The 144179-nt window shown below is 42.1% G+C and overlaps 1 protein-coding gene across 3 annotated transcripts; it reads left to right on the forward strand.

Moving 5' to 3' along the window:
• Positions 1-9594: 9594 nt before the first annotated feature.
• PTCHD4 (patched domain containing 4) lies at positions 9595-102017 on the forward strand. Of its 3 annotated transcripts, XM_054196007.1 has the most exons (4): positions 9595-9605; positions 10030-10579; positions 38996-39476; positions 100384-102017. In XM_054196007.1, exons 2-4 carry the CDS (start codon positions 10031-10033, stop codon positions 102015-102017), a joined length of 2664 nt encoding a protein of 887 aa, XP_054051982.1. In that variant the 5' UTR covers positions 9595-9605; position 10030. The 3 variants fall into 3 exon arrangements, with proteins under 3 accessions (XP_054051982.1, XP_054051979.1, XP_054051980.1); XM_054196004.1 differs by lacking the exon at positions 9595-9605 and having other exon boundaries at positions 9980-10579; XM_054196005.1 differs by lacking the exon at positions 9595-9605 and having other exon boundaries at positions 9980-10405.
• The last annotated feature ends 42162 nt before the right edge of the window (positions 102018-144179 follow it).

Below are 144179 nucleotides of genomic sequence, written 5' to 3' on the forward strand. Positions count from 1 at the left end.
GTGAGAATCACCTTTGCTCCATAGAGTGCTTATACGGTGTCACAAGTTAAGAGCATCCAGAGTTTTCATTAAGGCCAAGATACGTCCTACATTAAATCCATACTTTGCCAGGAATTTGGGGCGTGAAAATTCAGTTTCCAGCTGGTGTAAATGCGGACAAAAAATCACTGAGTTCCTGGTTTTATGGAGAAGTAATGGTCCTTCCTTTTTCTAATGGTAAGCTTTTCTTTTGTCTTTGCCTATCTCTCAGTTCCAGTCATTCATAATCCACTCTTCTATTTTTCTATTTTATAGCCGTCCCACAGGAGTAACGCGAAACATAATCAATCAGTATTTGTAAAGCACTCTGAGGCTATCAGGTGGAAGGAAGTGTATAAATGTAAATTGTTACGATTGCTCTTACACTGCTGCCAGGGGACCTGCAAACAGAATCAGGCCCCCATATATTCAGATATACACAGACTTAGTCACATCTTGTGAAAGCAGCCAGAAGACAAAACCCGAGGAAGAGAGAAGTTTAATAAAATACAGGAAAAGGTGGTTCAGGGATTGTTTACGAGTTTAAGGTTGAATCTTTTTTCTCCCACTGAATTCTTTCCAGTTTTGCTTCTAGCACTGTCTACAATGCCTATATTTGGAGTATAGTTACTTTGGGTTGTCTGTATCGGTGTACATTGTTCATAATGTAGTGACCTAGTCTTTCCGGGCTACTTTTATAGCCAGTGTTATCTAACACAGGTTTTATGGTGACATCCATGTGACCATTATTAGACATCCATTTAATGATCAGTAGATCTCATATGATGAGAGAAATTATGCCCAAGTGTTTCTCTTCATTGACTATACATTGTCTGGGGTAGACCCAGACAGCAGTTTCAGATGTAGGCATCTACATCTGATTAGGCAAATTGCATCCTATAATTACCTCTGTCAGTAGATTGAACGGTGCCAGGGAACATTCCCAAGCACTGGAATGCAATCATCTATATTCTTAAATTTTTAGAATTTTTGGCCCCAAACAACCAGCACTTTCCCAAAGCATTCCTGAGTGTGGGTCAGGATCCAGCACCAGCCGGGGACCGTTCTGAGCTGTCGGTTTGGGCGCAGCTACCCTATTCCGGAGACTGAGATACTTCAGTGCGATAGACACAGCCAGGCTGTGCCAGCTGGCCCCAGGGCTGGAAAATGGGCCCTGGCACTGCTCCGTTTACTAGGATAGTCATATCCACAGCTCGACACCCATCACAACTGTGGCTGGGAACGTTCAGTGGTTTGCCAAAATAGACCTGGTGATCCCAAGTTAATAGGAGACTTACAGCCCTGCTGGATCTAAGCCGTTTGAATAGCATCCCATATGAACTCTGTGGCAGGAGCAGGAGCAGGACCAGGACCAGACCCCTTCAGGCAGCACTCACGGAATCACGGAATCACGGAATCTTCAGAGTTGGAAGGGACCTCTAGAGATCATCTAGTCCAACTCCCCTGCTAGAGCAGGATTGCCTAAAGCACATCCCTCAGGGCTGCATCCAGGCGGGTCTTGAAAATCTCCAGAGAAGGGGACTCCACAACCTCCCTGGGCAGCCTGTTCCAGTGCTCTGTCACCCTCACCGTAAAGAAGTTTTTCCGTGTATTTGAACGGAACTTCCTATGTTCTAGCTTGTGCCCATTGCCCCTTGTCCTGTCGCTGGGAACCATTGAAAAGAGCCTGGCTCCGTCCTCCTTAAACCCACCCTTTAGATACTTGTAAACATTAATCATGTCCCCCCTCAACCTTCTCTTCTCCAGGCTAAAGAGTCCCAGCTCTTTCAGCCTTTCCTCACAAGGGAGGTGCTCCAGTCCCATAATCATCTTGGTTGCCCTACGCTGGACTCGCTCCAGTAGTTCCCTGTCCCTCTTGAACTGGGGAGCCCAAAACTGGACACAGTACTCCAGTTGTGGCCTCACCAGTGCAGAGTAGAGGGGGAGAATGACCTCCCTCGACCTACTGGCCACAGTCTTCCCTATGCAGCCCAGGATGCCATTGGCCTTCTTGGCGACAAGGGCACACTGCTGGCTCATGGATAATTTGCTGTCTACCGGGACCCCCAGGTCCTTCTCCTCAGAGCTGCTTCCCAGCATGTCCGCCCCTAACGTATACTGGTGTTTGGCATTCTTCCTCCCCAGGTGCAGGACCCTACACTTGCTTTTGTTGAACCTCATTAGGTTCTTCTCTGCCCAGCTCTCCAGCCTGTCCAGGTCACGCTGGATGGCAGCACGGCCCTCTGGAGTGTCGGCCACCCCTCCCAGCTTGGTATCATCAGCAAACTTGCTGAGGATACACTCTGTCCCCTCATCTAGGTCATTAATGAATATATTGAACAAAATTGGTCCAAGTATTGACCCCTGAGGGACACCACTCGTTACAGGCCTCCAACTGGACTCTGTGCTGCTGATCACAACCCTCTGAGTTCTGTCACTCAGCCAGCTCTCGATCCACCTCACTGTCACCTCGTCTAGCCCATACTTCCTCAGCTTCCTAATGAGGATGTTATGGGCGACAGTGTCAAAAGCCTTGCTAAGGTCAAGGTAGATGACATCTACGGCTCTCCCCTCATCCAGCCAACCCGTTATAACATCATAGAAAGCTATCAGATTGGTCAGGCATGATTTGCCCTTGGTAAATCCATGCTGACCACTTCCAATAACTTCCTGTTCCTCTACGTGTTTGGAGACGACATCCAGAATGAGTCGCTCCATTACCTTCCCAGGGACAGAGGTGAGACTAACCAGCCTGTAGTTCCCTGGGTCCTCCTTCTTGCCTTTTTTGAAGATTGGAGTGATGTCAGCCTTCCTCCAGTCCTCAGGCACCTCTCCTGTTCCCCATGACCTTGCAAAGACAATGGAGAGTGGTCTAGCGATAACATCTGCCAGCTCTCTCAGCACTCGCGGGTGCATCCCGTCAGGGCCCATGGATTTGTGAATGTCCAGCTTGGCCAAGTGGTCTCTGACCCGGTCCTCCTCAACTAAGGGAAAATCTTCCTCTCTCCAGACCTTCCCCCTTGCCTCCAGGGTATGGGATGCGTGAGGGACGGCTTTATCAGTGAAGACCAAAGAAAAGAAGGCATTCAGTAACTCTGCCTTCTCTGTGTCTTCCACCACTAGGGCACCCGTCACATTCATCAGTGGACCTATATTTTCCCTAGTTTTCCTTTTTCTGTTGATATACTGGAAAAATCTCTTCTTGTTGTCTTCAAGCACTCAAATGCTTCACACTCTTGCAGCCACTGTCCCACTGATTGTGGTTTGGTTTTTGGTTGTTGGGTTTTTTGTGGGGGTTTTTTTCTTTTTTTTTTAATTCTGTATTACTCTTCAAAAGGCAGAAAGAAAGAAGCTGGACCGAGACATTTCGCATGGACTCGTGACCACATAGGTTTGCTCTTCAGGAAACGTGTTCTCTGGTTCCCTGTTATAAATATCTTCAGGCAATGCAGCTTTTAGAAATAATAAAGTACTTTATCTTGAGAGTCTTTTCCTAGGTTATAAATTAATTAGTTTCCATGCTCCTTTTTACCTCTGGTTGAAACCACCATGCCCTTCATGTCCTTAAAGAGCCAACACCACCAGTAGGTGAGATCTATTGCATATCTCTTGATTTTCTGTCAGTCTAAAGAAATAAAGTCCTGGAGTTGACTGCGCTTTTCTCCTTCCAATCAGTTTCTGTAGCAGCTTCTCTTACTGCATTCAGCCCTGTCCTCACAGGACTCACAGCAAAGGCCATCTCAGGCCACCTCCAAAAAGGCAGGCTAAGGCTGACGTAATTAGCAGAGGTAGCCTGCAATAAAGGAGAAGCAGGAAGCCTCTTAGGAGGATGTTTCATGAAGGTGGTGTCTTCTACAAGACCTATAGAGTTGCCGTTCCCTTTTGAACCCACCTTTGCAAATAGAAAATAACACTGCCATATGGCACCACCCTCTAATTTGAGCTAAATAACAACACTACCCTCCACTCTCAATGGGGAGGTGCAATAATGCAAGGCAGGTATCCAAGATGTTGTCAGACCGAGGATTAATACTATCATTTTACTGGGATTCCTGTGCTTAGAATTGTCTTTTCCAGCTTCCCTTGGATATGCAGCATTAAAAATACATTTCAGTAGCTTCACCGGTCAGCTTGAAAACCCACAGGATGGACATGGTCTCTGCATAAAGCCCTTCAGGAGGACACAGGTAACAGGTATAATTTACAGTTCCACAGATCTCCACCTAGGGATGGGTTGTAGCAAACACCTTTGTTTTCAAAGTACTTTTCCAAATAGGCAGGGACATGAAAATAAAGACATATGGTGATGGAAGAAATGAATATTCATTGTTAGCCTTTATGACAGTAGGAAGCACAGTAACAAGAGCTGGAAAGACGGGGTTTAATTTCTGCAGAAGCTATAAGGAGAAACACATGTGGGAGCGTATTTGTTTGATTTTTTTCACTCATCTGAGCTAGCTTTCTCAGTCATTTCCATTTTCTCCAACTGAATTGATATTTTCTCTCTCACAAAAGAAAACAAAACCACAACTTAACCTCCCTGCCCACACAGAACATATTACTTAACTGCCCGCTGCTCCCAGCTATCTTTGCAAGCTGTCTTCTTTCAGTATTTTAATTTTTCAGTCCTCTCAAGAAGTATAATACCCTAACATTATGCATTTTATGATCATAGAATCATAGAATCACAGAATCTTCATGGTTGGAAAGGACCTTTGAGATCATTGAGTCCAACCAAACAACCTACAATCTCTGCCACTAGAGCATGCCCTGAAGTGCCACATCTAGACGTTTCTTAAACACCTCTAGGGATGGTGACTCAACCCCCTCCCTGGGCAGGCTGTTCCAGTGCCTGACCACTCTTTGAGTAAAGTAGTTCTTCCTCATATCTAATCTAAACCTTCCATCTTACTGACGCTCTTACTTGTCACAGATCTCGCAGCTCCTTGCTAACACCGGAGGCTTTTATCAGGTAACAGTGGGAATTAGCTATAGTTGCCTAGAAAATGGCAAGTGTAGTTTTGCAACCAAAAAAAATAAAAAGCCTAAACAGGCACAAAACCGGATTATTTCTTTCTAAGAATTTTCCGAGAAAGCTTCCAATTCTTGGAGAAAAACTGAAATTTAAGAATATTTGGAGAACTAATCGGAAAAAATGTATTCTAAACCTATTCCCCAAAGCTTGATCTCTGAATTGACAGTTTTTGCTTTTTCAAAACTGAAAGAACTTGTTTGGTGTAGGGAAAAAAACCCAAAACAATCCCATAAATGTAGAATAAAACAGTGCTTTTATGCCCACTATTTTTCAAAACCTTTTTTCCATATGTGAAAGTATTGACCGATGTTATTCAACACAAATTAACCCTTTGAAAACCTTGACTTGGTAATCTTTACTTACGTGAGTAGCGTTTTAGCCACTTCACCATCTGCCCTGTAGCTCCTTAAGGAAATAGCACCTAATTGGGGTTAAAAATTTTATAGTAATAGCAGAAAAATTGAAAATATATCAATACATAAAGGATCTGATACTTGCTTCCTCCCATAAAAGAGTTTCAAAGGCTGTTTAGTATCTTCTCCTTTTGTTATGACCACTACAGCCTCCTGTGTCTTTTCTAGCAGCTTGTCCACGCTTTTCATCACTCTCTGCTGTTTCTGTTTAAAATCCTCAAAGTCTGCAGGTGAAGGTTTCTGGTCCTCCAAGGCACGAGGCACCTCAGTGTTTCATACCCCCCCATTTCTGCAGCTGGCAGGCTTTTCTCAACTCTTTTCAAAGCCAGCACGTAGCACAAAAATGAAACAGCAAATTCATCCGCAGTAACCGTAGAATTTTTTTTGTTTCTTTTTTTTTTCCCCTGAAGGCTCTTACATCCTTTTTCCGGTGCCCTCATCCCCTGGTACTATGCACAGACCCCTCTGCCTCCCCCTTTCCACCCCTGCCCTCCCCGCCTGGCTCCTGTGTAGTGCTGGCCCTGCAGTTCAAGGAAGTTCAGAACTTAACCGAGAATTGCTGAGAAAGGATTTTTCTCTTAAAATCCACATTTCTAAAACTGAATTCACTATCATATTACAGTTTTTCTTTCCCATTTTGAGGGAGAAAATAAGTGTATGAACCTGAACTGCATGTTCTATTTACTCTTATATACACAGCCCATGTGGCTATTCTGAATTTTTTTCACTATTTAATGTCTTTTTGTACCATTAATTTTTATTATATCCACCCAGCTATTTAACCAGAACCACTCAAAATCACTATGTCGATAGGACTGTTTGCAGCTTTACTTGCTTGTGAATCAACGTATGGCAATCTGGCTCTCGGGCACCCGACTCTGTCTTCTTCCGTACCTAATCAGTGCACCCATGCCAACCCCTTGAGCGTGCTGATAATCCTTATTTAAACTGTGGACAGGTTTACTGTGTCTCAATAACCCTCCGAGCTGAACACCGTCCCCCAGCGCAGCCACATCAGGGTTACACAGGGGGACTGCTCCCTCCCTGCTTTAGGATTTCTCTGCAAGTAAATTAGTAAATTCGTATTGCTTTGACTTTCTGCTATGGAATATTTTTTCCAAAAATCAAGTTTGCCTTGTTTTGTAGGGAACTCAATTATTTTCCCCAGATACAGTTGCATTTTTTCCAAGCTGAATCTTGTTTTGAATATTTCTGAGTGTTTTAGAATCTCTCAGTGGTTTGTTATTTCTCTGGGCTCCAGACTCTGTGAACCATCTTTCAGTTCCCCCCAGCTAATATCCTTGACATGTCGGTTATTCCCCTTTAAAGAGGATTCATTGGGTGACACTGGGGAGGATATAAATACCAGCATATCCCCGTACTGTGCTGAGAAAAGGTGCCGATGCCCTGCTTGTTTCTGAGACATACTTCAAACTGGTTTTTTAGGTCCTTCATGGATTTTGCCATTTGAGATGACCAACATAATGCACCGGTCGCTTTACCATCTGTGATACCTATGGGGGCACTAATCCCAGATTTTGTTATTGCGTATTCCAAGGGACAGGAAAGACCAACTGACAGTGCCCTTTGGCAATATTGCTTTATCTTCCTGCTCAGGAAGGAACCGGCGTGTGCTCGGTCACACCTTTCACCGTACGTATTCCTGTGCCCTCCCTCCACACGGTCTGTGCTTCAGCAGCGCCGTGTCTGAACGCTCCACTGCAGCATCCTGGCAGACACAGGTTGTCCAAGACCTAGAGAAGCTGCTGACAAAAAAAAAGATCCTTTGCCATATCTTATTTAGGCACTAGAGGGACCTTCTCCTCCGAGGGTGGTCCAGACTGCTTGTGCTGTGTTCCTGAACTCTTCCTGTGGTCAACAGGAAGATCTGGCCAACCTACTGAGCAGTGATCAGCTCTGTGATGGGTTTACTGGGCAAGGCCATGGCAACCAGGAGAAGTGATTGCAGCTTTCTCTCTACCAGACCAGACACCAACACAATATAAAGCCACAAAGGCAAGCCACCAAGGACCCAAAGGCTATTATAAGCCTGCATGTGTAGAAATAAGGAACCAGGTTCTGACTTCCTACTCAAGGTCTCGCTTGTGTGTGTAAGTACAAAGGCTCAATAAAGCCTTTGCATTTAGACTTTATTCACTGGGAGCACTCAACCGTCAGCGTAAGTGCATCATAAAATAGACAAAGAGCTGTAATTTGTACCAATGGAGCTTAGCATTTCCTGGATTTGTTGTTGAGGCAGATTTCCATCATGAGCAATGTTTTAGGATGAGCAGATAGGAAGCTGGTAGGGTCTGTTCTACAGAATTACCCACCCTCGACCTTTCCTTCGTGTTGCCTGTAAGAACTCCATCCCACATTTGCAAGTGCCTCCAGATCAGCAGTATCTAGGCCACTGAATAAAACCAGCTTGAATTTGAAAGACATGATGTGCTCGCAGCACCCAGTCAAGTATCTAAAAATTAAGCTGGTTTTACCAAGGCAATTGTGAATCTTAGCCACTGACTTCAGTCAGGTAGGTTTCCAATGCAATGCTTCCAGCCTCTCTGTTGCATCGCTTGGAAGAAGTTCATGTTTCTGCACTTCTGCAGGACCTCGGGCTCCCAATCTGAATCATTGTCTCTGTGAGATAACACAAGCCCTCCAAAGCCCTCAAAGATGGGCTTCTTTGTATGTCCTGTTCATCCCCACAGAAGTGTGAGTGGAGAGGTGTCAGCACGAAAGGGATCACTGAATGTGCTGTTTTTCTCCAAAACACTGATAATTACTTCAAGATGAGCATAGCCACGTTGGGCAGAGTCTGCTAACTGACAGTCGCGAGCTCCCCAGTTTCCACTCTCCCTCCTTCTGTTTCAGCAAGGGTTTATTATGGAAGAACCTTGCTCTCTCAGGCTCTGCACAACCGTCTTGGTACCATCCCAAAATAAATCAATTTCTGCTTGACAAAACTAGCTAAAATACAGCAGGAATTTGGCAGAAGGGGAGGCACTGAGCAGAGATCTGCATTTGGGGGGTTTTGGTTTTAATTACTTTTCTGTGACTTGAACTTCTGAGTCGAGTAGAAAGCCTGTCTTTTCTCCTGCCTTGCCTGCAAGGGGCTTTCAGGTCTGCTAGGGCTGGATCTGCTGTCCCAAGGAGTCCTGGCAGAAGCTCCTGGAGGAGCAGACCTTGCTGCCTGGAGACTCGGTGGGCATCTCTCCTGCTGCAAACAGATGCATTTCTCTGCCGCTCTCCTTTGGTCCGGGAGCTGCAGAATTTTTCTCCTCTTATGTAATGGTCTGCTGGTGTCTTTGCTTGGAAAAAGCTCTTTTTTTTTTTTGTTTTTTTTTTTTTTCCCCAGCTGGAAGGTGTCAGTAGCCTTGTCCTACCTCTTTTGGGTCCCGGCTGCTGGCCGAGGGGGAGAGGTGGCATGCTGTGGGGCAGAAGGGAGCATCTCACCCCTCCTTTCCTCTCCTTACCCCCACACCCTTCCCGAATCACTGTCCCCACCTCGTAGGAGCTCAGGGCAGCTCCGCCTGGGCGACCTCGGGCTGCAAATGGGGGAAAGGGGCGAGGTGGCAATTTGGGCTGGGGGTTTTGCCTGGAGTAGTGTGTGTGTGCGTGTGTGTGTGTGTGTGTGTGTCCCCTCAAGAGCCACAGCGCGGCCGGGGCAGGGCAGGGTGCGGCCGGGGACGGGGAGGGGGGGATGCAGCACCGTGGGACCGAGGTGGGGGGGGGGCCGGAGAGCGGAGCCCGGCGGCTGATGCTGCTGGTGGGGGAAAGAGCTTCGCAAAGTCTCCGGGCAAAGCCCTCCCTCCTCCGGCAGCGGGGGAGACCAGGGTGGGAGTGTGTGTGGGGGCGGGGGGGGCGGTGATGGAGGGACACGGTGGGGTCGGGGGGACGTTAAAATGCAGCATCATCCTCCCGCCCCGGCAAATTCCGCGGGTGCGTGTGGAGGGGATGGAGGGAGCGAAGCGAGCAGCGGTGCTTTGCAGCGCTGAGAGAGAGGAGGGGAGGGAGGGGTGCGGGGGGGTTCCGCTGCCGGCGCTCGCTGCACCGCCCCGGAGAAGCGGTGCCCGCCCGCGGGGCTGCGCGGGGCTGCGCGGAGCGGCGGCGGGCGCGGAGCGGGCACTGCAGAGCCGGCAGCGCTCCCGGTGCAACGCCCGAGCCTCGCCGGAGAAAAGGGGGGCACCCGGGCGAAGGAAGGGAGGGGGGAGATGCTAGTTGGCTGGGGTGGGGAGGGAGGAGAGAGGGAAGGAAAAAAAAAAAAAAAAAAAAAGAGAAAAAGAGGAAAAAAAAAATAGAAGAAACGACCCCCCCCCGCCCTCCTCCTCCCTCCTTTGCTCAGTCCCTTCCACCCCCGACACACACACACACACACACGCACACACACACCCCATTGATCAATATTTGGCTGTCTTGCTGCAACTTGCTGCAGTCTTTTAAAGGAGTAGTAGAGAGAGAGGGAGAGAGAAAGGGAAACTGACAGGAAGGGGTAAGGAGCTACACATGTCACATGTGCTTTCTAAGACGGCCAGGAGCATCTGCAGGCTGGATCTGGTGGAGGATGCTGCGGCAGGTGATACACAGAGGGCTCCAGTCGTTTTTCTACAAGCTGGGCTTATTCGTGAGCAGGCATCCGGTGTTTTTCCTCACTGTGCCCGCAGTCCTGACCATCATCTTCGGCTTCAGCCTGCTCAACCGCTTCCAGCCTGACACTGACCTGGAGAGCCTGGTAGCCCCCAGCCACAGCCTGGCCAAGATCGAGAGGAGCTTAGCCAGCAGCCTTTTCTCCCTCGATCAATCCAAAAGCCAGCTGTATTCGGACTTGCACACCCCGGGGAGGTATGGCAGGGTGATTCTCCTCTCCAAACCCGGAGGCAATATTTTGCATCAGGCTGATGTGATCCTGCAGATCCACCGAGCCGTGCTGGAAATGAAGGTGAACTACAAAGGCTATAATTATACTTTTTCCCATCTGTGTGTGTTGAGAAATCAGGATAAGAAATGCGTGCTGGATGATATTATTTCAGTGCTAGAGGATCTGAGGCAGGCTGCCCTCTCCAATAAGACAACAGCCAGGGTGCAAGTGAGCTATCCCAACACTAAATTAAAGGTATGCTCTTACTGCATGCTTTTGCCAATTAAAGAGGCAGCACTTCATTTCTTGTCCTAAACAGCAAAGAGAAATATGATCGTATCTTATCTCTCTATAGCTAAATGTGTGTGATCTGGGCTTTCCTCGGGAAGCAGCTGAAAGCGGTGCCTTGCTATTGTTCTGTACGAGGAGGGAGGGTGGGGGGACTGGACGCTAACGCACCAGGAGAAGCAGGGAGCGGAGAACAACCTCGGGACCGGGAGACCTTGCAATGCCTTGAAGGGTTAATTCATCGGGGAAAAGGGACAGGAGTTCGGGGGTGGGAGGTGGGGGGGCGAGAGCTGGGGTTTCACCATCACCTTTTCCAGCCCCGCTGCCGTGGTGGGATAATTTGTCTTTAATATGGCCAGAAAAGGCTTTCCTCAAATGTACTGTGGGCTCCTGTATCTCCCTGCCTCTGCGAGTGCTGTAGGAGCAGCAGGAGGTTTGGGCCAGAAGCGATTTCAGGTGTCCTGGCTTTTTTTTTTCTTTACCTGCATGCAAAGAAGGGGAAGGGAGGTGGAATTTTTTTCTCTCGCTGTGAAAATAATTAACTCTGCCACTGGAGTTTTGGGACGGATCCCATCAGCTAGAGGCTTCCAGCAAAGGCGAAACAAGGTAAAAGGTGAAAGAAGTTTCAGTCCTTCCAATTCAAAGGATAAACAATTTGGCACAAATGATCTCAGGAATATTTCCCTGGCACCCAAGTACCCGTCTGCTTTCCCTCTCATCTGGAGAGTTCATCCAGTTCACCAGGACTAACCCGCTCTGAGCAAATAAGGCGCAAAGTTTGCAGGTAGCTGCTGAAAGAAGTTTCTGCGAATTACAGTATATCTGCATGCTCCCCCAGGCATTGCACCAGAGGCAGGATTTATTTCATGGAGTGTAACAAACTCCTTAGCACAGAAGTTACTCGCGGCTCAGGCCGTAAGGAAGAGGATATGGTCCTTCTTGCAAACCAGAGAGGCTCTTTGGGGTTACCTGTCCCCTTTTTTTCAAATAGATCCTCAGGCGTGGGGGAGGTAGTGCTCTTGCAAGTACCGGCCAGATCTTGAAGTTATCATTTAATTCTTACTGCTCATTTACCAGAGAAAAAGTAAAGCCGGTCCCTGCCCCAAAAAATGAAGCAGAGACGTAGATTGATTTTATTGGTCTTCTTGTTTCAGTAAAAGGGCCGGATGGGACCGCTGGGGTTTGGTCCCGTTGCTCTAGATGTTACAGTCATAGCGTTGTACAGAGTTGTGGCTGTTTTGAGTTGAGTGTGTGGAAACGAAAAGGTGTCCTTGCTGCTGCTGGAAAGTCCTGAGTGCAAGGCTCAGAAACACGAGTTATTCTGCATTAAATATCCCTGAACAAATTTTATCTTTTAGTTCGTTGCCAAGACAATCCTGCTGTTGCAGAATTAAAGTGCTTTCTTTCCATCTTCCTTATTTTTATAGTCAAGATTAAGCTAGTTCAGTGGAGAACACTGATAATCCAGACTAACATCATTATAAACCAGCTTTATACAGAAACCGTCATTTTACTCTCTTAATCCAGACTAATTTTCTTGTGTAGAGAAACCTTAACTGAGCTTGGCAAAACTGGGATGGGGTCACTTCCAATATGTATTTTTACCAGGACAATGCCTACAGCTCCTCCTTTTTTAAAGGTAAAAGCAAAGGAAAAAAATAACCTAGTCTGGATTAGAGATTTATTGGAATAAATGACCGGTAGATAATTCACACAGAGAAAGGTTTTCCCAAAGCATAGATGTCTGACTCTGAGCACTGCCGAATACCAGCCCGGCACCTCCAATCCCTTGGGGGGATGTTGTGTATCTGTTGCTGTTGTGCAACAACTTCCGGATGAAGGAGTAAATGCCCTTAAATACCTGGGTTTAAAGTTGGACGGAGCAGGCAGCTTTCCACCCACTTCTCAGTGAAGGGAGGTAAAGATGCCAAAATCTGTGACTGCACTTTAGAGAAAAGCTAACGATTACAATCCATTTCTGCGGATAGGGAGAGTCCCTGATGTTACTGGGAAAGAGAAACACACTTTGCCACAGTTTTTCTGGTACCGTGAGGACTCTGTTGTGGGGCTATGGTCAGCCCTGAACCTGGACTGGCCTTCAGCTATGGTGTGTTCCCAGAGACTCACCTCCTCTGGTCTCTTTGGCTCCAGTTGCTGGGAATAAATTACTTCTTTGTATAGATTAATTCACTAGGTGTGCCCCCTCTCTGTCATCCCTGTTATCCCATCTACCAAGCTTCAGGGTTGGGAAGTTGTGGGCAAGCTTCTCTTGCTCTCCTTCAAGTCATGGCCAAAATAATGATTTAATCTAGGGTCCCAGGCTATTTACCTCCCCCTCTCTGCACCTCTGAGCAAAGACTGTAGAAACCCACGCCTGGGTCACTTGTTTTGGGGTGTCTAGATGTGTTTAGCCAGAAATGCCTCGGATGCTGCACCCACTAGGGTAGATCAGGCTCTGGATGTTCAGCAAAGGGAACAACCCCTGTGGCTGTAGCTATGAGGTCTTTTACTTCTTTTTACTTAAGTTGTGACATGAAGGAGCAGTTGTGGCTGGACCTCATGGGAATGTGAACAAGAGGGTGAAATCTGGCTGCCCTTCACAGAATCACAGAATGGTTCGGGTTGGAAGGGACCTTAAAGATCATCTCGTTCCAACCCCCCCTGCCCTGCCCCACTTTGTTCAATGAGGACCAGTGTTCATCACACTTACCGGTCTGTGTCCTTGGGAGTTTTCTCTGCTAGACTTTCCTGCACGGTAAAGACCCACCAGGAACTTCGAGGTGCCTCACTTTCTCAAAGGACAGGTTGCTTCATTAATGCTGGTAGGTTTTTCTCTGTCTTGTTCTTTTAATAATGGCCTCAGACTGGATAAAGTTCTTCTAAGAACAACGCAGTGGGTTTGCAAACCACAAAGGTGTCCCAGATGTGTTTAGTCTGCAGCTGACGTGGGTCAAGTGTCAACCTCAACTAATTTGGGAACCACAATGACGATGTTGAGCTGTTTCAGCCGCTCTCCCGCTCCATCTGGGAGCTGCAAAAACACCTTGTAGTTTTTTCTTTCCCTCAAGTCTTGTGAGCTGCTCTCGCTTTGTCCCTCTTCTTGTCCCCTGCTGGAGCCCAAATGGGCTCGATTCTCTCAGGTGAGGCTGGTGGAAGGTGGGAGGGGGGTGAGCCCTTGCCAGGCCTTTCATGGGAACTTCATGGGAGCCGTATGAGCAGGTTTCAGCAAACTGCGCCTGTTTTGAAACAGCTGCTATTGGGCTGCAAAATCTGAAGGAACTGCTTGGCTTTTCCTAAGAAAATCTGGCTGTGAAGGGTAATGATTGTTTAATCATTACTTGCGGTAGTTTTGGAAGAGCTTGTAGACTTGAATACCCTTGTCTTCACTGCCCCTCTGTAAGTCGGGAAGTCTTGGTCTCTCCGCTCGCCAGAGGAGGAGCAGAGATGGCACTTACATCCAGAGTGCAGCCTGCAGCGTGGTTTCAAATGCCTGAGATGGGTTTAAAATCCACTCTGGCAACACAGGGGTCATTGTACGTTTGTTTACCCTTCTGAAAGGCCAGGTGAACCAGGCTGTAAGAAATGCCAGCTCCCGTTGCTTTGGGGACAGTCTCTCACCCGTTCACAGCTATTTCTACGCTACGCTGCAGTCTGCAGCCCAGCCAGAAGAGTGACTTGCCCAAGGTCATGCAGATAGACCGTGGCGGAGCAGGAAAACAAAGCTGGATGTATGAAGTCTTGATGAAGACTTTTGAGATACATCTTGGAGCAGGGTTGCTCATGCTTTCCCCAGCACAGGACAAAAAAAACAATGTTCCTGCGCTTGGTGTCTGGATTGTGCCCTAACCACATAGACCGGGCAAGTCTACACTGAGCACTGACCCTCAGGTATCGTTTTTGTCAATTAAGACTTCCGGGATGGTGCCGGGGCATGGCTTGGGAGTTAGCATGGGAAAGGGTCCATTTCTGGTTGTTACATCTGCTCCATTCTGGGGATAACAGTGCGTGTATCTGCTTGGATATGGTGTGCCCCTGCCCTCAGGGCAGAAAAAAAATCACTACCAAGAATGGGAGTGATTTCTGAACACAGTCTGGACTAAAAAAAAAAAAAAATCATGAATGCATTTTTTCAGGTATTTCAGCTTTACTATTTCTTTTCATGTTTATTTGCTAGTTTGTCTGAGAAAACATAATAACTTAGAAGTTATGTCTCTGAGATCAGAATGAATATGACAACTGCTGGTTAAAAGGAGCCTTTGTAAGCAGATTGTTTTTTGTAATACTGCCTTCAATTAATTAAGTATCAGTCTTTTATGAACACTAGGCTAAAGAGCAGCCAATAAAGCAGACATCTCTATTACCTCATTTGTGATAAGCGCATCAGCTGGATGTTGAATCCTTTATTGCTTATAACAAGAAAAGTTACTTGCATTCAGTCAGCATCTTGAAACCTGTAACTGCAGACTTGCTACTGGCCAGATTCTCAATTTTTTCTTACGCTGACAGCTGTACTTTTAAATAAGCCTTGCTCCGGTTGCATTCATGGAGTCTTTTCCACTGTTCTAAGTCTAATTCCTCCTTACATGACCCCGAGGCAGTGACCACCTCCATGGGACGAGAAGGATATACAACCAGAGCCCACTTACAGCACAGTAGGCACCTGAGTATCGATAATATCCACAGACTGTTTATTCCTTCAGCAAAGTTGGTTCAAGTATAAGATTACTCTCACTCCAAGGACCAGATGCTTCCTCGGAGGCTGTGTGGCTCTGTACCCGTTTATGATACCACCTGTCCCAATCCAAAGCCTGTGGCTCAGCATCCTGTGAAGTGCTCTGTCGCTGGCAAGATTTGCTAAGTCGAAGCTAAATAAAAAAACATGAGCAGGGAGAGTATCAGAAGAGGAAGGCTGGAGGCTGCAGATAGCTTTCATCTCAGCCTCTCGGATCAAGAGAGGATTGGGCAGGCTGAGCTCGGAGTAGCTGCTCAGCAGCGTGAAGGCAAGCTGATAATGTTTGAAGGCAAGTAGCCTCTTCTGCCTCACAGGTTGGGAAAACTTATTTGGGAAAAAAAAAAAAAAAGAAAAAAAAAGACTGTCTTGTTCTTCCAGCTGTGTTTCCGTACTGTCCAGCAGGACTAGGAAGGGTTCCTCACCCACCTCGCCTGGAGGGGCTGGCGGAGCTGGTGTCTGCATTGGGTTAGCTGTGCCCTTACTGGGAGATGTCCCTGAAGCCATCAGCTCTTGAGGACATCGATCAGACAGCCTGCCTGCCCCGCGTGGGCAAGAAATTAAGCGTTTCCTCGCATTTTTAGGAAAATTCTCCACTCCTTCCTCTGCTTAGTACATAAGGAACAGTCTCTTTCTTAGCTCTGCTAGACCAGGTGTTAAGACAACCCTCTTGCCCAAAAGAAGGACAAACTGTGAGGCCTGACTGCACCGGGGACAGGAAACCAGGTTAACCTGTACTAGGACAAGCTGTCCCAACATAAACAGCAGAAAGACAGAAAAAAGATGCAAGGATGGGGTTTAGGGTGCTCTTTTTGTGTTGCTGTTCTTCAGATATGAACTTAACTTTATCAGTCTCTGGGGTAAATTTCATCTTCACCCCACTAGCACTGTAGACACTAGGTTCTTTGAGTGTGAGGCTAATTCCTTCCCATCAAGCAGCTGAGAGCCGTGGCCATGTCAAAGGCTGCCAAGTAAATATTCTCCACTGACCTTTCAGATGACCTTGGTCAGCTGCTTCATGCTTTTCCCTCACAGCTATTCCACTCTTCGGTTTTGTCAGCACTTGCTGGGAGACATGGCCTTTTATGCAGTGCCAGGCCTTCTGGAGACCTTGCCGTGATGTGAATAATAACAAAGAAGCAATTGGAAGATTGTTTGGGTAGAGGGAAAAGGAAGATGCAATTGCAAGCCCCTTCAGTTAGTAATGACTGCTCATCGCTGCGGATCTGGGATGGATGTCAACCACTTGCCAAAGGTAGAAAATCCAGTCGCACTTTGCCATCTTCCTACAATAGCTACTCCTCTGTGTACAGGAAAAAAAAAATTATTTCCTTTACTAAATATTCAGTTAACTCTTGGCAGTGTTTCTACACTGATGTAACATCTTCTAATCTCAGCCATCCCTATGTCTTTCCAAAATGTCATTCGAGCCTCTTACTGTACTGGCTGTGTGAGCCGTTGGAGGGCTCTGAACGTCTCCCTCTGAATTTACAACCGATGAGTATTCTTGCTATCTGCAACAAGAATTAAACCAAATTCAGATGTTGCCATGCTAACAAGGCAAGAGAATACAATTGATGAGCTTTAGTGAAGAAGGTGTGTCATCTTCCCAGCCAGAGAAAGAGGTTTTAACGGAGAGGAGGTCCTTAAACTAACCTTAGTGGATTAAATATATGTCCTAGGGTAGAAGAGGGACGAACTTTGTAAGGAGAAAATTATATTAATAAATATGTCAAAAAAAGTTCTTACATTATTTAATGTCCTTTATATGTATGTGGGTAAACGTATTACATACCTGTCTTGGTAAACAACGGTGTAGGTAAGGTTGCGCTAGACATTTTGAAAATAGTAATCTAAGAACAAAACCTGTATTAAACTTTTTCAGCCATTAAGAGATAAAAGAGCCCTATGCAGAGCTCTGCACGGTTATTATTATTACAAAAGCCGTGGTGAAAAAACCTGCTGACTGGTTTTCCAAGAGGGGTGAATTGAGTTATTAAAATTATGATCTGGCATTTCCACAGAAAGCCTTTAATCTGTGCAGACCCCACATCCATTACACACTCCTGGTGCAAACGGTGAGACATGCTCTGCGTGGCTGGGACTTGAGCTGAAAAGCAGCTTTAAACACAGATGGAACAAAATCTTCAACAACGTGGGAAAGCAGGTCCTGCGTGAGATGGAAAAGAGAGGGGAAGACCACGGGAGGCAGAAAGGGCAAGATATAAAGTCTTTTATACCTCTGTTGCTCACTGTATTAGTCCTGTTCTCTGTTGTCCTACCTCCCAAGGTGCAAGGTGACCATGTGAAAAATAGAGAATAAAGGAAGTTCCTGGGCTGTGAAGGATCCTGGAAAGGGAGAGAGCAGTGTGAGAGCTCCTGAGCATTGCAGAGACGATCGCATGCAATGGCACACGCCATTGTCCTAGCCCTGGATTCACTGGGTGTGAATTAGCTTCATTTTTACACTGTTTAGGCCGTTTGGGAGCAGGAGCATTGGGTGAAGTGCTTGGAGATCCTTGACGACACTAATAAGTGAGATCCGGTGGGTGGCAGCAGGAGGTTTTCCAGCTAAAAAGAATTACAGTGGAAGCGGCTCAAGGGCAAACTGGGAATACTTTGTTGGTGGGCAGCTCTGGTAGGGCAAAGAGATTTTTCTGCAGTTTTTTTTTTTTTTTTCTCCTTAACCCATCTCCCACGTTGTTGGGTTAATTCCTGCCCCATGCCAGTTCTGCATGCCCAGCAGCGGCTCTGCAAGACATCAGACAGTCCTCCCACAGCCGTGAGCCGGACAGACCAGCTTTCCTCCCTAGTTCTGCATTCTGGCACCAAAAGTGCCCTCCCCCAGTCCAGTCTTGCTAGCAAACTGGCACCACAGCCAGGGAGCTGCTGGGGGGATCACAGGTTGTGAGAACGGCATGCCACTGCCTGGCTAATATTGCAGAAAGATTTTTGGTCTGGCAATGATCTATAACTAAGATGGAAAAAGTTGACACCACAGGAGTATAACGTTTCCTCAATATGTACAATGGCAAATGTTTCGGTGTCTCCCAGAGTAATTCTTCCTCAAAAACACCAATTGCACAAGCCCTAAAGCCTGCTCGTCTGCTCTGAGGGCGTATGAGAAGGCAAAGGGCAGTCTTGCCGACCTCACCTATGGTTTTGAAGGCAATGACACGTCGCAGAGACTTTAAGTGACATGCAGCCCACCTACTTAGGGTACGCAATTTGGGATTAAAGGTCAGGCTCCTAATGGGCCAGTCTGCCACAACTAATTTCCTTGTGCCGTTGATGGGAGACCTGGGATGTGCCAGTAAATACCTCCACAGGGAAGCCTAAACACCTCCTGTGTATCTTCTTGCAATACATATACATATATTTATAGTATATATCTAATATATGTATATTTATTTATATTTTATATATATTATATATATAATATAAACATCACCCCTAGGACCAGTTCTGTGGGCACCTAAAGCTAGTGCCCAAGCGAGGTACCTAAGCAAGACAGAGAAGTTGCCCTTGTGTAAGGCAGGGTCTCGCTTTTCTTACACCTTGCATGATTGTTTCCACCAGCCTTACACAAGTGTTGTCAGTCTGGTGGGGAGGTGTTATTCTTACCATGTGCACGGTGGATTTTTGCACGTGTGTCAACAGCTTCGCCAAGGGTGCTATGATTGAGAAGTGGATATGGAGCGTTTTGCCGCCTCTGTGCTAAATCACTCATACACCTGTGCTAAGTCACGCATTACCTGGGCTACACGTAGGGAGGGTTTCAGCTGAATCTTCCTCTATCAGAAGTTACAGTAGTCTTGAAATCAGAAGTGTCGGTGAAGCTATGTCTTGTCCTTAATTTTGTCTTGGAGGAAGAAAAAAGAAGGGCAGGTTCCCATAGTTTCATTTTGACGTATCCCCAACAAAATGCTTCTATTTTTTCGAGTTGAAATGGTTCCTTCAAAGAATTCTTTCAAAATTATTTCCAAAACATTTTGCTTCACATTGTACTGTAGATTAGAAAATAAAGGATTAAAAATAGAAGTTACTTTAAAAGGAAATGTTTTCCCATGTTCGAACTTTGGGGGAGGAGAGGTCGCTCCCTTTTGAAAATCACAGGGAAACGAAGTCTCCCCACCAGCTCTGCCTGGCAGCATCCCCGTGTGGCTGCGGACACAGCCCCGTCCCTGTGGACATGAATGTGTCCCCAGACAGGGTGCCTTGGCTTTTTTAATGCCATTTTTCACAGGAGAACGAGGCACTATATTAATGGGCCAAGGGATCTTCACTTCCAGTTTTGGGAGCAGGTTTAGTTTGTAAAACAATTTGCAGTTCGTTAAGAAGAAAGATGCCGTTAGCAGTACTTCATTATGCAACACAGTCCCTTGTTTGATGAGGCCTGTGACTTAAATATAAATCACCCTTTTCCTAAACGTTTTCCAGGATGGTTTCTTAGAGCAGATTTTGATTTGTCAACTAAATATATTAACAAACTCAGTGTTGAACAGACGCAATGTGGAAATGTTCATGTGCATTTTTCTCCTTAAAATCCACACTTCAGTTTGCTGAAGTTCTTGACTCCTGTCCTACTGAGGGAGGTTTTATTCACAGATAAGTATAAAACATTCTCCAACAGAGATTGCACCACATAGACTTTTGGATCCAGCTGACAAACGCACTTCTCTTCAGGAGTGGCCGGAAAGTGTGGTAATAAATGCTCTACCACTGCTGTTTCTTTGTCAACTAACATTAATTTTCCAGTCCATAACGGATTTTCTATCTGCGCATAAAAAACACTGGTGGTCACCCAGTTGATGCACAGCAGATTTATCGTCGTAAATTGCATAGAAAGTTGAGACATCAGCAAAGAAACACGAACATTTCTGAATATTTACAAAAGTCTCTCCAGTCCTTTCTTTCCCCAGGCTTCAAGATTAGCACAAGTATTAGGCTTTAGGTGTATACCCAAAAATAAATTTCACAAGCTTGACAAGCTCAAGAGCTCCCCTGCTCTCATAAAATATTTAATGATGTTTCACTTTTGAGAAGAATTTAATTTTAAATAAAAGAGGGTGGTTTTTTCTCCTAAAAGAAAAAAGCTTGTATCCTTTCAACTTTTGCCACCCTCTTGCCTCTACTAAAAGATTTTGGAAGTGGGGGAAAGAGCAGAACATCCTTGAAGGGAAAAAAAAATGTGTTATATAAACACCAAATACTGTAGTCGCATATGGTTCGGTGGTCTTTTAATCAGAATATTCACCTCAAAAGGAAAGTTAAAGCAGGTCATTTGTCACTACGTAACAGATCTGAACAACACTCCTTTAGGAATGATTCTGATACTTTTTTTTTGGTGCAAAACCCAATTATTCTTTGATATATCAAAAATGACAAGGAAAAATAAAAGCAGAATAGGACATTTTTTCACTTCCTTTACAGTAGCTGAATAAAAGGTAACCAGGATGGAGAATAGCCCAGAATGAAACTCAAAAATGTCAAGTGCATCCTGAAATGATAGGACCAGTTTGAACTGGGTCTTTCCTACTACCTCTTCACTGAGGATACAGTGGACAGAAGGGACAGTTCAGATGGTGCTTTGTGAAGGACCAGTTTGGGGTGTCGGATGGTAATTTTGGTGCAGGACCACCTATTCAAGAATCCATATTCTGCTGCAATTCAGATCTTCCTTTCCCTTACATTGATTTTCCTGTCATAAAGGAGTGCTGTGGTGCAGCTGGAGAAATTCAAAGAGCTGTTGAACTTTTATGAGCAATATCATGCCTCTTCCGTGTAACATCAAGAGGTTAAAGGCGTTAAAGGTTTATAAGGTCAGTCTAGCCCATTCCCTGGATTATGAGGAAATCCTAATAGAAAAATTAATTCAGATTGGCTTGGATGGGAAATCAGTCATGTGGGTTGGAAACTGCCTGAAAGATGGTAAACGAAGGATCATGATAAATGATAATGTAACAAGTTTATGGAAGGTATCTTGCAGGGTATCTGGAGAATTTGCGTTAGGTCAGGTCTCATCTAACATCTCTATTAATTATCGGGAAGTGGAATTGAATTGCACAGGAATGAAATTCACAGATAATATTAAACAAGGAGGAGATGTCAGCAGCAGCTGAGTCAGAGAATTTACACAGACAGAACCGGAGCAGTTAGAAACCCACATAGAAAATGAAACTATTTTCTGAAGAGTTTTGGTTGCATTCTGGTCCCAAAAGGGCAATCGAGGCTCCTCCCTTGAAACAGATTCCTGTGAGCTGAGTTTTCCAAACGTCAAACTGAAGATCCAGTGCTAAAATGATAGGACCAAGGTCAAAGACAAAGTTGGTGTTGAAGTTGGGATTTTGCAACCGCTACGGAAAAGGCACTTGGTTTTACTTCTGACTCTGACACTGCTTTGCAAGTATGGACATTTCACTATGCGGTGTTGTCCTTCATCCTTCACCATCTTGCAGATCAAGTTCTGCAGGACAAAGACAGCTCCATATGTTGAGTTTGAATGGTGCTTTGGAGGCTGTAGATGATGTGTTAAATAATCAGTGAAGCCTTGATAGATTGTTGCTTTGCCTTGGTCCTTTTGTTATCTTTCTAGAATGAAATCAGTCTTCTTCTGGAGTTTTGTGCTGACTGTGTGGATTTTGAATGGTCTAACCTTGAAGCTGTTTTGCCACATTGTGCATCATCTGCTTGTTCCCCAGCATTTCAAATTTGAATAGCCTCATACCCCTAACATCCCAAATTGACTCCATTTTGTCCCTGTTGAATTTTGTCATTCATTAATTACATTCTGATTGAGCCAGAGGAAAATTCTTGCAGCAGACAGCCTTAAAATGCAGTTGAGCAGGACAGTTAAAAAATATTCAGCTGGATCATTTCTACTGTTTTTTGTCCAGCTTGAGTGTGATTGCAGTCCAAGTCTCTAGGAACAGGTTGGTGATGTTCGTGAAATGGATTGTGGAGTCAGGCTGTTTCTTCTCCTCTTCTTGACAAATGTCCCCAACATGAGGCAGGGGATGGTACCTGGTCTGGTCTGCGGAGTCAGGCTGTGACCCTGCCCTGCCACTGAGGGTCCACGATGTAGCACATTGTTGATGCTCATACAGAGAGTCACGATGGGAAAACCCATCCCAAAGATGGGATATATTTCTTCTAATTTGAGCCCTTTTTTATTTGGCATCTAATCTAAACTTAGCCCAGCGTGCAATCAGAGGAGAGAAGGGTGAACCTCCAGAAGCAAGGCATTTCACTTTTCTAAACAACGACTTTAGGCAGGAATGAATTCACCCTTCAGAGACATCATGGACCAGAGAAAGAACGTTCAGATTATGCATTTACCTTTTACCTGGTTAAAATTAGGTGAGCTGAATCCCACCATATTTTCATTTTGCATCACAAAAAAAAAAAAAAATCCATGAAATTTTCATAAGCATGGGAATATGCTAAATTTTAACATCTTTATAGCAAAGACTTATGTCAGGTGAAGTGTTTCTGAATGATCTAGGGCATAATCTGCATTTGCACTGACATGAGAAAAAACTTTCCAGAACAATTTCATGGGGAAAACCAAGACTTCTCCTCGAGCCCATTGCAGCTTTGTCTCACACCGAATCTCTGACAGGGTTTTGAAAAACTCTTTTTGGAAATTATTATTAGACAGTTGCAAAAGACCTAAAATACATTAATCTGAATAAGGAATTAGCTTCCACTGACAGAACCAGAATTAAATGCCATCCTCCTGCAAAATAGATTGCCAGATATTGGCAGTTTATTGCAGCAGGGAGACTGAGATTTTGCAGAGGAATCAGAAGACAAATGCTGGAGTTCTATCATCTGGAAGTATTTTACCATCTGATTACGCTTTTGCTTACTTTATCAGAATTTTCCCCCAGGTATTTATTTGTTTGAAATCCAAAGGTGGCTACATACCACAAGGTCCCACCATCTGCAGCACTTTTGTTTTAAAATTAAAAGTCCAGTCCTTCCTGTTCTGCCAGAACCAAAACCTTTCCAAATAGGTTATACTAATATAAATTAAAAAACCTTTTTGCGCTCCAGGGGACTTTGAAAAGTCTTTTTTTAAAAAAACAAACCACAAACATGTATTACCTTAAAGTAACTGTAAAATGTCTATTTGGGGAAAAAAGTTTTGATGTCTTCAGGGAAATGTCTCAGATGAATTGAAAAGGTGGTAATTGTTGATATTATTATTTACAATGAATATACTACATTTCTTCAGAAGTGTTTATACACAGTAAATAAATATTCATTTTACTTGTTATCTTGAACTTATTCCCAACAATAGCACTACGTTAACACATAAATCTAGGAACACATGTAACCTAACTTTAAGCATTTAATGAAGGTACTTAAAGTTTGGGATATTGCAGGCTTTAGGAGGACTAAAAACCCTAAGAATGAGATTCAGCCTGTTTAAGATCAAAACTGCCCCATGGAGGTGTCCCGTTTTTCTCGTCTCCTTGAGCAGGCAGCCTGGCAGTCCTGGCTTTTCTCACCTGGCAGGTTTGGTTGGGCAGCCTGACCCAGCACCTTCAGAGTCTGAACTCTGACTTCCCGTGTTTTGAGTCCTGTTCTGGCTGAAGAGTCACATCCAGCTCAGAAACTCTGCTTGAAGTTAATAGCTACCGTGTACGCGCACGAAAGGACAAATACTCAGCCGTGAAATACAGCCACCTTGAGGATGAAGCTATTCAGGTGTTGCAGAGCTGACACCACCACCGGACTACGGGGTTTGAGCACAGGAATTAAAGAAACCCTGAGCCAGCTGGCAGTAAGGACGGAATTAAATTATTTTTTCCTTTTCTTTTTTCCTTCCCATTGAGTTTGCATAAACCTGGATTAGTTCTCCAATCCAGTTCACCACATGCCACATGAACTGCTGCTCCCGAGCTTGGCAGGGAGGAGGTGCGGGCTCAGGAAGGAGAGGGAAGGGACCTCTCCATTGGCAGCATCACCAGCTCATACTGTGAAATACAGCGACTAAGGCAACTCCAGCATCAGATGGGAAGACCTTTGGAGCACGGGCAGCTTGTCCTTGCACTGCAGGGTCCTGGGCCATGCCAGAACCTCACTGGTGATCAGTGATTATGGTCTGAACTGAGACCTCAGCATCTACTCTACCTCCTGTGGGTCCTCCCAGGCCTCCGTAGGACAAAGGCTGCATCAAGATGAATTGCTCCTAGTGCGTGGAGCTCGATCCATGGCAGTTGTTAGCAACTCCTGCAATCTCCAGATGAAGGTTTTGGGCCGATGTAAAATCTTCAAGTTGTTGCACGCTGTTGTTTAACACTTGTTTATCATTGCAAATGTGCCCTGTGCTGTCTGAGACTGTGCGAGACACCCTCTCCCACAGAGCGTGGCTGAAGAAAATAAAGCAAAACTCGGCTTCATAATGTCAGCAGACTTCCAGTGGGAGAGCTCACTGGTGATGGGAGGCAATGAGAAGCCCAAAGTGGAGACGATGGCGTGAGCTTTACTTTTTTGTCTGGAATAAGAATTAAAGAAAACATGTTAGAGAATCATGCATGACAGCATCTCTATGGACTACCAGGAACATAAGATTTTTTCACAAAAGGCACACGTCACCAGGTGATCTTGAGACAGAATTTACACATACAAAAACTACCTGCTGATGTTCATATACGGGGGTGAAAAATTTCTTTGAATGTACTGAATTCAAAAGTACCTTGGGTGGGAGTCAGCTGTCTCATGTGCAGATCCAGAACTCCAGCTTCAGTTATATTTTAATGCATAAATACAGGCCTACTTAAATGCCTCATTCCCACTCCACCTTTCCAGATTCTGGTCCAACATTATGAAAAAAAAAGAAAGGAAAATCATCTGAAACTAGATATTTTTTTGGCTCTCCGCAGCTAACAAATGGCCAAACTCATTAAAAACCAGTGTGTGCTGGAGGGAAGCGGTGGCGGGGGGGAGGTGGGGGATGCTTCAGGGTAGAGAAATTGCTTCACAATGCCAAATTTGAGATTAAAAAAAAAAAAAAAAAAAAAAAGAAGGAAAACTGATTAGCTATCACTTAAAAAGGAGGAATTTCCAGCTGGAAGTGCTAAGTGTCCTTAACTGCTTTGTGCAGTACCTTATTATATCTTAGTGAGCACCGTGAGAGTGGAAGCTCCTGAACAGGATTTGGGTAAAAGCACAGCAGCTCCTTGCGTTGGACGGCTGGGCTTAGTTAAGACTCCAAACTGCTTAGCTGGAAGTTAACCTCAAAACCACGCTACCCCCGAAATCTTGCCACATCACGCTTGGCTCGCTCTGATTCTCAGTTATTTCTTTTCTTCTTGCCTTTGATAAAAAATTATCGCAGCTTTTCAGTACTTTGGCTGCTGGTCCCCAGAGAAACCAGGAAGAGCAGAGACAAGAGAAAATTAAAGAGATGTTTGCCACCGTAAAGCATAATTTAAAAAGAAAAAAGCACCCTTTTCTGTGTCATTATTGAAACTTCAGATTGTAAGAGCTTAAATAATTCCTGTGGATCTGCTTTACTTCTCACTTTTTATTCTCTGCTCTTTATTTTTTAACATTTCCTTTAGATGGAGTAATAAAACCAGGCAAATCCAATTCCTTTTGCTTCCTGACAGGTTTTCTTCCTATTTCTTGTGCGTATTGGACTTCAAGCGGTGTAGGGAAAACAATTAGAAGAGGTACACAGTGGGATGCACACAAAACAAAGAGGGCCTACAAACCTGTCAGTGAAAAGGTGTGATCCCTTTTTAGGATCTCCTTTTAGGGATAATTATTGTATCCCATTCTTTCCCCTCCAAACCTTCAGCTTGGGCACATGAAATGCGTGGTGAAGTTTTGCAAACAGTTTTGTGCCTTTCTGGTTTTGTTGATAAGGAAAGAAGACAGAAAAGGGGGTTTTATTGATTTTTAGTGCTTTCTGCTCTCTTTTTTTTTTTTTTTTTTACCTTAGGAATTAGGTTCTTGTTTAGCCTATAACTCCATGGACTTCAAGAAAGCTTTAAGATTCGACCTTCACAAGAGACAGAAAGCATTCTGGTGGAATATTGTCCTGTTTAGTCCCATTTGGAGAAAGCAATGACCAGCTTAAGATAGCAAAACTCTCTTGGATTTCACTGGGGCACAAGAAAGCTTTAATTCATTAATCTTGTTTACTCTTTGTTGACAATTTCATTTTTGTTGCCAATTCCTGCATTTGGGAGAAGGAACTTTGTTAGAAATTGGACAGTTACATTCTTTCTCCCCCTTCCCAGCAGCTCATTTCACTTTTTTGTTTGTTGAAGAGCTGGAAAATCCACAATAACTATGAGACTCACAAACACGTCTTCCAGACATGTTATGGAAGACTCTATCTTGGTGTGTCATGCTTTAGAAATGCGCATAAACTGGAAATCGGGCTAGATGGACCACCAGCATGCATTGAAAAAGCATTTCTTGTCTTCTTGCTCTTTTTGTAATTTTCTTCCTTTCCTTTGAACATTTTTAACATTGACTTTGAGCTGTGGATGAAATCAGAATTAATATGGATTATTCATTAATATAAAGTATTCATGCTATACATTCCTAGAGTTTGTGAAATATGAGAGATGGTAAATTTGCTCTTCATGCACAAGCCTGTGTATGTGAGTGTGAGTGTTTAACTATATGTATCCAAATGTTGGTGTTTTGCACATGTTTCTTGAGGCACTGCTGTCTCCTTAGTGGTCTGTACGTTTCTTCTTGGCACAAACAAAATCCTTTGGGATGAACACTAATTGCATTAGGGAGAAAAACTCAGAGGGCTGGAGCACCTTTTCTATGAAGACAGGCTGAGAGAGTTGGGGTTTGTTCAGCCTGGTGAAGAAAATCCTCCAAGGGACCTTACTGTGGTCTTCCAGTACCTAAAGGGGGCCTACAGGAAAGATGGGGAGGGGCCCTTTGTCAGGCAGTGTAATGATAGGATGAGGGGAAATGGTTTTAAACTGAAAGAGGGTAGATTTAAATTAGATAGTAAGAAGAAATTCTTTACTGTGAGGGTGGTGAGACACTGGAACAGGTTGCCCAGGGAAGTTGTGGATGGCCCATCCCTGGAATTACCAGGCTGGATGAGGCTTTGAGCAACCTGGTCTAGTGGGAGGTGTCCCTGCCCATGGCAGGGGGTTGAAACTGGATGATCTCCAATGTCACTTCCAACCCAAACCATTCTATGATTCATGGCTTAACACCTGGCAGAGGCCTAGATATTGTCCCAGTTTGCATAGGTGGAGGCCCACAACTGCGCCACGCAATGCAGGAACTTATATTTCCATGTGTCTATGTGACACCTCCTTGCAAAAGTCTGTCATAAAGCAGGATTTGAATATATGAAAAATATGAATGTTGTCCTGCTTGGTGATGTGAAGCATGGAGGTCCTGGGGTAGAAAAATAGTTTCTGAGGAAATTCCCACACCTCAATGTGAAGCTTCTGGTTACGTGAATCAACCCCCCGGTGATCTGGAGCTGGCCTGCAAACAGCGCAGGTGGGGGAACAAGGTCCCATTCAAAAATCTCCAGTAATCAGGACATGGTCCTGTGCACGGTGAGGAGCCACTGACCTGTGAACCAAGTCCCTGCCTCTTTCCAGACCAGAGACAGAGCTGGAGTTGTCCATGCAACCTTCTTCCACCACTTCCCACCGTTTCTGTGTTGACCTATTACAGATCGTTGGGGAGACCCCAGCACTGGGGATGGGGTTTGAATCCTCTCATGCTGGATGGGTGCCTACACCCAGGTCTAGGTCAGCGCAGTACGGCCATGCAGAGCTTGCAAACCAGATGCCCTGGTGCAAATAGACACCATCAGGAAGAGATAACACATGTGCTACCCAGCCTAAAGGGTGACTTTTGGGGTGGAAATCCTTGAAGGCGGTGAGAGCTGAAGCAGGGTCTGCAGTGCAGTGCTGTGCCCATCTGCTGTCGCTGCTGCAGCGGCACACGGCACAGGAGACACAGCTCTGCTGTTTGCCCGAGGATGTCGAAGCAGCTGTGCTCCCACCTGCCTTCTCCTGCCCTCTTTCTCGGTGGTCTGTGTGCAATGAGAACTGCGCCTCACCCTGTGTTTTCTCCTTCCTGCCTCCCTTTTTCACACCTCCAGTCTCTTTAGGGCACCCCGCTCCATAGCCCTGCTTTTTATTCTACAGTCACAACAAACTCCACTTCTTTTGCATCATTGGCCACTTTCTTGCTACATAAATCCCCCCACAAAACATGCTTCCCGCTTACTTAGTTTGTTCATAGCCATATCTCGGGCAAGAACCTGTTCATGGGTGGACATGGATGATGGGATGGCAAGGATGGTTTGTGGTGATGATTTTTACCATCGTCCTTCATCCTGGGAGGTTTAGGGGCTAGATGCAGTCTGACTTTTTGCTCTGTGATACCAGAGAAGCTCCACTGGCAGGGACAAAGCAGAGGACTGAGCCCAAGGTGACTGCCTCAAGGGCTTCTGATCCTGGATAGGGCAGAGCACAAACTCAAAGGACAACATAAAGTGGGGAGGGAGGTGTGGCTCTGTGCCTGCTGGAAACAAGAGGACAGCAGTATTTTAAGATCTGACCTGGTAGATTTACACACCCAAGCTTACCTACAACTTGAGAGGTCCTGTTGACACAAATCTCCTTGTGGAAGGTGAACTGATGTCACCAACAGCAAGTTTTGCCGAGCCACCCACTGCAGGGCTTCCTTTCCTTCCATCACATCGGTCCCCAGGCCACTGGACAATCAAAGCCATCCTGCATCCTTCATCCCTGGATCCATCTCGTGGGGCTGGGGTGCAGCCTCCAATTCACCTGCCTGAACTGTCAGTGCCAAAGCTATTTCACTGCTGAGTCTGTGATCCTGCTCCTGATAGGAGAGAAGAGAAGGGGAGAGAAGAAGGGGAGAAGGGGAGAAGAAGGGGAGGAGAAAGGGAGAAGAAGGGGAGAAGGGGAGAGAAGGGAAAGGCAGATAGGCCAGCTGTGCCCCAAACTTACCTCCCAGTGCTTGTGGTCCTCTTTGTGCTGTCTGTAAACCTCCATCTTCCAGCTGTAGCCTTCCCCATGCAGAGGAGGTGTGTAATCACAGCCAACATGGGTATTAATTAGTAGTTTCAAGGACAACACTGTGTCCCTGGGTGAACATTTTCAGTTTAGGACAACCATGGCCAAAGCTGGGCTGGAAGTGAACTGGGCAGTAAATCCACCCCTCTTTTGCCAGAAGAACCAGAGTGGGATCTGAGAGGCACTGAACAGGAGTCTGACCTTGGGAGTGAAGGAGTTCAGTTGAACGATGAAGAGCTTGAAGATAGGACAAAGAATACAGGAGGTTTGATAAGAATGGGAAAGTGAAATACAGTCTAGGAGGGAAGGTTTGGTGTGGAATGGAGCTGGTCTGGGATGGAGAGGGCTTATCTTATATTTTCATTCCTGGGGATGTGCAGGGGAGGCAGTAGGTGGAGGGACAGCCTTTTCTGCTTTCTCTCTGGCTTTTACCGCCTTCCGTCTGGCATTTCCCTCTCTCGACAGATGAAAACCTGACAGGGTGATACTGAAGGAGCAAAGTGTGGAGAACCACTCAGAAATGCAGCACGCCCAGCTCCACAAGTTCCTCCACAGAGAAGAGTTCTCTATTAGCAATCACACTTTGCTGTTGCCCTTATGAATTCCTCCATGATTTGATTTACTTGGAAGGAATAGTTCTGTGCTAGGTACACTTCTTTTATTCTCTGTTATTAACCCTAGAGTATATAAGTGTCCTGAAACACTTTTCTCCGGTTCTTGTCTCTTCTCAAAACAGTAAAGGTGTGGGCTCTCGCACAAGCCCAGACTCATCAGAAAGAGGTACCGATGGTTCTCGTTGCCTTTTGGATGTTCTAGATACACATCTGCACTGAAAGATCACACTAGCAATCCTTGATTTCCCCGGGAGGGGGCTCAAGGTCTGTATGTTTGTTAAGCTGTAGGACATGCCTGTGAAAGGGACGATGTGGGCCAGGAATGACCAGACAGGTCAGCGAGTTTTGTGTTTGCATCTTTCACTGGAGGTGGGTTAATATCTCCTAACTTTTTAGCCTGATAGAAGCTAGGATCAAGTATTGAGTAATCTTGTGCCTCTGCTGTAAATGGAGAGAGACAGGCAACTGCAGAGGGCAACTGTTTTTTACCTGTACCTTAGGATGGGGTGGATCATCCTTTGGATTCGCCTGACTCTGCCCAGTGACTATAAAACAAATTTGCTTGACTAGCTGGTGAGATGAAGCTCATCATTGCCGCATAGCTGGAAATAACTGAATTGCTCTTTATTGCAGCAGGTGCCCAGAGGATTCCTGGAGAGCTTCTCATGGCCACTTTTATACTTTTTATTTTTGCTGAGGGAACAGACCACATGGCCGTTGCCGTGTCCCTGTTCCAGCCAGCCGAGGGGCAGTTTTACCTTGAATTCGTTGCCCTCGGGGCTCACTTGCCCTGGACCCTGTTTCCGTCGCTGAGCCGTACAGAATAGCTGCACAGGGACAAGCAGAGCGAGCAGTCTGGTGGGTGTGTAAGAGCACCTACACAGCTCTCAGGGCAGGAAAACGGCCGCTCTGACATAAATCAGCATTACTTGCGACCGTTTGGAAGGAATGCTTCAGGAATTGTTGGTAATTGGTGGCTGTGTAAAAGGGATCGACTGGGGTAAGGTCTCCATGGGTAACTATACTAGGGACAGGGACAGAGAAATCAGTTTGGTTGGGGAGAAAAGAACTCCCTCCAAAGTTTTACAGCGAGCTAGGGGAGGTAGGAACACCCAAATAAGTTAAACCTTTAATAATGTCTTGAAGAAAGGGAATTTTTTTTCTATTTTACCTTGAAAACTTCAGGTGAACTAAAGTAACTGACTTCATATTAACCTCTGTGCATTTTAGTGTAACACTCTCCATGACCTATCTTTGATAGAGTAGGCATGTCCTTATCACGGGGAGAAACAACTGCATTGATCTCATTAGGATGTTTATCACAATATATTTTGACAGACATTCCTGGTTTCCCTCTGTTAAATGTTTTTAAGCTTTTAAGATAAAACAGAGTTTAACCAGGATTACATGCTTTATCCTAACATTTCTAGAATGTAGATTGATTATCCATCACTCCAGTTGATAAGAGGTAGCAGTTAAAGAAAAAATAAATTAGAGATAAATTTGCTGACAAAGGTTGTGTGAATGTGCTTGAATTAGAGTGATCTGGCAGTAGGGTACAAGGGCTCCTCTCCTCCTTGCCAGGAATCTGAAATGACTTTTAAATCTCTCACCAGCCCTAGTGTCCTCTGAGCATGGTGCTGGGAAGGCAGGAGCCATGCCACCTGAAAAATACCTTAAACCCTCCATTTTTTCCACGAGAGGGAAGTCAGTGGAGGCTGGTGCCATTCAAAGCGAGGAGGAGAAGCTGATCTGCCCAGGGCTGGTGTGACAGCGGGCAGTGACCACACGGAAGCCCAGGGATGGGAGTTGGGGCTGCAGCAGCCACACTGAAACTATTAAAGAAACAAAAACAGTCCCAGGTAATTCAGCGGCAAGGGAGTATCACTAGTATCCCTCTGGGCTGCATGCAGAGAAGATCCATGCCTACATTAGCACCAGCAAAAGATATTTCGCTCAGTAGGAGCAGCTGGTTTTGTTTAACCTGAGAGGTCCTTCACTCAGCTCTGGAGCAAGCCAAACGTTCCTATGGTATTTATACATTTTTGTAGGATATTAATCCTTTACCAACAAGTTTCTAACCTGAAATATGGGGTAGGGGTTTATTCTGCATCCATCCATTCACAATTAGTGATTTTTACTGCTAAATCGGACAAGAAGTTCAGACTTTCAACCACGTGCACAACCAGGTTGCATGAACACAGGTGGAAAAATCCATCACCCTGGGGGAAAAGATGGATGATTCTGTGATGTCTGTCATCTCGGACTCCTCTGAGAGTCCTTAGCTCTCATCCTCTTCCCTTTCAGAGTCTAAATCTACCAAATGGCTTTGGGGCATCTCAAAAAAGAGAAGAGAGTACACAAAAAAAAATTTAATATGGAATCACGGAATCTCAGAATCACGGAATCTTCAGAGTTGGAAGGGACCTCTAGAGATCATCTAGTCCAACTCCCCTGCTAGAGCAGGATTGCCTAAAGCACATCCCTCAGGGCTGCATCCAGGCGGGTCTTGAAAATCTCCAGAGAAGGGGACTCCACAACCTCCTCTGGGCAGCCAGAAGTTTTTCCGTGTATTTGAACGGAACTTCCGATGTTCTAGCTTGTGCCCATTGCCCCTTGTCCTGTCGCTGGGAACCATTGAAAAGAGCCTGGCACCATCCTCCTTAAACCCACCCTTTAGATACTTGTAAACATTAATCAGGTCCCCCCTCAACCTTCTCTTCTCCAGGCTAAAGAGTCCCAGCTCTTTCAGCCTTTCCTCATAAGGGAGGTGCTCCAGTCCCATAATCATCTTGGTTGCCCTACGCTGGACTCGCTCCAGTAGTTCCCTGTCCCTCTTGAACTGGGGAGCCCAAAACTGGACACAGTACTCCAGTTGTGGCCTCACCAGTGCAGAGTAGAGGGGGAGAATGACCTCCCTCGACCTACTGGCCACAGTCTTCCCTATGCAGCCCAGGATGCCATTGGCCTTCTTGGCGACAAGGGCACACTGCTGGCTCATGGATAATTTGCTGTCTACCGGGACCCCCAGGTCCTTCTCCTCAGAGCTGCTTCCCAGCATGTCCGCCCCTAACCTATACTGGTGTTTGGCATTCTTCCTTCCCAGGTGCAGGACCCTACACTTGCTTTTGTTGAACCTCATTAGGTTCTTCTCTGCCCAGCTCTCCAGCCTGTCCAGGTCACGCTGGATGGCAGCACGGCCCTCTGGAGTGTCGGCCACCCCTCCCAGCTTGGTATCATCAGCAAACTTGCTGAGGATACACTCTGTCCCCTCATCTAGGTCATTAATGAATATATTGAACAAAATTGGTCCAAGTATTGACCCCTGAGGGACACCACTCGTTACAGGCCTCCAACTGGACTCTGTGCCGCTGATCACAACCCTCTGAGTTCTGTCACTCAGCCAGCTCTCGATCCACCTCACTGTCACCTCGTCTAGCCCATACTTCCTCAGCTTCCTAATGAGGATGTTATGGGAGACAGTGTCAAAAGCCTTGCTAAGGTCAAGGTAGATGACATCTACGGCTCTCCCCTCATCCAGCCAACCCGTTATAACATCAGAGAAAGCTATCAGATTGGTCAGGCATGATTTGCCCTTGGTAAATCCATGCTGGCCACTTCCAATTACTTCCTGTTCCTCTATGTGTTTGGAGACGACATCCAGAATGAGTCGCTCCATTACCTTCCCAGGGACAGAGGTGAGACTAACCGGCCTGTAGTTCCCTGGGTCCTCCTTCTTGCCTTTTTTGAAGATTGGAGTGATGTCAGCCTTCCTCCAGTCCTCAGGCACCTCTCCTGTTCCCCATGACCTTGCAAAGACAATGGAGAGTGGTCTAGTGATAACATCTGCCAGCTCTCTCAGCACTCGCGGGTGCATCCCGTCAGGGCCCATGGATTTGTGAATGTCCAGCTTGGCCAAGTGGTCTCTGACCCGGTCCTCCTCAACTAAGGGAAAATCTTCCTCTCTCCAGACCTTCCCCCTTGCCTCCAGGGTATGGGATGCGTGAGGGACGGCTTTATCAGTGAAGACCAAAGAAAAGAAGGCATTCAGTAACTCTGCCTTCTCTGTGTCTTCCACCACTAGGGCACCCGTCTCATTCATCAGTGGACCTATATTTTCCCTAGTTTTCCTTTTTCTGTTGATATACTGGAAAAATCTCTTCTTGTTGTCTTTAACTGCTGTGGCCAAGCTGAGTTCTGATTGAGCTTTGGCCCTTCTAATCTTCCCCCTGCATAGCTTTGTTATATCTTGATAATCCTCATAAGTTGCTAAGCCCCTTTTCCAGAGAATGTAAGCCTTCCTTTTTTTCCTGAGGTCCAGCCAAAGCTCTCTATTTAGCCAGGCTGGCCTTCTTCCCCATTGGCTCGTCTTTCGGGACATGGGGATGGCCTTCTCCTGTGCTTCTAAGAGCACCTGCTTGAAGTATGACCAGCTTTCCTGGGCACCTTTGCTCTTCAAAACTGCCTCCCAAGGGACACTCTCAACCATGCTCCTAAACAGGCTAAAGTCTGCCCTTCGGAAATCCAAGGTGGCAGTTTTGCTGGCTCCCCGCCTCCCTTCACCAAGAATTGAAAACTCTATCATTTCATGGTCACTCTGCCCAAGACGACCTCCAACCTTTACATCCCCCACAAGACCTTCTCTGTTAACAAACAGTAGGTCCAGTAGGGCACTTCCCCTAGTAGGTTCCTTCACCAGCTGTGTTAGGAAGTTGTCTTCCACACACTCCAGGAACCTCCGGGACTGTTCCCTCTCTGCTGTGTAGTATTCCCAGCAGACATCCGGGAAGTTGAAATCCCCCACAAGAACAAGGGCAGATGATCGCGAGACCTCTGCCAGCCGCTTATAGAATACTTCATCGGTTTCTACATCCTGATTAGGGGGTCTATAACAAACTCCCATCACGATATCTGCCTTGTTGGCCTTCCCCTTGATTTTCATCCATACACACTCAATATTGTCATTTACACTGTTGAGTTCTAGACATTCAAAACTGCCCCTAACATAGAGGGCCACCCCACCACCTCTCTTCCCTTGCCTATCTCTTCTGAAAAGCTGGTAGCCATCAATTACAGCACTCCACTTGTGTGTGTCTTCCCACCACGTTTCCGTGATGGCAACCACATCATAGTTTCCCTGCTGCACGATGGCCTCCAGCTCGTCCTGCTTATTCCCCATGCTGCGTGCATTAGTGTAGATGCACTTCAGTTGGGTTAATTGTCCTGCCACTTTCTTGGGGGGACAGGCCCTGATTTGCACCTGATCATTCTCATGATCATACTATCTACTATCTACCTGATCATACTATCCATCAAAGCAAAGATTTTTGCTTGGCCCCGATTTAAGATCAAACATCACATGCCCCAGCAAGTGATCTGCATTTCATGGCATTTTTAAAGATGCTCATATCTGTAGAGAATTAGCTGCCATCAGAATGGACGATGGCCCTTTTTGTCCTCTGGGAGAACAGACAGTGGGAAGTTTTCATTAGTCATTAAAAAAAAAAAAAAAAAAAAGGGAAGAGAAAGATAAAGGCACATAGACACAGCCTGGGAATCAGAAATTCAGGCTTCAGCCATGCTAGTGACCTTGCTAAAGACAACTATCATCTTGGGTTGTAGACCCTTTGGAGATCCATGGGTGTGAAATGGTGTGCAACCAATAAGTATTATTATTGCTCGATCTTTTGAGCTTGATTTTCTGTGTATAAGATCAGAGAGTAGCAACATACGTAGGTAAAGTGAGTAAGGGATCCGTAGTCTGAAACGAAACTATTATGAAATTAAAAATAGCATCATGTAGGCATATGCCTGGAAGGACGTGCTAATTAACAGCAGAAAGTGCTTTGAGGAACTATTGAGGAACCGGGTGGAATGAGGGATCTTGTTCAAAACCTGCCTGGTCTTCAGGCCTCACTTATACAAGTCACTGTGGCCTCATTTTCCTTCCCAAACCATAGGTTTAGCCCAGGAGCTCAGCTGTTCATGTCTCTTTCTTTCACCAAGGTGGTGCTGGAGGACGACAGAGAACTTGGGATGGTGAATAACTCCCCTGAAGTGCCCATGAGACACCAAGAGGTAGTCAGGTCCCTGGCTTGGAGGCCTTTAGGAAATGCTGAAAGTCCTGTTGGCAGCTGGGTCTTCATTTTCCCACACTTCAGTCTCCATCTATAAAATGGGGTGAAAAGCAATAATTTTTCCCATCTTTCTTCTGTCTTCCTTTCTGAGGAATTGTAACCATTGATGTGACAGCCCTGCCTAGCACTACAGGACCTTTGACTCACTTGGAACATTTGGCAAAGCCAGCATGTGAGCTGTGTGAGGAAAGGGCCCCATTTTCCCAAATGCTGTGGTGGCGGGTTCATGTTTGCATGCTATAAAAGAAGCAAAGGCAAAACCCTTGGGTAAATAGGAAGCAATCTGCCTTTGGAAGGAAGGGGATGGACAAAACGACCTCAGAGCAATTCAGCATCTGTGATTTCCTCGATTCCATCTGAAAGCTCGCTCTCTATTTTGCAGATATATGAGCTGGGTGCCCTATTGTACATCAGTGTAACAAATAGCCGTTATCTTCTGTCTCACAGGAGATACGGCAGAACATGATTTATTTGTGCCTGCTCTGTTGCCTCTTTTGAAATGTTGCTGTCGTTCGGTGCGCCTTTCGCAGAGGAAGGCAGATGGCCATCGCAAAGTTTCCCATAACCTTGCCGTGCGCGTTGCATAGTGGGTCAATGAAATCTGAATTACAGTCCACTGCCTGAGTTTGGAGCTGTGCTGCTAAAGTATCCTGCAGTGGCTGAAAACATTTGAATGTCAACACTGCATATATATACTGAGGAAATATGACATTTCTCCCTAAAATTTCAAAGCAGTGCCAAAGGGGATTTGTAACCGCAAAGTTGCATCTGATGTGAGCAGGGACCGCATTGCTCAAATCTTAATTACCAGCTTGGAAATATACCTTTTGTGAGTGTGGGAGTGTTAGGTATGACCCCTCCTTCAAAAAGGACCCTCCTTCAAAAAAAAAAAAAAAAAACATAGGATAATGAATCAAAATAGGATTCTAACACGAAATGCCAGAGACAAGGTTTTTTTGGAGCCCAAAGAGCACCAGCTGCCCCGCTGTGCTAGCTGTCTCTGCTTATATGACATTTGCAATGAGGCTTCAGGTGATTTGAGAAGCTGGCATTAGACTGCAAATCACCTTTCGTGTCAGCTCGTGCCAGGATGCCTTGCCAGAAGCCATTATTTCAATGGGAAATAACAACTGGGAATAGGGAAAAAAATGAACTTCTGAAAAGCACTTTGTCACGTTCCCTGGGCTGTGGCAGGCAAATGCTGAACACAGTGTGAGCTCCTGCCACGAAAGCAGGCATAGGCAGAGATTTCTCAGTGGGAGGATTACCTCCTTTACATACCAGAGACACGGCAAGGTGAGTATATAAAACATTTTCAGCACTGTCTCTCAATTTACAATATTTATTTGCTCTCCGAGCAGGCGTCCCGGAAGACATCTATGTTTCATAAAGCCTGGTACCTCGCTTCATTGATTTTTCCTAGGGATGGGGATCATTATGGTGAGCAGGTCTGGCAATTTCAGATAATGACCTGCGTGCAGCACTAGTGTCTCTAGAAATGGTTAATGTTGGATGTAATAGATGTTAGAAGTGTTTCCCCCAAATGCTTCTGGCCTTTTGCAGATGACTGCTTCCATGTGTGTGTGTAGGGCAGAGCATCTCCAAAATTCGGGCTGGCAGTCAGCTCATTCCCCCAGCACATCTAGGCAAAGAGTATTATCTCATCTGAACTCGCTGCTGCAAGATGTTTTATGTATTAACTGGCTTGATAATTTTATTTTTTCTCAAATACAAGAGGAAAGAAATCTGGAAACTTTTAATCCCATTTACAAACAAAAAAAGCAAAGGGCTGGGTTTTTTTTGGTGTGCAACAGACATTTAATTCCTGGGTTTAGAGTTTTTGATCAAAGAGATTACTTGTGCTAGGGCATTTTTATCCAATCTACGGAGTCATCTTCCTAGGTTTGCAATTTGGTTTGATCTTCTAAATTCATGCAAGCTTCTCCTGTCTTGAGAGGGGCGCATCACAGTTATTCTAGAGAACTAGAATAACCAGTGGCTAAAAAGCAAGAACATTTCTTACAAAATCTTTCTTAAAAAAAAAAAGAAAAAAAATCTAAAAGGGACCAGATAACTCTACAAAAATGTAGTCTGGTCTTGTAAATAGATGGGGGCTGATTTTGAGGGCACCTGATGTGTCCTTTACTGATTGTCGTGGAGTTTTTATGTCTTAGCATATACTGAGTTAAATAAGACCAGAGTAACGTTTATATTCTTGAAATATAAAAAATCAAAATCCTGGATAAATCAAGGCGTAAGGTAGATTCTTACCTCTGATTCAAAAAATCCAGTTTTAATTATATATAAAGCCAGAATAGCTATTGAACTGGATCTATCTGCATTTACATCTGTGTACTGAGGAACCAGACCTCATTTTCTGTACGTTTCCAACTTCTTAAAAGCACTTCCAAAATGTCAGGGAATCACAAGTCTTCCAGAAATTGATCTTCATCTCAAACATTTCATACTTCAGTAACCGGAGATTTGTTGTTGACTGTCACAGCCGAAACGTGGGAAAGCGATCCTCTCCCGCGGGGCGAGGAGCTTGCATGCTACATTTCAGTCCCTGAACATCTGGGACAGCAATGAGTATCTGGGCAGTCCCTGAACTGCAGCAGAGAATTGCCAATGAGTCTATAATGAGTAAGGAGCAGAGTGGTGGCAGGGACCAGGGATGCGTCCCAAAGCCCACTAGAGTGAATGGCACGACTGCTGTTGACTGCAGTGGCCTTTGAGCCGAGCTCTTGGCATATCTGTGAAAGGAAGGTAGAGTCGAGAGGTATCACTGTATCACATCTTACGCAGGATAACCACATGCTCATCTTTTTTGCTTTCCCTCCCAGGATGGAAGGAGCAGTTTTATTGGCCACCAGCTCGGAGGGGTCATGGAAGTACCAAACAGCAAGGACCAGAGAGTCAAATCAGCCAGAGCCATCCAAATCACTTACTACCTCCAAACGTATGGCTCTGTCACCCAGGACCTCATTGGGGAGAAGTGGGAGAGTGAATTCTGTAAACTGATGCACAAGATGCAGCTGGATCACCAAGATCTGCAGCTCTACTCACTAGCGTCCTTTAGCCTCTGGAAGGACTTCCACCAGACCAGTCTCTTGGCCAGGGGCAAGATTTTGGTGAGCCTGATGCTGATTCTCCTGACTGCTACCCTCTCGAGCTCCATGAAGGACTGCCTGCGTAGCAAACCTTTCCTGGGACTCTTGGGAGTACTCACTATCTGTATTTCCAGTGTCACTGCGGCAGGGATATTTTTCATTACTGATGGAAAATATAATTCTACTCTGTTGGGAATCCCTTTCTTCGCTATGGGTAATTATTTATCTTCATAATAATAGGATTAACAGAGCTTAATGACAGGATTGTAAATTACATCCTGGGTTATAAAGTGCAGATTTTACCTTGAGTGAAAGTCTAAGTCGTTTTCATCTTGTTAAATTGATCTGTGCCTTGCCAAAAAAAAAAAAAATAGAGAAAAGAAAAAAGAGAAAGAGAAAAAAAAAAGAAACAAGGAAACAAAACAAAGCCGTAGCAACAATAAAGAGCAAATGACGTTGATGGAATCTCGGCCAATATGGGAGAGGGGCAGTTTTATTGATCTCTGTTACAAAATGAAGGAGAAATTGTTATTGAAAACTAGTCAGCTCAGCACGGAAAATGGATATGTGTTGACCTGACTTTGATGGGAGGCCAGCCGAAAGAGTAAGTTAAAAGAGGAGGGTGCCAAGGAAGGAAAGATTTTAGCATCCTTCCCGAGGAGGGCTGCTCTCCCGGCTTTGTGTGAGGGGCAGAGGGGAACAGGTTGGTGTAAGAATAAGATTGATGGACTTTATCTCAGAGAGGAGATGACGGTTGTGGTCGTTGCCAGGCTGTAAGCGAAGGGGCCTGTCAGTATTCTAGTGCATAATCCCTCCTTGGTTTGCGAAGTCCCAGATCAGCTGCAGAAATTTCCTTTGCATCGCACCCAGGTAGGGGAAGGCGCAGACGAATTAGAACCGTAAACCCAGCTCTTTTAGCAAAATAATTGTTTTCGTTGCTTCTGTTCTCATTTCTGTTCCAAGCATTTTAGTGCGTCTGTGTGGTTAATGAGTTTGCTGGGCAGGTACGTCGGACAGGGAGAGGGAAATATGCCCAAAATGGTTTTCTGAGGCAGCGTCGTTCAGTGCAATCGCATCCAAGTTTGTCAGAGTTTCGCCGTATCACGAGTCTGAACCCCACCAATAATTCTATGCAAAATCTCAGCAGTGGCTGCCCAGACCCAAAACCCTTCATGCTGGCTTTCTGATGGCAGGAAAGCTTACCTGTGGACAGAATTCTACATCTTTACAGTTAATGTCTTAAATTCCATTCATGCTTCTAGTACACAAGCCCTAGTCCTACACTACAGTAAGAGGTAACTAAATATGCAAAGCCACAAGATAGAGCCAAAGTTGGGAGAAGAGTCTTATACTTTTCTGAAAAACCTAAACCCCACCAAAAACCTACGACTTCTTGTTCTTCCCATCAAGAAAAGTCCTGTAGGTGTATGCATCCCCCAACCCCATGATTCGTATTTTGACTGTCCCCTGATAATGCATCTGTGACACTAACCAAGGGGGCTGAGGCATGGCCTCATCCGTCCTGCACCCAACATCTCTGGAGCAGCTGGATAAGGTGGGAAGGAGTAGGATGGTGGAGATTCCAGAAGGGAAAGGGAGGAGTGAGGCAAAAGACCCCAAGGAATTGCATGATTGGTTCAGTTTCATTAATACAGAAAAAGCCGTGCCAAAACCTCTAATTCAATCATCTACACTGTTAAATCATGACAATGGCCCCTGGCATGGTCTGCCCTGTGCCAGCTCTTCGGACACTGTGCACAGCTCTGCAGTGTAAGAGGGCTTGATGGAAAGAAAGTGCTGAGAGGGGCAAGGGAAGAAAGCCAGCAGGACGAGCAGAGAACATGGTAGGTTGTGACAGGGATGGATCCAGACCTGAGCAAGGGGTTTAGGAAAAAGCAACCTGCGTGGCAGAATGGAGAATAGGATGACAGTGGGGAACGGGAGGCTCATGCTTGTCTCGTTACCAGATTATGGCAACCTTCTTGTTGGGTGTCAGGAGGTGCATATCAAAGGGTGGGGCCAAATGGCACTGCCTTGCTTGTGCAGCAACTTGAAGTAAAGGCAAAAAAAAAACCACTGAAGTGATGAAAAGCACCTTTCCTCTGCTGGTGGCCCTTTTTTAGCCAGCTGTAGATATGGGTGGCCCATACTCTTTGCTTGTCAGATCCCAAATTTGTCACTCCCAAGGAGCCCCAAACAGTGCCTGTAGGTGATGCTCATCTTTGGGCTGACCACGAAAACATCAGCATCCACACAGGCCAGGAGCATCAGTTGAAATTGCACTCAATTCATACACACGCTGCAGCCCCAGGATGAGACGAGGGTGAGAGTTTCTGAAAGCAGAGTGGCTCAGTTTCCCATCTAGGATGGCGGTAATCTCGATTTTGTTTTCTGTCTGAGGAGAAGTAATGTTTATAACTTTCTGTCGCATTTTGCGCTGTCATTCTTGTCACAACCACTGCCAAGAGCAAAAGAGAAAAGAAAAAAACAACCTCTCTTGAAGCAAGATCTTTGCAAGGATTGCTTCTATAATATCATATTGAGTGAACTTCAGGTTGAAAACGAAAACATTTACATAACCCTTCTACAGACATTTCATTCAGAAATCTCAGGTTGAATTGGAAATATCATTAGAGAACAGCTTGCAATGCCTGGGAACTGCTGCTGGTAAATATTAGGCAAGAGTTTTCCAGTTTGGTGAACTAAAAGATGGGAATCACGTCTTACCAAAGTGGTACAAGGTTATATCCTGCAAAGTGCCATGTGCCTTCAGTGCCTTAAATGACAAAGCCAGCTAATGAGACCCATGGCCTCACAGACACGGGGTCCTCACAGGGCAGGGCTTTCTATTGAACCTGGTTTACCGTGAATGGTTAGAGTAGATCCATTGAAGACCCCAAGACTGTTGATGCTGTTGGTCAATGCTTTAACTGTGGCCCGTGTTGTACCGGTGTCTCTTGCTTCTAGCACAGCAGAAAGCAAACAACTCATCAAATAATAACTGAGTCAACATAGACGAAAAAATTTGCAAAGAGGGGTTTCCCAGAATTACAAATGCCAGATTTGCAAGTCAGCCCTTCAAAGTCAAGTTACATAGATTAAAAAAAAAAAAAAAAGGAAAACCAGACAATAACAGCCACAAAGTACCTGGAAGTGCAAGGCAGAATACACAGGCAACCTTACACAGGGAATGTGTTCAGTTCTGGGCCCCTCTGTACAAGAGGGACATTGAAGTGCTGGAGCGTGTCCAGAGGAGAGCTACCAGGCTGGTGAGGGGTCTGGAGACCAGGGCATATGAGGAGAGGCTGAGGGAGCTGGGCATGTTTAGCTTGGAGAAGAGGAGGCTGAGGGGAGACCTCATTGCCCTCTACAACTCCCTGAAAGGAGGTTGGAGAGAGGTGGGTGTTGGCCTCTTCTCCCAGGTGAATAATGACAGGACCAGAGGAAATGGTCTGAAGTTGCGGCAGGGGAGGTTTAGATTAGATATTAGGAAGAATTCCTTTACTGCAAGAGTGGTCAGGCACTGGAACAGCCTGCCCAGGGAGGGGGTTGAGTGACCATCCCTAGAGGTGTTTAAGAAACGTCTAGATGTGGCACTTCAGGGCACGCTCTAGTGACAGAGATTGTAGGGGGGCTTTTTGTGTGTGTATGGTTGGACTCAATGATCTCAAAGGTCCTTTCCAACAGTGAAGATTCTATGATTCTATGATTAATTCTGGCAGCTCCTAACTTTGGAGCACTCCAACCTGACATTTGCAAAATGTCCATTTAAAGTATATTTGTTTGGTTAAAAATATACCTTTGCTTCTGACATTCATTTTTCAAAGGATTAATTTTAATGGAAATTCTGGGTTGTTCTTCTGCACTTGTCCTTTTTCCTGAGGAAGTAGCAGGATGCTGCCATCTGAACGACAGGAATAACCCTGGACTTGCACAAATGTTTAGGTCCATAATTCCTACCGCAGTGCAGAGCGTCTGTGGGTTCCAGTAGGTGATAGAAGCCTATATAAAAGTGAAATGTTTAATATTTTTCTAAATTTGGACTGAATGACCTACACATTAACTGTTTACTGTAGTCCTGCTGTGAGGGAATGTTCTGCTGGGATAAAGCATGTCTGTGATATACTGGGGGAAGAGTGTTAGTTCGGGTTGTCTTTTCTCTTCTTTATCCTTGAAGGTGAGAAACTCCGGTCTCAAGTTAGGCATGAGGACAGTGGTGGAAAATCCTGCTTGCTTTGACTCCCTCTTCATTATAGCAGGGTCTTCTCAGACAGCTGCCTCAGGACGACCAGTTTCCCCAGTACAGTGTCTACCACTGTGTTTTCAGAGACAGTGAGGACCAAATCTTCAGAAAGGTCCTGTGTAAATAATGCTCTGACTGCCAGGACCTCCTGCAAAAAGGAGCAAGGAGTGCTGATTTTTAGCTGTTTGTACCCCACTCAGGTGGCTAAATGTGGTGAGTTAGAGAAAAGGACCTTCTTTAGTTTCAGGACTTCCTTCTTTAGGAACTGAACTGGACCTAGATGTTTGACTCTTTTTTTTAATTTTTTTTTAAGTCAGGTTTTGTAACCACCATGTGATATCAGAATATGGGACAGTTCTACCTTGCGTTTCTCTTCTGGGACAAATACAAACTGCAGTTTCTTCTGCAAGTTTGACACCAGCAGAGCTATTGCCACTGGATGCTTTTCAGATAGGAGATAGAGGGTCAAATCATTGAGTTTCAGATTTGTTCTAGTCGTCAGAAATGGACCTGGTTAGATGTTCACATCTGCCTTTTGTGTTTGGATTCATGACACAATTTCAAAGGGATGTTAAGTATGTGACATAATTATGGTTTCCCATGCCTAATCATCACTAATTAATATAACCAGAAGGTTAACTATATAATTGAGATATTATTGCTCCCATGATTTGCTTTTTAATGCACAGGAACCAGACTGATATCATCACAGAGATAGTGATTTAACTCAGCTGAGGATCTGACTGTATATTTTTAAATGCAGGTATATTAATTATATAATTTTACACTGTAATTATTTTTTGGCCAGTCCATGAAGTACCTCATTATATAGATTAGTGGAAATCTTATGTTAAAATGTAACTACAATGTAATTAGAGCGTAATTATGCTTTTTCTATTATAAAGTGTATGTGTTTTTAGAAGGCTGGATTCACAGTGGATGTAAGAAATATTTCCTGCCCTTTGTAGGTCCAGACCATGAGATCTATAAGATCTTCATGGGAATGGCTATTTCTTGTTGAGTCTTAAGAGAGCACTAAGCTCACTGGATGCCCTACGGCACATTGCAATATTATTGCTACTACCATCAATAACAATACTGTTAGAAGTGGTGTAGTAAAGAGATACAAAAACTTTAGGAAGCAATAGGCTACCTGTTTCCTGCCATAACCCCACGCCTGGTGTAAGAGTACAAGACGGATGGCAGGAATTATACTTCCAGTGCAGACTTTGCTGTTTAAATTCCCAGTTATTCCTTCCCCTGAGTTATTCACATGGAAGGAGGAAGCAAGTCAAAAGCAGACAAGACTCCAGGCAGTTATTAGTATTTCAGACAGAAGCCATCTAACTTCTTTTGGATAGCAGTTGTTAAAATAATGGCTGGTGATCACCTTTAAGTGAATTTGAGATGTCACAGTACTACCATTAGTGGTAGAGTCGACGGAAATCACAGAAAAAAGTCCTAGTGCAGATGAGGAAACTATTTTTTTTAAACCTCAGAAGACAAATGTGAGAACTAAAGTGCATGCGATCACTAGTTTACCTGTACATGAAGTATCACAGCATTTCTAACCTTTGCTGGACTTTCTGATTACAGCAGCAAAGCAGAAATATTTCAAGAGTAACTCTGATTTCGGTTTTGTCCTTTTGATGCAGCAGTAAAGTGAATCCCATATGAATCTCATGTTATATGATCATCTCCTACCTGTACAAGGAGCAAGAGAATGACCCTGTAGAGCAGACACCTACTGACATAAACCCCCACCACACCATGCCTTAGAAATACAGTGAATCTGTCATTTTAAATGTTACGGCAGTTCATGTCCCCACCCACTCAGAAGATCACTAAGAACTTTGGAAATACCTTGTCCTTAATTAGAAAATGTCTGTTCTTGACTTTTACAGTGGGAAATGGGAATAACAAAAAAAACCCCGTATGGCAGCAGGATAAAAAAAATGGAAAGATATAAAAGTGTTTAAAATTACCTATTTGGATGGGCAGATAACATAGATAATCGTATGAATGGGTTTAGACACTCTCCATATTTGTAAGGTTGATTTCCTCATAATCTAGTATACTCCCTAGCAAGTTTATTCCCAGTTGCAGAGGGTTGTTTTGTTTGGGTTTTGTTTTTTTTCATTTCTATACAAAAGGATAATCTACCCCTCAGAACAGTCTTTCCTGGATTTTGAGTGGAAGACCAAAGCCTGTCTGGGATACTCTGCTACACTCGCACCATGCAGTCTGTCCCTGCAGCTATGTCCTGGAGAGGCATGGTCAGGGGGAGGCAACAGGACTGGGACTGTCCTTTTTTGCCCAAACATAGGTGAGATGAGGATATCTCCTCTGAGCCTTCTCACACCCAGCAGAAAGGGATGCAGGGAGAAGCACAGCCAGCTTCAGTCCTAACAACAGGTTTTGTAGCACCTAATTTCAGGTGTCCCAAAGGTTCCTCCCTTAACTGAAGTGACAGAATCTCAATTTCCTTTGCAGTCAGCAGAGAGAAACAAGCAACTCCAAAGTCATTTGGACCATCATTTAGTACATATTTGGGATGAGCTGAGTTAATCTCTGGAAGGTCCTACCCATCTCTGAAAAAGCTAGAGTGTCTGCGTAGACTTTGACACCTAAGGTTATATACATAAGCTCTAAGATATGTATACATATATGCCTGTACAGCATATATGCATAAACTGACTTGAATCCCTTACAGATTGAATTCTCGCTCTTCTTTTCCTGTAGAGACTTACCAGAAGGTCTCTTATCAACTTTAATGTCATCATTCAGGCTGAGAGAGTTAGGATTGTTCAGCCTGGAGAAGAGAAGGCTCCATGAAGACCTTATAGGGTCTTTCCAGTACCTGAAGGGGGCCTACAGGAAAGCTGGGGAGGGGCTGTTTGCAAGGGCATGTAGTGATAGGATGAGGGGCAATGGTTTTAAACTAGAGCAGGGTGGGTTTAGATTAGACAGGAAGAAGTTCTTTACAATGAGGGTGGTGAAACACTGGCCCAGGTTGCCCAGAGAGGTGGTGGAGGCCTCATCCCTGGAGACATTCAAGGCCAGGCTTGATGAGGCTCTGAGCAACCTGATCTGGTTGAAGATGTCCCTGCTGACTGCAGGGGGGTTGGGCTAGATGACCTTTAGAGGTCCCTTCCAACCCTACACATTCTATGATTCTATTCCGTAGGGCAGTTGCGCCACCCCAGGAGGTAGGTCTGCAGGTCTGCTGGTCAGTGATGCTGAGGCTCAGCTCAGGTTGAAGCATTCATCCTTGGACCATTGCCCAGGCAAAAACCATCACTACCAGATCCTCCATAACAACAGAGCAAATGCCAAAGACATTGGCTGGGTTTGTTGCCTGAGCATAGCTAGCTAAACTCTTCCTGCTTATGACTCTAGTGGGAACTCGATTGACCCATTTGTCCAAAATGAAGTCTCCAAACACAGTTGTGTTTTTTATTATTATTATTAAAATAGCTTCCTCAGCTCTCCATCTGCAGCTAACAGACTGGTAGCTATTTGAGCTGCTTCTAATTTGCTGCAAGCATTTCTACAATCCTTTGAAAAAAGTGGTTTCATAAGAGAAAGCACGTTTTGAGCTAAAAAGTTAAAGGCTAAAAGGGATGGTTTTCTTTTGCACTTAAAAATGTATGTTTAGTACTCTTATTCAATACACAAATCCTGTTCAGGTAGTAAAGGATGTTTCCTTTTCAGATGCCTCAAGCATTTATCTGAACGCTCCTTGCTTTCATTTTTCTACCCTTTCATGGCAATGCTCATTCCTATGACTGGGTTATTTAAGGTTCTTTATTGGATGCACCTTTTCTGCGTGTTGATGGAATTTAGCGGGAGTTTCATTCCTTGTACTTAGTATGTATCGATGCACATCACATTTACATTTGGCTCATTTGGGCTGGAAAGGAGCTGCATCATGGCAGAAATGATTTAGCTCCACGTATATCATCCCTAATAGGGCAATGTCAAATCCAGCCTTGAATAGCACTATTGCTAGCAATTCCATAACCTGCCTCGACAGCTTGTTCCAGTGCTTAAACAGCCATACATTTATAAAGGTATTTCTTAATATTTTCGCTGCTGCAGCTTATACTTATAACTTCATAGTCTGTCTGGCTTGACTGTGGAGTGTAATTCTTCACAGTACCTATGTATCTGTAAATACTTTTAGGATATTTTATATGTAGGGCTGTGCTTACTTGAGCTTGGATATAATTTCCTACCAGATCTTTTCTTACCAGGTATTTTACTGCAGTTCACACTTCCCTGTGAGCTCCATCCATACAGGAAGATTGATGGTGGCTTCTGGTCTCTGCTGGAGCACTGTGGATCTGCAGGAAAGAGCAGATGTGAGACAGGCTGAGGATGTGTCCTATGCTCTTTAGTGTGTGGTGGGAAAATGCAGTCGTGCATTGTCCTTTCTTTTCTGCTGGAGAGGAAAGGTGGGCTCTGCTACTTGAGGAAGCATAGAGTGAATGATCCTATGCTCTGTCAAGCTCACTCTCTGCTCTCCTTAGGGACCTTGTTCTTCTGTAGGGAAATACAAAGCTGTTCCACTGTTTTTTAAGCAAAAATGAAAAGCAGCAAATGCATTTATTTTGTCCTGGAATACATTTCATGTTGCAAATAGCCTGTGGAACTCACTGTTGAGATATGGTTGTGGCTCAAAGTTCAGCCTGCTTCAGAAATGGTTGGATTTTTACACAGCTAGTTAAAACATCTTCATTATTTTGAATAACATTGCAACACTAAAACTTAACAGTTAGGAAAAAGGATAAAAATTAACGACCGTGTTCAAAAGCCCAGTTCAAAAATGGGCACAAAGAAATTTCACTTGTGAAGTTTTCCTATAGCTGCCCTCTTTCCGTCTGATAATTTTCACCTGAAGAGTTAGGACCAGGGTACAGAACTCAATGGACCATTTGCCAAATGTTCTAAATCAATATTTATCTGCTACATCCATCTGCAATGCCAAAAAACTTTGCATAGAATTAAAAGCTTAAAGAGTCTATTGCAAATACAAAACCAACTAAAAAGATCTTACTCGATACTTACTCTGTACAAGAGGGACATTGAAGTGCTGGAGCGTGTCCAGAGGAGAGCTACCAGGCTGGTGAGGGGTCTGGAGACCAGGGCATATGAGGAGAGGCTGAGGGAGCTGGGCATGTTTAGCTTGGAGAAGAGGAGGCTGAGGGGAGACCTCATCGCCCTCTACAACTCCCTGAAAGGAGGTTGGAGAGAGGTGGGTGTTGGCCTCTTCTCCCAGGTGAATAATGACAGGACCAGAGGAAATGGTCTGAAGTTGCAGCAGGGGAGGTTTATGTTAGATATGAGGAAGAATTCCTTTACTGCAAGAGTGGTCAGGCACTGGAACAGCCTGCCCAGGGAGGGGGTTGAGTCACCATCCCTGGAGGTGTTTAAGAAACGTCTAGATGTGGCACTTCAGGGCATGCTCTAGTGGCAGAGATTGTAGGGGTTTGGGTTTTTTTGTGTGTGTATGGTTGGACTCGATGATCTCAAAGGTCCTTTCCAACCATGAAGATTCTATGATTCTATGATATGGTACCATTTATATGTTCTTTGTACAACCATGAGCCAGTCAAAGCTTTAATAATTCAGGTTAATCTTTCCATTTCTAATCTTTTTTTTCACTCCATTTCTTTACCATAAGTGACTTCTCCTGTGTGGTGGGATAACTGCCTGCAGTAACACACAGCGCGCTAAAGCCATGCTGACTCCAGGCTTGTTGCTCCACGAGTGATAACAAATGATAGCAGCAGCCTACGCTATTCAACAAGTACCTTCCATGTCATTGGCCTTCAGACAAAGGCATACTCAGGTATTATAGCTGTCACTTTCCACGTGTTAGTCCTGCTGGATGTGGTGAAGTGGGTGATGTTTCATCCACACTTATCTGACTGCAAGGTGAGGATGCTGTTTTGGAATGCTCAAAGGGGTAGTGAGAACTGCACCAGCAACAGATGTAGGCACAGGGCTGCAAGTGGTACCAGCATCGGAATGAGATGAAAACCCAAGACCTTTTCAGCTTTGGATCACTAAAGATGCTCTTTAATTTTTGTTCTGCATGAGTGGGTATACTCTCCTCACTGTCTTGGCTGAATTTCAGCATGACTAATTGCATTTCTATCTGTCTCCTTCAAATTCCCCCTGCCATGCAGGTCAGATCCAGTGCTGGTGAGCTCTGCCTGGCTCAAAGCACTGTGCCGGTGGCGCTCTGTTAAGCAACTGCTGGTTTTTCATCCAGACGTGGCCGTATGTCACTGGTGAATGCAACGGCCACACAATGTGGCTCAGCAGTCTCTAAAATCATTCTACATTCCCCGAGAATACGTAACTGTGCCTTGGCACATTGTCGTTGCATTTTCCTGCAGTAATCTGTAGTGTTTCAGCAGTACGCAATTTTTTGCTCATACTCTGCTCTTGAAGTCCAAGGAAGAAAAGCATTTCTTTACAGCCTGATATGACACTTAGACCTGCTCAACCTATACGTTCCAACCCATATTCAAATGGAAATCTGCCACGGAAATTTTAAATGCTGTAGCTTTTCCTGGTGTTATGAACTCCATTGCTGCTGATATCCCGCATATGAAGAAAACAATTTTGCTAGCATAGCCGTGAAACCAATTAGTACTATATCATTTTGCAAACTTCAATAAACCGCAGGTATAGTCTACTAGAGGGGGCACTTGCATTGCTTTATAAAGAGGACCGAACAGCAGATTGCCGCACTCCCAGTGAGACCCAAGCAGATGAAATTTTCTATGTGTCTTTAAGTTTTTAGTTGATATTTTTACTATTACTGTTGATAAATTATTATCCTCCGGGGAGGATAGTTGCCGAAGCTGAAGACAGAGAGGTGCTCTGCATACTGAGTGCAGAGCAGTAGAACCTTCTGCAGCAACTGAAAACAGTTTAGCACAAAGTTTTCGGTAAAGGCAATGTAAGCCTTCTGAAACGAGACTGGGAGCCCTGGGAACAAAAAGCCTGTTTGTGCTTAAGAGCAGATACCACAGCAAAAAGAAACTGTGCAAAGAGCAAAACCAAAACCCTTCTAATGCACAGCCTTCTCATGGGAGCAGCTGAGAGAGGAGAAGACCCCACAGGAGAGATGCTAACTACGCGACTGAATGCATTACCAGAAAGTGTGATGTCGGGGATATACAAGAGCTGAATATATTAGGCAAAAAAAAATAGTGCAAATATCCCTCCCATCACAGTGCCAGTCAACTTCAAGGCACCACTTCTTAGGAGCGCGAGCTGCTGGACTACCCGAGTCCTCGGCTCTCTGCAGCAGTACAGCTCAGTGCCTTTCGTAATCCCTTCTGCGGGCTTTCAGCGTCTCTCCCATCAGAGCCAAGAAGCAGTAAGAACTTTATCATGCAGTTAGCCTGCTTCTAAATGAATAACCTTGGTAGGATATTGAGGGAGAGAAGGCTTTACTAATCATAGATACAGATGTTCTACCTCTTTCCTAGGTTATTTGAAGTCAAGCTCTGAACAATGCAGCTAATGAAGCAAGTCTCAAAAGATCTCTCTTACATGGATTTTGACCTCTAATATACTTATTCTTTCCCTGAGGGGAAAGTAATAGCATCTCTTTACGGACTATTTCCAAAAAAATGTGTAGAATTTTATTATGACTGAAATCTCTTCTGCTCTGCCACAATTTTTGAAATTGGTCAGGAGGTACAAAAGCAATTGGTGGTCAAGGACAGACAAACAAACCCAAAAGCATACACAAACATAGAACATTGGGCAAAATTGGGCAAAAATGTCACTCCGTTTTCCTTACATATTGTATAAAAGAAAATGTAAAAACCGTATATGCGGAAAACAGTGATGATTCAGCTTTCACAGCAATGAAATTGTTAAACCTCATTCACTCAGGAGTTTTGTTCACAAGTTGGAAAAGCTACTTTGTCAGCTTTTAAATTGTAAGAATATTGTCAGTGCTCCAGGAGACCTTTGCTTGTCTTTTGTGACCTCTTTTACCCAACCCTGTCACATTTGCATACCGCTTCCCTAGGACCTGACACGGTATTGCAAAACACACATCAAACAATGTGTTCCTTATGCAACTTTTTGTTTTAACTTTTGATAAATGTTCCTTGCGGTTTATTTAATCTGTCACTGACCCACTGACAACTTGAAGAGGCAAATGGAGTACACAGGTCATAATTGAGGTCCCTTATCAACAAATTCAAGAGGAAGTTGTTAAGAATGATTTTTGTTTTTTCATAGAGAGGATTGGTTTAACTTTACATGACAAAACAAAGATGATGTTACAGGATGATAAATTTTAGCCTAATGTCCCTCTATTGATTCTGGTGTGTTGAATATTGGGTGAAATTCAAAGGAAGCTTTAGGTCATTGAATCCAGCTTCTTGTGACTGCTAAATTCTCATCTTAGGATGTCTTAGATCTGAAGCTCGGAAAACGAGTATCATATCAGCTAAGTTTGGTCTTCTACAATTTGGGCCTCTGTTCTAAACTTGAGGGTGATTTCTCATGTCATTAGGTCAAAGAAACAAAGAATGACTCTGCCAGGTCAGGCCAAGGTTCTATCTAATTGAATACCTTATGTCTGGCAATGCCTGGTAACAGATGCCTTGGAAAGAACAGCAGGACAGGGCAAGCGCACAGTTCCTAGACTATCCCTCTGGTTCAGGGAGCCACAGATAATGTCTCTGCATTTAGCAGCCCTCAATAGATTTTTCTTCTAGGATTTTATTGATTTGCTGTTTTGTCATGTAAACTTGTAGCATCCACAAATTCAGTTTAATTCCATGTTGTGCAAAGAGTTGCCTCTTTGAGATTGTCATAACTGTATCACCAGTTTCACTGATGACCTTGGTTCTTGTATAGGAGGAGATAATGTACAGGTCTTCTCTAGAGATCTTCCCCATATTATTCATGATTTTATAATTATCTCCTCCATAAGACTGATGAGGTCCTATCTGTTTAAACAACTGTCATATGAAGCCACTCCGTAAGGGTTTGGCTGTGCTAGATTCCCTTTTAATGACAACTGGCACTCAAATTCTCCAAAAACTCTTTGAAAAGCCAAACCCAAGTACTTATAGGAATATCAAGTTCTTCTGAGGAATTCAGAGTTTAGGAAAAGACAAATCTGATCAAAGCCATAGGACCCAGGTCATATACAAGTTTTAGTATCCAACAATGTACAGAGAAATATCAATTTCTCTCTCAGAATTCCCTAAAGAAAGTTCACAGAAAAATAGATGAACTGTCTAGAAATGTAGCTGGAACCTAAATTGTTATAGCCAAGTTGGTAGCCAATTCCTAGGTAGCCAAAGGCATCCCGGAGCATCATCATGAGGAAATTGCTCAAGTCTCTGTAAGACCTTAGTTAGATTTTGTAGCCTCTGGTTAACCCCTGTAACCAGAAAATCCAAACTGATCCTTGTTTTCGGTGTCTGAATTACTGCAAAGTTACTGAGAGTTACATGAACTTTAGCCATTCTAGACTGCTAGGGGGGAGGAGAATTAAAAATTAAAAATATTCCTCTATCATTTTGTGACCCTTCCAAGAATTTGATGTTTACATTTCAAATATACCCCAGAGAATTAGAATAGATTAGAATAGAATAGAATAGAATAGAATAGAATAGAATAGAATATAGAATATTTGCAGTTGGAAGGCAACTACAACAATCCTTCTTTTCCTTTGAAAAGAAATTGTCAAAAATTATTTCATTGGTCAAAGTGTAGGAAACATTTTATTTCCTGGAAAAAAGAAGCGGTAAATCTGTCTAGTTTTCACAGTTTTCAAGTTCTTTGCTTTCCACTGTAAAATCTCATTTCTCCTTTATTTTTCCTCTGGGAAAAGGGAAATAAAGAAAAAAGGGAAGAAAAAAATCAGGGTGTGAGGAAATGAAGAAAGAAAAATGTCCAGGAGTTTCTTTTGCTTTTTAACTTGTAAACATGCAGGAAATAAAAAACACATTTTAGTAGATAAAAGATTTGAGTTAAAAAGTTCCAACAACTTTATCTTCTAAAATCTTAATGCTAAATATGATAGCAACAGATATTTTAACACCCTGGATAAAATACCAATCTGGAAAAAAATCAGTAATTTTTAAACTTTTTAAATGGTGCAATAATTATTTCTGTGATATCATGGAAAATAGGTCTTATTAGATAAACCTGATTTTTTATAATTAATCTCCAAGTTTACACAAGAAAATAAACCATGCTGATGTAGTATATTCAGACAACGGTAATTTGATTTTCTCCTGCCAACATTTTGATACATGCATGTATATGTACTACATTAAATCACTGTAGCTTATATTAAATGTAACAATGAAATATTAATTTGTAAATGCGCACTCTTCCTTCTGGGAAGACATAAATAATGAGGCCAAAATGGCTTCCTTCCATGCTATTCAACACCTTTCCCCATGTTTTGGAGTGAAAAAGAAATCAATAGTAGTAAAATTCTCAGATAATGCAAGGTTTGGCAGTTAAAAATAATGAAAATGCAGCCCGAGCGCATCATCAGGCAGGCTCGTTTTGTCAACATGTGCTTCATCACAGTTAAGTGCTAGATTATGCATCTAGAAACAAAGAATGTATTCATATTTGCAAGATGAGGAATTGCATCCCTGAGAGCAAAAACAATGAGATCACAGGAGATAATGCATCGAATATGAATTCCTAGTGTGCTGCTGTTGTTAACATGGGAGGATGAAATTGCAAATGTGTTAGAGAAAGAATAGGAAGGTGATACGAGTTAGGTGAATGGCTTTAGGAAGGTGTTAATTGGTATTTTGGGTGGGATTTACCTGGTAGAATGCAGATGACTATCACTTATGCAGTATCTTTATGGCACTGTTGAGCCCTTCCTAGACTATGTTTCAAAAATAGACTGTAAACCTGGAGTCCTTCACGGGGAGGAATACGGTGTTCACGCTGTTTTCAACAGCAGGCAGTATGGGGCAGGTGGACATGACATAGCAAGATCCAGTGTCTGGAAGCTGCAGTGAAACCACGTTATACCAGAAAAAGTGGAATTATTTTACACCAAAAGCAATTAACCACTAGGACAATTTTTCAGGCCTTGATGGACTCTGTATGACTAGAAACTTTCAGACCAAGACTGCATTTTTATTGTACAGGCTACACCTCAAAAACTGTGATTTTGATGAAGTAATGATAGGGTACAATGTTTCGGCACGTGATCATAATAGTTTTCCCTAGTGTTAAGACTGACAAAGTTTCTGCTGTGGAAGAACAGAAATTTTTGTCTTCCATCTGTGTGACAAATCATCTTTGCTTTTGCTCATCCTAAATTTTTGCCTTCTTAGCTTTATCCCACCATTCCTATTTTATGCCCACCTTTAGGGAACCTCAGATAATTGTCTTTACTCAAGACTCCTACAAAGATTCCTACAGAATAATCTTATGTTCATATCTCTATGTTACATACCTTTTATTTTGCAAGACTTCGATAATAAAACTCACTGTTATTTAATGGTATTGTGTAAGACTATGACGTTACAACCACCATATCAGAAATACAAAATCACTTCCCAAAACTTTCTTGTTAGTATATTTTGGTAAGTCCCCAAGCTCTACTGACCTATCTGATATGCACAGAGGTTTCTAAACTGGTTTGCTTCATTTGTTCTAGAATATTTCTAGTTTTTAGGCTCTTCAAAACAGCTGTGACTTATCTGGCAAACTTTTCCAGGCCTACACATCTTTTTATGCATACAAATGCAATGCATGTGAAAATTACTGGAAAGCTATTACTGTTCCTACGGCTCACTGGCTTTTGATCACATTTTGCTCGAACCCATATAACAGCAGGACTGCATGAAACATTGCATCACAAGGATTTTCTCTAACCAAGGCATACAGCATCTCTTCTGTTGGTTTCTATTTTATATGACTTCCAGCTACCTATTAGTCTTAACAACATTGCTCTTCCATAAGCCCATTCAGTGTTTCTGCCTTGTGGCTAGTGTGGAGTCCCAACAGACCAGTGAAATGCTCATATATCTGTTAAACCATGCGTTGCCTCTCAGCACACAGATTAATTTCACCTGGTTCCCTTATCTGGTGCCTTATTAATGGTATTCCTCTCTAATACGTATCTTTCCTTTTGCCTAGACATGAAAGCTAGTTTCGGTGGTTAGCAATTGCTGTACTCTATCTATTAAGATCAGCATCATGATTAGTTCTCCACTTCTTCAGTCCTTTTACATCCTTTTTTATGCCTTTCCAATACAAACTGGCAGCAGTTCAGTGAAGCTGGTTGCAACCATCATTCCCTTCACACTGGTACGGTAGATGAGAAGGCTGCGTATTCTGGTTTTATGAAAATGCAGTGAAGGAAGAAGTCTCAGTAAGAGCTGAAATTCACGCTCTTGTTGATTTGAGTTGTAGCACATTTTTCTTAGCACACTCACTGGTTCTGTGATAATCATGACCCAGGTTTCACAACACCATAGAGCCCATACACAGCATCTCAGGGAAGAAATAGACTACTTAATATTTTCTCTCATCACAGATATCCCTATATAGCTTTCTTTTGTTAGCTTGAATTCCTCAGATCACTGCTGGATACTAAATTTCCAACATAACAGATTAAGGCAATACCCAAATCATTTGGGAAACTAGCACTTTCTGGAAATCAGAAACTGCTGCTTTATTCAATTGGTGTTTAGAATTACTAGCAGAAGGGAGCAATTTTTAAGGGAAATGGAAATATAGCAGTCATGTTGCCTTTTCCTTTTTATCCCTATCATGGTAGTTTATTTGCTGCTGACCACCTGCTCAAGATATTGCCATAACATTTATCTGCTTCCACAGATTCATCTAATCATACATTTTTCTTCCACTCTATTCTTGCCTCTTATAATTCAAGCTTCCTGTGGTCCATGTAGTTCATCAAATGTTCTTCCTTCATCCTTTCTTCCTACGGCCTTATATGCACTTGGCTCTTCAGCATCAAACTGTGGTCTTCTTTCTCTGTTTCCGGTTAGAGCATTTGATTCCTGTTTGCATCAAGCATATGACATGTGACCATGACCTTCCTCTAGCTGCTTTACAAATCTCTTCTTTAGTTCCTAAAGAATTCAGCATAACAGTGTTTCCCCACTTCGTCGTCTTCTTAGAGGCAGCATCCTCGTAAATCCCTCTGTGCCAGCTGCATGCTGCATGCACCGATAATCCCCACACGAGGTGACATTGTCGAACCATAATCCATAGTCTCCTTCTTGCCTCTTCATATTTGCTAACTCCGTTCTTTTCATAGTCAAACACAATAATCTTCCAAGTGACAACTAAGGCCTCAGCTTATCTGCATGGACTGGCAGGGGATCCAAGCAGCAAGTAAAGCTAGAAGGGGAATTTGCTTCCAGCCCCATCCCAGCAACCCTGCAATACGTGCTGCCTGCTCACCCAGATGATGGTTTGCACTGTCTCCCTACACCAGCTCCCAGCATCTGGAAAAGCACAGCTTCTTGTCGGGGCTGGGAGTAGGACCATGTTGAGGAGCACTGAAGGACCTGACTAACTAGAAGGTACTTGGCTTTCAGAATCCTGCCACCTTTTCCTACATCTTTTGAAATTATGTCATTGCTCTTCAGAAAACACATTGGTAAAATGAGCTAGGCTACACTGCTCACCTGCACTTTACTTTTTGGATTTTGATAGGTGAGAATCTGCCACAGGCTGCAGTAGCTGTGTTGCTAATTGCCTAAGTGGGGTCTGTTCAAGCTCCTTCAGGGAGAGTCCAGCTTTTAGAATCATAGAATTTTCCTAATGTCCAGCCTAAACCTACCCTGCTGCAGCTTGAACCCATTCCCTCTTGTTCTATCGCTAATTACCTGTGAGAAGAGACCAGCACCAACCTCTCTGCCATGTCCTTTCAAGTAGTCGTAGAGGGTGATGAGGTCTCCCCTCAGCCTCCTCTTCCTCCAACTAAACAGTCCCAGCTCCTTCAATCGCTCCTCTTCAGATTTATTCTCCAGGCCCTTCACCAGCTTCGTTGCCCTCCTCTGCACCCGCTCCAGCACCTCGATATCTAGGTTTTACTTGTGTCTCAGACCACCATCTTATCCAATCACAGGCAGTCGAGTGCCTACAGTAAGGACCTCCACTGGCTGGAGGGAGCTCTGAAGAGCCCCACAATGCCTATGTCAGGAAGGACTTGCTGATACAGTCCCGACATGAGCAGAGGGAGCATCACGAAGCAGCAGAGCTCCTTGCACCAGATACTTCCAAATGCTTGAATAAGATGTGTTTGCATTTTTCTGTTAGAAAAAAAAATTATTGTTGGCTTTGTAGTGAGACAAAATATCAGAGAAGGGGCTTCTCTATTCATCCTCCATTAATCTTCCCCCTTCCCAAAACTCTTCTTGATAAATCAGTGTAGAAATGGCAGAAATCATGCCCTTTTCTCCCTGACTTCTCATTGTCATGGCTGAATTCACAGGATGAGTCTATCAAAGTCAATGGAATTGCCTCAGAAATTAATTTGTCTGGGATGGCTTGCAACAGATATGCTGTTGGCTTCTACTGTTATTATTTCTGTGCTTGTAACATGGCCCTGTTGTGTGAGAGCCATTCCAGGCCCTGAGGACCCTGCAAGACAAACTCACTCTGGAGACTGAGAGGAGGGAAAACAGAAAGATTTGACCAATGTTACAGAGGAGACCTGGCTTTAGAAACTTAATGTAGCCCTCATGTCTTCCTTGCATGGTCTGACTTTGGACCATGCCACCCAACTGCTATAAAACAGGGGTGGGACTAACCATGGAGGAGACCAATGTCTGCTTTGGAGGGTGCCCAGGACTTGCCATCGCCACATGACAAGAGAGGAGAACAAGCCACTCAAACTACTTTCTAATTTCATGTTTGTGATTGAAATATTTTATCTCACTACAAAGCATTTATTTGTGGTAGATGCAACTGAACTCGGTGGGAATCAGGCCAGGAGTTACTTGGCTGAGGAGGGTGTTGCTGCAGAGGTGGAGGTGCATTGCACCACTGGGATATAACTGTTTGCTTCACGTTTTGGCCATGAGCCACCACCAAAACTCTATCAAGAGGACTGAGACAGCTGCTCTAATGCTATATATGTCTATGCTATGCACTCTGGGACCTCCATTCAAGTGCAGATTAGCATTTAAGGTGAAAGGAGTTAAAGAAGGGAAGCAGCTTGCTCATCTGCTGGTCTGCACCCAGACATGCCCACCCAAAGAGCTACAAGCAAGCAAGAACAACCATGTCCTTTTAGGATAGCCATAATGATATTGGGAAGGTCAGACTCTTGCTGGACATACCTCGGATGTACTGGACATTGGCTGATACAGGAGAAAAGGCGAAAACTCCTTTGCTCAATGAAAAGATAAATGAGCAAGAATGTCAGCCACGGTGCCAGCAGAATGGCTACAGGCGCCAGCTTCACCAGGGAAATAGCAACAGCAATGGCAAATAATTTTAATAATCCCTAGCTGATATCAGCATCCTTCTGTTCAAGTATCTAGCTGAAGTCACAGCGTAATTAACCTTGGCTGGGTTACAAGATCAGCAGTGTCCTGAAGAGACTTGCACTGAAAGAATATGTAATGTCACATAAGTAAGTAGGAAAATCACATAAAAATCTTACCAGAAATTTTACATATGGCATTTCACAGCTAAATATGAGCGTTTGTAGGAATGAAATATGTTAAAAGTGAGACATAAGGCCTGAGCAACTGTTTTCAAGAGAACTTTTTTTACGTCTTAGAAGTAAGCGTGACCCAGAGTCACAAGCGGGATGAGGGTCAGGTATCGTTACCATCGTTACCAAAGTACTACTGTACTATGTAACTAACTATGGTTATCAAAGTGCTATTGATTTGATGTATTCTTCCTTAATATACAGTTCAGGTGTCATGTGCTTGCACACCAGAGAAGAAGACACCACCTCTCCAGAAAACACCAGCAGGCAGTTTTACACAGCTGTTCCCACGCTGTGTAGTTATTTTTATGAACAAACCCACATTTTTTGTCTTACTAACTGCCACCCTCTCTGAGATGGGCAAACAGCAGCCATCATTGCAGAACTGTGGATAAGGATTTATCCCGCTTCATCCTCCTGCATTGCAATGTATTTAGGTAAGCAAAAAGCCCAAACTTACTACTTAAATATGGATAAATTAAAGCCAGATTTTCTCCTTTAAACACGTTATATTGAGTAAGTAAGAAGGCTAAAATTTGAAAATTACCTACCAGATTTTTGATCTAAGAACTGAGCCTGGAATAGAACAAACAAATGGGTAAAAGGGATGAGTTCATTTGGATGGGTGAAGAGATTCAAGATGAGGATCAGGAGATTAAAAAAAAAAGGGGGGGGGGGCGGGGAAAGCACCCCAAAAGAAACAACCACACATCTTGAATATTTTATTTATTCTGATGAAGTTTTAATGACTTAAGTTTCTTCTTTGTGTTGGTTAAAACAGTTTTTATATCTTTCTATAAAAATAAATTTCTACTCTGACAGAAGAAAAGACATAAGTGATATATTCTCAAGAACAGCTACTATAATTACACTTTAGTTATAATGAGATGATAACATAGCTACATTGCAGTTAACTTTGAGATACTTTTCATGCCCATTTTTCACATAACTGACAGCTCATCTACGTGATGGAGTTATTGATTTTTTTTCTCTATTTCTTCCACACTTAATAAGCACAGTTTGTAGCATAGAAGTAGTAACAAAAACGTTTTAGCCTAAAAAATAATTATACAGAAACAACTTCAAAATTACAGCATAATTGAAAAGCTATTACCCTCTGCAAGCAGTTTTTATGTAATGAAGTGTACAACCATGAATATATAACTGGTAACTTTTGAAGTGATGAGATACTATAGTGGCAGAGCTGGTAGGAAATCAAAGGTGTGTTAAAAAATATGAGTGGGTCTTCCTACAGTTGGCATATAAGTTCCACGGAAGGGTCTATGCTTAAAAGCTGTGGTTCAGTCATCTTTTTTTTTTTAAATAGAATATTCAAAAATACATTATATGTCCTCTGTGCTCCTCTGTTTAAATATAATTTCGGCTTTAGCTTTCTGTCCTTCCAACATACCCTTAACTCCAGTAACTAGGAACAAGCTGAAAGTAGGAATCTTTGACTTACAAATAAAAATGTGAGTCTGATAATTAATGAATTACAATAGCAGCATTGCTTTCTATTTTGAGCCAAATGAAATAAAGAGGCTAGGGGGATTATTTAAAAATAATAAACATGGAACTCTAATTCCTTTTTATGCTCTGTGATCACATACAAAAGATCTAATAAAAATAATTGCATTAGATGTCCTATTTTTGGAGAAATGCATAGCTAGTGTTTAGGAAGACTCTTATTGCTCTGATTTATCTATTAATGAAGCAAAACCTAGTTAATTACCTAATTTGCATCATATTTTGCATCCACATAGATGCTGGGATGAGCACTGGGGAGAGGTTTTGCATCAATCCATTTTTAATAAGGCAATGAAGTTGGCTGGGCTGACTCCGCAGATGAAACCATTGGATGGTTTTCTCCTGTTGGACTGAGAACTTGTAAATCAAGGTACAGGTCAAACAAGCTTGTGACCTGGGGAAGCCAAGACCTTTCCTTCCCCACTCACAAGGTCCTGCTACCGTACTGGAGCTGCCAATCTGTAACCTGCTTGAAGTCCCAAATTATTGTCCCATGGCCTTGAGTGGAGGAAGTGAGAAGGGTGCAGTAGCTTCTAGCTTCCTATCTATTACCTTCTCCCCTGCCTGCTCCACTGCACCGTTGCTCTGAGGCAGGATATAACCTTGAAAACTGCCAGCCAGGGCTGGGTCAGTAATATCAAGGCAGAAAGTAGTAGGTTTAATGCTGCTTTTGCCTCCTTTTTACATCATACCTTCACGCTCCATGGTGTTTCTTCCCACTCTTTGTCTGTCACTCCTTTATCTCCTTGTGTTGGGATGCCTTTTTTCAACCTACCTATCCTCCTGTCAGTGTGTGCTTGATGTTTCTGCACCCCGTCTATCTGTCAGGAGATGCTGACTCAAGAAGAAAAGAGACTTACATGGTTTTCCCTGACGCCTTCCCAAGCCCTGTGCAGCAGAGGGTCTGATTTGTCAGGTAAAGATGATACGTGTAGAATGCATCTTCCCTAACATTAGCTATTTAAAACCAAGGTGTCCAGTCTAAGCCAGCTAGTTGTCCAGGCTGACCCTGTGGTGGCCAGACAGAGCAGTATGTCCAGGGAGTGCTTCTTCCCATCCTGAGGTGCATATTGGAAATAGTTTTGAATCCCTGTTGACATTGTCCTCTCTTTGTTTTGACAAGAGAGAGAGCCAAGGACAACAAATTCAGGTGATACACAAAACTCTACATGGCTAAAGTTAGGAGAGATTAATTCCATCCTTTGGGTCTTCTGAAAAATTCCCGCATGCTCTATGCAAGCACAGGAAAAGTGCCATTAAAAACGAAAATTCATGAAACAAACTAGGTTTTAAAATGCAAACATCTGCCATTGCAGAAATGAGGGGATTTGGCAGGAAAGAGCTTTCCAAAGAACAGTCTCTAGTCTTCCAACCTCGGCTGCTTCAAGTAACAGCTACAGCATACGAGACATTTAATACTGAAAAGAGGGCAGACTCTCATCACTGGAGATAAATTACTTGTTCTGGAGACTCAGCTACAGCATAAAAGTAACAACCAGCTAAAAAAAAAATATTGTCCTAATTACACTGGGTCATATATTGAAATACGGTAATTTGAGTGCTGAGTCACCAAGAGTGCTAAGGAAAAAGTTTCTGCTATAAAACGAAATTGGTGAAGTCTGTGTTTTCTGTTTTTAAAGCCATCGTTGGGAATAAGATAAATAAAACCACATGGGCTTTTTGGTCTAATCAATGCAATTGTGCTTGATTTTAATCCACTGTTTTTTTAATACATTTGGAGATTTATTCAGATGATTTGCCTTTGTGTCTAAGATGAATTTTAAAAACTAGCATGATGTTGAAGCTCAAAGAGCAACTTGAGCTCCTTATTATCCAGGGCAGAAGGAGTGTGTCTATCTCTGGACCCAGTGGAGAGACGTAGATGCCTACATAAAAGTCCATTTTATGTATCTTAGTTATTCAAACCTTAGGCTTATAGCCTAAGTAGATGTCTTGATTCTTTTTATAATTGCTGGTGATAAGCAGGTACCCTAGAAAGTTATCAATCCTACATATTTTACCTACTTAGTGATATGGTGAGACACCTGACTCTCTCCACTGGCTATAGATGGACGCTAACAACTAGTTTAGACTAGATGCATAACTTTCAGATCTCTAAAATTAATGAGATGAATCCCACCTGTTTAGTAGGTGGTCTTCCATGTGCTTCTAAATTTAAAATTGCATTGCATTTAGAGCAGGCAAAGGATATATTTTTACCCCAATATTCTACAGCACTCCATTCAAAGCTGGGGGGGGGGGGCGGTGCGGGGAAGGAAAGAGGAGTGTGATTTGTTTGATCTATTGTTGAGGGGCAGTTATGAAACCACAAATTGCCAAGACATTGAAATTTCTAGCTTGTTGGACATTAAACATAAATGCCATTAAAAGATAATACCTGCCTGAACGACCTTGCAAAAAGTATAGTTTAATACCAATGGAAGCCAGTAGACATCCTATTAGCTTCAATTAGTGTTTGCATCAAGATAGTCATAACTCAAGGAAATACCTCTGTTTATGAAAGTATTTAATATTGATGTTAAATATGACAAAAGTAAAACACTGGTGAAGAAGAATGTGTTCAAGCACATACTTAACGGCTGTGCTGAATTAAGGCATTTTGGACAACACGAGAGGAAAGGAGAGCCACGAAATTCTGATTCTCGTGAAAAGTTGTTACAGTTAACAAGGATATGCCTGACCTACTACTCATCCAGACTCGCTTTTACAGTCAGTGGGGAGAAGGATACAGCTACAAAGGGCAATCATCCCTCATATGGTCTCAAGAGGATACAGGGCATCTGCTGCTCCTTTGCTGCAAAGGAGAAGATTGTCCTCAGCTTAGACATCTCACCCAGGGGTGTCTGTGAGAGCAGAGGAATGCCACCTCCAGCACCAAGTGCTTGTGAAAACATCCATATCATAAACATCTGACCACGATTTGCTGTTTGGATGGAGAGATCCTTCCTCCATATTTTCACATGTGAAAGACTGGGTGTCTTTTCTGAGTTTTAACTCTGTCAGAGTGTGGGCTAAATAACCTGGTGTGTGCCAGGCCATTGTCCATCTGCGACTTCTCTGAGAATAGTGCAAGATCTGTGTAGCTCTCATACTCATGAGATAACCCTCTCATGGAATGCCATGTAAACCTGATGGCATATAATTCATGAGATAAAGAGACTTCCAAATAAGGGGTTTAAAAAGTACTTGGCTTCATTGAAAAATGTCCTGGCAGCCTCGGTTTGCCTTGCATTGTGCAAGGGAGGACAAACGTCATCTGATAACACAAAAAGAAAACAAGATGATAAAAGTCTCAACTCCATTCTAAGGGTAATCACCAACTTTCTCTGTTTTCTAAATGCCTCCCTCACCTTAGTCCAATAATTGCCTGTGGGCACTTTTGAGATTTTGATCTGAATTGCCTACTTGCCAGAAAGGCGATGAAGTAGGGCTGGATCATGACAAAAAGGAAAATGTAACCTGAGGGATTTCAGTATCAACCTAAGTACTATTATCATAACATAGGAAACAAAATACAACACTGGGAACCTAAATTCTGTGGCAATGTTTCCATACTCTCCTTCCTATTTTAAATTCTGACGCTCCTGAGGATGACATAAAAGTTTCCAGTTTGATTAGGTTAAAATTCCCAGCTCAAAGCAGCGCGCAAATGTGTGGTAGAGCTAGCACAAATCGGTCTCAGTCCGATGGAGCTTACAATGGATTGAGGTCTGCTGTTTTACCTGGGCATTTTTCCCTGGGCATTATTTTCAGCCCTGGGTGATGGAGCCCATTGCTTCACGCAGCACAGGCTCACAGGCACAAGCACATATGTCAGCGCTGTGTCCATATTTGAATCAGGTTGGCATCACTACCGAGTATTGGTGGGCTCCGTTTTCTAACCTCAATGCTGGAAAATTACGCAGAAAAAACAGGAAGTAGAAAAACTGTCGGTTCCAGAATTTATAAGGAATCGGCTGCTGAAACTTACTTTCAGGAAACAGATATATGAGAACAAAAAAAGAACAGAAATTCGACCCTTAAATTCTCTCCTCTCCTCTCCTCTCCTCTCCTCTCCTCTCCTCTCCTCTCCTCTCCTCTCCTCTCCTCTCCTCTCCTCTCCTCTCCTCTCCTCTCCTCTCCTCTCCTCTCCTCTCCTCTCCTTCCTCTCCTCTCCTCTTTTTTTTTTTTTAGAAGAACATCTTCCTCTGGCATCTTAAAATCACTGTAGAAGTCACCTCTGGGAATAATAGTCCAAGCATCTCTGAGCTTAAGCTCTGCTTGAGAGCAAAATAATGTGATTCCTCTCTAATTGCCATAAACTTAGCGCACTTAGTCCAACTAGATGTCAAAATTTTTAATTCCCCATTCAGCCTGGCAGTAGTTACTCTATCCAGTGAGATGGGAAAATGATCTTAAAATAGAAGTAAGTATATAAATACATGTTTGTATTTCTGGGGATAGAATTAAAGTGTCTTGTTTCATTTGTGAGAGCCTTGCAATTTTTTCTGCAGCCGAATCTGAGGTCTGACAAAGTAGGCACATGCTTTCTGGGCTGTTTAAACCAAGTGAATTTCACAGCCTCGGCAGGTGAGGGTTGAAGGTCTCCTGACAGAGTAACAGCGCACGCTCCACTCCCAAGAGGTGGGAGAGGATTATTTCAGGTTTGCTGAGGGCTGTGGTTTTTTTGAAGGGTTTATCACCACATTGCGTTGGCCTGTGCTAAGAGATCCTTCCTCCATGGGGAAAAGCAGCTGGCACTGGCACTTTTCAAGTCAAATTCTTTGTAGGACAGAATAACAAAAGAGATCATTGTGATTTTCTGATGTGACTTCCCTTCCAGGGGAAAATTATTGCATTTCTGGAACAAATTGCATAAAGCAAAAAAAGAATGAAAGACAAGACACTCTCATGCTACTTGCTTTGTTACATACCTTAACTCCACTGAATTTGGTGTGAGCCCTAGATTCATGGCCCTTGTGAAAAGCACAGATGGAGTTTTTTTCAAGATGGTACCCCAAAGTGAGTGAAAACATTTGAAAATGTAGGCTGCAACCTTGTTATTCCCCAAGTCCACTGCATTGTGTCAGACAGAAGGAAAACAGGCAAGAGGCAGAGAATAGTTGGGAAGGCATGTGACCGCAGGGAATAAAAACACTCATGAGGAGGGTATAGGAGCAGGGAGAAGCCCTTGGCAGCAGGTACAGTTCCCATGAGTTTGCCAGTAATGACAGCCCAAAGGAAAGCTGGGTCTTGCAAGGGGGGGAAAAAACCCAAACCAACCCAAAATAGAGAAGGAACTCGCATAAAGAGGAAAAGGACTAGGCCAAAGGGAAAAGTAAGCTTGTCTAAGAACGGGCCATGATGCTCAAACACATAGAGATGGAACCATTTTCCAGTGAGATGGAGGTGAAGACAACCAGGAATACACGTTCCAGGCTCCTCAACCACCTCATAGCCTGTAACACTGGCAATCAAAAGCCGCATGTTGAAAAAAACCCCACCGTTGTCATCACTGTTTGCATGTTTCCCCACTTGGTACATCCAGTTGGTACAAGCATCTCCCCTGCAGCCTGTAGAAAGCATGGAGGAAGCTGGGGAGCACTTCATGGAGGGCCTGACAACAGCCGTGTCTGTGGGTAGCACCATCGTGACACCGTAGTCAGTGCTGGGGAGTGCATTTTGTCGTTCTGCTGTAAGTTAATTTTTCATTCACTCCTTCTTGCACAGCATTGCACCTCACTCCTGCAATGATTACACAGTCCTTACTCAAACAGAAAACCACCTCTTAGAGCAATACTCCACCACAGCACAGGGAAAAGAATTGTGAGGTTATTTCAACAGGGTGAAGTTAGCATGAACAGATATTGCTCTTTCCCTGGTGTACATACTCTTCTCATATTTATTATTGCGTTGCTTTTGCTTCATTTTTTATTTTCCTCAGAGCATGATATAGAAAATTCCTCCTCGACTGGGTTTTGAAGACAGAAAGTTGCCAGGTGCTGCCTCTGAATTTGACCCCGTTCTAAGTCATGGTTAGTTTATTGGAAGTGCATCATATCATCTACTCGACACCTTTCTCTGATGCACCCTGAGGCTCCTCCTGCTCTCTCCCAACTTCAGGCACTCATCTGAGATGCCTGCTGGCCCAAGGCACTCTCTGTAGCCGAAAGGAAAGAGGGATCTCCAACAGGTGCTTCTGATCTCCATAAACTATCTCTTCACAGTGGTTATAAGGTGCAACTAATTGGTGCAACTAATTACTGGTGTGGGTACCTCTTAATCACATAAAATTAGGTGGGATGAAGCCAGGCAGCAGCATCTAAAACTGAATGCCACGTAGAAGCTATAGAGACATTGTACCCTCCTTATCCCTTAGGCTATTGCTGACCTAGACGGGATGAGCCTTTCTTTGAAACCATGCGATACAAAAAATACCTGCTTGATCTGGTCTTTTTCAGCAGTGACCATCACTACTCACTCCATCACTGCTTACACAAGTATTTGGATCTTATCTTCCTTTTTGTTATTAGATTGTTGTTTTCATAACCATTTTCATTGCGATTTCTTCTGCCCATTAAAACAATTCTGTGGAGTTTTGTCGATGGTGTTTTTGAGACACTGCCAGGTCAGGCTAAGAGAAAACAGGTTGAAAAGAGATGATCTCCTTTACAAAGAGACAGAGCCCCCACCGCTCCTGATAAACTGAAGGTGATCTCTTATTCTTCAGTTTCTCCAAAACTTTATTTGCTCTATTTTTGAATTCCTGAATCGTGTGTACAACTGTGAGCAATGAAGCTGGAGCCTGGGAGGCTAAAATATGAGAACAAAATCTCATCTAAGCTTTGCAGTAGACTTCTGTGATAATTGCATCCAGCATCATTCACCATCACCAGGGAATATTTCATGATTTATCACTTTAATCTATTTCTTCGTTGCCAGGTTTTGCCAGAAGGAAAAAAATCTATGGATTAGCTATTTGACTGGCATGAATAGGAATACTTCCCGTTAACTCTGTAGGCTTACGTTCTCTAACACCCTGTGGTAGATCTGGTGTTATTTATCTCTCGTGGAAGAATGTATAAATGCAATGGAACAAAATATACCTGCGGTCCTGCAAGAGCCATGCTTCTGCAAAATGTCTTCCTTAATGCAAAATAGCAAAAGCCTTTGGCTATCATATAATAAAATAGCAATATTTTTAAAGGTACAATCTTTATGCAGTTGAGAATATCTATATCTGCACTTTATTTTTCCTATTTTTCCTTTTTTTCTTTTTTCTTTTTTTTCTTTTTTTCTTTTTTTCTTTTTTTTTTTTTTTCTTTTTTCTTTTTTTCTTTTTTTCTTTTTTTTTTTTTTTTTAATATTTATGCCACACTGGATGCTTTGAGGGGTCAAGAGGGTCCACTTTTTCTGGACTGGAAAGTAGGATGGAGTAATCATATAAACTTAGCTGGATCACGAGGAAAATTATTTTCTTTCTATTTAGTACTAGTGAGAACTTGGTTTATTTCTATATTTTGATAATTGAGGAAAGAAAATTTAAGCAAGCTGCTCTGTAAAGGCATGCTACTTTCTTTAAACTTCAAGGTGGTGGTGTTTCTCCTACGCATACAGCAGGCACATAAATTTATGTTGTTGCAATTTTATAACGGATGTCTCTAGCAGATGGCACTTTTTAACGAGGTTGAAAAATCCCCATGGGCTCAAAAAAAGAACAGGGAACATAAGAAACATTTCATAAGCAAGCTAAATCCAATATATTTAAAAAACAAAGGAAGATTTTTTCCAGTAGCCAACCTATATACCAAACGTTTTTATTCTCCGGGGTCTTTAAAACTAAACAAACTCCAACCTTTTTAAATGTGCTTGAAAATCATTTTGTTCTCCTCTTAGGATGTTTCTCATGAATGTTTTACCTCCAGTTTCCACCATAGGCATGCTTGAAGAATTCTGTAGGGAATTACTAAAAGTGACAGTGTATTTATATTTCCTAATGGCTGCAACAAAAAAACAATCGCCCCTTCCCTAATTTCCATCAGGACAGCCTCACCCTTGGCGTAACTTCTTAGATGATTAGAGGTCTGCTTTGAATAAAATGAAGCTGAACCAACGGAGCTCATTTATACAGGAGTGAATCCAAAGTAATTTAAGAAATTTTAGCAGATGTGCTTGGGTTTAAGACAGTATAATTGAGATGGTAATTCAGAAAAGTATTTAAGCACAGACATAACTCCATCTCTGTTCATGCTTAGCTTTAAACATGCATTTAAATCCAAACACTTAAGTACATGCTTAAGTATTTTCCTGAATGGGGTGCTTTCCTGAATCAGAGCTTAGAGTCTAGAGCGATGTTCACAGTTTACGATGCGCAGTATACTTAGGTAATGTCACACTTCACAGGCACTCAGAATGGGAAACTTGAAGTGGTAGTGATATTTTAGAACAACTTCACTGTTTGTTATGCAGGCTTTGCTTGTGGCTCTGTGTTTAAGGCCATTTTGACTTCCTTTTCTACTCAAAAAAAGAATTTAAATTCCTTATATTTTTCCAGAGAGCTTCAGTTACTTCACCATTATGTTTTGAATCCTTAGTCAGGGGGTCCGAACAGCCCCATGAAAGATGGCAAGGAAAATCAGGTAGTATATGCTACATGGCGAACCGTGTAGGTGGGATTTCAAAGGTCTTTGGAATACTTTGAGATAGCCACTTCTGTTTCACGTCCAAGCATTTACAAAGCTCTCTCTTGAAACACACACTATGTATATTTATTTTTTCTCAGACTCTGAACTGAAAGATACTTAAAAATTTCAGTATTGCCCGTGCATCAGTCTTCGTAAAGAGTTTTTTGAGACATGAATCTCTTTAAGAAGATCAGTTATTACAGGGAAGAGGATGGGGAACTTGAGAGAAAAAATCTCTTTATGTCCTGTGTAGTGTCTGGCATGATTAAGTCTTTCGATATTATTTTAAAATAAATAAGCCATAAATTATTATCATCAAATCACTTCTTAATATTTCTTAGTAGAAAGTGGTACCTATCTTAGGTACCTGTCAGGTCTCCTTTCTCTCTCCAGTGACCAAAGAGGTGATCATTTTGGACTAGATACTTTTCCCCTTGGCTGAAGAGAGGGAAGATGCTCCCAGCCACCCTTGGTGTCCATAACGTTATCTTCGCTATGGAACGATCCATTACTGCGGTAGAGACATCCCCATTTCCAGACACTTCTAGATTCTCTGATACTGCAAGGCAGTAGCTGAGGAAGTGTGACATAAAGCCATGCTTCATTATGACATTTAGGCAAGCCAGTTTGGGGGATTTGCATTTATGTTTCCCCACTTTTTCTTCCTAAAGCATAGCTGATGAGAAAATAATTTGTTAAAAGCATTCTCAGAGAAAGAATTTCTACATGAAAGCACACGCTTTCCTCCCTGGATAATGCTTCTTTGACAAAAACAAAAGAAAACCATCGACTCTGCTTTTCAGCAAACGCTTGTTTTTAGGCAAAAAGCAACACATTTTCACTGTTAGATATCTGGTGGTTTCTAGTTATCCAGAGCTGGTTAAAAGTTACAGCTACTTAAAACTGGAAACAGTAAAAAAATTAAGACATCCCTTGAAAAGCTTAACCAAAAGATAAGCTTTCTGATAGAAAATAACTTGTTTTTTCTCACTGACTGATATTCTGAACTGTTCTTGATAAGCATGTCTTCTTGAAATACTGTGCGGTCTTATTCTGAATGAGATTTGCTGTGGGTGTGTAGCTAATTTTGTGGAAACATACCTACTGTGTTCACCTACACCTGTTTAGATATCTTGCGTAAAGAAAGAGAGTGGGCTGATATTTCTTCACGCTTCAGGCTCTTCGTGTTCTCTACGCTCCCACATCTCTGAACTGATAGCATTACTGGTGTCACTACCACAACTCTGCAGCTGAATACTCTTGGCTATTTTTGCTATTAGATTTTTGTTTAGATGAATGTCATAGGAGATAACCTCCCCCACATTTGAATCTCTTCAAATAACATATTATAGTCTTTGAGCTATAAAGGACCTACGGTAATGCATTTGTAATCCTGACAGATGTCTCTGGACAATATCTTAGTAAAATACATTTACTGTCAAATGGCTTTTCAAAGTTAATGGTCCATTGTTAAAAATGGTATCTCATGGTAATTTGAGTTCTTTCTCAATTTAGGACACTTCCCTGTGCAAGAATGTAACCTCATCAGAAAGAAAAATGAATTGATATGAGTGGTATCCTGCTTTAGTTTCCAATTTACACCTTCTTGCCCAATACGTTTTTATTCAAGTTTGCAATATGTTTTGCTGGGGTTATATCTGAAAGAAAATGCTTTGGGGATTTCTTATCTCCTCTTAAAAAAAAAATAAATGTTGGCAATCCAATCCAACACAGTGGGAAAAGGAAAAAGCACAAGAGAGGCTGCAAAGCTTTGCCTGCTTCATGTGACGTAACACACACAGCGGGCTGTACCACGGTATTGGTAGGACATCCTTTGTCACCTCTCCTTCTCTCAAACTCCAACCCCTCTAGTAAATTTGTGACCTTTTGTGCTTTGAACTTGTATTAAAGCACACAACCTCTGTAAGATGCTCTAAATTTGTCTCCAATCTGAACTACAGGTTTAGATCAAAGTAAATGGTTGCGGGAGATATGAAAAATTATTGTCCCTTCATATCTCCACCTCATCTTTGGAAAGACAGAAAGGAGAAAAATAGCATTCTTTGGTGAGAAAGATAACGTTCTTTGATGAGAAAGATAACATTCTTTGATCTCTTCTTTTCCACAGTTACAAATCAAGCAAAGCCTAAGTTTTCTGAATTAAACTTTTCCGTCTATATTTACTCGTTTTGTTCTTAATGTGTGCAAGACTCTGCCAATGTTTGCTGACCTCACAGAAAATGCTTGCTGAACGTTGATTGAAAAACTTGACTTCCACACATCTTAGTTAAGATGGATGTTGTTTTTATTTTAAGGAGTAGAATACTTTTTTAAAAAAAAAAAAATTGTCATATCGCACTGAGAAATTATTCTTGCACTTAGAACTTATTCTTGCACTGAGAGCTTGTCCTTATTCTATTTTTTCGAAGAATGTATCGCAGTAAGAAAATTAATTATGCAAGCTGAAGGGCAAGATCCAAGGGAAAAAAAGGAGGAGTAAGAAGTTCTTTCTTAGCTTTTGAGGAAAAAGACAGGCCTAATGTATTAATTTTCGCTGAGCTGCAATGGTAGAGAAAAGCAGGTAACAGTGGGCAACATTACCTGTAAGTGGATGGGCTAAAGAAACAACACTTAGGAAACCTGGTACCTGCTAGTGCTGTTGAGAGTAATTTCCAAACATGTTCAGGTAGTCCCCATAAAGCTGTGAGCCTTTGGATCATTCCAGTCTTTTGGAAACAAAAGAACCATAGTTATTTCATATGGCATAAAACACAGGAGGACAAGATAAAAAAACCAACTACACTTACCTGTATTTCCTACTTGACAACTGCTGCAGTCAGTATTAACTTCTCATATACTTTATTTACTTCTGCTCTTGGTGTTTTCTCTAGTCATTGTTGTATATTCGTCTTACATATTTTCCTCTTCTTAAGTATTACATTTACACGTGGAAATCGCATAAGTCCTTCTCCAATGTCAAGTCTGTTATGGTAGGTCTGATGACGAAGCCAATACCCCAAGTGGGATCTTCTGGGCAGAAGGATTTTGTTTCTGTGAATGCTTCCTGATGGCCAAACAATCCCAACAATTCAACAATTCTTGAAACAATTCACTCTGGTTCCAGGTCTGGGACTGAAAACATTCCAGGACTGTTAATGCCAATCTGATAAATGTTCGGATAATGATGTGCAAGTTGGAAAGTTTCATCTGACAGATAGAGAACTTTAGATGGCACTTTAGTTGTAGAGGAGTATCTGACGTTGGAGAACTGGAGAGGAGCTCCGGAGCTGTCTGGCACCCTGTGCAGGAGTTACATAGAATTTCATTACCAGACTATGATATCTGTATGGAAGCAATCACAAAGACCATTTCTTGACATTGGAGGAGTATCATGGTCAGCAAGGGAGGAGAAGAAGGTGAGAAAATGGGAAAATGAACAAGAGGACATCCAGTATTAGATAAGAATTGCATCTCCCCCTCTATTTTAAAGGATAACTGACAACTCTATCCATTGCGGAATACTGCATCCTCTTTACAGAAGAGTTCACTTGTTTTTCAAATCCTGCCAAGGGGCCGTGTCTAAGCTTGCAAAGCTGTTTATTGTTTGCCCATCCGGCAACATGCAAGCAAAACACATGAATAAAAGAAACATCTTCTCTAGCCCTTCAAGACAGAGAGAAAATGTCACTGAATCTAGGAAAGAAATGAATATGACAAAAAGCCAGAACCTCAAAAATGTTTGGGTGTCTTATCCCATGGATAAGGTGAGGGCTCAGTTCCTGTGCAGTTTAGAAGATTTAGGAAAGTTCAGAGGCTTTTTTATTCATACGGCACCTCTACTAATGGGTTATAGGGAGAAAAAGTTAGCACAGAATTACTGAACTGTGTTAATTATTTATTCTGACAGTCTGAACAAGCAATTGAATTGAGACAGTTTGGGAGTCTCTGTTGACTAATAGGGGAGAAATATTCAAGAGCTTAAAGGCAAGGAGTGAATTGAGAGTGAGTGTTTATTAATACATGATTGAATTTACTACTCCAAGGAGAAGTTTATTAGTATGTTATAGCTCTTTGGTCTTCATCTACAGAAAAGGAAAGGCTTTAGGTTTGTTAGACAGACTCTGAAACATAAAATAATTAATACAGTAAATAGTTAGAAGGAAAATCCTGAAGGAGAACAGATAAGATGTACATCGATCATCATTCTTATGCAAAGTGTAAACTAGACAAACAGGAAGTAAATAAGGTAACTAGTTGAAGGACTTTTTTTTTTTTTAATATGAGGGCTAAAAAGGAATTACATAGAATAAAACATTTTTTTATTATCACAGAAAACCAGAAAGACAAGAAACTGATCTTGACCTTGTTTTATTTGGTTTAAGTAACTAACTCTTGCTGAGCAGTAAAATCTCTGTAGAAAGTAAATTAGAAGGCAAAAATGAAATCCAGAAACCCAAAGAAGCCAGAAGAAATAAAGGGTGGGCTTCATCTGCATAACTTTAGCCAACTATAGCTGCCTGAGCTGCTTCCCTGAGCAAATCATCGTAGGTTCCCTTTGTAATCAACGGGATAAAATATGCACAGTTGGGTCCTAATTCACCTGCCCTGATTTAGAAGCCCTCCTAGACTAAAATCAATTGTTCCCTAGAAACATTCCTCTTTCATGGACTAAGAAGAGTGTCTAAACAGCTAGCTCTGAGTTACATGTGTTCAGATGAACCCCACTCCAAATGTTTTGTAAATGCATGAAATTCCAAGGAAGAAAATAGAGTCTATTTGATTCTAAGTAGAATCTATATGTAGCAAGTAAGAAAAAAAAATGTAACAATTTGTAGCTTGGATTCCCATTCTCTTAAGTATTTATGCATCTAATAACCACTGGATGCAATGGCTGTATCCACACCAGTTACCAAGATTGTGACGCTGATTATTTTTTATCCTAGAGGCCAGCTGGCATTATCTGATGATATCCATATGTTTCAATTCTCCTAATCTTCAAAAGAGAGCAGCCATATCCAAATTTCCTATTGGGAATGTTTCCTGACTTACAGAACAGCCTAAACTGTGCCTGGGAACTATTTCACAGAATCACAGAATGACGGTAGTTGGAAGGGACCTCTGGAGATCATCTAGTCCAACCCCCTGCCAGAGCAGGGTCACCCAGAGCAGGTGGCACAGGAACGCATCCAGGCGGGTTTGGAATGTCTCCAGAGACAGAGACTCCACCACCTCTCTGGGCAGCCTGTGCCAGGGCTCTGCCACTCTCAAAGGAAAGAAGTTCCTCCTCATGTTTAGGTGGAACTCCCTATGCTCAAGTTTGTGCCCGTTACCTCTTGTCCTGTCCCTGGGCGCCACTGAAAAGAGCCTGGCCCCATCCTCCTGACACCCACCCTTGAAGTATTGATAAGCGTTAATAAGGTCCCCCCTCAGTCGTCTTTTTTCCAGACTGAAGAGACCCAAATCCCTCCCTTCATAAGAGAGGTGTTCCAGTCCCCTCATCATCTTGGTAGCCCTTTGCTGCACCCTCTCCAGCAGTTCCCTGTCCCTCTTGAACCAGGGAGCCCAGAACTGGACACAGTACATTGTGAATGTTACTTGGCCCAAACCAAACCTGTGCCAGGGACCTCTCTGTCAATCAGGAGTACGGCAAATAGTCTTGCAGTGCCCATTCCAGGGCGTTGTTTAATGTGCTGGTATAGAGGTACCCCCTGAAAATTACTTTATAGCACAGCTTTAAGAATTTGTGTTTCAGTAACCTGTAGCACACTTCAGTAGAGACAGTGGCAAAAAAAATACCTCAGTGCATGTTGGATCCAGCTCCAAGTTATCCTGTCTCCATTTTCAGTAAAATATAAAAAGATATTTGGAAGCTGCAAAAGAAGGTGATAATACAGTGAGAATGAATGACAGCTGGTGCTGATAAAGGGGAATATTTGCTGGGTAACCTAAGAATATAGGATACGATCAATGGGAAATGGGCATTAGAGTGATCACTGTCAAATAACTGAAGTCAAAACAGACCAAAAGAACAGAAAATGACAACGTGGTTTATTTCTGATCACTTTATATAATGACATGAAGCAATCACAACAACATAGAGCTAAGTTTACAGCTTATCTTTTAAGTCAAGAGGATAAATCTAGGGTTCCACAATATTACATGTTGGTAGATGAGGAGCGAGTGATCCAGTCTAACAATGGGTATGTCCTGACAACTGACACTTGATTTCAGTGGGAATAGGTGGAATAAGAATGTCACCAACCATAACACTAACAAAATATCTAGATCAACCTGAAAAATATAGGCTTTCCAAGACAGTCCAAGATTTTAATCTCCAAGGAGAGTAAAAGCCAGCTTGGGCTCTTGGGGAACAACAGACAAGATCTGGATGGTTACCGCCAGGCTTTCCCTAGCATCACCAGAATCTTAAATAAGTGGTATAGTAGGATTATTGCAAAAGATAAGTTTTCTCTATAAGTAATAGCATTACAGTAAAAATGATGTTTGACAATGAAAAAAATAACTTTACTTAGAAATATTAGATGTTTATATATCTCATGCAGCACAAGTTGATTCAATTACTTGAACAACAATGTCTACTGCTGCTTGAATCATGCTAAGGGACATTATTTTAGAGACCTATGGGAAACATGGGGGGTTGGAACTAGATGATCTTTAAGGTCCCTTCCAACCCTAACAATTCTATGATTCTACGATTCAATGAACTCATTCTTTTGTTGAATCACAGTTAAAAACCCACCAGCCTGTCTAGCCTAGGACATCTTTAATGGCATGAAATGCCTATCCAGGGACACCCGCATCAAGATAATGCTTTCTTGGTTCTAATTGTATCAAGAGAGGTCAAAGCTGGGATTCAGCTGCCTAAATGCAGGTATCCTGTGCTGTTTAAGAAGCCCTGGGACATTTTCTGTCTGGGCTCCAGCTGCCAAATCAAAAGGACGTTAGGAGGCTCTGTGTCATTCTGCCCTACTTTTGTCTGTATATCAGATGCTCAAAGGTATCTGAAATGTCAGTGGATGTCTGTGTTTGCACAACTGGATTTCATCACTAGCAAGTAAATATAGTCAAGAGAGCTCTTCAGTTGATCGAATTTATTTGTCCCTTTCAGGATGTGCTGAATATTTTTATAGATTTCACTGACTATTGAAAGGGCTTCCACTGACTGTGGTGAGACCATTAATACTCACCTCCCAGGTGCATACTTACACTACAGATTCTGAAATTTACGTACCTGAATCTGGATCTGAGTCCTTTCCCTTTTTGTGGGTATCTAAATCAACAAATAAATTCCACTTTCAGGACTCAGTTCAATTTTCTAAGAGTACGAATCCTGTAAATTGTGTTCGGATATCTTGAATACTCAAGTCCTGGACACCTACATTTAGGCATCTGAATCAATTCTCTAGTGATGTAGGGTAACTGTACATTGTCAGGTAAGATAAATGTCTCCAACCCAGCAGAGCCTGATGAAATTTGTTTTCCAAAGGTTCAAGAAACCATCTGAAATAATCTTGTAAACTTTAGCAATTATTTCCTCAAAACTTATGGAGGCGAGGGCAGGCCCCAGAGGATGGAATTAGGGCAAAGATAATACTTATCTTCAAATAGCAGCAAAAAAAGAAGGATCCAGAAACTTATAGACTGGACAACATAACTGTGAAAGTCACAAAGATAGAGAAGAAGATTGTTGAACAATCACACTGCAAACACTGGCAGGATAATAAGGTGATAAGAAACAGCTAACATGTATTTGTCAAGAGCAGGTCAAATCCAGACAATCTAATAACCTTCCCTGATGGAGTAGAAGCATAAAGTTTAATGTAAAGACATACAAAGTGATTTATTTTACTGATTCTTGTATTTATTTTCGTTTTCCCATAAATGATGGATGCCAGGTCATTAGTCTCTCTTCATGTGGTTTTTATGTCTTGCATGTGGCAAATGCCTCTGTTTAATGTGTAGTACATTTCCTAGGAAAATGTCATGTTGTTAATTGACACTCTGCAGTAATTGCCATACCTTGGCAAGAGTGATTTGAGGCATATTTACCAGAATTTTTGATAGAAGTATCGCTACCATGAGAAATTGCTGGCTCACATCCTTGGGGAATTTCCCCTTCTTGAATCACAGTTCTACATCTGTGTCTATTATGGTCAATATTTCTCAGTTAATCACATTCTCCATTGATGCTATCAGCCTGACTTCCCCACTTGCACTGGTACTCAGAATATGGTGATCATTAAACTACACTGATGTAAACAAGACAGGGAACAGGCTCTTGGGTTACAGAAACAACACTAAATGCAAAAGTTCTTTTAAAGCAAAAAGAAGTCTACAGTAAAATGACTTGTGATGTTGCAAAGTCCTTAGGATTTAATATGAAAATTATTGACTAGTATTTTTGAAAGCCTAAGGCTTCACTCTTAATGCTTTTCTGCTAAAGATGTTATAAGTCAAATGTCTACAGTGTTCAACCCTTTTTCTTTTATTTTCCTCAGTACTATCATGGCGGACCTTTTAGCATGGATCCCTACTTATATTTCATGACACAAAACCTTCACTGAATTACAAGTTGGCTTCCAGTGAAGATTTCAGCAGCTAGAAAGATACATAAATGCTAAGCATGCTTGGTGCACTCATCTTTCTTGGTTTATAGACTGTCAGTACTTTCTCAGCTTTTTCAGTTTAAAATAATTCTCAGGAAAATTGGTAGGGTGACATCTGTGAATTTGAGCATAAATCAAATTTCAAAAGTGTCTAAGGGAAAATTGACATATGTTAAGATGTCTACACATGCATACATAGTGAGATTTTTAAAAATGCCTTTGAGGCAGATGAAGAAATGACTTAGATGTCTATCAGTCAGTTTAGATGTCTACATAGATTTTTAATTGCCTTTGTAATGTTATGAGTGCCTAAAATATCTATGTCATCTCATCTATAGTTAGCAGTCTGAAAATTAGGTTTCTAGACTCCCTCAATAGTCGGTGACGTGAGGCGGGTGTCCCCAGAGGACAATCCATCCCACCTATTTTAAGATCCAATTAATCATTATTTTTTTTTCTCTGAAGAGGAAGCTCAGGTGCCTATCTTTGTCTTGGTGTCTTTGAAGAGTAAACAAGAAATATCAGGGCATACCATGTACAACCTTGCAGGGAAAACAGCTGGGGGTGGGAACTGAGGGAACATCGGGCTGGGTGTTTCGTGTTTTACTTAATTATAGACTGAAAAATGAACATGAACAAGCTGAGCATGTAAGATGTCAGAGTAGGACTGCCATGTATTAAAGAATCTAAAATCCATGTGAAAGTTCATAGAATCATAGGATCATAGAATGGTTCAAGTTAGAAGAGATCTTAAAGATCATCTCGTTCCAGCCCCCCTACCATGGTCAGAGACACCTCCCACTAGACCAGGTTCCTCAAAACCCCATCCATCCTGGCCTTGCGTTTAGTTAGTGTTTGCTGAGGCTGTTCTCTGACAGATAAATGTCTAGGTTCTTTTTACAGTCCTTTAAATATTTCTTTTAAGTTCTTTTCAAAGTTTCTTTGAAGTCTATCAACTTACATTTAAGCACCCAAGGATTTTCTATATGACAACTTCTTCATGCATTTGTAAAATTCAGGTTCGAGTTAGGGAGTCTCAGTCTGAAAATCTTGCATCTAACTCTCCATCCTTTTCTTGGCAAAATGTTGAAAAAAAAATTACTTTTACACTAAGTGTGCAATTCAGCAATTCAGCCTGAATCAAAGCACTTTTTAATACCCTTGGGTAAAAAAGCAAAGCAAAGGAAAATAAATCTGTATTAACAAATGATGAAAAGTATCCCCTTCCTGTCAGTAGATCGATGGAAAAAGTGCCTACGCTTGCTTAGATCCAGATCCGGGGTTAATTCCTCTCTCTGCCCGAGAGCATCAGTGCCCACTTGGTTGACAGTCCAGGACAGTCTCCACATCCCCGTGCAATAGGAGCACTGGGGGTGAGACAGTGCCTATCTAGGCAGTCTGCCTTCACAATATTTGTTGAATCAGTGATTGAATCGAGATGTCACTGGATTCAGTCCCAGATGAGTGACATAATCCCCGAACAAGACAGTCGTTCTCTATTCTCTCACTTTGTCTCATCTCACTTGGTTTATTCATTTAAAAGGCACTTTCAAAGCCAACTCCTAAGAACAGGAGAGGGAAGAACTATGTGTTTCTACAAAAAAAACATTAGTTGGTTACATTTGCACTCTATAAATTTATAGCAAACCAAAACCAACCTTTATCATACAAGACTGCAAACAGAATGAAATATACTGTCAACAACTCAGTATGAATTGAACGTGAAAGAATAAGGATAGAAAAATTTTCCCACCAAACTTCCTCATTGTTCCAAATCTACTCCCAAATAAGCCTAAAACACTCTTGTGGATGCTGAATATTTACCAACAAGACTAAAGTAACTCATCTTCATTAGTAGAAAATAAGAAGTGGATGAGAAAGATTATTGAGACATGATGAGATGCTTCAAGAGCAGTGATAAAAATTGCTAAGTATAACCACAACAAAAAAGGTTTGCAGATAGCTCCTTTTGATTAGCTGCATCTTCAAGTAGACATCCTAGTCCAGCTGTGCCTGTGCAGGTTAGAATGTGTCTCCAAGGTCCTTCTTCATAGTATTTATGGGGTAGTTTACTGTGTGAATAAATTCCCTAGCTAAAGCTAACAAAAATGAAACAATAGCCAAAACAGGACCTTTGCCTTCAGTAACTTTTATACCTACATTTTACAGTTTGTGTGCTTCACCCTGGTAGGCCAAGAACTTAAAATTGTTACTTCCTTTGAACAAAAACTTGTGATTTCAATTAGAAGTTTATCTTCTGTTTAAGGCAAGCTCAGGGCTAACTGACCAGCATGAAGCTTTTTTGCATTTGCAGACAAAAACGAGGGTCATAGAAGTGCAATCATGCACAGCAAGGATGAGTATGGGTTTCCTGCCACCCTGCAAGAATCACTGCAGTGGGAGTCAACAAGTGTCAGGGGACATGGACGGGTGTCACTGAGCACCCTCCTATCAGTGAGTAGACACCAAAGAAGAAAGTTACACCTGAACAAGAAAATTGGTGAAAAGCAATTGAGAATTATCTCAATTGCCTATGCCAAAAGAAAGAGAATAAAGAAAAAAAGATAAAAGGGCCAATAGTGAGAATAAGCATTTTGTTTTCAGTTCTACTCAGTTCATACCTGAAAGTCCAGGAAACAGACAGAGAGGAGATATATGAGGATAGCCTGCCTTCATCTGGGCTGCTGGCAAGTCTGCTTGGACACACCACCTCCCGTTCTCCTGTTCCAGAAGTAATAAAATCTGCCATCATCGTCCTGCCTGTGCCAAAGGCAAAGAAGAGTTTTCTGCAGAATGGTTTGCAAGAAAATTAATTGATGACAGGGTTCTTGGCAGTTTGCGACCGTAACATTTGTGTGATGTGCTGACGCCATGGCTTTATTCCCTGCTAATCAGATATTGCTCTCTTTACTATGCAAGGGCATCTCTTCTAGCTATTGTTGGCATGGAGAAGGCAGACTTCCTCACAGGAATAACTCAAGTCCACAATATCTTTCCATTCACATTGGTATATATTTTTATAAGGTCACAGAATACTCTCCAGAAACAACCTCAACACATAACAGTCAAAACTCCTGACAGTCTGCCTGACCACTTCATGGTGTAGAAATCCAGCTTTGCCAGACACCTCCTTGGCTTCAGAACAAATCCCTACCAAATGAGTCAGTTCCTAAGAGATAATCTTGGTCTTTAGTTACTCACAGCTGGACTCATCCCACCTGACATAACTTAGCTGTCTACATCTGAAGCTGCCTTCTCAAGCTCCCTCTAAGTCAATGGAAGGAGATAGGCACCCGTAGATCTCCAGATAGACAAGTTAGGTTGTCCTCTCTCTGTCTCTCTTGTTATAAAAGGAGTTTAGGATAATTAGACACCTCAGTCAAATACCTAAATTTACACAGGAAAGAGAGATAGATCAACTGAGAGAAAGAGATCTGCTCAGGGTGCCTACATGGAATGAATATCCTTGGGATGACCTTCAGACTGTGTCTATACTAGTAAAATCACAGTGCCAGAGTGCAGGCAGGGCAGGACAGTGGATACCCGTTCTCTGCACAGTTACAGAGTCCTTGGCATCCTTTTGGTAAGGGACAGCTCACTTTTTCCTAACTATTAGACATAGATCGGGAGTCAAGAACCATTTAGAGATAACAGTTCAGAAGTTTGTCTTCTGTTTAAGGCCATTCTGTCTGAGAGTATAGTGTTAAGGCTCTGACCAGATCCTGCAGCTGGCCTCCAGACCAGGAGGGAAGAAAAGACGGGAGCAGAAATGAGGAGCCTTGGAGAGGAGAGCAAGCCAGCCCTGGCACCCCATGATCAGGGGGATGACCTGCACCACTGCAGCCTCTGATGGTGACCCAGGCTGGAGCTGATCACAGCTCTTCCAGGGCAATGTCATCTCCAGCAATAGCTCTTTTCCTATGACACTGGCAATAACAGGAGTGGCCAGAGCAGCAAAATTAACAATGTGTTGACTCCAACAGCTTGAATATGACCTTTTTTCAATTGTTCATCCACAGAATATCTCCCAAACTTCTTGCTCCAAATCCCATCTTCAGTCCATAGGCCTCCCCTTCTCCTCCTGCGATGCGGTGAGTCACCTAGGGCAGATGGGTGCACGTGTGACTCTCTGGGTGGTATGGACATGCTGGCCAGTTGGCAGGCATTATGGGACAGAGTAAGTAGAAGAAAAACTGCTTTCCTGCCTTCCCCTGGAAGAAGGCACTGAGGAAATGTACAGCCTCTGCTCAATAAGGTAAATCCCCATCAGTGAGAATAGTACCCTATAAAACTAATAAACTTTTTATTAGGGTTCTGTGAGGCATTACCAACTGAAACCATAGCAGCTGAGGTTTGGTTTACTGCTTAATCAACATTCAGGGAAGAAAAAAGATACATTAAAAGAAGGAGACCTCTTACATTTCATAGATAACTTTTAACACAGTGAAGAGTTGCTAATTAGAAAGACGATAATTCTGGTTTACTGGAATTCATCCAGAAGCATGAGAAGCGTTAACAAATCAGTTGAACCTCCCAGAAAAAGGTTCAATAGGGTGAAAGTTTTGTAGCAGATTTCACCATGAAATTGGCTTTGAATTTCTGAGACTGGCACACAGGAAGAGAAGAACGAAAAATAAAGTAATATTTGTGGCTGCTTTCTGCTCTCCCGGGAGTCCGGTGTCAGAATTTGGGGGCTTTCTCTGCAAACCTAGAGTGCAGAAAGCTTTGCTTTGCTCAGCTGAGGGTCAGGATCCCTGCACAGTCCCAGGACACCAGAAACTACCTGAAAGGAGGGTGTAGCCAGGTGGCGGTTGGTCTCTTCTCCTAAGTAACAGGCGACAGGACAAGAGGAAATGGCCTCAAGTTTTGCCAGGGGAGGTTTAGATTGGATATTAGGAAAAATTTTTACACTGAAAGGGTTATTAAGCATTGGAACAGGCTGCCCAGGGAAGTAGTTGAGGCACCATCCCTGGAGGTGTTTAAAAGACGGGTAGACATAGTGCTTAGAGATATGGTTTAGTGATGGTTTTTGTCAGAGTTAGGTTGATGGTTGGACTAGATGATCTGAAAGGTCCCTTCCAACCTTGGCAGTTCTATGATTCTATGATTCTATTAGAGGAATCCTGGGTGCTGCTGCTTCAAATCCCGAGAAAACAGCACAGGGATGCAGCAATCTGGTTCTCGAGCAGCAGAACTCGGTGCACAGTGAGAGCGTGGCTACATGAAGCTTTCAACTTCTTATTTAAAGAGAAAAAATATTTAATACTAATTTCACTTTACATACATAAGAATAAGATTGTATCCAAAAAGAGGTTCCAAAATGCAGATTATATAGTAATTTTTTTATGGGTAAACATTTGTTTTGGTAACTTACTGCTTCTCTTGAAAAATACACTTTGGAAGACACAGGGCACATCTTACAGACTGCAGATAATGTTGTTGTAAGAAAATGAATTCTAATACTCCTTGCTGTTACATTTTTAACTTTTGCCGTAGTGCTATGGTTTGTATTTAGCAATTTTTTAAGTCTGTATAGTGCAGATGGAGCCTTATGAATGAAAACACCATTAAAACAATCATTTATCAGCTTGAGAGATATAGACTGAAACTATACAGATTTCTGGCTCAGTCTTGTAATGATAACTCATGACAATATCTGAAATCACTTTTAGTTCTTTAAAACTGAAAGGAAACAGCAATTTACGATGTCATATTTTGGATGAATGGGCAACATTCTCAGAAGCAATCATCTAAAATAAACTGAAATATAGGTTCCTGTAGGAGGCAAGCAATCTTAAAATCTCTTTTTAAAACAAAACATAACTTTGCATTATGTCCCACATTTAAATTGCAGTGATTTATGTATGTAGTTTGTTCATTTTATATTTATTGTTATTTGCCTTTCTGAGTAAATTTGATGTACTGAGAGCACATTGCGAAGTGCTACTCACAAAGCTTTGCTGACATAAAAGTAATAAAAAGACGCATGCCGTGAGGCCAGTGATTCATTGAGAACAGTCAGCACCTTACTTCTGGTGCAGGTTATAATTTTACTTTCTTCTGAGCTTAACAAGCAAAACCCTCTTCTGGTAACAAACTAACAGGCTTCTTCTCTCCCGATTTTTTGCATCTTTCAGTTACAGCTACCAAGCAATTAAATACGGTCTGCAGTCCGGGTTCAGGTTATCTCTGCCTTACGCTCATTGCAATGACAATGCAATGTTTTGAAGTGCACGAAAAGCACTAAAATCAGAGGGTTGAAAGGAGCTGGATCCAGCAGTTTCCTCGTTCTTCCTTTTTCTTTCACAGAACTGGGCTTCTTATAAGGGGTGGTCTCCTGTTCATCAGACTTTTTAGAGAAGAAGGATAGCTGAATCCGCACGGCAGATGAAGAGAGAGGCAGAGATCATCTCCCCAGTTCCTGCATCTGTGAAAAACTCTGCTGTTTCTTAATGGTCAGATAAATTAATGAATGCACACAGTAAAGTCAGGTGGGAGTGACAGGCTCAGAACAGCCGAGGGTTTGGTTGGTCCTAAAGCTGGCACTAGCGATACACTCTTAGGTCAGTTATTCTGTAAAGTAAGGCAACCCCTCTCTCTCCCACCAGTACTTTCGACCGGTGTAGTCATCTCTATAAAAAAGTGATAAACTGAGTCGCATTTTGTGCTTTCTGCCACATCCACAAAGGGATTAAGATTCCCCCCATGTTTACAGGTATAAATATGAAAGTTAGGTACATCAACAGAACTGGGAAATTCGGCATTGATGCAATTCTTGTGCGTGTGCAGTAGCAGAATGGCATCAGCCTTTGGCCAAAGCCTTTACTAGAAAAAAGAACAGGGACAGGGCTGTGACTGTCTATATGGTATTAAATTGTTTGCACGCTCCCTGGCATGGTATTGCCCTGTCCATGGCACTTTCCCATATAATTCCCAGGTGTAAATTAGGGTTTGTGTGTGGCCATTCTATTCTGGAAGCTAAAGAAGTAAAATAGCATTGCAATGCTTAGATTGCACCAGCTGGCCTCCAAGACGGAAAATTGACCCTAGAAATATTTAATTCATTAGAATGGATGCAGATTAGGAATCTCCAATGACCTCTGTAGGGACCTATGTGCAACAAAAGATTCATCAGAGAAAGCACTCCCTCTCCAGTCCTCCTCCAACTCTCTTCCTCCTTGGGGTATTAGGAAAGTACATATTCAGGCTAAATTCATGTGCAAAATTATGCACATCTGAAATTATGGATGTTCAAAATAATACTGAGAAAAGGGTGGGCAGCCAGCTGGCTCCCTGTTCCTGGTGTTCCTAGCAAAAAGGACACTCCCCCAACGAGAAACGTTTCTCATATATTGTTTTAAGGCTACCGTGAGTTTAGTCAGCATAATAATTAAGTGAAAGCTTAGTTATATCCTCCTGGGACAGACTGCTAAAGGTCAGGTTGCAGATACGTTAATGAGCTGCTAAATGCTGCTAACTGGGAAAGGCTTTTTTTAAGTCCCGCACAAACCAGCCCACTCATATTTTTAATGCCAACACTGGGCATATCAGATGTCTGTGGGAGTTTTGCCATGAAAAGAAAGCTCATCTTGTGCTTTATTTACAACCATTTCAGCAGGTTTTATGAGAAGCAGCTTGAAGATGAGGCCAGGTGCCACAGAACTGGGAAAGAGCTTGTTGGTCTCATTCCGGCTCTCCACGGGGTCCTCTGGCCAGTGAGAGACATCCAGGGAAGGAGGCCTTCGTTGGTGGCAGCCCTGCCTCTTGAAAAGGCTGAAAAGCAACAAGGGAAGGAGTCTAGGCCTTACAGAAAAAGCATAAGTCCTGTGCTATCTTCAAAATTAGGAAAGCAACATATTTTAACAAATGCCTATTAGTTTCCATGGTTTACTACTTCTATGTCTTGGCCTAACACCCACAGTATGAATCCCCAAAGTATAACATATGCATACAGTGGTTGATATCAGGCTTTAAGCATATAAATTGCAATTAAAGCCCTGTGTTACATGAGAGCCGTAAGGCCTGGTCAGTGCCAAGTGCTCGCTGAGGGATCCTGGTGATATTTGAAAATCAGATTTCCTTTTGCCTCAATTTCCCTGCCATAAAATTGCTGTAATGCCCATAACAGCCTCACAGAGGTCGTGGCATTCGTTAATGTATGTAGTGCACGTGGGAATTGATGCATGCACTGCCATATCAACCCATGGCAAAATAATCGATTTGTAATCAGCCCTGTGTACAAACAGTGAGAGCAAATAGGACCTGAGACCATGCAGTGCATGAGGCAAGTATTTGTATCAATTCTAAGCCAAGTTTCTAAATGGTATTACTATAAGACTTAGTAAAGTCAAAACCTTAAATACCAGAATTAAGGAGTGCAAGAGTTGCACAGCTTTAATCAATTCTTCATGTGCCTATGGATTTTAATGCGGTCAGCCCCATGAATACATAGGGGACATGCAGTAAAAGCATTCAGACTGACTCGGGCCAAAGGGTTTATCTAGCTCAGCATCCTATCTCTGATAGTAGCCAATGGCAAGTGCTTTAAAAATGAGGATTTCAAGAGGTCAAGCATAAAGTCAGACTTTCCCAAAACACTCCCCCAGGCTCCAGCTGCTTCTTGACTCGTTGGCTTCCACGTCCAAATGTGTTGTCTCTGACTTTAATGACCCTTTCCATGAAGTTTTCCTCCATGACTGTAGGCAAGTCCTCCTAACCCCCTGAATCACAGAATCATAGAATCGTTAGGGTGGGAAGGGACCTCTAAAGGCCATCTAGTTTAACCCCCCTGCCATGGGCAGGGACACCTCCCACTAGATCAGGATGCTCAGAGCCCCATCCAGTCTCGCCTTAAAAAATTCCAGGGATGGGGCATCCACCACCTCTCTGGGCAACCTGTTCCAGTGTCTCACCACCCTCATGGTGAAGAACTTCTTCTTAACGTCCAGTCTGAATCAACCTATCTCTAGTTTTAATCCATTCTCTCTAGTCCTACCATTACCCGACATCCTAAAGAGTCCCTCACCAGCTTTCTTTTAGGTCCCTTTAAGATACTGATACGCCACTAGAAGGCCTCCTCGGAGCCTTCTTTTCTCCAGACTGAACAATCCCAACTCTCTCAGTGTGTTCTCATAGGAGAGGTGCTCCAGCCCTCGGATCATCCTCGTGGCCCTTCTCTGGACACGTTCCAGTACGTCCATATCTCTCTTGTAGTAGGGGCTCCAGAACTGGACACAGTACTCCAGGTGGTGTCTCACGAGTGTGGAGTAGAGGGGCAGAATCACCTCCCTCGACCTGCTGGCCACCCTTCTCCTGATGCAGCCCAGGATACAATTGGCTTTCTGGGCTGCTAGTGCACACCGACGGATCATGTTGAGCCTCTTGTCCACCAGGACCCCCAAGTCCTTTTCTTCAGGGCTGCTCTCAAGCCAGTCGCTGCCCAGCCTATATGGGTGCTCGGGATTGCCCCGACCCAGATGGAGGACCTCGCACTTGGTCTTGTTGAACTTCATGAGGTTGGCATGGGCCCACCTCTCCAGCCTGTCAAGGTCCCTCTGGATGGCATCCCTTCCCTCCAGCGTGTCAGCCGCCCCACACAGCTCGGTGTCATCGGCGAACTTGCTGAGGCTGCACTTGATGCCACTGTCCATGTCGCTGACGAAGATGTTAAACAAGACTGGGTCCCCGTACTGATCCGTGAGGGACTCCACTTGTCACTGGCCTCCGCTTGTGTTAGTGTTACAGGTTTTTGAACAATTTTGATATGAGCCTCGCTGAGAGTCATGGAGCAGCAGGCATAGCATCAATATGTTGCAGTTGTAATTTTTCAATAGAGCTGCATAATGAAACGTAAGGAGTATGGTTTTATTCCAGTCATTTGGATGAGTCATTTTTCTTTCTTTGGTTCATTTTGCTTTTCACTCTTTGTCTAATGAGAGGAAACTCTTAGGTCCAGGGATGGACTTTTGCCCATGTAGAGGCATGCTGAGTACCATTATAATCATTTGGCGGCTTGGCTGAATGAATTCCTGCATCCACAGCATTCCCTGGCACTGCTCTTTGATAAATGGTATATACGCAACCCACGCATCCTGGATCTGCAACCCGTGATCCCCAGGGTAAATTCATAGGGACAAGCTGGGAATATGGGAGAGGACTGTTGCTCCCCGACAGCGTTACTGTGCGAGCAGCAGAGCTCGTGGATTGCAACGGAGGGCAGCAGCCACATCGCTGCATCAGCCTCTTGGCAGCTGCCTGCTTCTCACAGCCGAACGGGAGGATGCTCCCTAGCCCGAGCAGTCCCCCGGCGGGACGACCTGCGCCAGAGCTGCGGTGCTGCAGTGCACCCAACGCCTCCTCCCCGGGCACCATCTCGGGCTTGGCAAGGGCAAGCCTTCCTCCACATTCTTGTGCAATGCAGAACCTGGGCTTTTGGGGAAGGGAAAGGGAGATTTAATACCTATTTTTCAAACTGCTGAGTCAGTCCCCCGTGTTTCCTTCCCTCCCAGCAAGCAGAAGCGAAAGGCTAACGTCGCCTCCCGCTCTGCCTTCCCATCCCTTTTCTGAAGTAAACAAATGTCAGCAAATCCTGCACTAACAGCGCTGTTAAAAATATCACCCTGTCAGCAGATGGGTTCATTCCCTTCAGTCTGGAGCTCTCTCTTCATTGCAGAAAAGGTGTGTTTTTACATCAAGATAAGGAGTTTAGGTGGAAACCTCAGCGGCCGAGCAAAGAGCAGGCGTGCTATGCTCTGCATCACAGTGTCATCCGGAGTGAAACCGTAAGAGAAGGAATGGATTTGACCTTCATTAACTATCGAGATATAAGTTAGCCCTGCTTTTCTCAGCTAGAACCTGGCCCTGGGGTAGCAGTTGAAATTGAGCCACTTCAGCCAAGATGCAGTAATCACGCTCTTTAGTGTATTACAAACCCCACGAACCAAGCTAACCACAGGACCGGATCTTCAGCCAGTGTGAAAAGCTGGTGCCTCATGAGGCTTTGGGGGCGTATGAGAAATATCCGTGATCAGACAGACCATATCCCTCCCAAAGGGCAATAAAGCCCCACAACGCTTCCTCCAGGAGAGCTTCCAGCTGTTCAAGCAAGGGGACATCAGTCGGTTGGATGACTAATTTCACTGGGGAAAGCGAAGGGTGAACTTTTTCCTGCTTATTGCTTGTTACACTCTGGCATCCTGCAGTTCAGAAACTTCAGATTGTGCAGACAAATGCATCCTGCCACTGAAAAGTAAAAGTTTTCCCCTTTCACCACTGGGTCTCACCACTGCAAACGTTATACACTTCATCGTGGGGAACTGCAGAAGCCTGTCACGCTCTCTTCAAACACCTGTACGCTCTCTTCATTTGCTCAAAATTACAAATGCACCAGTCATTTTTCAGACATGTATTCTTTCACACTTTTTATTTGCTTCTCCAACTATTTAACCATTTTGTTGCTTTTCTTTAAATAATCCATAACTCTACCAGAACGTAGCAAATGACCAAACTCACTGTTTCCATAATGATTCAAGTACAGATTACTTTATTCTGGATGCCAGAATCCACACCTGATAAAAGCATTTTTCCCGTCTTGAGGCTCACTTATGCATCTGAGTGAGTACCTTATTCATCTGATTTTCTTTCGGATGTTACCAGATTATTAAATCCAGCTGATAAGCGAAGCTTTCTGATCAGTGTCACAAACCCATCCTATGCTTTTAGCATAAATGTATATATAATAAATTCATTAATAGCTTGATCTAAATTCACTCCCTTGTCTTCTATATGTCATTTAAACTCCTGTCAATGAATAGCAATTTCCATATGTGCAGTCCTTGTTTACAATGTTCATTAAAAGGCTTAGATGCGAAACAGCGAAAAGCATTTTAATTCATTGCTAAGCACAGCAGAAAACTAAGCAGGATTCCAACTTTATATACAATTTGCAAGCAGTATACGTTAGCTCAAACGTAAATCTCACATAATGAGGTGTACGCCTGATGACTAATCACATCCATTGAAATGTTCTCCATGTTCAGCTCTGCTTCAATGCATATTTTAGTTCCTTCTAACAAGAAGAAGAGGAGCTTCTAGGCATGAAAAATTGTAAAATTTGACCTTAAAATGAACTGTAGAAAACAAATCTTGAATACAAAGTTGTGTCACTACGGTTCAGTTAGAAACATGTTTGTGTCTGGACTAGCAGGTCTTTGGCTCATCTCCAGCGCTCAACCCTGGGCTTCCACCCAGGGCTGCTTATGGTGAAGCTCTGGAAAGGCCTTGTCGATATGAAAGATCCAAAATTGGATGAGATTCAAAATCAGAGATGCCAAAATCATGTTAGCATTAATTATTCTTAATTCCAATCAACATCAAGGTCCCATTACGCTGGTCTCTGTGCAAACAGGGATAACAGTGTTTGCCTTGGAGAGTCTGCAAAATGAGAAACAGAAAATGAAGAAAGATTGAGGATGTGCCAAAGGGATGTGACATGTAAGTAAATGTTCACTGTGTGATTTAGCCCAGTTCCCGTAGTTGCTTGCTCATGTCTGGGCTTCTTTGTGTTGTCTGGGACAACATTTATTTTGAGGTGGATGGGAAAGGGTAGAGTGAGGGGGTTGTCAAGGACTGTGGAGCTGATTAGCTGAAAAGACTACGTAAAAGAAAGGAGACCAAAAGAGCAAATGGACCGTCACTTTTCATCTGTGCTTCCAACTCATTGGCATTAATGTAATTTACAGAATGATGTCCCTTAAGATCTTGGAAGGTAAATTAGCAGAGGGACTCTGCTATGACTGCTACTTCATTACATCATTTTCTTCTTCTACAGCATTTGTTTCCATATAGACTTCCTTCTGCAACGGAAAGATTTAAGAAAACAGAATGGAGACAGAAAATATGATTGTACTCACGTAATTTAAGCAGCGTAAATGCCAGGGTCCTAGGCTAAAAGTCTCAGCTCCCTTTCCAACAGGTGAAAAGAGAGAGGCATTTCATTGGGAGAGTTGCGCACATAGGTGCGTAGTCAACATCTCCTGTTGTAGTCATTGGGAGATCAGCTACCAGAGCTATGGCTGTGGTTGAGAAGTTGGCAATACTTTGTGGGAGCAGTGTTAGGCTGATACTGAGCTCTTCCAAAATGCCATTATACAGCATACACCAGACAGAATCAAATGTTTGCTTCTCTCGTCATTGCTTTTCAGCCTCAAACCCTCATGGGGTTGCTATCTGCCAGACTCCACTGAAATGTTCATGAGGAGACTAATTCTTTCATGTTTTGGTCTCATCAGCAATTCCCAGAATCTTTTAAAAGGCTTTCAGAAGTGCTCATGCGAGCAGAAATAAATGCAATCACTTGGAGCACACATGAAGGCATCAGTCACGGTCTGTGTATTTAATAGAAGTGTCCCATGATGCACTGTTACTTTTTTAATGGGGTTCCCGTTGTAATGGAGATACGCCAAAACTTGGGAGCTGAAAGCCACTAATGTGCTCAGGCCTTCAAAGCAGCCAGAGGCTAGCAGAAATATTTTTAAAGAAATAGACATAACTGACTTCATTTATGATATTTGTGATAGCTTCAAGTGCATTTGTTGTGTTTGTTGAAGGTACTAAAATCTAGCAATACCAAAATCCCTTGTGTAGCACTGGAGCTTTCCCTGAGGTCCTTGTTGTTAAAGGCTCATGGTTCTACTGGCTGAGGTTTCATTGCACTTGGTTAAACACTACTGCTATAAACCCCAGCTCTGTAAGTTAGCCAATTTATTACGATAGGGATGTGTTATTTAAAAGAACAATTCTATCCTGTATACTTTTCAAGATGGAAAGGCACAGCCATGGCACATACAAGGAGAATGTACCTAGAAATGACTTAATTTATCTGTTTAGATGCTTCTTAATGTCACAAAATGCCATGTCTCAAATGAGATCAAGAATCATATGTTTAGTGAAAACAAAATTTCTGCAGGAAGTTCATCAGCAGATTTTGGCTGCACTTTATATATTTGTTGCTGTAAGCTCAGTCACATTCAGAAGGTATAAATGCTGTAATATAATTCCTATGACTCAAGGAAACTTCTCCCTTTTGACAAAGGTAGTCAGTGGTGCGCTGCTGCTGCAGTTAGACCCTCTGTCCCCAAAGTCTGAACCATCCCAGACATCTTACTGGTGGGACGAGGTGCTATTTCACTTCTTGTACTGATCTTCCAGAGAAAGATTAAACCACTAACCACTGTGAGAGTGATTTAGTCCCTCACCTGCCTCATGAGACCCCCTTAGCTACCCTAGTTACCACTAAAACAGTAAAATAGCTAAGCGAAAACTAAACAAAGAACATACAGTTAACAATCTCACTGTGTGAACAATTCAATTACAATCATTTTAGATATATGTAGAGATATAAAATGAAAATGACTCTTTTCCCACCTATATGTTAGTTTAGTTACAAAAAATATACTCCTCCTTCTCCTTATCCTTAATTAAGGATTTACTCAGCCTTGTGGTCTAGGTTCACTTCTTGCCCAGGTGCATTGTCCTAAGATTTACCTTTATGGAAGAGGATCTAGATTAAGGTACACATTTCCTCGTATACCCTAATGATATCTAAGATATCACCAAGCTTCAAATTGTCTTTGCCTTTTGCATCAAGGATCCCAAGGACTTGCTGAGTCTTCAAAAAGAAGTAGTTTAATTGTTCTTTCTATTACTACTTTGCTTGTGAAATGTGGACGATCCTTGCTGACTGTGATCAATTTGGTTAATCTTTGGGCTTCAGTTTTCAAAATGTAAGTGGGGATATTAATACTAGTGACTAGGCAGAAGAACAAACGCATCCTACCTTTTACTGTATTGAGATGGAAAGTTCCTCCTCTATAAAAAAGTGATTGTGTGAGCCTAAACTATCTAAAATGGAGTGTATTTTCAAATCAACAGAGCTGGATAAATTCATAGTTTCATGAATTTTAAGACCAGGAGAAAATATTAGATCATAAGCTCACCTTCTGAATACCACAGGCTGTTACATTTCATTCAAATAAACCATATTGTCTTAAAATGTTTAATTAGGCAAAGAATAGGTCACATCAATATGCTACTAATGGCCATGGCCCCTGCTATGATGGATTATTGATTAGATATAAAACAAGCCCAGTTTTTCCAGGAGATGAATTGGACTCTCTAGTGCCAAGGAAGAAAAAAAATCTCCATGTGCCCTGTTCATCTATTCCCAGGGAAAAAGAACTGTGATTCCTCCCCTCAAGGAGTTACAGGTTATTTTTCTAGGTAATGGAAAACTTATTTCCTGTAGACTCACAGCAAAAAATTTTAATGTAAAAATATATTTACTGTCCACCACTATGATGTCAAAGAAAGCTGTTGTTGCATCCCGTATATACATGGCAAGATTGCAGGTGTGGCTGTTAATGAAAACGGAATATACTTGGGTTTCTTAGTGCAGTAATGTTGAGTAAAGCTGTGCTGTGGCACAAATTTCTAAGGCTTCTTTTTTTTTTTTTTCATTAAAAGCTTTGTGATTTTTTTTGCTGTGATTAAAAGCCCCATTAGAGTATCCATTCCAGTTTTGGTTTGAAATCTGTCATCGACAACAAGGATATCGCCACATTGACTGCTATCACCTATAGCAGTCAATCCTCTTCTTTATGTCTTGACCCAAAGTAGTACAGACTCATGCTGGTCTTCCTTCCTAGAAAGTTTACAAAAGCTGGCATTACCCAGCCCCTCCTTCCAGTCGTGCCTAGTGACTTCAGACTGAGGTCTCAAGGGGCATTATGTTGAACGATAAATGCAGATCAAATTCCTACCCCAAGAAGTTGATGGGTTGTGGCAGAAGCAGCAGTAAATTCTGAGCAGGCATGCTTTGTCTAAGACCACACAGAAGGCAAACTGGTTTTTATACTTAGGTAGTCCTAAGTGTCTTAAGTCAAAGTTAGGTATGATGGTACAAAAGCAAGAGACCTCCGGAATCTGCATAGAACACACTTCACAGCACTAGGTCACAATGTACCTAGCACCTCCATTAACATTTATTAATCTAACCTTTAGACTTGCAGTGAAGAAGACTTTATGACCCCTTAGACAGTGTGTTCCAGTGTTTAATGAACCTTAGAGGAAGAAAGCTTTTTTTTTTTTCTGATATCTTACCTAAATGTTTTTTTTCTGCAAATGAAACTAGTGATTCCTTGTCCTCCTGCCAGTAGAAAAGAGAAAGAATTGATTGCTCTCCTCTTCATACCTTTTTTCACGTTGAATGTTATTGAGTCCCCATTGGCATTCCAGTCTATAGGGGAAAAAAGGCCAACTCATGCAGCTTTTCTCTGTGCTTTTCATATTTCACAAATAGCCTACTGTTTGCTGATTTTATTTCCCAAATTGTTCACCCTAATTTTTCCAATTTTTTTTTTTTTAAATGTCCCTGCCCACAGCAGGGTGACTGTAACTAGGTGATCTTTAAAGACCTTTTCCAACCCAAACCATTCTATGATTCTATGAAAATATCATACCCCATTTCAAAAAAAAGTGCTCCAGGTTACGCCTCCATCATACTAGAATAAGCAAAATTATTGCTTCCAAACTTTTATGTTATTATTGTTGATTCAGCTGTTTACATGTTGTAGCAGAACATTTTTATTTATTCCCTTTGAAGTTTCCCATGTCCTCTGAAAAATATTTTTACTTCCTCTTCACCTGTTATTCCTTATTATTCATTCCTTTCATTTGATTTCCTAACATAAAGTGCCTTGCATTTATCTTCATTAAATTTCATCTTATTGATTTCTGACCACTTCTCCAAGTTTAAAATCTTATTCTACAGAGGGTTTGAACTCCTCCATCCATATCATTAACAGAAAATATAAAAAAGAATGATGCTCGAGATGGACCTTTGATGCAATCTCACTTAAAATGTCCCTGTGAAAACTGATAGATCATTGGAAACAACTCTATATGTGCACACTTTCAGTCAGTTGAATACATATTTCCTATGTTTTCCTCGACGATATTCCCTTAATTTCCTTGTCAGAATACTAAGTATGACAGTATTAAAAAACTTGCTAAGTCCAGTAGAAAGATATTAAAAGCCTTACTGAGGTAAATAGCCTGTCTCCTTCTCCTTCTTTCCATTAGGCTAGTTACTTTTCAAAGCAAGAATTTAGATTAACTTGAGATTATTTGGTTTTGATAAATCCATATCAGCTTTTTCTGATCACCTTCCTATCCACTCTGTGATGGTAAACTGGTTTGCAATTGCTTATTCTATTATCTTTTGAGATAGGAACTAAGCTGGTGGACATTAAGCTCTTTCTCCTTTTTGAAGGCAGATATTATGCTTTTCTCTCCATTCTTCTTGGACCATCCTATCTGCATTCATTCTCTAAGGTGACTGCTAATAGTTCAAACATTCCTTTGGCTTAGCTTTTAATATACTCATTTCTCCAGGCACTTCCAGCATGAACAAACTTAACTGAATCAAGTAGTCTTTAATCAGTTATTTCAGTCTTCTTGTTTCTGTCCCTATCCTCTTCAAACTCATTTTAAATATATGCTCACAATTAAACTTTTGTTTTGAAATTTGAGGCTGAAAAAGCATTATATATATATATATTATATATATATCTGCAGCCTCCTTTATTTGCTCTCCCAACCTCACAACTAATGGACTTAAAATTCCTGTTGTCTCCTTTTTTCTTAACTAGCCATAGGCCATTGCTTGTCTGGCAAATAAAAAATTGCTGTACTTCATTCATGTCATGTTAGTACTAGAGAAACTTGGCAGTTTTGACCCAGAGCCAAAGACCCTGTGAACCTTCCTAGAACTGCTCAGTGAACTCTACTCCGCTGTCAGCGTCGTCAGTGACATTAGCGATGAAGCTGAAGGAACAGAATTTTGCAGAGTGACGGTGGTGTCTGAATCATCAGAAAAGTCAGGAAAATATTGGTTTCTGTCCAATTCAGAAAAAAAAATGGATTTGTACGCTTGGTGGGAAAGGGGAATAGACCTTCTTACCTGGGGAAAACAACAGACAGCCTGACTGTAAAACTTGGTATCAGAGTAATGATGTGGGAAAACCAGTCAGGCAAAGATTTCTTCTTGTGGCAGCAAAGGAATTGCTGGCCTGTATTCCCCAATTCCCATATTTATGTGATAGACCTGAAGTTATCTGTAAAAGGAGGATAAGTAGAGGTTTTACAATTGTGTCATAACAATCACAAGAGAATTAGTGCCAATTTTCATCCTCAAAGATATTATAACTATCAATATTTTGTCAATTATCAATAATTAAAATTGTTGTTCTATTGTTCTATTAGAAATTGTCTAATTGTCTAATCTATTTTTTTCTATTAGAAAAAAGTCTAGCATTTACTTACGGCATTTTACTTTTAAATACTAACACAAGTTAGTGCATACACATTAATGTATACTCTTAGGTAGTCTTTACATACGTTATAGGTTTCACAATAAAAACCTTTTCTATTAGTCTTTACGTACCTACTGTAAGATTAAATGCATCAAGGTACTCATCACTGAGAATGTGATACATCAAAATTTATAAACTAGAAACAATAAAAACATAGCAAAGATGCAGTTGTGAACATAACCTTGCAGGTGGGCAGATAAGTGAGATTTTAGAATAAACAGAGAAAAGTCAATATTACTGTAAATTTTCAATAGAGCTGGTAGAACATTGCTTCACCCAAGGCTTCTTTGGAAAGTGACAATCCATCATAACCTAAACTTTTTCTGCAAAAGGACTTCTTCTGACAAATTTCCAATTTTGAAAACATTACAATGATCCACACTGTTTAAACATTTTCAAAATCTTGTATTATTTTTTATTTTGCTAATAATTTTTATCTCTGATTCCTAACAAGAGCCTTCCACAGTTATTCTCTCTGTACATTTGCATGTATAACGAGAGCCTGCAAATTATGGGCCCATTTCAGTCACATCTAGATGAGGGATAGAGATCTTGGGGACTACTGCAACCCTAGAAGCTTTGTGAAAACTGATGCCTAGAAAGAGGAAAAAAATCCCAGATCAGTACCTCCTCTCAAGGAGTCAAAAGGAGAACTCAGATATTTTATATTTTATTGGTAACATCCAGATGGCAAATTAGCACATGCATCTTGGAGAGCCAGCAAAGGAGGACACAGGTAGCTGTGGACATGTGGTCAAGGAGAGGTGTCAGAAGGGTCAGGGATGCTGACACTATTCAGATGGGATATCCCAGGAACAAAGAACACATTCATGGAACAGATTTCATTAAAGATGCTGCTCAAAGTCAAACAGGTTTACATTTTACTTTGTTCAGCCAGAAATTTATACTTGCTGAGAGTTTGAAACAAACAAAAGCAAGTCCTTCCTTCATTCAGCAAGTAATGAAGTTATAAAGCTCCTGGTAGCAGGAGGCTGGGGTGGCCAAAAGTGTAAGTGCATTTAGAAGTGGATTAGACAGACGAATAGAGATCCCTCAATGCCTCCAAACACAATGCTGCAAATGCAGCCTCTGGTTTTGGCAGGAGTTTTGGCTGAACGCAAAAATCTCAAAGGTTGAAAAGGAAAAGAATTTCTCCCATTTCCAAGATCCTTTCCTTGAAAATCTATCCCTGCACTTTGGCAGGTCATCTAGGTAGAGGTAGAGCAATCCTTGGTTAGACCCAATGTGTGTACCCTCATGTTGTTAAAGGCAGAAGAGAGAGGAGTTATGGAGGAAAGAGGTTCTCAAAGTCTCAGCTAGACCCCAAATGAGTGTTCCCAATGTGAAGTCTGTAGACCAAGGATTCCCTTTGTCTCAGATCACAGCAGGGTCCCCAGGAGAGTAGGGAGAAAAGAGGAAACTGAGGCAGAAGACAGCACCTCTGCTCAGTGTGATGACTCTGCCCTCAGTGGAAGAGTCTTGATGGAAAGGGAGATGGGGGGAATGACACAAGCAATAGGAGGAGAAATCCTGTGCTACTGCTCATCCCCTCAGCCTTCCTCGTAAGAGAAGAAAACAAAAAGAGAGAGAGAGAAAGAGGAGGGCTGCCCAAATCTGGAAGAGAAGGGGCAAGAACGAGATCAGGAGCTGGTTCATAAAGAGAGGTGTTATGGCTTTATGGGATATGAACAAGTTTTAAGTGGTAAAATCATACATTAAAGGGACCTTTGTCAGAAACATCTGGAAAAGAACCATCCAGAATCGACTGGTAGCTGGGGAGGGGTTGAGCACAGAAATCTGAGGAAGATCATTGTGCTTTACTGTCCCCAAAAGAGAATGAAACACAGCTCTTATACCATTCAATTAAACCATGCCAGGACGTGGGCACTGGAAGCAGTGACCAGCCAGCCTGGCCCTCACCCTGCAGTGTACTTACACGCTTGCTTTAAGCCTAGTATAAAACTGCAGCGAAGTCGTCGGATTTTGCAGCTTTACTCAGTCCAAGGAGCTGATTTTTCCTGCTTGCTGGTCCAAAAGTGACAGCGCACAAGACAGCTGTGCCTTGAGAATTCGGCAGACTCACCCTAAACTTACCAGGGAATTCAAGGTCCCTCCTGAACCACGACGGTGATTCATAAAAGAGCAGCATTTCCACACAGGCTTTTTGCTAACTGCAAGGATTCTGTAATACCGTATGTTTATCTTTCACTGGGGACACTGATTTGCAGTAAAACAGGTAACATTCGCAGAACCTGACAGTTTATGGTGTAATTTTCCCTGTCTGGAATGGCTGTCAGGAGTCTGCTTTGGGCGACATAAGCTGCTGTATGAATCCAAACAATTTAAATCAAAAAAACAAACTCCACGGACTTTTTGTTCACTATCACACACTTCATTATTTGAAAATCTCCTGTCGTCATATTTCTGGTTGCGTTACAAGAAAATTACCATTTTGCATGCTTTGTTGCATGCAATTCTTCTACTGCAGAGAGTGAAGGCACACGATCCACAGTCTGCTTCTACTCCTTTCTCTGCTCAGCAGTGTGTTTCCTGACGTTGTCCAGGATTTTGTCAGGGAACTTTTCACCTTCTCATCAAAACCCAAATATCTGTTCTTATTTTTTGACCAAAATTTTTATTTGAAAGGCAAACGCCTTTGGCTGTGTTTTTTAACGTTAGTTTTTCAACTTTAGATTTTCTATTTTCCCCCAAATTTAAATTCTTTAATGGGAATTAAAAGAATATGTGTGTGTGTGTATATATATTTTTTTTTCAACATATGTTATGTGAATATGCATAAAAAATTAATAACTCTTACTAGTTAAAACTTTTCCAGTAAGCTTACCTTCAACTTTACCATTCTATCCCAAAGCTTAGTGTCTGTAGACTTTCTGGACTGTGACGGTGGTGAGTAAAATGGAAGTTAAGTTGGTATTAAGATTTAATTTATTAAAAAAATCATACCCCTAAAATACTTCTCAGGATGGAATACAAAGCAAGAACCTGCCATGTTGCAATAATCACATCTGGCTGTTTTCTGAGTGTCCTCTCATGTGAGCGAAGGTAATTCCTTCTCCCCCAGAGGAGCTCTGGATAGCTGAGAGAGAAAGAGAGAAAGAGGGAGACATAATTATGAAAAAAACCCAGACATTTTCTAGACAATTAATATGAACCAAAGATTTATCCAGTACTGTACTTTCTATCTTTACCACCAGCAAGTCAACTTTCATGTAGTGTGGAAACTTGTGTACTACCACTGAGAAGTTCCAGTTTCACTCAGTAGGTAGAGCAGCATCATACAAATTATTCTGGTTATTTGTACTTAATGGCATATTTTTTTCTTTCATCATGAAGAACCAAGGTGTCCCTTTCTTGGTCACTCCTCCTTATTTCCCAAATAATGCCTTTAATTTATGCTGTCTGGAAGAATGGGGTGTTATTTGCATTTGTAAGTGTTTCAGACTGAATCCCTTAAACCTTGAAAGATGAAGTAGGATGACAGAAAGAATTTCAAGAATGAACCCCAGACTTGAACAAAACTTAATGTTCTCCTTTGTCCTATATAAGCAGCCTATTTGGGAACTAACTGAATGCCCATCAAAATCAATAAGTGTCTTTTAAAGGGTATTTCATAATTTCATTTCTGAGCATGGAAAGTCTCAGAATATCAGGCTGTTAATTTAAGCACCCGCATATGAATTCTGGTATCTAGTTTTCAACAGGCACTTCACAAATTTCCACTTGTTTAACTGGTAACAAAATCATAATGAAGCTTAGCTGAACAACTTTTTCTGTCTGCTGAAGGACGGAAAACCTGGAGGATGATGGGACCCCGTTTATATATGGACATGTATGTACTTTGTTTTCTCATTTCAGGTCATGGAACCAAAGGAGTGTTTGAACTTCTTTCAGGATGGCGTCGAACCAGAGAGAATCTGCCATTTAAGGACAGAGTAGCAGATGCCTACTCAGATGTCATGGTCTCCTACACAATGACAAGCTCCTTGTATTTCATAGCCTTCGGCATGGGTGCAAGCCCTTTCACCAACATTGAAGCTGTAAAAGTCTTTTGCCAGAACATGTGTGTCTCCATCCTGTTGAACTACTTCTATATCTTCTCCTTCTTTGGCTCCTGCCTGGTCTTCGCTGGCCAGTTGGAGCAGAACCGTTATCATAGCATCTTCTGCTGTAAAATTCCTTCAGCAGAATACCTGGACCGGAAACCTGTGTGGTTCCAGACTGTGATGAACGATGGCCATCAGCATACTTCTCATCACGAGACCAACCCGTACCAGCATCACTTTATCCAGCACTTCCTCCGAGAGCATTACAATGAGTGGATTACCAACATCTATGTCAAGCCATTTGTGGTGATACTGTATCTCATCTATGCCTCTTTCTCCTTTATGGGGTGCTTACAGATCAATGACGGAGCCAACATTATCAACCTTCTTGCCAGTGAGTCTCCAAGCGTCTCCTATGCCCTCATACAGCAAAAGTATTTCAGCAACTACAGCCCAGTGATAGGTTTCTACATTTACGAACCTCTGGAGTACTGGAATGGCACTGTGCAAGAAGACCTAAAAACACTAAGCCAGGGGTTCAATACAGTGTCCTGGGTTGAACAGTATTACCAGTACCTTCGTGTGAGTAACATCAGCGCAACGAACAAAAGTGACTTTATCAGCATCCTCCAGAGCTCCTTTTTAAAAAAGCCAGAATTCCAGCACTTCAAAAATGACATCATTTTCTCCAAAGCTGGAGATGAGAACAACATAATTGCTTCTCGTTTGTACCTGGTGGCCAGGACTAGTGAAAACACACAGAGGGAGGCGGTAGAATTGTTGGAGAAGCTGAGGCCGCTCTCTCTTATACAGAGCATCAAGTTCATTGTGTTCAATCCTACCTTTGTTTTCATGGACCACTATGGTTTATCAGTAACTATGCCTGTCCTGATTTCTGGTTTTGGCATCCTTCTGGTGTTGATACTGACCTTCTTCCTGGTTATCCATCCTCTGGGAAATTTCTGGTTAATTCTCAGTGTCACCTCGATAGAGCTGGGTGTCCTTGGCTTGATGACCTTATGGAATGTAGACATGGATTGCATTTCTATACTGTGCCTTATCTACACTTTGAATTTTGCCATAGATCACTGTGCACCCCTGCTTTATACATTTGTACTAGCTACTGAGCACACCCGAACTCAGTGTATAAAGAACTCCCTCCAAGAGCATGGGACAGCCATTTTGCAGAACGTTTCTTCTTTTCTTATTGGGTTGGTCCCCCTTCTCTTTGTGCCTTCAAACTTGACCTTCACACTGTTCAAATGCTTGCTGCTTGCCGGCAGTTGCACACTTCTGCACTGTTTTGTTATTTTGCCCGTCTTTCTAACCTTTTTCCCACCTTCCAAAAAGCACCACAAGAAAAAGAAACGGGCCAAAAGGAAGGAACGAGAAGAGATCGAATGCATAGAGATTCAGGAGAATCCTGATCATGTTACAGCAGTCTGAAAGGCTTAGAAAAAAATAATAGCATATTCTCTTTTTAAAAAAGCGTTGCACAGAGATGCAGGGAAAATAGAGCAAAGATCTCAGCTGCTTGTGCTGGCCAGGTATGACAAGGCAAAGGAAGATCAAGAAGGGGTACTCATGACACATCAAGGTGCAAACTTTTTTTAACAAAAATAATGAAAGTAAAAATAATCTCAGATGTTTCCTTTGAATTCTCATTCTCCACTAGGGAAGAGTCTGTTGGCCGTTAAGTGTTCCTGAATCTCAAACTGTAGCTCTAATGGGAATTGCTCAATCTGTTGAATGTAGGGCTGAGGCAAAGGTGAAAAAAAGAGATACCATTAAGTAAACAGTAGGGAAAAAGGCACATTTGTTTGATAATATTGTCCATGGAAAAATCAAAAAAAACCAACATCATCTCAAATGAGAAAAGGGAACAAGACCAAGAGAGGCAAAAAAAAGTCATGGGTTTTTTTTCTTATTTTCTTGAGCAAGTTGGTTGTGATGAAACCTATGCACTTGGGAAGTAGAAGTTTAAAACAATCTAAGCCAAAGTACTTCCCAATTCTAGTACACCATGCATATCTGTAACACCACAGTTAGAGTGTTACTGTGAATATGGATGGCAAAGCTATACTGCTAAAGGACAGAGGTACTGTTTACACAGGAGAAGAAATAATCATAGCCATTTGGAAATTTAACATTTAGTTTCTTTGAATATGACACGTGACCTTTATCCCAAGAGGCCACAGCTGGTAGTAAATACCATACATACATTTTGGTATTTCTGAATTTTGAAACTCCCCTTGAACTAACAGATCTCACGAAACTAACCCAGGCCATTACCACTGCAGCAGTATTTGCAGTTCCTGCAGTGTAACACTTTTGAATTCTAATTTCTCAGTGTTGACATTAAATGCTGAATATTAATCAAGCAGGCGCTTTAAACGTGATGATGGATTGCATATCACAGGCATAATGTGACTGTGTAACAGCTGAGTCAGCTCTGGAGCACCCGCACAGTGTTACCATTAGATATTTGGTCCAATGGACGAAGGGATATGTTTGCTGGTCCCTGCAATATGCTGCAGGAAGTGGGATTTTCCCCTTCTTTAAGCAAAACATCAGTCAAATACTGGCCACACACACACAAAAAAAAGACCTTGTTAAGGTTTGTACGGGGATGAATCAACCCCCAGCTGTAAAAAGACAGATCAGTCCCCTGTGGGAAGGGGAGGGGAGGGCGAAATGTCTTTATTATTATTACTCCTAAATATTTGAGCGTTGATCGTCTGCAACATGAAGCTTTGTTATGGCAGTTGAAATTTCACAGAAGAGTGCAGTAAATCCGCAGTTACTATGTGACACTAGAAATCGTACTGTAAAGAACTATGAATGACTTTCTCTGCTTTGTAAACTATACAGCTTAGTAGCCCAAGAGAAGGGATGAAAAGAGATCTAGCCATTTCAGTTTGCTCTTGGCCCAGTTCTGCGCTGGAGCTTGCCATGTCCATCTCCCCTTTCAGTATTTTAAAAGGGCTTGCTTTCTACTCTCTGGAATAAGGTAAAGCATCACTTACATGAGCAATGTCTTCCTGAATATATAGTATCCATGAGGACACTATGTAAAGTTATCACTATATGGAGTGTTTATGTCTACTTTGTATTACTTGTGGGTATCTTTAAAAGATGTCTGGAAGCTGTTTGCCTTCCAAAATGTGTATACATGTCTATTTGTGGCTGGTTAACTCAGTCTCAAACCTGCAGAGTTTGCTAATGAGGGTGTGTACATATGTTTTACTAAAAAGCTCTCTGCAAGAAGTTGATTCTTTGTTATGTGACATGTCTCACCTCTTCCTACTGTTTATTGGTTAGGGAGAGCCAGAGAAAATTCACCCGCAGCACAAAAAGCCATTTGAACGCCAGTTCTAATATTCATTAGCTGCTTTTGTTCCCAAGGAATGCAGTTTCACCTCTTCTCTATGCTTTGTGTACTTTGCCATTACCATTTGCCAAAAATGACCTCTGTGTTTTAGGAGTGGTCAAAGCTCTTGATTGTTCAAGGGACCTTTTGTGTGCAAGGGGTTTTAGAGAAAGATAAGCTTTCTAGATAGGCAAAGCTTCCAAAGTCTGAACCCAGATCTAAACTTCAGGTGTAGCTAGATCAAGATTACTGGTTTGATCCAAGATATTCAAGGGCCAGCTGCAAAACTTGAGATTGAAATAGTTTAGTAAGATTTAGAAGGATGGGGTGTTTGAATGTTGGGTTATGGCTCAGATGTATCTCTACTTGGGAAGTATTTATTGACCTTGTTTTGCATCTTCAAGACATTGTGCAATATCCTTCCTTTTTAGAACAGTTGGTTATGAATGTCAAGTTTTCCATACCTCTTCTTACATTTCTTCCACTGTGTATACAAAACTGGGATTGTTGCAGCACAATGGTAACCTTTGGGTATAACTTCTGGAGGTCTCCATTTTCACACCCGCTCTGCATATCACAGGGGAAGTTGCTGGTCTTCTCTTGTACTGCCCAGATGTGTCCCAGGGATCTGTGTCATGCATTGTGTTGAAGAAAGTAGCGTTCTCAAAAGCCATCAAAGCCAGGATTCATCTCATCTAACTTTGGACATTGACAATGTAGATATTTATATCTGAGCTCCCTTTATGGCCATAGGAGAGGGACAGACATTTCTGACCCATTTTACAGCCGTGCATTAGGAGTAAATGAATCACACCTTAAAAAATGCATATTTCTGTCCATTGATGATAAAGGAAGCTCAGCATGCTTAGTTCAGAAACAGACATTGACAATGCAGACTCATCCAGATTTGGTGAGATTAACCCCACTTAAAATGACCAAGTACCAAGTGAAAGAGAAAAGAAGAAAACCTTAGAAACTTGCCTCCCAAGCATCTATTTTAGGGATAAATCCCAGGAGTAACTCAGCTCAAATTTTATGTTTGGCTTATGAGGCTTTTATGCAGAACATAGTGTTTAAAAATTACCACTGGAATTCCCCTAGCAGAGAACGGTGATCTAAGAAATCAGAATATGTCAATATTGAAGGTAGGCTCACACAAATGAGATGGAGTTTGATGAGACATCAAACCAGCTTCTCTCTCAATATCATGCATGCGCAGTAGCACTTGTATATACCAGAGACAAGCTATATAGACTACACTCTGGGACTAGAAGTTTTTTATTTCTACGCCAATGCAGGAGTGGAGCAGAAAACAAACCAGACCTTCCATGGATGTCATTTGATTGTTTTATTTATCAACCGTTTTCCAGGTCTACCAGGAAAGGCCATTGCAGCTATTAACTCCTGCAGATATGTCAGTCTCTATGGACCAAGGAAAACTTTCATCTCAAGCTTAAAAAAAAAAAGATTATTTTCTTCTATAATTCATTTCACACTGGAATCATTTGGGGATGGCGAAATCATAATTTTTAATTCCTTCTCCTTTTGTAGCTTTTTTTGCTTTCAGTCCTTTTCAATAAATTCTACCCTTTTCTGCAGCACCTCTTCAGCTCAACTGGAGCTATATGAGTACCTGTGAAGAGAGGACATAGCCCATGCAAAGCAATCTGGCACTCCGATACATGCTGCGTATTGGATCTTCGTTATACACCTTTTTTTAGTTACCATAAGTCCCCTGGGATATTGTGCATATTCCTTCGATGTGTGGGTTTATATATGGTCTACATAAGCTGCCAAGAACCCTGTGTGCATTTTCCTACTTGGTTTGGTTTCATTCCCTCAAAGTATATTAGTTTGAATTCATTGCTGAGATAACTCTGTTGAAGTCAACAGATTCATTGCCATGATATACCTGGCTTTGCATGCTTTCTATCTGGTAAGAAGTAAAATCATGACAAATGAACCTCTTACATTGTTGATATGCTTGTTGAACAATATATCTGTCTATAATCTATAGCCATTGTTGCATGCTGCATTTGGGAGGCTACAGTGAAGGTATATTTTCTTTCTGTAGTTTTTTCTTTACGCTTTCCCATGCGGGCTATTTTAACCTTAATTGATCTATTGCTCTGTCTTTTTTATTAGAATTAAGTCTTCGTCTCTGTAGTCCAGTACTTGATGTTTCATAAATTTATTGCTTAACAAAGCAACGTACTTTTTATGGCCAAGATAGGTATGGATGCATGGCACCTTGCATGTATAATTTAAATAAGTTGTCTTCAGGGTTATCATTCTCAACCTTTTACTTCAAAAAAATCCTATTTAGGATGTAACCTGTCACATGCTAATATCTATTCGAGTTCACCTGAACAACTCTAGTTTTGAAATTTTCTGCAGTGGGAAGGAAAAGAACCAGGGAGAGGGAAAAAATAGGAAGGAAAGCAGTTGTGTAATTAGTGTTCTTTTTTTTCACAAAGGGTCTTTCTGCTCTACTCTTAATTAAGTCATGCTGAGTAGTGACTCTAGCATAATTAAGATTTATTTCAATGGAGTTATTCCATATTTCACTATGACAAGAGCTTGGCTTATTGTCTTTATGCAAGTACCATGCTAAGTCTCTTTGATTAATTTTTCTGTAATTATAAACTTTAATAAGTTCTTTTTCATTGCAACACTAGGTTTTTGAGTACCTCAAGCTCTCATTTGTTGTCCTAGGAAACACTGAAAGGAAGCAAAGTTAGGCAGTTAGTGAACAAGAGACATGCTGTAGTGTTGGGGAAAAGAGACACTTCACAGAGAGGCAGCAGATACTCAACAAGGCTCTAAATAAAAAATGATGTTAAGGCTATCTCAGAAGATGAAGGTGAAGTGGAAACCAAGTGAAACATGTTGTGCGGAGGGTAGTGCAATCAAATTATAGACTTTGATTCTTCTTCCATACCATCTTACATGAGCAAGAAGGAATTTGAACAGGGAAGGAATCTGATTACGGAAAGAAGCTCATCCATCACCTAAAATGCTTCTTTTCACCATAGTCTTGCATAAAGCAATGTCACAGACCAAGTGAGTGCAGATTGCCCCATCTCAGCCTGTTCCTTTTGGTGACCTGTTTTCCACGTACAGCCGGGAAAGGATCCCATCCTGGGTTTCACACACCCTTGGGAAGGAGATGCAGAGCTGCTTCCTTACCTGACAAAGCTGTGAATGAGAGACGGAAGGTGCATACCACGCTGCAAGCTCGGGAGTTGCACCCCCCTGTTGTTTGCTCTCTGCCGGCTATACGAGCAGCAGCAGCACCACAATCTCCTGGAGATACACAGAGGTACCTACCTGGCACTGAGTGCCGACATTCAAAATTTCCCAAGGAGTAATCTGGAATTGGTGATCACAGCAGCTCACAGGCATACCTGTGACCAAGAAGATTTTGGGGGATTTTTTAGAGCTGTTCTTTGAGAGATCCCCATTTCTCACTACAGAGCCCCACACATCAACTCACCTGCCTGCAGCTGGAGAAGTGCAACTGCTTATTCTATCACATCAGTCAGGTAGAAAAAGTTTTCTGGAATATCTTCCATTTAAACCTCAAGACTTTCTTTTCCCTGAGTTTTCTGCCTCCTTCATGGCTTAAAAGTGAAGGAACCAATGTGAAACTTAGATGACCATCCTACCCCCAGAGGTATGAATAGTCATTGCTTAGTCACAAATTTGATGTGAGTTGTGGCTTTTCAGGCCAAACATAGGGATCTGGCCTTCTTGCCAGACAGACAATCAAAATCTTGATGAAAACAAGTAGGCATGAAGCAGTTCTGAACTTCATCTTTCCTTGCTTGCTTTATTTCCTCTCTGACGTACCAATGTGCCCACAACACTATTCTCGTTTTCTTCCTGCTTCCTCATTAAAGAAAATAAAGTTTCTCTTTCCCACTCCCTGAAGCTATCTTTCCTTTGCAGCTCAACTTTAATCTTCTGTGTGTGCTCTCAACCTTTTCAGAATTTTCCTATTTATTTTTGAAAACTCTGAGAGCATAACCCTGTTGAAATAAATGGAAGATGCTTGGATGCACCAAAGCACAGACTTTGGTACAGAACTAGCTAATTTATAGCAGCACACAAATAGCTAAAAACTTTCTTCAGACAGAAAAGTGTCTGTAAGAAAACTCAGAAAAATAATTAAGCCTAAATTTCCATTTTTCTGCACTTTTTATCTCATAAACTTCTACTCTCTAGTTCTTTTTACTGTAGGCATTCCTTTTTTTCAGAACACTTTTATCACAGAAATGCCTAGTTTTTCACTGCTTTTCTGTCTCAGAAACAAAAATAAACGTGTATTTCCTCATGCCCTCAAAAAGAAAATATTGCCCCTGCTTGGAATATTTTGTGCCAAGTTTCTGTTCAGAGTACATTTTCCAGGCTGAATTATACAAGCGTCTGGAAACAAGTATTCAACTGGAAATGTTGATGCAGCCTTAACTAGAGAAAAATTAATGGTACCTCAACAGTGTCCTGCTTAACTTCAACCCAACTGCTGGATACTCCAGGCAGTATTTCTAGCACAGATTGATAATGGTCTCCCCATTACTTGCAACACCACTATTTTGGCAATATCAGCTGTATAGTTCTCCTGAGCACACATCGCAGTCTACCCTTATGTAATAAAATCATGAAGAGTTTAGCACAACTTTTTCTGCAGAAGGACTTCTCCCGGGGTAAGGCCATGTGGCGTCCCCCTACTGTAAAACTGCTTCTCAGTTTCCCAGCTGTATGCTGGATGTTCCACTGAGTTCCTCTGTAACAAAAAGCATCATTTTTCTTTCAATAAGCCACTTGAGAATAGGACATGAATTATTTTAGATTCAGTCATGGATAGAATTTTTTTACATGGGAATTTGAATAGGAATGTCAACTGAGTAGAGAGTAGAAGTCTCCATGAATAGAGAAATCTTGGTCCTAACCATTTTTTTTTCTCTTTCTCTTGCAATTCTGGCATGATGCTTCTTTGTTCTTATTTCCTTTCATCAATAAGAATGAACTTTTTTCACACTTATCACACCGAAGATAATTCCTGACCTACAAAAAATATCCTGTCTGCCAGAAGCAGAATTTCTCTTGGAGAAAACCCCACTGGTTTCAACCCCACAACAAAGGAGACACTGCGTCATCTGGCGGAGCAGAAGCGTTAGCGTGTACCTATTCAGGCATAGGCCCTCATTCCCAACATCTAGACCCAAACACTAAATATGCAGGATTTGTGGGATGTGTGATTTTGCCTCTGCAGAAAAAGAAGAGGTAGTTGCAAAATTGCACCATGAGGTGGAAAAGCATAGAGTGACCAAGGTGCCAGCCTAGCTGCAGTTACTGTACCTGTGTGAGAACTTCAGAGAGGGCTCATCTAGCTGTGAAAGTCTACAACAGTGACAGCACCTGGCCTGAACAAGAACTTGTTCTCTTCTCACTACCTCAGCGTATAAAAACAAACTGCTACTCAACAGCACCGTGAAACCTGGTCTAAGTCCTGGGCATGATGAAGCCAGTTGAAGCACAGAACTTCAGGTGCAACCTCTTACGGCTGAGGCAGTTACATTCAGAGGTGATTCCAGGTTATGGCATCACATAGGTGCTGATATTTAAGCTTCAAAGCTATTAAATACCTAAGGAAGTCCCTGGCACAGTTTTGGTCCAGAAAACCAGCTCTCTCCCCAGCAATTCCTAGGCATGACCCAGGAACCGTTCCCACCAGACAGCTCGTTTACGGTTTTTACACCACAGGAGAGTTTAATAGTATGGACAGTGACAGACCATGCCAGCCTCCTTCGGGGCCAGAGAGTAACCCCTGACATTGTTTGGTTTACTAGCCAACTTATAACTTTTGACACCAATGCAGCCTATATTCATACTAGTCTTTTGCTTCTGGAGATCTTAATCTGGCAAAGCACTCAAGTAAATTACTTAGTTTAGTTTAATCAAATTCTTAAGTCTTGTGGACTGGGACATCTTTAAATTTAAGCATGTGTTTAAGCACTGAACTAAATAAGCATGCACTTATCTCTCTGCTTCAAGTTAAATACGAGCTTTGCAGAAAAAGAGGCCCTAAAAGAAAAGGCCCCTTTGCATAACATACAAAATCCTACAATTATAGCACCAATTTCACAATATGTAGAAAGACTATGCCAAGCACATGTATTTTTCAGGGCTTCAATTTCCGCGACAATTTCCGAGACATCTCAGGGACATTTTAGTGATTTGTTACAGTCATACAACACTCAGGCAAGAACAAAGCCTTGATGAGCACTTTTCCTGGAAAAATAACAAGAAGATATTTGAATCAGAACGAGGGTACAGTATTTTATGATGTTGAACCTCATTTTTTAAAGAAAAAATGCAACTTTTCATTTAATGTAATTCATTATTTCTTTCAAGCGATACACTGGAGAAGTGCTGCATGTGTCTCTATTATGGATAAGAGAGGAATTGCTTGGTGAAGTTTAATCCAGTTTTGCCAATTAAAAAAAAATAACAAAAAAGAAAAATCTGGCTTTGTGCCTGGTATAAAACTTGCCATGGCATCATCTGCTGCCTTTAAATTAAATTAAATGTGAATGGTGACATGAACAGGGCAGAAGTGGAGAATCACACTATACATGCTCTTGGGCTGCATCTGGTGAGGAACACTTATGTACACCAGGAAAAGAAATCAAGCCCCTGCTCCTGTAAAAACAGATGCAATTACCAAGCTGTAAACATTGTGAATAATCCCATTGGCTTCAGTGGAGCCATCAGGATGTATATAAGACATGCCCATAAGTCTTTGCCAGTCTGAGGACTGGAATAAGCAGATATTCTAATCTGAAAAGTAGATGGAAGGTCTTAAATCAGACATTTCCTCAACATCCTGAAAAAGTTTCAGAGCAACTGATCTCTGTTCCTTATAAGAACAATACTTTTGTAAAAACTTTGCCCTGAAATATGAGCTCGATAGAAACACGGGCACAATAAGCATTTAAGAGTCTAACGACTGTGTCTTTTCATGACATAAGTCTTCCCCTATGATGTCTGCAGCCAATACTGTACGGAAGCACAGGACCAGATGGAAAGGGACATGTAAAAATGAGATATCAAAGACCTCTCCTCCCAGGCTATAGTCAAAGGAGAGAAATAGGTAGCGCAATTCAACTAGCTCAGATAGCTACTTTAGGATGAGGGCCCTTGCACACACCTGACAGCAGCCACCAGAGCTGGGGAACAGCCAGGATAACTAGTTTATATACCTTTATATGTCTAAAAAAGGGTCAGACTAATCCTGCTGAGGCATCGCTGTTCATTTTAGCTGTAGTGAAAATGTTGAGAAATAATTTTTCAGGTGATGGGCAATAATCAGCTTGACTGTTCACTTTGTTTCTTGGCGGGGGTGGGGGGGTAAAATGGGTCATTAGGGCTCCAGGGTGGCAGCTGGGTGACTGGGGCATTCCAAACAATAGAGTTGAGAGCAGCCGAGGTCACTACAAAAAGGACTGAATTAAGCAAGTACTGTAGAAAAGATGAAGGTCATTTTTTTCCAACTGTTATTTATGTCCATTTGCACCCCAATTTAATGCAATGCTTGTTCTTTTTTTTTAGCCCGTAATGGTCAGCTTTTCTATCTCCCTTTAAGTTGCAGAATTTACTTAACCTTTCTTTGTATGAATTTAGCATTAGTTGTTTAATTACTGGAATTTCTCAGGTGTAGGCAACTTTACTATGCTAAGAATAAACACCATAAGTTAATATTGGTTTTCTTCCCTCGTAAAGCTCCCTTGTTGCTGAAAACTGTTAATATTTTTCAAGATTATACCATGACCATATTTGTATAACGGCCTTTTACTGAGCTTGAAATTCTATACCAAATAATTATGTCTTTGAAAGACTGAAATCTTCAATAAAATATATTACTCTTAAATAGTAGAATTTTCCCTTTCTTTAATAGAAAGATATTCAGCATTAATGTGTATTACAGGACCATTTTGTCAAGTGCCTGTTCCCTTACATTTAGTTTTAGAGGAAATGAACAGGGTTTCTTTTAAGAGCAAATGTGGACCTAAGACCTTGGGCAGCACCAGGACCTGGCACCTCCTTCCTCACAAGGGGTGCAGGGCATCTCAGGGCTTGGGAAGAGCAGGCCAGAGCAATTGGCAACCCTGTGCTGGCACGCAGTCCCTCACAGACTATTGGCAGATCATTGACAGCTGCCCTGAGGCTATGCTAAGTGCAACCAAATGTTTAAATATCCCAGAGACAGCTGACTAGATAATGGCCCCTATAGGACATAACCCAGTTCCTTTCTTCACCAATCACTCATGCCAACAGCTCCTTTCTCACCAAGTTCTTTCTTGCTTTCACACTCAGGCTTCTCCCTTCTCCTCCACAACCTTGGTAGCTCCCAGCCCCTCTTCCTGCAGCAGCAGAGTTTGAGTTCAAACCCTTCCAGCACGGGGTATGGTTTTCTCTGACCATCTCTGGGAAGCCTGAGGGAACCTGGCCATATCATGCTCAGCACTACCCAACGGCTGTAAGATCTGTCCATGCCTCTGTGCTATCACTTCTCTTGCTCTTGATGATGGAGATACCAGCATGAGCATCTCTCAGGCCCTTGAGTAAATAGTGAGCTTAGAAGAACAAATTAAATCATGTATTTCACATTCATTCACATTTCCCCCATCAAGTGCAAATGGTAACCTTTGGGACTTGGCTTGAAGTCTCTGGCTGTATCCTGAAGTCCTTGTCCTCAGTACTCTGTCTAGAGGGAACTTACTGGACTAAAATTCTGTCCTTACCCATGGACCTGGTTTCCTTTCCAATGAAAGGGAGGAGATGGTGAAGAATCTGAGGACATGACCTTGTCGGTCATATTGGAGAGGGCACCTGACCCAGGATCTAGGCCTGTCCATCTTTGTCTGGCTATTTTCCAGAGAGACACTTATTTTCCATTACTAAATCAATCACCATTTCCCCAGCTGAGTTTTCTAGCTAGTAGCCCCAAAAGGCACTGAAAAAAGGGCATTACTAGAAAACTGCCTCTGCCAGTTGTTGCTGAGGAAACTCTCCTTGGTGAAAGGAAAACGGCTAATTGTCATCTCACATGGTGAAGTGGTAACTCTATTGTGTCTTTGAAATGCAAAACATCTCCACTGCCAAACATGGGTAATATTGAGTGCAAAAAACACATGGTAGTAGAATAATACTCAGGATGTTCAGCTGAATTGCAAGAAGCCATGAAATTACTTCAGTTGAAATATTATTTGTCATCAAAATTGAACAGTTCATGTTGCAAACCACCAGTCACACTACAGCAATCTCCCAAGTTTCTGCCTAGAAATTCAGGACTACTAAATGCTGCAACCTTCACAATAGTCACTCAGCTGTAGCAACATATCGGTGCTGGTCCCATGTCAAATGCGCTCTTGTCAATTCATTACACAGGTTCTTCTGGAGATCAAGGTAATTAGCTTATCAGAATGATTCCTGCGTGTACAGCCACGAATCGCAGCTGACATAACTCAAATGAAGTGCAAATGAAGCACACTCCCTTACCTACTGAGGACTTTGTCCTCAGGTTTCTGTGTCTGACTTGAAGGCTGTCATATGAGAAATGTTTAACCAACCAACTTACTAACGTTGCCGTAAGGGTTTCTTTCTTTTTCTTCCATTTTCTGTTTTTATTGGATTTAACTGATTTGGTGTAAAGTACACAATTTTCTCCATTCTTCTTCTTCTGTCATTCACTTGAAGGAGAAACATAAAAGAATTTTTCCTTGATTATATCATAGCTATTTAGAATCACAGAATCATAGGACAGTTTGGGTTGGAAGGGACTTTTAAAGGTCATTTAGTCCAACCTCCTTGCAATAAGCAGGGACATCTTCAACTAGGTCAGGTTGCTCAGAGCCCCGTCCAACCTGACCTTTAACGTTTCCAGGGATGGGGCATCTACCACCTCTCTGGGCAACCTGGGCCAGTGTTTCATCACCCTCATTGTAAAAAATTTCTTCCTTATATCTAGTCTGAATCTTTCCTCTTTTAGTTTGATAACATTTTCTGTGCATGTTGCAAACGAACCAATTAGAGTCTCATTTTATCAAGCCCTTAAACTCTGCTGAGCTCCAAGAAACGACGGTGGCGGACGCCTGGCTATAAGAAAGATACCCCAAAGGCCTGGGACTGCATTCAAGTTTGGTAGTAGCTATAAGATGATGAGGGCTTCTGCAACTATATTTAGTATTAAAATTGGAGAAAAGCTCAATAGGAATTTTGCAAACAAATTTCGCTTCCAGAAGATCTCTGTCCATGGAAAGTTTCTCTCCCTCCCAACTCTGGTCTGGTCTGGGAAATTTTAACGATAAAGAAAAAACGATGACAAAAAAATTGTCTCTCTGTCTTTCAGTGGCAGGTCTGACCTGCTGGCTGCAGGATGTCTTGTTTGTAGCCGTCCACTCTGAAGAAGCAGCAGTTACTGTTCCCATAGACAAAGCCACTTACTTGAGGATACCGGGGTTTTGCTATTTTAGCCTATATTGGTACTTATACTGCCCTCCAGTGCTAAAGACAGTTGTTCCAACCTGTGTTGTAGGCTTTTGTAGCAACTTATTTCTAGTCTTTTCTCAAGTCGTACTGAAAACTGCAGTTCTCATTCCAGAATTTTAGCCAGTTCTTGTCTGAAAATAATAATAATAATAATAATAATAATAATAATAATAATAATAATAATAATATAGTTCCAGTTATTTTTATTCGTAAATTTTGAAAAATTTAAAGTAAATGAAGATCAATTTATTGTGAGAAATAAAAGGTAACGTGGATTTGAATATGAAAAAAACCACAAATACGTAATTTTGGACCTACTACAGTTAAACTGTCACCAAATAATGAGTTTTTAATTAATTCCTTTTCTTAATGCAGATTGACATTTTAGTTTTAGTTCTGCCAAAAAAAATGTCCATTTTCGTTGTTGTTACTCCTGCAAATAACTCCCTTGTACTCTCAACATTGGATCCGTATGGATTTTGGCGGTGTGCTGATTGATGGACCTTAGATCTGTTCTGATTTGTTGCTTCTCTCCCACACTCCTTAGTAATCAGTGTATAATGTGAAAGACAGGTGGTATCTTCTTCGCAACATAGGGAGAAATGATGCAGTGGTTGTTAGCAGTTGAAGTTTCTATGAGCTCGTGGCATCACACAACAAAACCATGTATATGGTCCTGCAACTCAAAGGTTTGGCAGTTTCTTACAGCAAATAAAATGCGTCAGAAACATTGTTGGTGGGGCTGCTATAAGAACTCATCACCTGCAATGAACTGACCTATGTCCTGGCTGGTTATGGGTTCAAGTAGAACCATTAGAGATGGGAAAAAAATTCAGCAAATTTTACTCTGCCCATCTCATTCATGATCCCTTTTGGATTTCTAACTCTACGTTTTGCTTGAGAATGCTGCAGTTGTGCTGATAGGTATTTCTCCACCTCTTCTTTATCGGAATAGAACTAGTTAGCGCTCTTTCCTAAGATGCACCACAGAGATATGACTGCAGCTCATACAGACTTATCTGAGTTTTAGACTACGGGATGCGAACAGAACATTTCTGAGTAGCTGAGTAAGTGCCCGAGTGATTGGCTTGTGCAGAAATCCCTGTTGCCCCGATTATCAACAGTAACTACGCTATTGCTGTTAAAACTAAATTAAACCGTGTCTCCCACACGCATTGCTACATTTTGGTTTTGTACGATGATCGGCAGGAGAGGATAAGTCAGTGTTCCTGCAGTCTGAATCTGAAGGAGGATCTAAATGGGGCCTACAGAATAGATGGATTCCTTATCAGGGAGTGTAATGATAGGATGAGGTGTAACAGTTTTAAACTGGAAGAGGGTAGATTTAGATTAAATATTAGGAATAAATTCTTTCCTGTGAGGGTGGTGAGACACTGGAACAGGTTGCCCAGAGAAGTTGTGGATGCCCCATCCCTGGAAGTGTTCAAGGCCAGGCTGGATGGGACTTTGAGCAGCCTGGTCTTGTGGGAGGTGTCCCTGCCCATGGCAGGGGGGTTGGAACTGGATGATCTTTAAGGTCCCTTCCAACCCAAACCATTCTGTGATTCTATGATTCTATGATCTTTCCTTGCTGAGGTCAATGAGAAGCAGCCACCGAATGTGTTAGGTGTAAGATCAGTCCAGGCTAAGCAGCTTTTCAACTACATCACAATGATCAAACACCCAGTGTGAGGAGGTGTGTTCACAAGATGCCACCATATGAAAAGAAATGGTTTCTTGCTTTTTATTAGCCTGGGGTGGTAATTTTAGCAGTTTTTTTGATCTAGACTTCCCCGCAACAGTGTTGAACAAGAGCTTGAACAGGGCTGTTTGACATCCAGGCCGAAAAATTGCTCTACAGATCATACACACTGAAAGAGTTAATATCTGAAAAGCTTTGCAGAGTATCGTCAGGGCTTGCTGGATTTAGGTCTGTTTTTCGGCAGCCAGTTCAGGAAACGATTTTATGTTAACAGATGAAGTGCCTGAAGGTAGCACCGAGGAACTGGCCCAGGGATGGAAAAATACAAGACCTAATACCACACTAGCAGTTTTTACATCCTTTAGACAACTGGAGCTGCCCTCCTAATCACCTCAATCTGGGCCAGGTTAATTGGCGCCTTCCCAGCCATGAGTCAGTCTCACACTTTTTCTGCATCTTTGCTAATTAACAGAATTTTCACCTTTTATAGTTGGTTTAGTATTCAGAGCAGTTTGCCATCGGCTAATTATAATCACTGAGTGATGGCTTTAGAATTTCGTGTTCGTGATGACATTTTATCACATTAAATTGGAATCCCATAAGGCTTTTTGAGCTATGATAGACAAGGAGGCCATCTCTATTCTGGATGTTATCCACCATGCAAGTTTGTGCTGATATTAGGCACCTACTACATTTTCATTCAGAACATTTGCAATCTCTTCTACTCTTCAGCTGAAGAGATTGGAAACCCAGCTGATTCCTGACAGAGGAAAACAAAAATGCTGAGTTCAGGATCCATGGCGCAAGCTCTTTACTTTTGTCCTACGGATGCTCTTGCTTTGTATGATTTGGGAGAACTGGATACCAGAGTTCTGAGACGTTGGAAGGAATGAGCCAAGTCAACATGTTCTTCATATCATTGCTCCTCCATTTACAAATCCATGGCATTTTAAGAGCTTAATCACTGATGCAGTGTGTAAAGTCTTCCGTCCCCTGGAGCGAAGGAGCGAGTAGAGGAGCTCAGTCTCACAACGCAGTCGTTGCTTCTTGCTACCAGCGCTATATCACAGTTTATAGCAGCTTTTCCTCTGTGCTCTGTGAAAGCTCCCGCAGTTGCTCTCAGGGGTTTCCCAGCGCTAATGCTTCCCTGGAGTAACTTCATAATTCTCAAAACTTGATGCTAAGGTCCTGAAACATCCTCTTTGGTGCGTGGCCGATAGGATTGCTGCTTACCACTTTAGCTGCAACCACTTAGCCTGCGATACAAGTTTGACAAAACTGGAAATAGCCAAATCAGGGCATAAAGTAGAATAAACACTGCTGACTAATAGAAGCACAGTTTACTTAGACTCGTCCTACAGTGTGCAAGGGAATATATTTACGGAATTCAAAATCTGTGCAAACCTGTAGCCTTGAAGGGAGTCTTTCTACACGGAGTAGTTCTGCAATGATAAGACAAGGCAGCTTTGCAAGGATGGATGCAAAGCTGTTTCAGCATGGCACTGTGTCGAAGCTTGTCACTCCTGCTCAGAAATAAGACTGTCATGTGAGTAACATCACACCAACACAACTATGCCATTTTCAAAACCAAACTAGTACTTTTACATAGATCCTCTACAACTAACACTGGTATCTCTAACCCGATGTAGCTTTACAAGCAAAAATATTCCCACTTTTGCTCATATCTTTCAAGCACAGGCTCACATCTCACTGGTGTCTGTGTGAGAGAAGCATGTGCTTAAGAGCTTTGTTCATTTAGTTCACGCAGGATTTGAGGAGTTTATTGAACCGTAAGTAGCTGGATATTTAATTCCTTCTAAGGCAGGAATAAAGACCAGTTGCAAATGGGATTTGCTTTTGTTCTTGGTTGAGGAAAAAACCTATAAAGCTAAAAATGAAATTTAGTGATGCAAAGAAGCAGTCATATCATAACCATGCTGCTGTTTCTTCTTGGCTTCTTGTTAGAGAGTAAATATTTCTAGGTATAGATGATAAAATTAAGGAAATAACTCACAGTAAAGTGCCTTCTTTTCAGTTCGTACGATGCTGGAGCCTGTTCTTCCTGATTTTCAGGCAGTCTTGAAAATTTGTATCTAAGGGGGTTTCTTGCCCAGGAAATAATGACAAAGATAATTATCAAGTAACTACCACTGTAAATTTGAAACTTATGACTTATGCCTGATGATGTACATCAGGCTCATATTTCTTCTACTGCAGATTAGGTAGCACGGCTCATACCTCTTTACCATTGTTCTGCTGTACGGTACAAATCACAGTCTGTTCTAAGTAGTTGGCAAAAAAGTGCGTGTGCAAACCAGCTTAAATTTTATGTGGCTTGTTTAGTTCTTTCTGTACCAATGGGCCATGAAATTTTGGGCAGCCAAAGTCATGATGGCGTCAGCTCAAAGTCATAGAATCATAGAATCATAGAATTGTTAGGGTTGCAAGGGATATTAAAAATCATCTAGTTCCAACCCCCCTGCCATGGGCAGGGACACCTCCCACTAGATCAGGTTGCTCAGAGCCCCATCCAGCCTCACCTTAAAAACTTCCAATGATGGAGCATCCACCACCTCTCTGGGCAACCTGTTCCAATGTCTCACCACCCTCATGGTGAAGAACTTCTTCCTAACATCCAGTCTGAATCGTCCCATCTCTAGTTTTAATCCTTTCCCTCTAGTCCTACCATTACCCGACATCCTAAAGAGTCCCTCACCAGCTTTCTTGTAGGCCCCCTTAAGATACTGGTAGGCCACTAGAAGGTCTCCTTGGAGTCTTCTTTTCTCCAGACTGAACAACCCCAACTCTCTCAGTCTGTCCTCATAGGAGAGGTGCTCCAGCCCTCGGATCATCCTCGTGGCCCTTCTCTGGACATGCTCCAGCACGTCCATATCTCTCTTGTAGTAGGGGCTCCAGAACTGGACACAGTACTCCAGGTGGGGTCTCACGAGAGTGGAGTAGAGGGGCAGAATCACCTCCCTCAGCCTGCTGGCCACCCTTCTCCTGATGCAGCCCAGGATACAATTGGCTTTCTGGGCTGCTAGTGTACACCGATGGCTCATGTTGAGCCTCTCGTCCACCAGCACCCCCAAGTCCTTTTCTTCAGGGCTGCTCTCAAGCCAGTCGCTGCCCAGCCTATATCAGTGCTTGGGAATTGCCCCGACCCAGATGGAGGACCTCGCACTTGGTCTTGTTGAACTTCATGAGGCTGGCATGGGCCCACCTCTCCAGCCTGTCAAGGTCCCTCTGGATGGCATCCCTTCCCTCCAGCGTGTCAGCCGCCCCACACAGCTCGGTGTCATCGGCGAACTTGCTGAGGCTGCACTCGATGCCACTGTCCATGTCGCTGATGAAGATGTTAAACAAGACTGGGTCCCAGACTGATTCGTGAGGGACTCCACTTGTCACTGTCCTCCACTTGGACATGGACCCATTGACAGCCACTCTTTGGGTGCGGCCGTCAAGCCAGTTCTTTATCCACTGAATTGTCAATCCATCAAATCCATATTTTATCAGCTTGGAAGTCATGATACTTAAGGAATAAATATTTATGTTTGAAGGTAATGGTGTCAGCAGAGGTCAGCAGAAACACATTTGAATAAATCCCTGAAAAATACTGCTAAGCATGTGCTTTCTTAGGACTACTGAGTAAAATGTGCACCTGTGGCAATACAGAACTGCAAATCTAGAAAGCCTCTCTGGGCTCTAGCATTTTTAGAATAGAGAGTTTCAGAGTTACACAGCATTTTCTTTCAAAGATGCTTGCAAGTACCTCTCAACAAATGGCTGGAAGTTTGCAGTTTTAATCATTTTCTCAGAGTACATCTTAAAAGAGAATGATTCTGAAGGACTCCACAGCCCTCAGAATATCAGTAAATCTGCAATTGCATAAAGCAGGGGAAAACTCACTCCTTTCCTGTATATATAATGTCTAACACCAGCCAACAAAAAGATTAATAGAAATGGAGAGGAGTAGGTCTATTTTTAGAGCTTTTTTTTTCTCTTTTTCTTTCCCTTTCTGGCAATTATCCAAATTTTGGAGGTTGCAGTCATTTCTGCTGGCAGGAGAAATCGAAAAAGGATTCGGCTATTTCTTCAGTGTCCTCCTCTTTCACCTACAAGGCGTGCGAAAGTCGCTGCCTCCCGGCAGAAGGGAGCAGCTCCTCTGGCTCATAGAAAGTCCCCTCTTTGCCACCGGTTCAAACCAAGTTTCCCATAGGTGTTTTTCAGAACCACACTCCCAGCCTGGCTATAGTCTTGCTTATTTTTATATCTCTGCTTTTCTGGTGTCTTGTACAGCCTTGCTATCTTGTCTTTTTCTCCTACATGGTGGGTCATACACCCCAAACCAGTCAAGTCGCCCCTTCCCACATAGACCCCACACCCTCTGGATAATGTCACAGGCTTGTGATGGATGGAGATGTGTAGGTTGGCTCTGTTCTCTGCCTTGGCAGGTGAGCTGCATATTTTATTTTACTGTCTCAGCCTTCTTTTTCCCTTTTTCCCCGAGTCACATCCTATGTGACCGGTTAGGAAATGTGGCTGGGGGTAAAAAAGGCAACACCAACAGCATCTCTTACAGTACGTGACATGATTAGTAATGGTTAGGCTCAGCCACAACATTGTCCTTGGCTTTCAGGTCAACAGAGAGCAGGGCTTGACCTCTGAGAGCTCTGAATGGAGCTAAATTCAAGGTTTGATACTTACAGACTGTTCAGATCAGAGTTGCATCTGGGAGGTACTGTGCTACATCCATCAGGCGAAATAATTAGTCTTTCATTGAAATCCTTTTTCCTGCTATCAGCAATGATTTGGCTATTGCTGCAAATTAGGATTATAACAGTGATCATAAAAATGCAGTTACACTGGCACATATTTCCTATTCATATCCAGCCACAGAGATGACAGACAACTTTCTAAATGAAAAGGTATCAATTTCTGTCTATAATGCACTGTAACATTAAAACTCGTCCCCAAATCTATTTTTATATGGATGGAATACAAATAAGGGTGACTGCATCGTAATTTTTTCTGATGTCCTTATAATGGAAAAGCCTCAGTTTAAAAAGAATATAATTGGTAACAACTGGCAGCTTGGTAGCATATGATTTTTGTGTTTTTCTCTATGTTACTATTCTCTCATTTTTCAAGCATTTCATTCACCCCCTGGCATTCAAACATAGGTGACCTTCTTTCTTTAAGACTTCCTTGGGACATTTTACACAAATGGCCTCTACACAGTCATCTTGGCCATCCTATTATAAATAGCTCATCTCCTTAGCATAAATTTGCACTTTTGTTCTCAATTAGCCAAGTTTCTATTTTTAATTCTTCTGAGGAATTCCCAGAGGAACAGCTCTCTTACGACCACAGAAGTGTAAGGGATCTCCCGCTCATAAAGTCTAACAAGCGGTCCCTTGACAGCTGGTTCATGGAAATGTGATTCATGTGTTGACTTGCTAAAAATAGATGTGGCTGAACCAAAGTAGAAGTTCCAATGTAACAGAAACCCCCTTGAAACACTGCCAAAAGTATAAGAAACCTCCATGAAGCACTAATGACCCAAGGTGGCCAACATCTACGAACATCAGGAAATGAGGCAGATTTTTCAAGAGATAAATACCTAAAGATGGTGCTTAGCTCCCATTAAGGCTCACTGCTTTGGAGATTTTAAAAATCTAGCTGAAATGTGCTTTTATCATTGTAAAGTCTTTGAAAAGCCTGGCTGTACAGCACCTTTGAGATTGCCTCATTAGTGGAGCTCCCCAGACCGAGAGCTTCAAGAGGCCAGTTTTTCAGAGCTTGTACTTTCACCGCTTTTGTACCCCTGAAGAGATATCTCAGCAAGGACTTGAAAATCCTTAGATGTGCTTGAAGACCCTGGCTATTTTAGTGTTAATGGGAGAACCCCAAAAATAAAACTGAAATAGATCAAATCAGTTTCACTGCTTTTGAAGGGTGCATTGCAGAAGGAATTGGGAAGCACAGCCAGTTACAAATGCATTAATCTTTTAAAAATTCATTCATTATTAATAACGTAAGGTATAGTTTCCACTATTGATGCAGGTAAAGTCAACTTAAAGAGGCTTTATTTTTAAAATCTTGCCAGAATTCCTTTGATGTCTCAAGTCTCTACTATCACTTAACAGGAAAGAAAGGCTCAATCTTAGATCGAGACAGAGACTCGCTGAAATCGGTCGCGTTACATAGAGCTCTACCCAAGCTGACCCACTTGCACGACCAGCTACTCAAAAACAGTAAGTCTGTACCCTGGAAGATAAACTCCAGCAAAAATTTAATCCCGATTATATCACAGTTTAAGTAAGTGCTCAAAATGAAAATGCTTTGGGAAATGGACAGGACACGTCTGTGGAAATTGCATGTAAGTGGAGTGGAGGCAAGGAGCAGCCGTAATTGAGAAGGAATTAAATTCTCTTTACAAAAACCCCTCCTGCGTGAGCTAAAGAAGAGACACATGTAAACGAGGACTTTTTAATATTCAGGAAGCATGTTGCCTTCCTCCCCTCTGTTCTGCAGGTGCCCTGCACTGCCCTGGCACATCTCAGGTCATCAGGAATCGTTTCAGAGATCTCACTGATGACTTAAGAGCACTCAGCATGCAGCCGTAATCTTTGTGTTACACCTTGAAGTTACAGAGTTTCTTATCTGAGAAATAAACCACATCCACACCGCCATTTAGGTCATTCACAATGGGAGACAATCCGGACCCGGGGATTTGGTTTCACTCACTGCAGAGTTTCAGATTAGGTGCAAAACTGTGCCCTCGTGTGATTTGTGCTTCTGGCTTCTGTCTTGCAGTTTTGAAGCAACTGGATCTGAATCCTTGATATCAGAAGCTGAAAACCACATAAATAAGAGCAGAACAAAGAATGTTAGGTCACTGAACACCTTTTAGCTGATTAAGCCAAGAAACAGAGTAAATTTTTCACTGTGTCCTGAAACTCAATGAAGTTTAAGCAGCACAAAGCAAACAAGAGCCTACTTTTTAATTAGATACAGCAGACAGAAGAGAAAAGCTAGTTCTACACCAAGAGCCATTATCAAGAATATGTTTTAACAGGCATCGCTGGTATAATCAGCATCATAAACTAAAACCTTTGAAAAATGAGGGGCCTGTGCAGACCGCAGGGATCTGAGAAACTTGACAACACAATAAATACATCCCCAGGGTCACCAGGAATGGCAGAGAGAAAACTTAGGACGTGATGTACTGTTCTTGTGTTATAATGTCCAGATACCATTCATTTCTCTAAGATCAATAGGAAAAAAAGAATTAAAAATCCCTGGATTGCATGAAGAGCCAGATCTGAGGCTTTGGATAAGAGCATATCAGGAATTTATTTCTTTTTATGTCATCTCAGTAGCTGTGAAAAATGATGGACTGACAGTCCTAGAAACATAATGCCTTGAGGTAGCTAGAGCAGAGATAAAGCGTGAAATGCCAGATAACACAGTGAAGAGAGTATTGAGGAGGTAAAGGAAGATACAGTAGATAGCAACAGAGTAGGAGGGTAGATAGCAACAGAATAAGAGATCATCGTTAGGCTCTTAATCTGCATGAGCAGCTTCTTGAAGGAGTTGTGCGGGGTTGTGCTGAGTGAGTAGACCGAATTATTTTGTCCTGTGAGAGATTATGCCACTTTGAAAGACATAAATGTGCTCCTCAGTGTGCACATCTCTCTGCTTTTGCACATTGCCCATCGCATTACATTTGTGTGAACACTTTTACCTGGCTGTAAGTGAGGTACTCTGCCTAATTCTGAAACAAGGCTTTCCTGGACAAAGCAGGTTTGCTTTGGTAGCTGTTGAAAACTTTTTTCTACCTAGAAGGAAACAATTATCTATCTGCTGGCAGTGCAAACATCTCTTGCTGCGACAGGAGTGTGAAAACATCATGCATGTGTATTTGCACACAGTCAAGGCCAATTCTTTATGTAAAGAGGTGTTGGGAGGTAAGTTTTTCATTTTTTATAGGTATGTCTTACATCACATTGCATTCAGCAGCGTAACCTATGAAGTCTTCTCTGTGTAAAGTTTGAACAAAGATCAAATACTAAATAGAGTGGCCAGAGGAGGGACTCCTTGGTTGAGCTGTTGTCAAGTTCTCAAGGCAGCAGTGGAGTTTTGGCTCCCATCAAGGCTTTTAACCATGAGGAGAGCTGGTAAGCTTTCCCAAATCACATGCATTAACTTGACTACTCAACATCAGCTCAGTCCTTCTGCTAATGATTTTCAGTACCTTGTAAGGGGTATTGTACAAAGGTCTATTTCTCCACCAGGTCTTGGTCAGCCAAGTAGCACATCCCATGGGGTGCCAAGGTGGTGTATCTATAAGTCCTCCTTAAGAAAGGGGTCACAGAAGCATTGGATCTCAGGGGACTTGTGTTGGCATTGTGGGAGACATAGCCCAGTTCCAAGCCAGTCAGGATGCTGAAACTCTATTGCCTAAGATGAGGCAGTGTGCCATGACAGGGGATTATAGTTTAATGTCCCAAGGACAAGAACTGAAATAAGCTAAATTCAACAAATTGAAAAAAAAATATTGTGAGGCTGAAATACTAAAATGCTCCATTCCATTTCAAACACATCAAAATGAAACATTTATAAATCCACCTCTTTCAGGATTTAAGAATGAAATTCATAATAACAATAATCACCAAATAGTAAATAACAACATTAATATCAAAATCCAACTTTTCGTCCCAATTTATAAGAAAAGCAAGTGTTGATAAAACAGCATTTTCAAAGGACTAGAAACTGGTCTGTGCTGAACCATTAGTTGTGCAGCAGAGCCCTACGGGCTTTTGAAACCAAAAAACCCCAAAGATTGCACCAAGGCAGCTACGGCCCTGGGGAGGGCAGATGGATAAAGACACGCAGAGTGAGGCAGAAGAAGTAATGAGGCAGTGCTGGTAATAGTTGTCCATGAAATCTCCCACTCTGTGCTACCTATGTGATATCACTCCAGAATTGTTAAAATTTAAGTTAACAGATTTACGGTGGATTTATTATGGCAAAGAAAAATGAGCAGAGATTCAACCCTCACATCTCCCTCTTACTTTCATAATTGTCTTAGGTTTTCTCTTGTGACAAGTGGGATTAGACCATGCTCAACAAAAAAAAAAAAAAGTGGAAAAAAATTATAGCAAAAATAAAGGAGCAAGATACCATTTCTTCTCTGCTTGAAAGCCTGGGCAAGGAGTACCATGTGTCTTCCCATCTGTGCAGAAGTTTTGCTGATTGCTCTGGATGAAAATTTAAGGGAAGAACTACACCAGGGATTTTATTTCAGAACATAGTGTTGTACAGCACAAGCAAAAAAAGTTTCAGTGAAATTTTGCATCCCTATTCTTGTTTTCCACTGCAGGGATTAATATTGGATGAGCAGCCTCATGTTTTATTGCTAAGTGCAAATAAATGATTTATTTATATTATGTATATATATATTTAAACAGCTGTTTGTAATCAAACGATAGATTCTACTAGCTCATAACCCTGAGTTCAGTTTATGCTCCATGAGGATGAAAATTTACAGTATGAATCAGCAAACGGTTCTGCTTTCTCAGCACATGCATCGCAAAGTGTGGTGTCTCATGCATCATTTAAACAGAATGCAATGCACACCATAAAGGAAGAACTCGTTTTCTGTTTCTGTGCTCCAGCATTTCCCGATATTCCCGATATTAGTTACCGTTGAGCATTAAAGTGTCCGGTGTTTTAGTAAAGTCATTCAGATTATACTCTCGTAAGGGCATTGTGTCTAGTGCTTCCTGAACAGCCATCTGTGAGGCTCTGTGCATGCTCTCATGCCATGACCACCACTGGAATGTATGAACATGAAATGGTTTGAGTCCCGCAAAACCTTAAGAGAGGGTTAGTTACTTGATAGCTTTCAAGACTTGAGTCCTTTTGGATACAGGCTCCTGCTTTTGCTCGTCCTGACACAATTTGTATTTCACTTGCTTGCACTGAGGACTGCTCCACGGCCTCCTGAAACTGTTGGAAATGCTTTCTTTGACTTCAGCAGGTTTTTGCATGAGCTACAGGAACGGCCTGTTTCCAAAACTGCTTAACTCGACTGAAATATAAGTGACCGCAGCCCGTTATATAGAGGTAGAAAGATTGAACAGCAATACAAGGACAAATCCCAGCATAATCCCCAGGGTAATATCACTTCCATCAATGTTATATTTTGAGTCCAAATCTTTCCCAATATCCGTTCCGTTACTAATGATATTTTGAGGACAAAGAGGAGATAATGCCACGTTTTCTGATCTATTTTATTTTGACCTTTCCTTGATCCTTTTGAATATCAGGATATAAATTAGGAAGGGAGACTGTGTTGCATTTATTACATGAAATCACCTTCTGAACTCAAAACTCTTCAATTTCATGTTTGAAATTGAACACTAGCACAATGAAGCCCAAACTTCAGTCTCATTAACGTCAAAGGTTCCAATATGTAAGACCCATCTGTCTTTTTTTTAAGTACACAGTACTTCTAGTTATGAAACATTCAGCATTTCGAAACATATGGAAGAGTTTGAAATGCATCCATATGTTTAGCCAAACCACCTGCACACCACAGTGTTGATTCTTTTGATGATGATTAGTTAGCAAAAAAATAGATCCTAATTTCGATTTATTTTCTTGATGGAAACTCTCCTATCCAGCTTTATTTCCTTAGGAAAGACAAATTCATCCTCCATCAAATCATGTGGTTGGGAACCTATGTGCAATTTGAAGGTGGCAGTTTCATGAAAAGAAAGGTTAAAATCAGACTTCTCCGTATGTTTGTGCCAAACAACCTCACTGGCTTCTGCAGTTAAACTTTGTCTGACCTTGATCAGAGTTGACAAATAAATGATGACTGCTTTTAAAACTTCCAGCCCAAGAATATAAATATGAACCAAGACTCCAAGATGAGAGCCTGGGATTCTTCTGACCTAAATAAGGACATTAGTAGAATCCATATTTGGCCAGGAGACAGAAGGAGACATTTCCTGGGCACAATCCATTGTATCATAACAAAGGTGAAAAAAACACAAAACAAATGAATTATGCCCTAAAACACCCTACCTCTCTCTGTTGGGGGGGAAGGAAGCTTGGGAGGCCTAGTTCAGGCACAGATGTTGACATTGCAGAGGTGAGGTGAGGTGAATAAGTCCTCTGTGAAGGGATTTCTCGGGAGTACATCTCCTTTGAGGATGACAGCCAAGAGACAGACCAATGGGTGCAGCCAAATATCTAGCAAAACTTATTCCCAGGGAGTACCAGGAAAACTACAAAGATGAGGATGAGGCACATATGAGACCTGCCTGAAGCCTAGCAACAAGAATACTTTTATGAGCACCAGTGGGCTTTGGAACAGGCCTGCTGAGAGAGAAATCTGAGAATGTGTTGACAAATGCACCTCAGAAGAGGTATGGATACATACAGAGGAATCAGCAAGGAGGTGTCTAACAAGAAGAGCTGCGCTATTGCTATATTCATTGCTGATCCTGACCTTGGGGTGACAACAATTAATTATTTTCAGTAGGGCTTCCACTAGAATCCAGAATTAAAACCGTATATTTATTTGTAGCTTGGGAAGGGAAGGGCAAAATCACAGAAAATTATCTAGACAGTGTCTAAAAGTTGGTAATTTAACAGTGACTATTTTAGACAGTGCAATATACTTACTCAGTGTAGTAATAAATTATGTGCAGTTTGCCAAGTAATTTACCCAGTTCTCTTTTCATCATTTCAGCTTCAAAATGCTTTAAATAAACTGTGACATTATGTAAATGAGTGTGTATTTATTTAACAGTTTCTTTTAGACACTAATCATGCAAGCAAGAAAATACCGGGTATTAAATGGACTATGCAAAATAGATACAAAACCCCAGACTTTAGACTCTGTGCTATTAATTAGATATGTATGATAAACTGCTCATAATTTTAAAGAGGAACATAAGTTAATGTAGGTATTGTAGATTAATTTTTCACATGGGATTTCATTTCATTGCTTGGACACTTCTTTCCAGGGAAAGTGGTTGCTTTGTAAACATACGGTAAACCCACTTTGGGCTTCTTTCAATTGCCCTCGCATGTGGGCGCGTGGTTGAGTTAAGCAGTGATCATGTCATTTAATGCAGTTCTGTAGAAATGTCCAGTCTTGCACCTGTGGTCAAAGTCTCTTCATGCCACGCTGAATGGAAGCCCCCCGGTGTTCGGCTGGAGAGTCCTGGTTCATAGGCCTGCCCACACCTCATAGACAGCACAACACAACAGCACCACCCTAGCAGCACCCTCTCACAGAGACTGTACGTAAAATTGCAAGCTCTACTGTGTAATCGATTTTAAAGTTTTAATGCTAGTCAACACTCGGATTTTTCTTTTTAAAAAGGCAGCGTTATGATCATTAAATTTGACTGTGTGCTGCCCCGCAGATAGTTGTTTTGCTGAGTTCAGAACATTAAAATTCCATGTATGGGTTTAGATCCACGCCTGCTGCATTTACACTCCTGCCAGTCAGAGTCACAGAAAATGATTAATAATTCATCAAATATTAATATCATCCCTTCAAGTCATAAAAGGCTGCAATATACATCTATGATTTTTAAATAAAAGTTGATGACTGTAGGCTTTTTTGTAATAGGTAACATGGATGGGGAGAGATAATCTGATGAACGTTGTTATTTATTTTAACTTTTATATTAGGTTCATAGAAAAAAATGTAATCTCTCTGTAACCTACCGAGATTTATCAGCCTGTGAAATTTTATAATAAAGAAGAGACTGATTTTCTAATTAAAGATTTACCAAGTAAAGCAAGTAAGTGTGCACGTATTTTCTCTCTTTTGGGGGGCAGTCATGTGAAATAAAATGGTCAAGCTGCAGTTGCAAAGCTCAGTGCCAATGCATTTCCTTGCTCTGTGTAGATCCATACAAACATCTGGGGACTGAAAGTGGTTGTTGTCGTGTGTGTATAAAACAGACAAAATGGTCATCTCTCTGGACATTTAACCTGGCATTAATTTCAAATTTTGCCTGCCCATTTTCAGATGCACGTGCCCAAGGTTCTGAAAGCAGCAGGGCTGTGCCAGGGGATTATATCACTGTCACACTGATGTATGACAGAATACTTATCTGTCTCCGCTGACTACCCAGAGAGACTGGAGAGACAAGGTTTCTAACTTAAGTGCTTGAATTTTTGCTCCACATGAAGCGAGATGAATCTAAGCTCTGGATTTCCATGAGCGCGGGGAAACATTCACAAAACACAAACCTACCCAAAACACGTACATGCTACGTAAGCTTAAATCACATGGAAGAGGCTTGTTAACTCCAGCAAAATGCAGTGAATGCCCTCCACTTGCTAGATCACAGTATCGTAGAATCATAGAATGGTTTATGTTGGAAGGGACCTTAAAGATCATCCAATTCCAACCCCCCTGCCATGGGCAGGGACACCTCCCACTACACCAGGCTGCTCAAAGCCCCATCCAGCCTAGCCTTGAACACCTCCAGGGATGGGGCATCTGCAACTTTCCTGGGCAACCTGTTCCAGATGGCAATAAGTGTCTGGTATAATCAGATCCTCTTGGATTTAAGCATCCAAGATCCTCTTGTCTATTGTAGTGAAGAGATTTGCTGAATAAATTGTACCTTTAGGACTTTGCTGTCTTGAGGCTGTCAGTCCTAATGAGCAGAAGTTCTTTGTCAGACAAGGGAAAAGTTGTGTTACAAGGGTGGATCTCAACAAAATGAAAAAAAGGAAATACAAATACCCATATTTTTCTTCTGTTAACATCCAAGGTAAAAGCGCCTCTGGACCTTGATTTCAGCAGGCATGATCAGTTAGAAATACAGAACTAGCATCTTGTGGTTTTCTTTCCACATCTTCTTGGCCACTTCAGAGAGCCAACTTGGCCACATATGAGCTGCATGTGATATGGTGAATGGAAATAAATGACAGGTTTTTCACTTACTGAGAGAAGAAACATGCACAGAAGGACAATGATGTTTTTAACCCTCAGTCTCTCCTTTTTTCCCCAACTCTCAAAAAATATGGGCTCAGATTTCCTAACCATTTGAACACGAAAAAATCTTTTTTTAATTGTCCTGCAATTCCTGCTCCATTTCTGCGTTACCGTCAGATCACTAGTATGCTTATCCGATACTATATCCATTTTAAAATGTGAAGCCCCACGAAGTAAGAACATATAAATGCCTTAGTTGCATTTGACACAGTGGACAACGATAGTTTTGAGCTGACCACTGCAATTCATGATGTCAATAATCTATAACATAGTACTGCAGCGTCTGCTATTATGTTATAACAAGAGCCAAAGGCTGACAATTATTCCTGGATACACAATTTAGGATTAGATCTGGAGGGCAATTATTCTTCTTTCCAAGCTGGTGAGGGGTCTGGAGACCAGGGCATATGAGGAGAGGCTGAGGGAGCTGGGCATGTTTAGCTTGGAGAAGAGGAGGCTGAGGGGAGACCCCATTGCCCTCTACCACTCCCTGAAAGGAGGTTGGAGAGAGGTGGGTGTTGGCCTCTTCTCCCAGGTGAATAATGACAGAACCAGAGGAAATGGTCTGAAGTTGGGGCAGGGGAGGTTTAGATTAGATATTAGGAAGAATTCCTTTACTGCAAGAGTGGTCAGGCACTGGAACAGCCTGCCCAGGGAGGGGGTTGAGTCACCATCCCTAGAGGTGTTTAAGAAACGTCTAGATGTGGCACTTCAGGGAATGCTCTAGTGGCAGAGATTGTAGGTTGTTTGTTTGTGGGGGGTTTTTTTTGTTTGGTTGGGGTTTTTTTTGTGTGTGTGTGTGTGTGTGTATGGTTGGACTCGATGATCTCAAAGGTCCCTTCCAACCATGAAGACTCTGTGATTCTATGATTCTAGAAATAAGAAGTCTCTTAGAGTTTTGGAAACTGTATGGAGGGGACAAAAAGGATGAGAAAATAGATCTGATTCCCGCCGAGGGTCTGAACACCCTCTGCAATTCACCTACAGCAAAAGGAACTCTTTGGAGCACTTTAGTGCTAGACCTGGGCTAAAGGCAAGCTCCAGAGCTCTCCATCCATGGCATGAGATTGCTTGTTCTGGGTTGGTGTGTCCTGCTGAGAAACAGGTGGCAAAAAAACGCCACCAAAAATAAAAAACACCAAAAGCAGAGTAGACAGAAGTGCAGTAAACTATCTCCACAGTAAAATCTCTTCTGATCTCTTATTATTTAAAGACAAATTAAATGTCTGGAAGACAAGATTCGAAACCCCTAACAAAGGCCTTTTTTGTTCTTATTTTTCATAACTTCTCTTGCTATTCTTGTTATCCGTGCAATCGCTCAGTCCCTCTTTGAAGGTCACTGTGGTCCATATAATACTGCTGAGAGCACAAATTCCACTGACCATAAATCATTTAAAACAAAATCCTATTCCAGAGTGTAAAATTTGCCACTACTTGATTTCATTGACGATCTAGTTAGCCTTGTGCTGTAGATTTCTCTTTTGATACCCCTAAATCATTCATTCCTCCACACGGTCTTATCATGTCTCCTCTTATAAGCAGATCTAATGCTCTGGTATCGAGAGCCCATATCAGAAATTCAGTCTTTTTTGGTAGGATCATGTTAATTCTTAAAAATCTTTAAAGAAACAGAAAATCCTGTTTCTTTCTTCCCTTTCACAGGTATAGAAGAATCTCATGTCACTCCTGTGACTCCTGACACTAAAATATAGTTTTCAGAAAGCACCTGTATGTTTCGCATGTCTTTGATACACTTGTGTTTTTGTCCTTTCAGAGAAAGATTAATAACATATTGGTTTTTGTTTCACTTTCCCCTCCTCTGTGCTCTGTTGTTTGCTTCATCTTTGAAACATGCAGGACCACCCTCATGCAAAAGGCAGCTCTTTGCAGACACAAATAGTCCATTAACCCCACTTTGGAAAGCCTGCTATCCCTCATCTCTGTAAAAGCATAACTGAGCAGCAGTCGTAACAGATTTTCTGGGCCACAGTTTATAACAACGTTGAAAATCAGTTTTCTGACACCCTCTCCAAATTCATACCTACAAGATAATGACAGCAGCCCTAAAATGTGAGATAATATTAGAAAATCAGCATTATTAAAACCATTTTTGTATTACTTAAGCTTCAGTGCTTCTTATTTTGCCTGTTTCGTATCCTTGCCTTTCCAAGGATCCTTTTCACCTCAAATAGATTGGTGTTGTGCAAAAAGGTCATAAATTTTGGTTTGATTATTTGTCTGGAGATTGGGAACAAAGGTGAGAATTTCTACTGGGATCTCTATAGCGACTGTAACCAGAAGCCTCCCACCTGTGGGGGACAGGAGAAGTTCTCAAAGAGCGGGATGAAGTCTCAGGCAGCCGTGCCATGACTGATGTGCCTACTCCAGGGTGAAGTTAATCTCTGATGTAGCTCCACACACGCAGACACCCAGGCAGGTGTCTGAATATGGAGATGAGTCTTCCCTGCAAAGTTAGGTGCGATGAATCCCCTAAATTGGTCCCTAAGTCAAGTGAACCAGTTCCCATCTAGTTTATTTGACTTGGGGGGAAAGTATCCTAAAACAGGGTCAGATTTTAATCATTTGTAGTTTTTTTTAAGTCAGCCACTTTGCATCATAGTAAGTGAGGAAGGATTTTGTGGTAGTTACAATCCTGCGTAACCTTATTTATCCGGGATGGAGATAAGGCCAAGGGGCTGACTACAGGAATGCAGCCACCGCTCAGTCTGTCCTGGCAGCTGAGACACTTATTGAAATGCACGTTCTTCAAAAATGGAATACTCTCTTCATGCAGTGTTCTGCGTTCTGCATTTATCAGTGTCAGTATTAGTAAACGCAGAGTAAAATTGATACAAAGCATTTGGGTTTAGTATCCCAGACCACGCTGTCTTCAGTAATAAGGGTTGCAAATGAAAAACTGCTCAGCACAGCTTTCCTGTGATGACTAAACCCTCTGGGATCTCCAAACGATCCTAAAATCCATGTTTTCCTCCTCTGCATTATGTATAAATATGAATTTCTAATCAAGATATGCACTCTCTTCCTGGTATATACAGTAGAATAGTCCTGAGGTAGTAAGAAATAGCTTTTTACTCTCTTAAAAATTCAGATTCTTCTCTAGTGGGCCTTTAAATCTTTGTTCCAGGAATTGATCATCCTGTTTTGACGTCAATGGCCAATACTGAGGTTATTGAGTGCAGCAATTTTACAGCCAGCTCCTCTGTTTTCCTTCGTGTTTTACAATTAGCCAAAGTTTTAGTAGAAATATCAGCTGGGAAGAAAGCCTCTTGTCATTTTAGATTCATCAGCTGCAGAAGCTACCAAGGAAGGTCAAAACCAAAAGCAAACATATGTCTTCATATTTACATTTAAAACAGGCAACCCAAACAGCAGAGAACTCTTTGCATTTGTTAAGCACAAAGAATCCTCTGTAGTGGAGTTTGAAGGTGACTGGTAAATCAGCCAACAATATTTTATGTTAAGTGTTTACAAAAAGAAGTATTTAAGACAGAAAACACTACTTGTCCCTTGGGAATATGCTTACCCATGATTCCACCTGAAAACGGCTCCACATCAAGAAGAACAACAAGAAATCTAACTCAGCACCTTCAGTTCTATGTTTCTATTTTTTATGTGCTGAATTTTCCTTTTATTCCATCTTTTCCTCTAAAGACAAACCTTCTTTCTAGATTGTTGGATTTTTTATGGACTAACACATTTTCCTTGTGGTCCAAAGTGCAGAGCCGCACAGATGATAAATCAGAGCAATCTGGTTATTATTTACCTATTGCTTTTCATATAAACCATTCCCAAGCTAAATTTCACAAGTTTTCTGTTCACATGAAAAATCTGCACGTACCTTTTATAACCTGGGATCAAGCTTGCTGACATTCTGCAGTGATCCAAACTCTGAAAATTATTTTAATTTTTTTCTGTCTGTAGTAGCGGCGTCCATTGTCTGAACCATTTGCATCTTGAGAGTTACATGGCTGTGCACTCTGGCATATATAAGATGGGCTCAGGCTTCTAGGATAAAACTATGACGCGTTTCAACTACCAGTTCAGGACAAAGTTTTCAAAACATGTTCTTCTCTGAACTGTTGGTTCTTAAAATAGCTCAAGACCTTGACATTTCATTAAAAATGTTTAAGCTTACTTACAATGTACTTTTCAGGGCCAGGCTGGATGAGGCTTTGAGCAGCCTGGTCTGGTAGGAGGTGTCCCTGCCCATGGCAGGGAGGTTGGAACGAGATGATCTTTAAAGACCCTTCCAACTCGAAACATTCTATGATTCTATGATTCATGGAGCAGAGGTGCAGGTGCTTGATCAGTTCTGGCTCTGAGCTCCTTTCCTTTCTGTAGTGAACACAATCTGAAGAACTGTGGATATAGTTGGATATAGCTGTGCTATACTAGCTCTCTGACAAATGGCCACACTGTCCAATACCAAACACTTCTCATTGAGGGACTCTTTATTCTAATAACAGTCCTGCTATACCCATTACCTTTTTGATTTCCTCTGTCCTATGTCATCATACTAATGCCAGGGCCAGACCCAGCCACCAGAACTTGGTTGTCTATACTAATAACCTGTTAGAAGAATCTTTGGTGTGGTTTTGGTCCAAATTTTGCGGTGTCGTGTCCAGTTACATCCACCTTCCCTAGCACAACAAGGTCATAGTCAAACTGGAGAGATTCCAGTTGGGGGTCACTATGATGGTCAGGGGGCTGGAGACATATATGACACACCCAAATAGGCTGTTGACGTGGAGATTACTCAGACTACTAAAAAGCTACAGGGCAGATCTCCTAGCACACTTCCACCGTCTAGCTGGGGTTAAGGAATAAAGACAAAGCCAGAGTTTTCTGAGGGGTGCTCAATGACAGGACAAGGGACAACGGGCACAAAATTCTACCAGGGAAATTTTGGTGAGATACAAGGAAAATAAGTTTCACCATAAGGGTAGTCTAATGTTGAAATGGGTTGCTCAGAGATGTCATGGAATTGCCATCCTTGGAGATGCTCAAATTTGTCTGGGCATTGAACTGCTCTCTGAAACCCACGTGATCTTAAAGATAGCCCTATTTGAAAAGAGGTTTGGATTACCTGACCTCCAGAGGTCATCTTCTTCTTTAAAGCTAAATTAGTCCACAATCCTATGATTTTATATTTTAATACCTTATTTTAATATTTTATTTTAATACTATAGATCTGTCCAGATTGTGCCCATCGACTTCTGCACCAGAGAATGGACCCTGACACTATTTAACTCTAGTACAGTTGGAGCTTTTCTGCTCTAAAAATTGGGCATTGTGTGCCAGACATCTGTCACTTTCCTTCCTTGCCTTCTGTGATTATTCACAATGCCACATATATGGCTTTATATACACATATAAAGAATATATCTACATCAACAAGCCTTTGTGGGGAACAGGAATAGATTTTTACTTTACTAGGGAAGTTTATTTCTACTTTTATTTCCTACTGAAAAATTTTAATAGCTATTAAAAGAAAAGGAAAAAAAAAAAAACACAATAAAAAACAAAAGCATCCATAACTGTTGGTTTGTATTTTAGGAAAGATGAAAAAAAAGGCAAAGAAGAGAATCCCACACTATCGTTTTCTTGAATATTGAATGTGTGTGACTAACACTTCATCTAGAAAAAGTGACCAAAATTCTACTGTGTTTCTGAGGTTCCAGATTAAATTGCATCAAGGTCAGCTAATTTGTAACAACAAGCTATGATATATCAAACAAGTAGTATCTAAATGATAAAAAATATAGAATTTCATTCCAAGTTATAACAAATTGTGGTGGATTGGCCTTGGCTGGATGCCAGTTGCCCAGCAAGCTGCTCTATCACTCCCCTCCTCAGCAGGATGGGCGGCAGAAAATAAGATGGAAAAAAAACTCGTGGATTAAGAAAAGGCAGTTTAATAAAGCAAAAGCAAAGGTCGCACATGGAAGCAAAAGTAAAATAAAGGTTTCCCTAATTCCCATCAGCAGGCAGTAGCCAGCCACTTTCCGGGAAGTAGGGCTTCAGTAGGCATAGCAGTTGGTGCGGAAGACAAACATCGTAATAATGAATGTCCCACCACCACCCTCCTCTTTTCTTTCAGCCTGTATTGCTGAGCAGACATCATACGATACGGAATATCCCTTTCGTCAGTTTGGGTCAGATGTCCTGGCTATGTCCCTTCACAAGATCTTGCCCATGCCCAGCCTACTGGGTGAGACAGCCTTGATGTTGCGCGAGAGCTGCTCAGCAGTAGCCAGAACACTGGTGTGTTGTCAACCCCTTTCTAGCTACTAATACAAAGCACAACACTATGAGGGCTGCTATTGGGAAAATTAATTCCATCTCAGCCAGACCCCATATAGAAATCTTTTCTGTACTCCCTTCTGATACTGTACACAAAGTGTTCTTCAGTACCTGAAGGGGGCCTACAGGAAAGCTGGGGAGGGGCTGTTTGCAAGGGCATGTAGCGATAGGACGAGGGGCAATGGTTTTAAGCTGGAGCAGGGCAGGTTTGGATTAGACATTAGGAAGAAGTTCTTTACACTGAGGGTGGCGAGACACTGGCCCAGGTTGCCCAGAGAGGTGGTGGAGGCCCCATCCCTGGAGACATTCAAGGCCAGGCTTGATGAAGCTCTGAGCAATCTGGTCTAGTTAAAAGATGTCCCTGCTGACTGCAGGGGGGTTGGACTAGATGGCCTTTAAAGGTCCCTTCCTGCCCAACACATTCTATGATTCTGTGATTCTATGACTAGAGTGCTCTGAGACCTCTTGCAGATGATTCATCGGTATACAGGCCACGTGGTAAGGAAAAGAGCTCCAAAGGCCATACCAGAGAAGTCATCTCCTTTATGGCACAATCAACTTGAGGAGCTATATAATAAAGCATTAGTGTAGGTTAATGCGCAAGTCATACGCAGCGGTTTCTTTGTTTTCAACTGAATCAGTTTTGAAGACAGCCTTGGTAGGGTTCTCCTCCTATGTTACTCTCTGCTTTTATTGAAATCAGTGCTAAACACTCATCGTCTTTACTAGGAAGAGAGCTGGATCTGTCATGTCTATAGCATCTTCAATGCTTGAAGGATCAGTAAGCTCTTTCATATATATATATGAAAAGACACACATCCAAGTGACCATTTAGGTCTTTTTCCTCATAATTAAGACCTGAATCACTGAAGTAGTTAATATATACAATAACCTTTGTACTCTGCCTTTACCCCAGAGGAACAATGACTGTGATTCATAAGGTTCATTATGTGCTACGTTTGGCATATTGTCAACAGTACTACCTTTTAAAGAGTCAGGATTAAGGGTAATGGGATGGAAAATTTCCTTTTATCCCATCACTGGGTCATTCTGGGTGTATCCCATGTATTAGCTTGCAACCAAAAGGCAGAGTGCATGTCTTCAAATCACATGCCCTTTGGGAATTTCTAAAGGCAATGCTACCAACACAAAGGAAAAGGAAACAAAGCCAAGTGTGTTCAGTGACCTGAAAGAATAAATTCTTTTATTTTCTTTCCTTTTTCTTTTTAGTTGGCCTTTGCAGGTTCTTACTAAAAGCATAATTTAGTCAGAGGCTGTCTTCCTTTTTAATGCTAAATATGTAGGTTGAAAAGTACATATTGTCTGGAATTCAGGGTTACAGATGAAAACCATTCACCTTCCTCTGACAACGCAATCAGTGTCCGGCACTAGAAATTGGGCTGATTTAGGAAGGTTTTACAACCTTCTGTTTACAATCTTAGTTTGCCTATGCAAACTCCAGCAAAACCAAAGGGGTTTTTTTCAGTCATAAGTTTTCATTCCATCCAAGCCAGCATTGCCATATTCCAGATATTATCTATTTTTATCTCAGATCTGAAAACCTCTTCCCCCAAATTCCGGAAGGGGAGGAGAGGAGAGGAGAGGAGAGGAGAGGAGAGGAGAGGAGAGGAGAGGAGAGGAGAGGAGAGGAGAGGAGAGAAGAGAAGAGAAGAGAAGAGAGAAGAGAAGAGAAGAGAAGAGAAGAGAAGAGAAGAGAAGAGAAGAGAAGAGAAGAGAAGAGAAGAGAAGAGAAGAGAAGAGAAGAGAAGAGAAAAATATTTCACTTGGAAGGCACATACAACAATCACCTAGAGTCCAACTGCTTATGTTACTGGATATAAAATCAAGAAAGCAACAAATAATTCCTACTCTTCATGTCTTACACACCCACGTTTCCTCTGAGACAGCTGGAAGAAGGTCCTAGGTTAGGCAGGCTGATCAGTTGTTGCTTTCCGGGATCCAGTAGCTTCAGACAGAAAGCTTAGATCCTTTGTGAGAATGGGAATTACTGAAACCAAATATTTACAGCAAGCTGACTTTGTCTAGAAAGTCACATTTGCACAAACTGCACATTTGCAATTGCTTCAACAGTAAAACTGGAGCTGAAGGCTATATGAACACGCCAGTTGTTGGATATTCACACAAACAAGTTAATTTCAAGAACTTGTCATTTGCACAAAAGAAGTGGTGACGAACAATGATGATTTATTTAAACTCAGTGGCAGAAAACAATTGGGAAAAAAAAAAAAAACACGAAAAATGGGAGCCAAGTACTTGCTTTTGTTTATTTTCCTTTTTGTTCGTTACATTTCTACAGGCAGAAGCAAGGTTACCCTATGGAAATGATCATGCCTACTCTTTGAAAAATGCTGTTCCCTTGTCTTCTCTTAAGCTTTGTGATAAATTCTCTGCCACCCCGTCTCTCTAAAATAATGTGCATGGCCTCAGGAATGTCTTTATCTAATTCCTGTTGCATGCTAGGTTGTATTCCATTCAGCTGGGCTGATCTGTATGCATTTGGATTTTCCAGCTAATTACTTTGCTCTATTTGTATCATTAGTTTTATTGTTGCTGTTTTTAAGAGGCTTTTCCTACCTAAGTAATTTCCAGATTTTTTTTTGCTTTCCTGAAATTGCAAGTTACGGGAGAAGGCAGCAAACCTCTTGTGTTCCTAATCATAATCCCCCGTTTCTGAAACCTTTAGGTTTTCTCATTACTACTCCTAGAAAAAAAGCATTTAAAACCCGTATTTCCCTTCTTGACGTCCTGTAGCAAAAACAGGTTTTCCACATATGAAAATTCCTACACACAGGGCATTTGCAAGTTACCCCTAGAATTTTAAATGCTGAATATAAAGCAGAGAGGACTTGATGCCACGAGGAATCTTGTTCCCCCAGGTACAACACCCTGTCTTCATGCTTTCGGACAGGAGCAGTATGTCTGTACCCAGGCAGTGCCCTGTCACCTTCTCAGCTCACACCAGCCACTACCCAACAGAGCCATATTCTCACTTGCTCATACAGCTTGCAGAAAAAACGCGGGGTTTTTCTTGCCCAAGTGCAAGGAAAAGACTCATCTCCCTTTGTGTAAACTGCAGCCAGTTGCCCTGCAAGAGACAGTCAGCTATCTCCATCTATCCTTCAACATCACGTTTGCAGAAGCACATGAGGTTAAGGTGAAGCCCACAGTCAGGCCACCGGCCTTTGGCCTCTTCCGTATCACCACCACTGTGTGTCACCCAGTCATTCCTATGTGACAGGCAGTAATTTGCATAAATGGCTAAACTGTATTTTCATAGCATCATCGTGTCATAGAATACCTTGAGTTGGAGTGGAACCATAAGTACCATCGAGTCCAACTCCTGCTCCTCACAGGACTACTTAAAAACTAAACCATTTTCCTTAAAGGCAGTCATGTTTGAACTAAAGACAATCAAGGAATGGGGAATCCATCCCTTCCCTCCATAATCTGTTTCAACTCTTAATCAAGATCAGTGCTTAAAACATATTATCCTGGTTTCTATTATTTAGTTAGTTAGTTAGTTCTGTTTTGTATTTATACGCTGCAAACTGGATCTCCTCTGAAACATCTGCCAGGCTCAGTGACTGGACACAGTAATTACAGTGGCTTTTCTCTGGGATGGAGGAAGAGTGCTCACACTCAGCTGCTGCTGAAAAAGATGCTCTTTGCCATCCTATATTAAAGTTAGCAGCTATCTGCCATTACTTAACCTGCTGGGGTGTCCCGATGTCTCTCCACGCCACAGCGAGGAGGCAGCTCAGACTTGCTGAAGAACGCTGGCTGCCCCCAGGACATCAGTCTCCTCTACCGACAATGGATTCAACTCCAGCAGGAGCTGATGCACAGCCCAAAAAACGTGTTAGAGACTTACTTTGGCTTTGTGGGCACTGCAGCAAAAACTCAGAGGGCAGAAATGGCATGTTAAGGGAAACCCTGCAAGCATCCACTGGGAACTGACTTCACTTCAGTTGGATTTTACCCCGGATTTCTAGCAATAGTAGGGCAGGCATCCTAAAGGGGACTATGTTAATAATTACAAGCACACCAGATGTGGGCATTTCAATTCAGCTTTTGATGCCATCTACGTGGCAGTAGCTTGAATATCAATTTGTTTGAATGTCTTCACTATGGTATGCCTCTAAGGTTATTGATGCTTCCTTTGCTTCTGGCGTACACATGGTCCCTATTAACAGCAGAGGAGGAAAGAAATCTATTTGTGATTAGCAAAGAGATTTTTCTCTGGTCAATAACTTTCCATTCTTAAGAACTTTCATAGGCTTGAGAGTCTTATATTTTTCTCTCCCAGCAACACTGCTTTGCCAAGTATGCCCCTTTTATTAATACAAATCCATTGGAGGTATCACACTCTCCTACCTTCTGCTGAACCTGACCTTGGAGGAGCACTAGGCTCATCTGGAATATGGAAACAGAAAAACACGTTGTCCTTCCCTAGCTTCCCCACTGCTGCCTTCTCAGCCAGCTGTCACCCTTTAACAAGCAAAGGAGCTTTACATGGAGGTAAGCAAATATAATAAATTGATCTCTCTGAAGATGAATTACACCTTTTTTTTTTTTTCTTTACGGAAGCCTTCAGGACTGAAATCCTAATAAACAGCTCTTCATAAAGTATCTGCTGTCACTTTTTATTTTTCTAAAACATTTTTTTTCCTACTGGTGTATCTTTCAACATTTATCCAAAGCCAAAAAAAATAATGTTACTTACTGGTATAAACAGGCTTGCAATATTTAAGCAAAACCCATAAGCTATTCGACAAAAGCCAGGTTGACAGCAACATTTCCAAAATGAGACTATAATGTAATAAAAACATTATCCTGGCTTCTGTCTGCACAGAGAATAAGAAAATTAGTGACACATTGTGACAAATGAGGACTGGGAGAATTTTCCAGAGAAGGGAAAAATGAAAGTGGAGCTAGAGAAGAACAAAGCAAAGCCTTCCGAGAAGGCCATGTTTGACTACAAGAATTAATGGCTTCTCTTCTTGTCTCGGAGGCCCCTCTGTGAAGGCATTCCCCCATGCCAAACCCAGACGATTTGTCAGCTGTCCATTAAATTCTTTTTCTTCCAAAGGCTTAACCCCAGTTATACTCCCATCGTATTTCCACAGATTGATATATCCCTGTTTCAAATAGCAGAGCTTAGTGCATCCCAGAAAGCATCCCTGTCACCGATGTTGGCAGTAATAAACATGGCAGGCTGAGGATATATTCCCAGCAGGGCTTTGACAGTGTTTAATATAAGTCCCTATATACCTACCTATACGGAAACAAAGCTGTTACTTGATGATGTCTCTTTCTATTCAGCCATTCAGGTGAAAACTTTTCTTTTGCTGTCGTTCCTCAGCGAGACACAGCTTTTCTGTAAATAGCACTGCGGGATGATTTCTTGCTTCTGTTCCTTCAGATCTTGAAGGAAAAGCTCTGGGAGCAACAGGCTCTGGCTGTGGCACCACATGTGGGTCAGCTTTATGATATTCAACGTGATGCTTATTATGCTACAGCTTGCCTTTGTGCCATGCAGCCCTTTCTGGTATTTAATCCCAGCAGTATCCCTGGAGTTTGTCTGAACTCAATCCCTTCGTACAGATGGAAGAGGAATGAGTGATGAGAAACGGCAGAGTTACCCAATGGCATAGCCAATGGGCTATTGCCCAATCTAGCAATATAAATGAGTCAAACTGACACTGGAACTGAGAGAAGTCTTTGGAATAAAGGTAGTTCCCTCATGAGATAGAGACAAGAGAAACCAACAAAAAAGGGAAGTTTTGTAGTGCAGCCAGAATATTAGCATGCTACGGGTATTTTTGCTTGCCTGTCTTAGAGACTCATTGTGACCTTGGAAGAGTTAACATGGCTGTGAAGCTGTCCCACAAGGAAAGCACAAAACAGATGTAAAGCCAGCTTAGAATACTTCTGTTCCTGTTCAGCAGGGTTCAGTCAAAGTATATCCAACATCATGCCTGTAATCTCATGTTCCGTACTCTGAGGTTTCTCTGTTCACGTAGTGCCACGGGAATGGTATAGCCGCAGAAAGGAGGTGGGTTGTGAGCATGCAGGTCCTGCACATGCGCCAATGCCCCAGTGGTAGACCATGAAGAGGGAGAGCTTGGGGTGACCAGTAGATAAGCAACTGCATTTCACTCTTTTAAGCCTCAAGTCCAGTTCGGCACACCACAGAAGCTGACAGCACCATTTTCTCACTCTGTTTCCAACATGCTACGTGGCTCTCTGGCTGCTCAAAGATGACTGTGATCCATTAGAGCATCCATGCTAACTAATTTCTATGCAAAACTCCATATGACTATAATCCAGTGCATATTTTGCACCTTCTGGAAGACTATGCATTGGATGAGAACGGAACAGGAATAAAAAACTTCAAAGTTTCAACTTCCAACCCTATCTCATTTAAAGCTGGCAGTTTTATCTCCGCATCATTCATGAGGCCTTCATCCTTTATTCTATATCCTTTGCATAAAAAGAAAACTTATTTTTTCCATTATCCACAGATCTACCTTACTGCAAGTGCCATACAGAGCAGCAAACTGCTTTCAGCTAGAGAATAATTTTCATCTTTTTTTCCTCTCTGTTCATCTTTTTTTTTTCTTCTGACTTTATTCTTCATATAGCAGTGATTCATGTTGGTTCCTGAGATAGGCACAAAACGACATCCTATGGCTATTGATTCATACAAAACCCTAAACACCTTTCCAGGCACTCCACTAAGGGATTTCAAAACCCACAGAATTATTCCAGGATAAATTCTAAGTATTGCAAGATTCATCTCTATTTAAATGAACGAATCCCTTGCTAAAAGACTTGTCCTAGGAAATAATTTTAGCAAAGACTGATTTCATATTTTAAGATAGTGGTCACCAAGAGCGAATTCAGTGAAGAAGACATTCAGAGATATAGAAATTGAGACTCACATCCATAACAAAAAAGTTTGCACGTGGTTTTGGGGTAGCTATTTCAAGGTTACAGACTACTTCCTTGGACAAGAATCCTTGTTGCATGAAGGTCATCTTTAGATTGATGAGGAGAAAGTAAGACTATTTATTGGAAAGGTGTGGATGTGAGTCAAAAATTTCTACTTCTCAGTCTCTTCAGGAGGGCAACTCATTTGGCTAAGCAATTAAGCAGTAATTGGGCCAGAGAAAAATAGAGAAACTAACTGTACAGGCATGTGGTCAAGAGCCTTTGAAATACATAGACTCTGACTGAAATCCAAATGGGAGGGAAGAGACACTTGAACCTTCGTTGTCCACTTGCTCTTTGTGCACTCTACACCACTTGCAATTCCAGATCTCAACAAAAGCTTTCAAAGATCTTAATAGAAAATGGGAAAAACATCATGATTACACTCGCTATATAGGTGAGGAATTTAGGCAAAGAGGAGAATTTCACTAATGTCTGATATTTGCCTCCCACTGGATGTATGTAGCCTTTAAGTCCACCACAACTTTCCTTCTGACAGGCAAATATCTGTCATTAGCTTTACATGGTTTTAAAATATTTGTTTAAAATCAAGCATGCACCATTCCAAGAGTAAAAATTATGCACACAATTTTCCACAAA

Source organism: Rissa tridactyla, chromosome 3 (genome assembly GCF_028500815.1).
Source record: "Rissa tridactyla isolate bRisTri1 chromosome 3, bRisTri1.patW.cur.20221130, whole genome shotgun sequence".
In the NCBI taxonomy this organism is placed as follows: domain Eukaryota; kingdom Metazoa; phylum Chordata; class Aves; order Charadriiformes; family Laridae; genus Rissa; species Rissa tridactyla.

Excerpts from the sequence above, each read along its gene's own strand:
- PTCHD4 (XM_054196004.1), top strand. The coding sequence starts at position 9,980 with ATGTGCTTTCTAAGACGGCCAGGAGCATCTGCAGGCTGGATCTGGTGG. Across the intron at positions 10,580-38,995 it reads ATCCCAACACTAAATTAAAG|GATGGAAGGAGCAGTTTTAT; the intron begins GTATGCTCTTAC and ends TTTCCCTCCCAG. Across the intron at positions 39,477-100,383 it reads AATCCCTTTCTTCGCTATGG|GTCATGGAACCAAAGGAGTG; the intron begins GTAATTATTTAT and ends TTCTCATTTCAG.